The following is a 144,179-nucleotide window of genomic DNA, read 5'->3' as shown; positions in this document are numbered from 1 at the left end:
AGAGGTTTTAAGAAGGGAAATCGCCTCTCAATGCCATGAGATGCTTTTCTGGTGGAGCTGTGAGGAGCCTGGTGTTTGCCTGCCTCCACTCTGCAGCCTACCCCTAGGAGCCAGCCAGTGGCACAGGAGGGAGATCCTCACAGAACCTGTCAATACCGCTTCCTAACTGGCCGAGGATGTTGCTGTTGTATATGGCAGCAGGCTAGTGCCCCTGCTGCACTGCTCTGCTGACTCAGGAAGTGGGGGACCTGAAATCACAAATCAATCGCTTTGCAGTTTTACAGAAATACTGTGACTGATCTGCAGAAGGCCTAAGAAATCCTTCTGGGGAGACTTGAATATTTCCTACGGCTGTTCTGAAGGTCTGGTATGAAGCAAGAGAGAGAAGTGAAAGTCAGGCTTGCGTGTGTAGATTAATACTGTGTGTGGAATGCTGCTGGGCTTGGCTTCAGGGCCTACCTCATGTTACTGAACTCTCTGCACAAGGTCCTGTTTTCCCAGAGTGCTACTCTTCTCTGAAGACTTCGTCACTGTTGTTGCAGTGGGGTGACTCCAAGATTTCATGGAGTTCCAGGCTGTGGCCCCATTTTGTACTAGGACTCACACAAAATGCTTAATGCTCCACTCTGACTAATCGTGAAAAATTACATATGGCAGGGGAGGGGATCTCAAACATTTCCCTAGAATGGGTCATAGCTTAACAGAGGGATTGCCTCTTTGCCCATTTTCGAATGTGCAGCCCATCTTTCTTTGCATTTGTGGTCACATAACATCTCCTTGGCAGATGCAGCCTTAGCTTACGTAGGAAAGTGTTATATTTTCAGCTTCTTTTAATGCAATTTAACATTTGGAAACAAGGAGGAGTGCTAGCACTAGGTGACCAGTCAGCACTCCGCAGATCACCAGCCAGTGCTCCACAACCACTGTGTGCGAAACACATTTACAGTGCACTTGCTGTACATTGGGCCTTCCATCTGAGAATTTAAAATCCCTTTGCAAACAGTGAAGCCAACCAGTTCTCACTTTACTAAAAGAAGGTTTCCAAAATATGATAGCAGGAATTAAAAGACTGCCTATATGCAAATGATTTGGGATAAGAGGAAGGGAATTAGAGAGCACTTTCTGGATAATGAGTCTCTTGAACTGATAATATAGAATTTCAAAGTCTCTTTGTAGAGTGATAACAGCAGAACAAGGTGTCAAATCAGGGAAAGTGTTAAAACAAGTGAGAAGAAACTGTGGCTGACAGTTTGAAAAGCCCAGGCAGGTCAAGAAAAATTACTGAGGACTGCTAAGAAGCTAAAGCAAAAATGATACCTAAAAAGGTACCATGACAAGGAAAGGAACTTGTGATTGCCTCGTTGGTCAGTCACGCAGAAACTATTTTATGACATCAAATGGAACATAGATTACTAACCAGACTGATTTCCAACAGAAGACCCAGAACAGCCATACCATACCTTAAGGACAAAAAATGGAATACTCCAAAAACAAAGGGATTAACAAAATACTAGAAGAATATTTCCAAGAGATATATACTAGCAAATGTGTTAACATGGAAGAATTAGGAGCTAGTATTTTGCAAGTTCTTAAAATGCCCAGACTGACACAGAATGAAAGGGTAGTACAGTAAAAGCTTTTTATCCAGCATGTTGCAGGAATGGGGGGGTGAAAAAGTGAAAAATTCCAGTTAACTAAGAGGGAGGAAGTTTGAGTGTGGGAGGGTGTGCGGGGTGCGGGAGAAGGTGTGGGGCGTGGGCTCTGGGAGGGAGTTTGGGTGCCGGAGAGGGTTCGGGGCAGGGGGTTGGGGTGCAAGAGGGGTTTCAGGGTGCCCAATCCAGAGGGCACTCACCTCGGGCGGCTCCCCATAAGTGGTGACCCATCCCTGGCTGCTCCTAGTCAGAAGCGCGGCTAGGTGGCTCTGCGCGCTGCCCATACCGAGCCCCGAGCACTGGCTCTGCAGCTTCCATGTTTAAAATATAGGTAACTCCATTGTGAGCTGAGATATTTCAGTCTTCTTTGACAACAAAGTGCTTACTAAATACCTTCCATCAGGCAGATGTAGTTTTGATAACTAAACCAAATAAGGATTTATCAGATCCAGCATCTTATAGGCCCATTTGTTTAACAAATACAGATAGTAAGATTTTAACAAAAATACTAACATCCAGATTAGACACAAGAATGCCTAAAGTAGTGCATCAAAAACAGATTGATTTTTATAAAAAGGAAGAAACCACTTAAATAACACAAGAAAACTCCTGCATGTGGTAAAGCATTCTAAGAGCACTAATGAAGACATCTGCATTCTAACTATGGATGCAGAAGAGGTTTGGTAGAATGACCATTTTTGTTTAGAAAGGTGGAGAAATACAGTTTTTGGGAACACTTTCAGAAGTGGATTAAAATAACCTATAGAAATCCTAGGGTGACAAACTGTCTGGAGTGGTTCAGGAGCAAGAGTACCAACCTCAGGGCAAACTGTTAAGTAGCAGGGCACACACCCCAAATTGATTATGAGTTCTATACTTTGATTTCACCAACCAAGGATCAAATGTGAACTCCTCAAGCACTATAACAGCCTTGACATGGAGTCACAGACAGTCCCTTTGGGCACTCCAGTCTATCTTGCCAAACAGGTTAGCCTGCCTTTGTGATAGATGGTCCCTTCCCCCCCAACAAATCACTATAATATTCAGGTTACTCCCATTCCCAAAGGACCAGTCACTTACCCCAGGTCAATTGCACCTTAGATCCCACACCAAAGATAATGCTTGAAGTGAATCCTATAATAAATGAATTAAAGATATATAAACTAGAAAAAGAAATTAAATTTATTTACAAGGTTAAAGCAGATAAAAATACACACAAATGAGTTACAGTCTTAGGTTTCAAAAGGTAATAGCAACTTCTATAATAATCAAGATCTATTTGTCTTTCAGGGGTAATCCAGGCCAAGCACTTGGGATCTTTTGCTTATGCTTAGTAATCCTTGCCCCACAGAGTCCAAGCAGCATAAACATACAATTTCTTCCTGTCTGGGATTTTTATTCCCTTCCACCAGAGTTCAAGCTGTCGGGATGAGGCCCCATGCACATCTCCTCTTCATGGATGTGAGAGGAGCAATCAACAAAGTCTTCTGTCTTCTGATGTTCCACAATGGCTTGTCTGGTGCCTCAGGGCCTTCTTTTGTTGGGCAGGAGATAACACCTCTTGTGATAAACTAGTATTTCACACTTGGCAACGCTTCTTTCCTGACAAGTGGTTTTACAGTTATAGAGCAAACACTAAAGTGCTACCTTATAACATGGGACATAGATCTGATATGTGAGATTAACGCATGCAGCAGTTTACAAGCATTTTATAAAGTCGAAACACTTTTTCATAAATCTAATACCTATTTTAACAGTACTAACACACAGGGGAGCCAGGCTGCTTTCCAGCGGTGCATTTGTCAGTGTTCAGTTGTGGCCAAGGGGCCTTGGCATGAGCTGGCACCTGTCCTGCCAGGGTCACATTAGGTTTTTGGGGAAATGATGTCACAAAGACTGAGCCAATACCATTATGCAGAGGAACAAGCCAACGGTGTCCCTTATCACCCTTATTATTTGATTTAATTATGGAACTATTAGAACAAAAGATTGAGGTGAAGAAGTTCAGGGAATAAGAATATTGGGAATAGAAAAACTTTCATTATATGCTGATGGCCTTATGCTTTTTATACACGATATAAATAAAATGCGGCTAGTGTTACAAGAAATAATTGAAGGCTTTGGTCAGCAATCAGGGTACAGACTAAACCACTTTACTCCTAGGTACTAAGTTGGAACTACAGAAAGAAGACTGGGACAATTACACTAAACTCATTGACTAGTATACATTCTGCATAAAATCTCAGTAGTTTAAGCATGTTCAAGGTTTACCAAAGCAATCTTTAAGATCATCTCCAAGTTCATCCAATGTGGCTGCCAAAGATCTGTATACCATGTCTGGGCAAAGAATGTGAAAACTTCCTTTAGCTGTTCAAAATATTCATTAACCCAGAAATAGCCAGTCATCTTCTAGAGAGCCTGAATTTAGCCCACAGAGCATGCTGGGAAAAAGCAATCTCAGAAACGGACATATCAAGTTCTATCAGGAAAGCATGGATAGTCAGGAAGTTTGGGGCACCAAGAACCCACCAGATACACGTCAACAGAAGGTCTCTCCAAACAGTGACACCACATACCTGATCAACATTGCTAAAGCAGAAAAAGATACAATTTTTGAGGTGTCAATCAAAAAAGACTGGAGTCAATAAAAGAAATCTCCACTTTTGACCAAGATGAAAACTTCCAACCACACTTTAGTGAAGAAATAGAAAAGGCACTGAAATAAATTAAAACAGGGAAAACTTGTGGCTTCAACAACGTATCACCAGAACTACTACAACATCATAGAATCATGGGACAGGAAGGAACCTTGAGAGGTTTTCTAGTCTAGTCCCCTGCGCTCATGGCAGGCCTAAGTATTATCTAGACCAGGGGTGTGCAAACTTTTTGGCCTAAGGGCCACATCTGGGTATGGAAATTGTATGGCGGGCAATGAATGCTCACAAAATTGGGGGTCGGGGTGTCGGGGGGGGTGAGAGCTCCGGCTGGCGGTGCGGACTCTGGGGTAGGGCTAGAGATGAAGGGTTGGGGGTGCAGGAGGGTGCTCCAGGCTGAGACCAATTGGCTCGGAAGATGGGAGGGGGATCAGGGCTGGGGCAGGGGTTGGGGCACAGGAGGAGTCAGGGGTGCAGACTCCAGGCGGCATTTACCTTAAGCAGCTCCCATAAGTAGCGGCATGTCCCCCCTTCAAATCCTATGCAGAGGCGCAGTGAGGTAGCTCGGCATGCTGCCCTGTCTGCAGGCGCTGTCCCTGCATCTCCCATTGGCCATGGTTTCAATGGGAGATGCAGGGGCGACGCTTGGGGTCGGGGCAGAGTGCGGAGCCCCCTGGCTGCCCCAATGCGTAGGAGCTGGTGGGGAGACACACTGCTGCTTCTGGGAGCTGTGTGGAGCCATGACACGCATGAAGCGGGGCAAGTCCCCAGCTGGAGCACTGGAGCGGGGCAAGTCCCAGACCCCACTCCCTGGCGGGAGCTTGAGGACCAAATTACAACATCTGAAGGGCTGAATCTGGCTGTAGTTTTGCCCAACCCTGATATAGACCATCCCTGACAGGTGCTTGTCTAACCTGCTCTTAAAAATCTCCAGTGACAGAGGTGCCACGCAACCCCCAAAGCAATTTATTCCAGTGCTTAACCACCCTGACAGGAAGTTTTTCCTCATGTCTAACCTAAACCACCCTTGCTGCAATTTAAGCCCATTGCTTCTTGTCCTATCTTCAGAGGTTAACAACAACAATTTACATCCCTCCTCCTTTGTAACAACCTTCTATGTACTTGAGAACTGTTATGTCCCCTTTCAGTCTTCTCTTGTCCAGACTAAACAAACCCAATTTTTATAATCTTCCCTCATAGGTCATGTTTTCTAGACTTTTAATCATTTTTGTTGCTCTTCTCCGGACTTTCTCCAATTTGTCCACATCTTTCCTGAAATATAGTGTCCAGAACTGAACATAATATTTCACCTGAGGCTGTATCAGCGCAGAGTACAGCAGAAGAATTACTTCTCATGCCTTGCTTACAACACTCCTGCTATTACATCCCAGAATGTTGTTTGCTTTTTTTGCAACAGGGTTACACTGTTGACTCATATTTAGCTTGTGATTTACTATGACTCCCCGATCCCTTTCCGCAGGACTCCTTCCTAGGCAGTCATTTCCTAGTTTGTACATGTGCAACTGATTGTTCCTTCCTGTGTGGAGTACTTTGCATTTGTCCTTATTGAATTTCATCCAATGTACTTCAGACCATTTCTCCAGTCCAGATTATTTTGAATTTTAATCCTATCCTCGAAAGCACTTGCAACCCCTCCCATCTTTGAATCATCTGAAAACTTTATAAGCAAACTCTCTATGCCATTATCTAAATCAGGAGTGGCCAACCTGTGGCTCCAGAGCCACATATGGCTCTTCAGAAGTTAACATGCAGCTTCTTGGACAGGCACCAACTTTCCAATGTGCTGTACCCTTCTATAGGAATATTCCAGTCATGCGTATTATCCCAGGCTGTGATGCCAACTATACCACAGTTGTGCTTATTAACTAGCATTTCAAGTTCTTCTTGCTTATTCCCCATACTTCTCACATTAGTATACAGACATCTAAGATACTGATTTGATTTGGGAAGAAAAGCCAATACGGGCTGTCTATCTTCGGGTCCCATGTCATACAGAAGAACATGATACCCAAGATATGGTGGAAAGCTAAGGTGATAGCTGGCTGCTAAAAAGTGGTCTTCAGCTGGGTGTGGTAAAGCTACCACCCAATATCATCCATGAGTTGTAGGTACAAACACCTGGAGTGGATGATAAGAACACAAGAATGGCCATACTTGGTCAGACCAGTGGTCCATCTAGCCTACTGTGGCCAGTACCAGCTGCGTCAAAGGGAACAAACAGAACAGGGCCATGGTCAAGTGATCCATCCACTGTTGCCCAGTCCCAGCATCGTGATCCTATGGAGAATTACATCGAGGTATAACAGAGTGCAGTATGACACTCCTCTTGTCTTGTATACATGGCTCTGCCACCTCTGGTTTGTAAGCAATGCTTTGTACTTTGTGTGTGTTAAATCAACCACCACCTACTTATGTTATTCAGAATAAAAAATGTAAGGGATAAATGGTTTCTGCTTGTGACCTTCTCTTTGGTCAAGTGCATTTCTCATCAACCACCCACCATATCAACCATTCAAAAACAAAGCGTTCTTTCCTGTATCAGAAATCTTTATTCTCTGCACCTGCCCTCAGGATGAGACATGGCCTTTTCAAACTGCTTCCGCTCCGCAGAAGAGGATCACGCCACTGCTTTATAAAAAGAAAAAACAATTCCTACAGAAGGCTACAAGTACCTCCAAGATCCATCCAGTCCAAACCCCTCTGTGCCTCCTCGAGACATTAACAATTAGAGAGGGGATCTCTGTGATGCCTCCTTAAAACACACATATTTAACACATGCCAGAGGAATAGTGTGATGGGGGATGGGACAGAAAGATACTGTTGTCTGGACATACTGGTTACTAGGGGAAAAGGCTACTCAACTCAAGTGCATGGAAGAGAGAACGCTCAAATGGAGCAGCCCTCCTAGAACATGTGCTGCTCTCTGCACCTTCTCGCATACAGCTCCCAACTGAGCCAGGCCTTGTGGTCCTGAATAGGTTTAGTGCTGGATTTACATTTGTTGAGGCAGAAGTCCTTGTTTAGCCAAGAGCAGGCACAGCAGCTTGGAGCAGTAGCACCGGTTTTTGCACCTTGCCCCATCAATCTGCCATGACTCATCTGGACTAACTGTATGTCACATCAGCATTGCAATGATCACCAAAAACCTCTAGAGGCCAAGAAGGTAAGTTGGGGTCCTGGGTCTTAGTCTCTCTCAGGGTGCCAGTTATGGAGGTCATTCTGGTGACAGGTCAGTGACATAGACTCCTACCTCTAGGAACTGCACTGCATTCACCAACTCATTTCACAGAAGCCCCTGAACAGCCTTCAGCCAGCAATAGCTCTCAGTCACTACAAGTCAGGGCTGAATTTGGACCAGTGACATGGGGAGGAAAGACTCTAGATCCCTTTTAAGCCATCCGTGTTACAGGAGTTTGGAAGATAAGTTGGTTGTGCTGTAGTCATGTCCCTCTGGAATGGCTTGGATTGATTGACATCAGGATGTTATTTCCCCACAAACAGGTAACACAAGAGGTGGTTTCTATTCCTTCCCAGGAAAAGTTTTAATGGATTTTATATAGAAACTTACCAAAGATTTTTTTTATAAGTCAACATTAAAAGAACAAAAACTTATTTCAAGCTACTGGTTCTCTCTTTTTTCAGTTGTTATTCTCAGTGCATACTTGTGTGTGTGTTTTCCTGCTGTACCGTGATCATTTCAATTTAACTTTTTGTTGTTGTGCTTGTGTTTAGCTACTAGACAACCTAGTACCAGAGCGAAACTTACACCAAAAACAACCACCAGTACAGACTCACAGTGTATTATGTGGCTTGTTTAAAATCCAACCTTTTCAGCACAATTATATTCACCCTTTAGTTAAAAGCCAACCCTGACTAGGAAAATGATCTTTAAGTGGTTTTATAAGACAGGTGTCAAGAAGATGCAAACAATGGAATATGTTAGAAAAAGTACTCAAGACTGGATTAGTGTGGAGATAAATATAGCCTAGAAAGGAATGTAATTCTACTAGGCAAGATACAGCAGCTCATTCCATGTGGTAAAATGTGCACGCACACAGCTCCCACTGGTTAACGGGGGGGGGGGGGAGGGGAGGGAGGGCTTTATAGTTTCCTAGCGCTGTTAGAGTCTGCCACTCTCAAACACAAAACCTCCACCATTAAACCTTTATTAATTGTTGCTTCTGATTTCCCCATGTGGGTCATTTAGCACGAGTTAATGCTAAGCTTGGGGGAGGGGGCAGTAATAAGTAAACCACTAATCTTTGATCTTAGCATAGACTTCTCAGTGTGCTAATTCATAACATGTTCTTTCTTGTCTTTCTACCCCGCTGAGATAAAAGACCCTTTACTCCATCTGTAGAGGTAGTCATGGGTGGCAGCAGCCAGCTTGCCATGGAGGTATGTGGTTATGCAAGACACCTTCCTCACCTCTCTGGGCTCAGGGTCTCCCCCTCAGGAGGGGGGTGGGGTGCCTGGAGTAAATCAGTCCCACTTCGCAGAGCTTTAATGCCTCACTTGGGTTTTATTTTTCAGTATTTACAAGGTGGGCCTCAGAGTAGGCCCATGGAGCACTCTTCAGCCAAACACTAAGGACCAAGTTCCTAACGCAAATTCCAACTTCCTCTCCTGCTCCCTCTCTGGGGTGTTGCCTTGTTATGCTGGCTTCTGGGTGCCAGTCCTTCCCTAAACAGTCCCTTAGCTCAGTTGTTTCCTTTACAGGGAGGAGAGCAGCCTTCTACTTAGGAGCAGCCTTTTCACCCTGCTGTAGCTCATCTCTCCTCCCTCTCTCTCACAAGAAGAGGGGTTTTTCAGACTAGATGATCATAAAGGTCACAGGCAGCCCTTAATTGAACTCAGATAGCTCTAGCTGACCAGACTTTAGAAAGACAAGGTAGGTGAGGTAATATCTTTTATTGGCCCAACTTCTGTTGGAAAGAGAGACAAGTTTTTGAGCTTACACAGAGCTCTTCAGGTCTGGGAAACTAACTCAGAGCATCACTGCTAAATGCAAAGTTTCAATTTCTGTCAAGGGAATAGGGGATATTGTCTTTATTAGAGTCACAGCACTTTCAAAACAGCCTTTTAGTATATATTCCAAAATGGGTTGCTTTAATAATAGTAACCTTAGGTGAAATGCTGTAATAAAGCCAGGCAGACACACCAGGGTACTTCAGTGAAATGATGCGTTTTCCACAGATTCCTTTTCTACTAGGGCATTCACACTTCAGGTAAAACATTTAATTAAATTGTACTTTAAACATGGCCCAAACTTGACTGAATTCCTTCTTCCTTGTCAAGGCAGAAAAAGGGGTCCGAGGTTGAGTCAGTCTGCCAGACAGATTGCAAATACATACAAAATGATGGGGTCTAAATTAGCTGTTAGCACTCAAGGAAGAGATCTTGGCGTCATCATGGATAGTTCTCTGAAAACATCTGCTCAATGTGCACTCGAGGTCAAAAAAGTGAACAGAAAGTTAGGAATCATTAGGGAAGGGATAGATAATAACACAGAAAATATCATAATGCTACTATATAAAGCCATGGTATATCCATACCTTGAATACTGTGTGCAGGTCTCGTTGCCCCCGCTTTTATATATATTATATATAAAATCAGAAAAAAGTACAGAGAAGGGCAACAAAAATGATTAGAGGTATCTAGGATGACCAGATAGCAAGTGTGAAAAATCAGGATGGGGGTGGGAGGTAATAGGCATCTATATAAGAAAAAGCCCCAAATATCAGGACTGTCCCTATAAAATCGGGACATCTGGTCACCCTAAAGATATTGAACAGCTCCCATGAGGAGAGAGAAAAGAGACTGGGACTGTTCAGATTGGAAAAGAGACGACTGAGGGGAGATAGAGAGAGGTCTATAAAACCATGACTGGTGTGGAGAAAGTGAATAAGGAAGTGTTACTTACCCCTTCACAATAACACAAGAACCAGGGGTCACCTTGAAAACTGGAGTAATAGAAATGGGATGAAATTTAATAGTTCAAAGGGGCAGGTTATGCACTAAGGGTATGTCTACACTACTCACTGGGTTGGCGGGTAGCAATCGATATATCGGGGGTTGATTTATCGGGTCTAGTCTAGATGTGATAAATCGATCCCCGAGCGCTCTCCCATCAACTCTGGAACTCCAGCGCCGCGAGAGGTGCAAGCAGAGTTGATGGGGGAGCGGCAGCAGCCGACTCACCGGCGTGAAGATGCCGTGGTAAGTCGATCTAGGTACGTCGACTTCAGCTACTCTATTCTCGTAGCTGAAGTTGTGGTACCTTACATCGACTCCCCCTGCAGTGTAGACCAGGGAACTAACAAAAAGCATTTTTGCTATAAACTTATCAGTTGGAAGTGACTGTGGAAGAGAAAGAACTGGTTGTACTGGTTAATCACATGATGATTATGAGCCGCCAATGTGATACAGCCACGAAAAAGGTTAATGCAGACCAACGATGCATCAGGCGAGGTATTTCCAGTAGAGATAGGGAAGTGTTAGTGCCATTATTCAAGGCACTGGTTAGACCTCATCTGAAATACTGTGCGCTGTTCTGATCTCCCATATTTAAGAAAGCTGAATTCAACCTGGAACAGGTGCAGAGAAGGGTTACTAGGATGATCCCGAGGAATGGAAAAACCTACTTTATGAGAGGAGACTCAAAGAGCTTGGCTTGTTTAGCCTAACCAAAAGAAGGGTGAGAGGGGATAGGATTGCTTTCTATAAATACCTCAGAGATAAATACCAGGGAGGAGTTATTTAAGTTAGCGCCAATGTAGACACAAGAACAAATGGATATAAACTGGCCATCAACAAGTTTAGGCTTGAAATTAGATGATGGTTTATAACCTTCAGAGGAGTGAAGTTCTGGAACAGTCTTCCAAGGGGAGTGATGAGGGCAAAAAACCTAACTGGCTTCAAGACTGAGCTTGATAAGTTTATGGAGGGGTGGGTAAGACAAGACTGCATATAATGGCATGTAGCTGATCTGCAACAATATATCCAATGGCCAGAGATGGGAGGGCTCTGAGTTATTATAGCAAATTCTTTCCCAGGTATGTAGCTGGTGGGTCTTGCCCACATGCTCAGGGCCTAACTGATTGCCACATTTGAGGTCAGGAAGGAATTTTGCCCTGGGTCAGATTGGCTGGGGTTTTTCACCTTTCTCTGTAGTGTGGAGCACAGGTCACTTGCAGGTTTAAACCAGTGTAAATGGTGGATTCTCTGTAACTTGAAGTTTTTAAATCATAATTTGAGGTCTTCAGTAACTCAGCCAGAGGTTGTGTGTCTATTACAGGAGTCAGTGGATGAAGTTCTGTGGCCTGCAATCTGCAGGTGAGCAGACTAGATCATCATGATGGTCCCTTCTGATCTTAAAGTCTATGAGTCTAAATTAATAGGAAGCATGTTTAAAACAAATATAAGGAAGTAATTCTTCACAATAACACACAGTCAACCTGTGCAATTCATTTCCAGGGGATGTTGTGAAGGCCAAAAGTATAACTGGGTTAAAAATAAAATGATAAGAATTAGCTAAGTTTACAGAGGATAGGTCTATCCATTAGACAGTCAAAATGGTCAGGGATTAGCTATTAGTCAAAATGGTCAGGGATGTAACCCCACACTCTGGGTGTCGCTAAACCTCTGACTGCCAGAAGCTGGGGCTGGACCATTCAATAATTGCTCTGGTCTGTTCATTCCTTCTGAAGCATTTGGCATTGGCCACTGTCGGAAGACAGGATACTGGGCTAGACTGACTGTTGGTATGACCCAGTATGGCTGTTCTTATGTAAATTTGCAGAGCATGGAGAAGATAGTCACTCTAATCCTCAAACTCCAGCAGATCCTGGAAAGAATATTCTTTCCTTAAACTCTGTCGAGTTTAATAATAACAGCATTTAGCTGTGCCATATGGACATTAACTAAATTAATCCTCACAAAGCAAGTATCACTACCCCTATTCTACAGATAGGGAAGCAGAGACCAATACAAAGTGACTTGTCCAAAGCCATATAACAAGTCAGGCCCAAGCCAGGATTAGAGCTAAGTGCCTGCTGAGTTCTAAGCCTGCACTCATTCCTCCAGCCCACCCTCGCTGGTGGTGATATACTCCCAGAACTTGGTGTGGAGTGATGGAGGTCACCTATTTTCCACTCTACAACCTCAGCCCCAGAGAAACACTACATAAGAAATTGCTGTGATGCTTTAACATTTCTAATTCTGTTGTCAGACATGCAAAATCCTTCACCCTAGCCTCTCTCACACAGTCTGCACTGGGCCAGTCATTCAGTATTTTTGTCACAGATGATCTGGAGTCCCCCCCGCCCTGCTTTAGTTTCCTTCTCTCATGATTAAAATAAAAATACAAGCCTCATGAGAGCTCCGGTTCCCCACTTCCCTTCAGAAACAGGAAGTATTTCAGGAGTCTCTCTCTCCAGGGACAAAAAATACCTCAGGAGGCCTCCAATCCAAAAAGTGGAGAACAGCTCTGCATATTGGGAAGTAACTTTCCATCCCTTCAGCACCAACCTCAGAGTGTTGTCAATGATTGTGACATTCCTGGGCCTTTCTACGTGTCTGTGTGGCTGGTCCATGCCCAGGACGTTCAAATACAAAGCTCTGTAGATTTACTCCAGGTCTTATGCAATGTTATCACATCTTATATCATAACAGCCTGTGGCATCTTATTGTAGGAGTGGCAAGTTGCAACATCAAGGGGGAAAAAAATTGTCCTACAGCGTGAGGCAACAAATTGTCCTCCACTTTGTGTCAGAGGGGAAAAAAGGCAAATACCATATTGTTTATAAAAGAAAAGAAAATTGTGAAAGGTGGCAATGTGGTCTAGTGGTTAGAACAAGGAGTCAGGACTACTAGGCTCTCTACTTTACTCAGCCATTTACTCATGTGACTTTGGTAAGTCCCGTCAGTGTGACTCAGTTTCCCCATATGTAAACCGGGGTGACAAATGCCTATTTCACTGAGTTTGAGGGTGCTTAACTAAATGTTCATGAAGAACTTAGAGAGCTTAACCTATAAAGATCCTTCATGACTCTGCCTCGTTATCTATCATACTTATCTCACTCCTATCACCTTAGTATCTGAGCACTTCATACTCTTTTATGTACTTAACTACACAACAGCCTTGTGAGGTAGGCATTATCCCCATTTTACAGATGGGAAATAGAGGCATATAGCAATTAAATGACTTGGCCATACTCATATGGGGAGTCTATGGCAGATCCCAGTCTCCCACATCCTAGGTTAACCACTGGACCACCCATCTTTCCAACCTTTATATCCACACTCATTTTTATCCTATGTCCTTTGGTTCCCTCTGCTCTGCCTCTCTCAGATGGCTTTTTGCTTCCTCCCATGCTACTCCTTACAGAGTTAAGAGTGGCCATGACCCTGTCCTCCTTCAATCCCTTCTCAATACCCACTCCTGCTTTGACGCCTACAAGAAAGGAGCCAGCGTTTAGTGGCTGGGCTGAGGAGGTATTGAGGAAAGCTGATATTTGGGTGATAATTTATTAACTACAACATTTTAAAACAAATTGTATTTTAGAACTGTACCTACTTTATCATCTCACTCTCTCACTGCCTGTAGATCTTAGTCAGGTTTTTGGTGCAGGGCCTGTATCTACTTCTGTGAGCCCAATCCTGCAAAGGGAGGCTGATGGAACCTCTCAGAGTGCATAAAGTTAAGCATGTGTTTAAATCTTTGCAGGATCAGGGCCTTGTCTGTTCAACATCCAGCACAATGGGCACTGATCCTGACCAGCATAGCTGTTTGCTAGTTGCAATATAACTAATAGACAAGAATAATGCATGATGGAGCAGTGCTGTATCGCTGAAGTGATTATTGATAGAAGGAACCAATGTAGAATGAATTGTTCCCCTGCACCTCCACCATAGGAGTAGTGAGGAGCTAAATAATGGTGTACAGTGGCAGAGAATAGTCAGAGAGAAATCTCAGCATGAGGAGAGGTTGCTGTAGGAAATGTGCAGCACAGAAGGGCACGCCCCTGCCAGGTTTATTTTCCTCATTCCCATGGAAACAGAAGCAATGCCCTCTAGCTCTGCTGGTTTTGCTGCTGATTTTTAAATATAACTCATGCTTAGATTCACCTACAAGTAATGACCCATTGCTGATGTGTTTAACCAAGGCTCTTCTGACGTGTCCAGGGTACCAATACCTTCCCTGCTGTAGGATCTGGGACTAGATTTCAAGGCACAACAGGATAGTCAAAGCCACAAAATGGAGAACAGCATATTGTAGATCTGCCAAAGCTATCTAATCGGGGAGCCGACTTGAGTTCCTTAAATGGAAGCAAAGTCAAGCCCTGGCCCAGCGTGTAAAACAGGCTCTGACAAGTCAGTTGTAACTCCCGTCTGCTCTAGTTCAAAGTCACGTTTGCTGAAGCCAGAATAGTAAACAGGCGGCTTTCAACTTTCCGTTCTGCAGTCAAAACTGTAATCACTTTCCCCTGAATGGCACTGCCATTCAAAAATGCTGCGTTTCCACCAGCAGGCTGGAGAGGATGACTTTCAAATCAGAGCTCTTAGCTCCTTGCTGCATTTGCTGAATGCAGGCTTTAGGCTTTGAATGGGGAATGTGCTTTTCTCCCCCTACTGTCTCCGGTTGCAGATTTGTGACTATTGAGGGATGTAGCTAAATCTCCCAGCTATGTTCTTATTCATACAAATGAAACAACTAATTTAGCACTTTCCTGTGACTTTCTACCTGGCTCTCAGTGGTGTGGTGAAGCTGGAGGTTGGGACCTGTTTTGAGATGCTCACATGAAAGGTGCTGTGCTGGAGCAATACAGACTTGCTATTGCACGTCCGGTTTAGTTCCCTTTGGGTATCGCGGTTTCATTTTGTACTGCTCAAGCCCAATTCCTAGCAACGCTCAAGTTGTGGAAATCATGGAGTTGGACAGCAGCAGTGGAGACCTGCTCCAGCCAACTTAAGACAGACCAAGAAAGTTTGCCTGGGAGCAAGACTCCCATAATGCCTTGCAGTTAAGCTAACTTTAAGGAGTGGGAGTCTATCAAGCAGCTAAATTTTAACTTGTTTTGAACTTGTTGCTACAGGTGTTTTAATAACTGCAAAATGTGTCCAAGAGGTACAATGAACAACATTACCCCTCAAAGAAAGACTAAGTTATGATTGTCTCAAATCCACAAGATCGATGCTATGCTCCCAGCTTCAGAACAGTCTCTTAGAGGAGCCCCTTCGATATGGCAGGCCCCCAAGGGGGTCTCACTCTTACTTCAAGGTAGGCCACCCAGCCTCACTGGCACTCAAACTGACCCTCTGGGGTGTCAGCACTCCTGCTTCATGCTGTGTGTTCTGCTCAGTGAGTCCAACTGAGAGACTCCGGTTAGAGACTGGTACGCGCTTTAGGAACGATTGCGGCTCACCCAGTATTTGCAGTGACACTCAAGCAGTGATTTGAAAACAGTAGGGGTTTATTAGTCAACTGGAACGTAGCCAGTGGAAGCCCCTTAGGTTAGTATAGAAAAAATAAAGGTTAAAGCATAGTCCATTCTGGTCAGCCCAGAGCAATTCACCAGCCAAACTGTGGTGAACTCCATTTTCAGGTTCTCTCCGACTTGCTTCCTTAAGTCAGTTCAGAAGCCAGCTCTTTATTTCCCCAGCTCGCTGTCCTTTGTTCTGGAGCTGAGGCCTCTGCTCACCTTCCCTGCTGAGGGGCAGGGAAGTCCTCCTTCCTCTGGGTCTTTGGCGGAGCATGTCAGTGTTCTGGTGCGTGGTCTTTCCACTGATGTGTGTCAGCTTCAGCCTGTCCTTTTAATGACCTATCCTGTCTGTTCAGGCAGCTAAGTGACATACACCCATACAGCCACCTATATCTCTTTGCCAACCCTGAGAGCAAACATAAGCCTTCCCCCCACACCTGGTAGCAGCACACAGTATAGGGGAAATGGAGGCACACATAAGGGTCATAAAAAAATTACAAAAAATTCCCACTTCGTCACACTAACTTTCTAGCTGCCTGAACAGCTTACAGTTATAACTTATAAGGGAATGGGAACTTAGAAAACAACCTACATAAGGACTGGAATGATAAAAAAAATAAATGATAGGGGTATAATTGTCCCTATAATTCGCAAACTGGACGCTGGCTCTCAGTAGGCTACAGAGAAAGGTCTTCTGCAGCTGTTTTAACCGTATTCCTCTGTGTATGTGCCATGTGTTAAATCAATAAATCTAATCAAAGCTAATGTAGCTGAGGTTTTTTATTAAATTAATCCGGACTCTAAAGTACCCCTCTCACTAAGCATATAATCACAACCAATAATTGATGCAAGCTTTAACTAACAATTAATTGGTTATTGATTATTGGCAAATTATTGAATATTCATTATCAATAGGGACCAGCTGCAGCTGGCTGCCAAACCACCAGACATTGCTGAGCAGGGACCGCCATTCACTTTTGAAAGTTTGGAAACGGAAATGAGAGAAATTTTCTAAAAAGGTGAAAATGATGCTGTGACTCTTTCCCCAACCCAGAAACCATCACCTGGAAGGAGGCTGCCACAGAATGCTGCTGTCTTATGGGGGAGGAGCCTGGAGCCCCATCCTTGGCCCCTACAGGCTGCTCAGGAGCCCACTTGACAGCTGGGACTCAGCTATCTCCCTTCCTCTCGCCCAAGGCAGGTTAGAGCCCCAGGGGCGCCATAACACAGCCAGTGTATTTTGAGGAAATGGGTGTGTGATGCCATTTGCTCTTCCTCTTATTACTATTTTCACTGCTGTTCCATGCTACCAGGCCACCCACCACTACTCCAGGAACACCCTGCTCCAGCTGCACCCATTCCCTGGGCTCAGCCAGGTTACAGTTCCAAAAGATACCCACCCTTCCCATGGCATGTGGCAACCCAGACTCCTCCACTCAGACCTTCCCAGGGCACAATCCACTGCGTCACCTGCCACAGGGAGGAACTGTTCATGGAAACAGAAAAGCAGACATAAGAAGCCAGATTCCAGATGCCTAATGTCTGTACACTGCACCGGAGCAGTACCGAGGCATGGGCCAGAAGCAGACAGCACAAAGGAACATGAACTAAAGCTGATGCTGATCAAAACAAGCTCTGCCACCAAACAATGAGCGACCTTAGCAGTGATGAAGCACTTGATATAGGCTGCATCACTGAGACTTCGATGGATGACGCTGAAAGCCCTGTGCTAGCCCCCTCACCTCCCTGGGATACTTGGTACACCCCAGACATGGACAAAAGATGGCAGGCAGCACTGCATTAATCATCTCTGCAAACATCGAATCCAAGAGAGGTGCCTCAGGTAAGGCAAGCTCAAGTGTCTCTGACCCCCCGTCAGCAGCTATGTGTGCCCCTCATAGACCATTCCTTCTTGTGATACAAGCCTCCGACCAGGACGCTGACAGCCTCACCCCTTGTGGGGTAACAAAGAGGCCAAACGAAAACCCAAAGTCTTAGTGACCATGTACCCGGCCTTTGGCCCTGGCTGGGCTTAGTAGTCCTTGCCCCTTTACTCCTAAGGCATACATCACCCTCCTGCCGGGGCGAGAGAGGGGTGATAGTAGGGAACCCAGGCCCACCCTCTTCTCTGGGTTCCAAACCAGGGCCTTTGTGAAAAGCAGCTAGGGTCTGTTCCTTATGATCCCTCACTACTCCCTGCCTTTGCATGTTCGCAGGCATCTGTCATGGAGCAGCACTCTCCAGCCCTCTCTCCCTGGAGTTGTCTCTCTGTGTGAAGCTTTCCCCAGTTTGTCACTGAGTTGCTTTCTCAGGGTGGCTCCTAGCCTCTTGAGCAGCTGCCTGGAATCTCTTGAGCCTTGCTACCGTCTCCCTTCATGCTCAATCCCAGGGTATAAGCTCCCTACTACAGGTCTCCTCTCTCCGTCTTTCTGTACTTGTCCTGCAGTCTTGTTATAGGAACCGCCCAGTCTTGTTCTCCCCAGCAGGATCTAATCCTCAATTACTTGTTTCCCTCCAGGTGCCATAGAATGGGCTAATTGGGCTCTCCAGCTCCCTTTAACCTTGTCACTGCCCATGTGGGGTTTATACATCCCATTACACCAACAAGTGGCCCTCTCTCCCCACTGCCCCCACAGATCTTGGCTTTTGAACACTCTGTGCTAGATGAAGATAGAAGGCCAGAAACTTGAGTGTCAGTGAAGGAAAAAAAGGCTGATACAAACAGGATGAAACATAACTAATTCCACGAAACCTATGCTGAGGTTGTGTTACAGCTGCCAAATCCCAGCCCAAGGATACACCTCATTATAGTTCTCTTCCACAATGCTTTTCAATGGATATTTTCAAGGTGAAGGCCAGTATCCTCCTCATTCAGGCAACCTTTCAAGCACTGGGCTTGCTGATAAACAGTCAGAAGTCAACCTTCATCCCAGTAGAGGGAATAGAGTTTTATAGGAGAGGTGCTCGATTCTATCCAGGCCAGAGCCTTCTTCCCAGAAGACCTCTTTCAGACGATGGCGCATACATGTGAGACTGCACCTCACATCCCTTCAATATTATATGGCCTCTGTGTACTTGCCAAATCACCATCATTTGGACACAGTGCTAACAGTGCCCACTCTGGTCCTTGACTGGAGGAGGGACCCTCGACTGGTGTTCTCAGGCGTTCCCTTCATCAGGCACCAGCACTCAATATCCCTAGTCTCGGATGCTTTGGGGCTAGAATTCGATCAGCCAGTCATCAAGGTATGGGTAAACTTGTACTCCTCACCTTCTCAGGAAGGCCGCCAATACTGCCATGCATTTCATAAAGACCCATGGGGCTGCTGACAGGCCAAATGGGAAAACAGGGTCTGATTCACAACAAACCTGAGAAACATTCTGTGGCCTCGGAAAACTGGGATATGGAAATAGACATCTCTTAAATTGAGGGAGGCATTCCTCCAGCCTCTGGAATCCAGGGAGGGAATGATGGAGACTAAGGAGACCCTGTGGAACCTCAGCTTTTTGAGATAGCTGTTGAGCAGTGCAGCTATAAAATGGGTTGGAGACCACTTTGGGATTAGGAAATAATGTGAATAAAACCTCTTCCCTCTTAAGTCCTGAGGAACCACCTCTACAACTCCTACCCGGATGAGGGCTTGCATCTCCTGGACTAACAGCTGCTTGTGAGAAGGGTCCCTGAAGAGGGACTGGGGTGGGGGGGACAAGGTGTAAAAAAATTGGAGGGTATATCCCTCTTCCACCATGCTCAGCACCCAATAGTTTGTGGTGATGCGTGACAATGCTGAGCTGAAGTGGGAGAAATGGTTTGGAAATAATAGGGGACTGGATCTGATGTGGGAACTGGTATAATGTCCTCAGGCGCCCCATCAAAAGTTCTGTTTGGAGCCCCTCGAGTATCTGGGAGGGTCAGGTAGCAATGCTGATGTGGATGGGGGCAGTTACCTGTACCTAAAGCCTCTACTTTGCTTTCTGCAGGTCCTGACAGGGCAGCAGAGCAGAGAAATGCGTGGGCTGTTGGGGCCTGAAATGTTTCCTTGAAGGTGCCAGGACATAGAGACCCAGGGATTTGAGGGTGGATCTGGAGTTCTTCAGGCTGTAGAGCTTTGCATCTGCTTGCTCTGAGGAAAGTGAGCACCCTTCAAACCTGAGGTCCTGAAGGGACTGCTGCACCTCTGCCAGTAGGCCAGAGGACTAGAGCCAAGAGCATCTTCGCAGGGCCACCACATCTACTGCATCTAGGGTGGCTTGCAAGGAAGCCCTGGCTATTGCCTTCCCCTCTTCCACCAGAGTGGAGAGCTCCTGCCTGGATTCCTAAAGGAGCAAGAGAGTCACCTTTGATGGGGCCACCATGGCCAAGATGTCTACTAGGCTGTGGGGGGGAACTCTTACGACCTCCACTTCCAGACCTAGCTTTAAGGTCACCCTCTTCAATAGCCCCTGATGAGCTTTTAAGTCATCCTGGGGGTAGGGTGCGATGTGGCTGGCCCTGACACTGCCTCCTCTGGGGAAGAGGCGGCAGTGGCCTGCACTGTCACGGGTTCCTTCTCTTCTTCCTCCGCATGGCGCAAATCCCATAGGTCCAGGTCTTGAATGTCAGTACTGGGCTTGGTACTGGAGTCTGGGTCCGCTGCTGCTTGGTGAGTCAGAGGAGCCTCTCTCTGACACCACTGAGTAAGTGTGTGTGTGTGTGTGTGTGTGTGTGTGCACGTGCAGAGCAGGGACTGGAACCAAGGTGAAGCCTTATGGGTTCTAGATTGGCCATTGCATTTGCATAGGTCAGTGCCCACTGGGCCAATCACTCAGAGGTACCCCCACACTCGGATCCCCCATCGAATAGGACTGACAGGTGGCGAACTGGTAGTGAGTTCTTGTCTGGGTGAATGACTCCACCTCCGCTCCAAAAATGAGCCTTCCTCCAGGGATCACGGAGATGTGGTACCCACTGATTCCAGGGGTTGGTGCAAAGGATCAGGGGATTGGTGCCGACATGGAGAAGCCCACGTCGATGCTAGCAGGGACAGTTACCCTCTAGATGGTACCGATGGCCCCAGTACCAAATGGGAACTCAGGGCAACATGCTTCCTTCTGCTCTCCAGCACTGATGATGCCGATTCTTGGACTGCCAGTGATGGCAGTACGAACAGTGAAAGAAAGTCTCTGGCTGCAACTAATGCCTCTGGAGTGGATGGCACCGTTATCTCACTGGTGCCACACTGTCCCTCCGGTGATGACGGCTGACCTGGGACTGGACTCAGTGGAGCCTGTGAACAGGATGGAGTTGACAGTACAGCCTGCTGTGCGGGGGGCAGACGAGTGACCAGACGCAGGGAGCATTCTGCTATTCACCCCATGAATGGCCTTTTTAGCGTTGGGGAACATCCTGGCCAGCTGCTTATGTTTTTTCTCTGCATCAGTGACAGGGAACAGTGCCAAGAGTCACTTACAGTGGGTGGAGCACTCAGTACTGACACTGAGATACTTGGTGCCAAGTCCGACCAGCTCATTTCCAAGGAGGGTCTAAGCGCCATTTCCATCAGGAGGACTTTAACATGGCCTCCTGTTCTTTCTTTGTATTCAGCTTGAACTGGCAGCAATCTCTGATACGAGTCTCACCCACGCACTTTAGACAACTGGAATGCGGATTCCTCAAAAGCATGGCATTGCTGCAGGAGGTGCAGGGCTTGAAGCCTGGAGAACGAGGCATGCACGGCTCAGGAAGCAGAGGAATCTCAGCTAAAGTGGTGAGAGTCCAACTATTTACAACTACTAACTAAAGTTCAAACTGAGAAAACTATTGGGAAGGAAAAAAAAAAGGAAGGGATGGAGTGACAAACGAGAACCACTAACGAAGCAAGAGGAGCAGTTCCAGCAACTGTCCCAGATGGCAAGAAGGAACTGAGAGGGTACAAGGTCGGGCGACCCCTTTTACAGTGCGATAAGCACAAGGCACCAAAGGGCGCTCGAGTCAACCCAGCAGGTTCCACAGAGGGAAAAATTTCCAGTGACTGTGCATGAGGTGCGCACACACCTAACGTGGAATGGACATGCGCAAGTACTCAAAGAATCACCATTCCAGTACCTAGGGATTTAACCACAGCAACATTTTGGCCACATCCTCTCTCTCCCGGTCGCACACTTGACCCTAAGGGCTGTGAAGAGGCATTGCACAGTGGTATAAAGCAGGCTCTTAAACACGTTTTCCCCTTGGCTAGGGGAATCTCCATGTGGCTAGTTAAAGGAACTTTATAGAGCTTTTGCACCACTGGAACAGTTCAAAGAGATGTAGGGTAGCACAAGTGTAACTAGGGGAGGGTTTGGTCAACAGAATGGATAGTGGAGATGATGAGAGAAGGAAAGCACCTGCCCATAGGTTTCAGATCCCAGAGGAAGTCTGTAGAGAGAACAGTTAGATAAAGACAGTTTTTAAAGTTCAGACTGCACAATTTTGCTTTGGACCGTTTGTAATGCAACATTTACAGAATGTACGTAAAGAGCAGAACAGCAGTTAGAACACTCAGTTTAGTGCACACATTCAATACACTCAAAGGGCCCAAACTGGGGGCCACAGTCAGTCACATTCTGCTGACTCATCCATGTTTCTGACTGCAAAAAGCATCTAAAGCTAAAAATATATAATACTTCCCTATTATTCTTCCATGTAAACAATTGCTACAGTTGGCACAATTATGCAATTACAATTGGGTGAGAAGATGAGCACAAACCTCTCCTAAAAGATGGCCATCCAATGAAAATGCTTGACAATGGCTGCGTTATGCAGTTTGCAAATTTCCATGCCTGCTGAATCCAGACACATCTATCATCATGTAAACAAACAGACCTTTGAAAATTAGCTCCCTCTAAAGTTTCAAACTTTATTAAAATAATTAAAGCTACAGTCAAGTGAGGATTTTTTTTAAAAACAGAAGAATGTGGGAAGTGTTTTTTCCCCATAACCCTCTCATAACTCCAAATACAGCTAGCAAGATTTAGCTGAAGATTTAAAAAATAACATTCTGTAAGAGCAAACATGGATAACTATAGGCACAAAGCTTCAGAAAGTTATGTAGTGGAACAGAAATGGAAACTGATCAGAGATCGTATTATTACAGCGGCATGGGAGCTTGTGACATGTTTAAAAGATTGAAATTTTTAAGTCCTCTAAAATTAACATGCTTAGTCAGATTCCTTTGAAATTTGGTACATCAACAGAAGGGAGATAGAAATTTGGATCTAAATTTGAACAATTAACCCTATTCTGCACCCTCCTGAGGGGGATGACATACCAACCAAGCAACCATAACTCGGCATTGACGTTGCCTTTTTACCATGGAATACCTTGGCTCACAATCTTAACTAGAACAGTCACAGATAAGTGTCCATTATAATATTTAAACAAACACCAAAGCAAATAATTCCATTTAATTAAATCTCAGAAAGAGGAAATTGGAGATTATTACTCTTTAGAAAACAGGAAAGGAATTTCATCTTAAAAACATTGCTGTTGCCCTTCCCAGCAGACAAATCTTAGCCTTGTCTACACTATGGGAGATCAGTCTAAGATATGCAACTTCAGCTACGGAATAACGTAGCTGAAGTTGACGTACTTAGATCTACTTACCACAGGGTCCGCACTACACTGTGTCGACGAGAGATGCTCTCCCATCAACTCCCCTTGGGCTTCTCATTCAGGTGGAGTACAGGAGTCAACAGGAGAGCAATCTGTGGTCAATTTAGCGGGTCTTCACTAGACCCACTAAAGCAACTGCCGATGCATCGATCACTGCGCATTGATCCCCTGGCAAGTGTAGACAAGCCCTTATATTGGGCATCATGATGAATTCATAGGGAAGTGGGAGAAGAAACAGGGTGAGAGGAGTTCAAAGGGTTTCTGCACCTCTGCTGTTTTCCCATGTAAAAAATAAAATCATAATTTACAAAAAAATTAATCCTATGAACGACCCTGAGATGTAATGAAGAGATAAAGATAGCATTATGTAACACCAGGGTATTTGTCAATCAAATATATACAAGTAAATATCTTCCACTAGATTTTTCTAGAATAGATTTGCAATAAGCCAAAGTTAATTATTACAATACTTCTACTGTTCATATGAAAGTTATAACATATGGAGTATTTCCTGGAGTCACTGCTCAACATCATGAGTAATACCAAGCCATGGTGGCTCCTTTTTGTTTCTGAATTCGAGAGACATCCTCTAACCATTGCGATCACTACAACTCCACCTCTGTTTCATGAGAATCTACTGTAAGAAAGTCGTGTTGCTGTAGCTGTGTTAGTCCCAAGATATGAGGCACAAGGTGAGTGAGGTAATAACTTTAATTGGACCAACTTCTGCTGGTGAGAGAAACAAGGTTTTGAGCTACACAGAGCTCCTCCTCAGGTCTTGGAAAACCTTGTATTTAGCATCTCAGCTAAATACAAGATTGAACAGAAAGATACCGTAAGAAAGACCATTCCAGCAAACAGTCCTCATCCTCTGAAGCACAAAATGGAACTGCCGTGCCTTTCATTTACTGTTTTCTCTGTAAGTATCAAGTTGTTATTAATCTTCATTATTGTGCCACAGGAGCAGAGTAATTATATTCAAGGCACTTTCATTCTACATCCCTACCTTCAAGATCTACTACTTTCCAAATGAATTACCTATTTGGCTGGCAGTTTTCATGTTTATTCTCTGCATCACAGGGAAATATTTGTGCAGAGATTAGTTAAATGTCATTTGCCCATTTTGAATCAGAAAAAACCCCAAATCTTGTTACACTTACAAAAAAATTTCAGATTTTTTTGCACTCAATTAAAAAGGATTTTTTTCCAGTGCTCAAGGTAACCAGTTCTTAATGAGAAATGCCTCTAACTTAGAAAAATATTGGTTGAGAAATAGTCGAATGATTGAAAATAACATTTTGTACATACACACAATAGCATTTTCCTTCATGACTATATTCAATTTGCATTGCCACAGATTGAAAAGCACAGGTAAGATTATTTTGATTAGATCATTTAAATCTCTGATTACTTGTGAGAATATCTAATTAAATGCACCTAATGCATTCAGTGTGATTAAGAACTACACTGAAACATGAAATGTATGATTTCAATGTTTATTTTATTAAATTTAATGTGTAAGAAGAAGAGATTGTTGTGATTGAGAACTGAAAAACCCCAAAGCCAGGGAATTCAGTGCTATGGTTTCCCACAGCAACCATAACTCTACCACTTTGTATGCATGTATTATATTTGCATTTTAACAGATTTTGATAGAAACACTCCACAGACGCAGAGCAGCAATTGCTGAAGAAATAACCATCATTTTAAATTTCCATCAGGAATGTTTAACATTTTTTGAATTAAACAACTTACCTGATGAATTGCCACTACTACTATTTGCATTTAACAGTTCTAGATAAGTAAATGTAAACCAGAGGTAGCAGTTGCTGACACTAAGTTGTCTCCACACAGATTGCAATGGGGATTTGTATTAACATCTACAGCTCTTCTGCTCTCAACCATTGCCGGGGCAAAAAGCCTACCATATTCAGCCGAGTTTAAACTTTATTCTTAGCGCTAGGACAAATCTGAAAGTCTGAGAAAGACAATTTAAGAATAATTCAAATTCTGAGCAGCAGTTTTAGTGCCATTGCTTTTCTTAGTGCCTCTGCTGGAAAGGTGTACATCCAGCAAGAACGCATCCAGAGAACACAGTATAGTGTCAATGCCTGGAAAGAAAACACCAACAGGATAAGAACCTTGGAAAGCTGATCAACAAATTGGATGGACTTTATTTCTTCCATTAGTTTCTACTTGAAAATTCACTACATATTGAAGCAAAGTGTTGATCCTAAGAGTTTTCTAATTGGATAAGAATTCAATAATGCGATTATTGAAGTAGGGAGCCTTTCAAGAAACATAATATTGAAACTGTTAAGAGATAACTTACTGCTATTCAAACTGAATGCCAGAACAGTCCCTGACTTACCACAATGTCTGAAATGGTGATGAAATTGGCAGTACTAGTGATTTTTAATAAAATGAAGCCATTCTCCACTGCAAAGCTCCAAGGCTTCTCTAGCAAGAGTGAAGGAAATGAGAACTATACACATAGCCAGGAGAGTAAAATGCAGATCAAAACAGTCACCATCTGCACAAATTTATTTGAAAAATTATACATTAATATAAATTTGAAATGTGCATTCACATTCCTAAAGAGGTTGTTCTTCCAACCAATGTTTAGACCAATGTCCTAACACAGCAATGTCTTACGCCCTTAAAGATATAAATTTGAAACAAAACATTTGGTTAAAGAAACACGCTCTAGTGGAGTACATCACACATCTCCTCCTCCTTCTCCACTATATGGTTCCCAAATATTTCATTGTACACAGACTGCCACCAAAAGGCTCTAGGGCATGGGAAGCACAAAGACCACAATATAAACCATCAGTCTAGAGCCACTGAAATACACAAATGTTGTTACATTGATTCAAAGGGAGTGGCTTTGGCCCTGATCCAGCAAGGTGCTTTAGGATGTGCCTAGCATTCACACTAATGGGACTACTCACATGATTCAAATTAAGCAATGTATTTCTGTACCTTGCTGGATCAGGGCCTTAGACATGGTTTTATGGTTAAGAGACTGGACTAGAACTCAGGTCTGTAGCAGACCTGGGAATTGAACGTAAATTTCCTATGTGACCATGGGCAAGGTACTTAATCTCCGTGCTTCTATTCCCATCTGTAAAATATGGAAAGCAATACCTCTTTTTTCAGACCGTGGCCTATTTTAGATTGTAAGATCTTTGGGACTGCATCTTACTGTTTTTGTTTTCAATAGCACCCAGCATAATAGGACCCATATCTTGGTTATGGCTTTTACCATATTGCAAATGATTAATAAGAGAATTAGTACCCCAGAGTTTGTGCTACTTGTACTAAGGCTGAGGTTCCTTGAACTCACACTGACCAGGCCAATTTCTATAGGGGTCACTTCCTTCAGGGATATCAATGACGAAGGTTTGTGGTAACATACTTGAAAACTAAAGTTTGGAGGAACAGCTAGTACTGCCCTTTACGCTGAATTATATACCATCTCCTTCACAGCAAGGTCCAAGGTCTTAAAACATATCTGGTCAGGCAAATGCAGCTATTTCTCTCAGAGCTATGCCTTTTTGGTTTCTAGATTGCTTCAATGAATTGTAACCTTCGAGAGAAAAGCTTGGTTGAGCTTATTAATTCTCACTTACTCTTGAGTTTCCATGTATGACAAGAAATATTTTGAATTGAATTACTTAAAGAAAGCTTCGCAAAATATAGTAATTAAAATATACCATGAAAAACTCAGAACACTTTTTTACCTGCTAGCCAAGGGAAGAAAAGCTTGATTTCAAAATCAGACCTGGCAGTGACTTGGGTGGGAGAGCGCACAGTGTGTTAGTCAAGAGCCAACAAACATTTTTAGAAAATGAGACTCCGATCTCTAGGGCAGAATTAATGCTGTTACAAAAGCATTTCTCAGCCCTGGATCAACATCTCATAAGGTGCCCAGGACTGCTATTATCACCACAACACACATCTTGGACTCTGATTACAAGGAGGTTTGATATATAAAGTAACTATAGACCCAACCCTGCCAGCTCATACCAGCAGGCAGTCCCCGGAGCTAAAAGATCTCCAGTGACCATGCAGGATTGAGGCCTATATCTTTATATTAAGCATCTTCTTAATAATGCAAAATATAGTTCCTTCAGTGATTGTCCTACCAGTGAACCAGACAAATAATTACAAGCTTCTGCACTTTAGAATGAAGGACATTGTATGTGTTATGATCAAGAACATTTGTAACATTTTTGCAATTGACAGTTTTGTACTATATTTGAGAAGGAAGCTGTTAAGAACCTGTTTCCAGTGATAATAAATACGTCATGTGGTGTATTTTAATATCTTAAATACAGATTATTTCTAAAAGTACCTTTTGAATACATTTTAAGACAAAAATACTTAAGTACAAACTTTTAAAAATATTTTAAACTTATGATACTTACTGTTGCACTTTGCAGAAACAATTATATACTGAACGATAAAAAAACCCAGAGTATTGCAAGAGACATTTAATATGAATTTTTTTTGGAATTTCCACTGAATACAGATTTACAATCAGTAAGTGCTATGATTAATCAGAACATGGAGTTTAAATTATAAGACAACAGGAAGTACACTACTGGATGAAAAGAATACACCTTGAGCAGTGTTTAACGTAGAAAGCTAAAGGCTATGTGAATCCTCACCTGAGAAGTACATCTGTCCTGAAATCTCTTATTGCTATTACAGAACGGAGTTTTCATGGCAAGACCATCCTGAGCAAAGTAAGCAAGAGTACTGACAGCCCATCAAACTCCATCTGCACCAAGAGTTCTAAAGCCAGTTCATGATACAAAATATATATAGATTAAAAAATGTAAATTCAGGAATATTTAATGCATTTAACAACTATAATTATCCTTTAGTTAGCATAATTATCAATGCTTAGGGCAAGGTCACTAGAGACTGAGGAAGAGGTATAAAGGAAGAAATTCTTGTTTTCAGAGCATGGATCACAAAACTTAATGTGCAAAATATTTGGGATTCTGCATTTGCACCTTGGGTCAAACCTAAGTTGTGCACACAATGAAGAACTATATTAGCTCACTGTAATTTTAAAAAGCAAGCTAAGGGTCTGAATTAAAGCACGTTAAGTACATGCCTAACTGCTGCATGGGAACAGGACCATAAGCATTAAATTTATATAAAATAAAGTCAAGTAGATAATACGGGGTATTATCTACACAAATCCTTAGTGAAATAGCAAACTGAATACAGGAAAGGGAAAATTAGTAGGTAGATTGAATGGATTGGGGAATCCAGGTTTCTGATTCAAATCCATCCCGGGTCAGTAGCGACTAAGAGTTGGTACCATTTGATGGCTGCTTGGTGGTCTGTAGGAAATGAGTTGGTCAAGACAGAATTCAGAGAGGGCAGGTTTCCTCTCCACACACTAAAAAAAGCCCACCGCAAGTGACTCCTTAGCAGTCTCAGCAGAGACCAAAAGTTAGAATTGACACGGAGATCGAACTCTCTTTCCACCTATGTAAGTAGTCCCTCACAGAACGGGGCTGAGGGTACTGCAAGGGCGTTAGCAGGGGGTACAGGGAGGGCGGAACCACTGCCACCTGCGCTGTTGTGTTTGTCAAATGATAGGAGCTCAGTCTCTAAGGCGGTCTGTCAATCTGGAATCTTGCATCACTATTAAATTCATTTAAAGTATGAAAAGTGATCAGCAGACATTGACTTTCCACTTCTGGATTTTAACAAAAGGGCACGCTCAGGAGCTCAAGGGGAAGGGATAACGTATGTCCAGCAGTAACGTAGAAAGACAGCATCTCAGGCATGTGGTAATTCTCACCAGAACTTTTCTCATTCACTGAGAGTCCTTTTGTTCTTCTGAAGAAACTGGCCAAGCCTTTACAGTAGGAACTTTGTCTGAAATTGTCACTAAGTCAAGCTCCAGCAAGTCAGATTTTTAAAACACATTTCTACCTCAAGATAAGACACTAAATGTGATGTTCTCATTGAACACTGTTTACATTCTGTAGCAGTAAATGGTAGAGCTTACTGAACGGTAACCCATTCTACTAAGTCATGAAAGACAAAAGAGATAAAAAGGATATATTTTTACACTTGTGTTTAACATGAACAGAGAAATTGAAGCATTTACCCAAATTTTAATGCATAAATCAACTAATTTTTAATCTGATTCAGACTTAAATAATAAATAGTGGGAGAAGTATAATGCAAGACTTACTGAGTAAAAGTGAATGTTTAATTATCTCATGAGATCTACTTAAAAACAGGAGTAATGTTCACAACCATAAATCCAAACCCTTCACACTTTTTTCTTAACACAGCAGTGAACTGTAAAACTGCATTTACTGGGTAACCATTCAATTATTTTAAATATTAACCCAAGTGTTTCCTCCTTGGCCATTTCAATTTTTAGCACCAAAATTAGCTCCAAAAGAGGTACGGGTACAGCTCTGATGTTTTCAATGAATAGTTTACAGATAATACTTAATATATTATACACACATACTGTACATTCTCACATCCACACAAACAGGAGGCATATTTAAATGTATATATTGTGTGTTTCAGTTTGTTGTCAAAGACTTTAGAGCAATGGAAATAAAGCAGAAGGGGTAATATTTTACATAGTAGGCAACTTTAATGCTGTAGTGCACTTATAAAAAAAAGTCCAACTCTCCCTCCCAGCTCAGCAGCTTGTTTCAATTTTTTTTTTTTAATATCATGATTCAAAAGTTGCAGAAATTATTGCCTAAATATTATTCTATACATTTCCATCGGTGTTCTCAAAAACACTTGAAATTGCTACTTAATTTACAACTTAATTACTTTTTCTTACAGCTTTAATTCATTGGCAATTTTGGAAGCAATGTTTTTAAAAGCTATGGATGTTCCCGATATCCGCTTAAAGCGGACTCCATTCAGTGACAGTCTTGGCAGTTTACACACCTCCATCTCCCACTGTACAAGATTTTCCGCATGTCCCTCGCCATGGACACAGAAAAGCAAGAAACGCTCTCTTTGTTCATAGTCACAATTATTGGCATCCAGGACTTTACGAATTTCCCTCATCATATCGTTAGGATCCATGGAACTGGTAGTTTTCATGCTCCAAGTAAACCTCAGTGAGCGGGGCTTGGCTTCCTTGTTTTCATCCTTCTGATCCACAGCTACATTGCGACTGAAAGAAAACATTTTATTATTTAATAGAACAACCAATAGCCTCTTAAATCTTGTGTTGGTGAAGTAACGGCCATGTTCAGTGTGCATTTTTTGTATTACAGAAGTGCCTAGAGGGGCCCCTCACTTGGAACAGGACCCTGTTGTACTAGGCATTGCATATTATATACACACAGTAAGACTGTTCCCACCCCAAAAGCATACAATCTAATTAAGCCAAGACACAACTAGTGTGAACAACAATTGGAACAAATGGGGACATGATGATGAAAAACTTGATTACTACCATGGTGAAGGTAAGTTTTCACTCACCTGTAATTCAATTAAGGTTACAGCCTACATGGACCAATATTCTGGGCCATATAGCACCAGAAAGCTCTAGAAATCTGGAACCCTCATTAAGATAGCAGCTCTAAGTCACAACTTAAAGACTTAGGCCACAGCTGACATATAACTTGCAATGATGAACAGTCTAACTTCTGAAGTTACTGGAGAGCCTTTTTCAGAATAAAATACAGAAAGTTAACATACCAAACTAATGTTAACAAAAATAATCTCCTTGTCACTACAACAGAAGGTACATTGGGAAAATCTGATGACTATCAAATGTAAGAATTAAAGCACATAGTAATAACAACGTTCTTCTCTTGTTTTGGTGGTGGTGGAAACAGATGGATCAGAAGACGAGTTCCAGAAATTTGTAGAATATCAGCTCACTCTTGTATTTCAGCTATGAATTAGTGGTCACATGGCTAAAAAAAGAGCTGAAATCTGTGTACTGAAACCTTCACAGAAAAGTAGTTGGTAACATGCAGATAGGTGCATAAAAGTGTTTTCTGCATCAGAAACCTCTTCAAAGATTATTTTTGCTCTCATGGTATACCATACAGTTTAAAATCAGCTGTATGTTAAGATTCATAATTCAGTTTAGAACATAACAGCCATACTGGGTCAGACCACAGGTCCACCTAGCCTAGTATCCTGTCTTCCAACAGTGGCCAATGCCAGGTGCCCCAGAGGGAATGAACATACCAGGTAATCATCAAGTGATCCATCCCATCACCCATTCCTAGCTTCTGGCAAACAGACTAGGGACACCATCCCTGCCCATCCTGGCTAATAACCATTGATGGACCTATCCTCCATGAATTTATCTAGTTCTTTTTTGAACCCTGTTATAGTCTTGGCCTTCACAACATCCTCCGGCAAAGAATTCCACAGGTTGACTGTGCATTGTGTGAAGAAATAATTCCTTTTGTTTGTTTTAAACCTACTGCCTATTAATTTCATTTGGTGACCCCTAGTTCTTGTGTTATGATAAGGAGTAAATAACACTTCCTTATTTACTTTCTCCACACCAGTCATGATTTTATAGACTTCTATCATATCCCCTCTTATTTGTCTCTTTTCCAAGATGAAAAGTCCCAATCTTATTAATCAACCCTCATATGGAAGCCATTCCATACCCCTAATAATTTTTGTTGCCCTTTTCTCAATTTTATCCAATTCCAAAATATCTTTTTTGCATGCAGATATGGTCATCCCATCTCAAAAAAGATATATTGTAATTGGAAAAGATCTCTTTCCTGAGTGATAACAGCTAATTTAGACCTCATCATTTTATATGTATAGTTGGGATTATGTTTTCCAATGTGCATTACTTTGCATTTATCAACAATGAATTTCACCTGCCATTTTATTGCCCAGTCACCCAGTTTTGTGAGATCCCTTTGTAGCTCTTTGCAGTTTGCCAGGGTCTTAACTATCTTGAGCAGTTTTGTATCAGCTGTTTACCCCTTTTTCCAGATCATTTATGAATAAGTTGAATAGTACTGGTTCCAATACAGACCCCTAAGGGACACCACTATTTACCTCTCTCCATTCTAAAAATTGACCATTTATTCCTATCTTTTCTTATCTTTTGACCAGTTATCGATCCATGAGAGGACCTTCCGTCTTATCCCATGACAGCTTACTTTGCTTAAGAGTCTTTGGTGAGGGACCTTGTGAAAGGCTCTCTGAAAATTTAAGTACTCTATATCCTTTGGATCCCCTTGTCCACATGCTTATGGACTCCCTCAAAGAATTCTAGTAGATTGGTGAGGCATAATTTCCCTTTCCAGAAACCATGTTGAATCTTCCCCCAACAAATTATGTTCATCTATATGTCTGACACTTCTGTTCTTCACTATAGTTTCAGCCAGTTTGCCTGGTACTGAAGTGAGGGCTGTAATTGCTGGGATCACCACTGGAGCCCTTTTTAAAAATTGGTGTCACATTTGCTATCCTCCAATCGTTTGGTACAGAAGTTGATTTAAATGATAGGTTACAAACCACAGTTAGTAGTTCTGCAATTTTCACATTTAAGTTCCTTCGGAACTCTTGGGTGAATATCATCTCGTCCTGGTGACTTATTACTGTTTAATTTATCAATTTGTTCCAAAACCTCCTCTAATGACACCTCATAAGGACAGTTCCTTAGATTGGTCACCTAAAAAGAGTGGCTTAGGTTTGCGAATCTCCCTCACATCCTCCGTTGCAAAGACAAGTATTTTAACAATTACTAAATTAAGTCCCTTTTATGGACATTTTTTGAACAGTTTCTAGTTACATGAAACAGACTTCTGTACCATCGTATTGGCAGAACTTTGTGAAAAAAGTATTGAATAAAATTAAAAACTTGATTAGAAAGTTAAACAAATTCAGCATGAAGATGACCTATTTGATAATTCTGTGAGTTATCATAGCGGAGACTTTCTTTCACAGGAGCAGCCTCAAGCTGATTGGTAGAGTCAGAGATTATGCTCATAACCTTGAAAAGGATAAAAATAAATAAATAAACATCCACACACTTTAGCACCCTCCAATATTGGATTATAGAACCATTCTGCAGTCTCACTGGGGGCTGTCTGTCTGCCTGCCTGCCCAGCTGCTAAAATGCAGAAATACATATAGGGAAAAGGCAACATGAAAGATGGAAGAGTTTAGAACCAAGTCACTCAATGCTTTAATCACTGTTTCGCAGACAGGAGGACTTCTTGGTTTAGTTTTGTGGAGTTAAAGGAAACAAAACCTGCTGCTTAGAACCCCTGAGCCACATAAACAGGGGGAAAAAGGTTCAAGCTTGCCTAAGTAACATTTTAAACAAAAATCATTACCCTCACCTTGAGCCCTCATATCTCCCGTTCCTCTCATATTCAGTCGGGAGCCTCATTGAAAAGAATGCAGAAACAAAAGGAAGTGGGAAAGAGAAGACAAATCTTACACTAGCATACATAATAGCTGAATAGCTGCTAAATGCAATATTTTAATGATACCGTAATTATAATATATTGTGTTATGACACTTTAGGCAACAACGATTCAATGGATTTTCAAGATCACAGCAAACCTAGAATACCACAAATGTCTTGCCCACCAAAACAATATGTATTTATAAGCCTCAGTTTCTAAAAAGTAGATACTTTTAGTATTAATTTTAATACTATATTGACACATGTACACATGAAGTTAAAAGTTAAGATTCCAGTGGGGAAGAATGTTGAATTAGAAATATGTAAAATTTATTAATTCAGCGTAAACAAAGATATACTAATTATTGTTCAAATTAAAGTGCTAAGCTATAAAAGAGAGAACAATGGTATTAAAAACAGCTTTAATATGCACACCCATACCTGTAGATCAAATACAGTGAAACTTGTAGATCAAAATGATCATCTTATTAATTTCTCCCACCCTCCCTTAAACCAGGATATAAATTGAAGTTAGCATAAGAAAAATTTCAAGGTAAATTCAAGATTTCTCAATATGTAAAATTCCTCTGAATATGAATTCTTCTGAATTCCTGTACCACGGACTCATCTTCCAGAAGACATATGCAGAAGAGAAAGAAATTAAGCAATATAAAGATTACAGGCAGAAAAGTTACTTAACACTGTTATATATTAATGTTACATTTAAGCAACCCTCAAGGCAAAACAGAATCAAGGTGGAAAAATCTCCCCCAAGCACCTGGCTACTTTCTCCCATGCCTCTCTCACCCCAGGCGTATACACAACATTAACACACCAAACTAATCATAGTAGATTAGGGCAGCTTGGTAAATGGTGTGAGGATGAGAAGGGAGAGTTAAAACTGTCGTGCATCATCTGTGGTGTATGGTAGCTGTGGTGATGAAGTGTATGCCGGTTTGGGAACATAGGTACTGTCATGTAGCTTTTAGTTTCTTTGCTTTTGTGGGTTCAAGTCACGTATGTTGTATACCAATCCTAACTATTTCACAGTGACGTTTAATCTATTAACATAGGTTTATAAATTATGTGGCAGGAATTCTATATTTACGTGTACATCCCTGTCAAAATGGATACGGTGCGCCTATGCTATTCTGCAGGGAATGGTATAAGAACCTGAATAGAACAGGGACTGTGAACAAGGACAAGGGTCCTTAGGTGCTACTGTAATACTCTGAAACCAGCAAGAAAGCAGTGAGACAGGTTTAAGGAACATAAAAGTTAAAGTGAAGATAAGGAATTACAGGTAAACCAGTATTCTATATTGCCACAGTGCCCAAAAGCCCCAATCAGAAGCCTACTGTGCTTCCAGGCACTGTACGACATAAATATATGGTCCCTGCCCTGAAGAGTTTACCATCTGATTAAAGACAGGATGTAACAAACAATAGTAGGAAGGGGGTAGGGAACATGATTAAAAGAAGAAGATCCTTAAACTAGAAGGAGAGTTTCAAGGTGTGTTTTACGTATTTTTTCTTCTTTATAGCAAGATTTTACATAAAACAAGTACACACAAGTATATAGAAGAGAATCCAAAGAAACAATAAAGCAAACTTTTTCCTAACTAATACAAACAAAATGCTGTTGCAGGCATACAGGAACACTGCTCTCGGCTACTTTTTTGGGGTCCGAATCACATTTCAAAGTGTCTCAACACTGCAGTCTTATTTTAAAATCTTGAAGGGAAAAAATCTGGGCTAAATGAAGCTCACACTGAAGCAAGAGTCCTGTTCAGATTATTGCCAGAATACTATGTCAACACAGAGTGTATAGTACCACAACGGCCGTCCGGAGTAGGCCTCTCTCAACGACTATTCTAAGGGGTTTCTTAACTAAGGGCCTGATGCTTCTTCTATTAAAAACAATGTGTATTTCTTCATTGTATCAGTGGAAGCAGGTTCAGGCCCTATAAGAAGAGATGGTTCTATCATCACCTCTAGCAATATGGGATGGAGACAATCATTTTAAGCTATGCAACATATTTGTCCATATTGGTCAGTAAAATAATTTAGTTCTCTTAGTTACTGAATTGTGAAGCCTGTCAAAGACAGATTAAAATGCCAATAATATTTATAATCACTTTAGTAGATATGTCAAGCTGATGTGCTTCTCTAGAATGAATGGATATTAGAGAACTCAGAAATGGAAAAAGCCTACTAGGTCTGTAGTGTACAAGTCAAGACCTCTGGGCTGCTCTTTACATCACTTTCTCCGGGGGATGGAACACTAGTGAAAGCATGGAGAATTATGGGAAGGGAGAAAGCTATAAAAGTTGAACAGATCCAGAGGTTTCAACAGTAGACCTGCAAAGGATCTTGTGGAAGGCTCATTCTGGAAGGCACAGCAAACTCCTCTCTCTGTAAGTCTGAAGTCACTTCCTGACTCAGATGACAAAATGTCAAGTGCTGTACTCAAAAATACTCTCTGAAGGGCACTAGAGGCATCTGTTCCTCGGAAGTAGGGGAGAACATTTTTGCTTATAGTTGCAAGCATTTATAGATCACATCAGACTTGCTTTCTCAGTTGACAACAAAGGCTCAAGAAATACGAGTATGACCTGTCATCCCTGTAGTGAATGATACAAGAAATCTCAACATTAGCTTACTCAAAAGTTCAGACTTTCAAAGGGACAAAAATAGTTTGTTCTGGTTTCAGACCTATTTTCAGCTGATCCGAGCAGATGAGGCTGAAGTTCAGTTAAAATTGACCAACTTCTAAATACTCAATCTACATTTAGAGAAATCAAAGGTATTCACTAAACACCTGCACCAAGATACAACTTGAGTTAAGTACTCTTATTTGTAAGCCTCTTTTGGAAGTACTTATAATTGTGAATGGGCTTAAAAATTAAAATCTGAACCAATAAATATACCAGGTCATTTAACACTCAAAACTACATTCCATGATGTGTGACCTCCAACATAAAAACTGGCATGAAGTTTCAGAGAAGCAGTGTCAGTCTTCCCATTCATATTCCTTCCCCCTTGGACCTCGAAGCATGGTTATGCTCTATAAAGCACCATGCAAACTTACAGAATTCTGTAAGTAAAACACACACCAGTGCACTTCTGATTAAAATCATACTGTATATGCCATTTATAATACTGTATATGCTTCCAAGTCAGATACAGTTTTTAGGCTTCCAAGTTGCCAATGTGGTCTGCAGTACTGAAAGGAACACAAACGCCTGGTTTATAACCGAAGACTATTGAGCAGATAACGTGTTAAAGAAAGGAGCTGACTAATAAGCTAATTAGTTTTGTGATAGAGTAATTTTATATTTTATTTTTCTGTTTTAAGCCCACAGCTGTATTACAATGCCTACAGCACTTCATTTACTTTTGTTAAATGGTATGTGAAAAGTAGTCAATAGCATAAGTGATATGTTGACGTAGTACTGTTCTTCTGGTATATCTATCATAAATTATGTTTTGTGCATTGCAAGTGTTCTCTATGTATATATGTATAGTTAAAAACCCAGTGAAACATTAAAAAATAAAAACTGTCTAAAGAATATTTCACAGCTTGATTAAAAGCCATAAATGATTATAGGGGAGTGGAAATGGAAGGAGTCTACTAAAATAAGATTTAATTAATTTATACATAAAAGAAAACAACCTGGTTTTTCAAGGAAAATTACCTTTATTTAAAGAAAAGATTCTATAACAAAAAAGCTATCAAAATATCAACACACCTTTGCTATCCAAGTATCAAATTAGCCTTCCACAACATACAGGCATCCCTACAGATATGCAAGGACACTGTATAGTATCTTGTTAATGTTACATGAGATATGAGAGATATAAAACCTATCAGAATGCAGTGCACTACTATTAACATTTAATTTTTAAAAAACAAATGAAATGTGTAGCACTCAGAATTTGCCGAGCTCTCTGAAGTGAAGTTGTAATATTGTCCTTGTGGCAACTATAATAAATTCCAATGTTAAAATAAAATGAATTTCAGTAGACTAGATTCACAGCAGGTAAAGAATTTGGCAAAATAAATAAATAAATAAAAATCAGTAGCATTGCTATAGGCAACAATGTATTTCACTTCACTCACTGCCTGCTTACAAGAAGGAGAGAGATAGGCACACTGGTGGAAGTCACATGCACATACACATCTACTAATAGAAAGAAAAATTCAGAGGTGCATTGTTGCGCAAGTCTCTTTTTAAACAAGAATACCCTGAAAAAGTTACTATCAGAACATGAACCACTGCTGCAATTTATATTACAGTACCATATTTCTATTCAAAGGTAACTCACTAGAACGCGAGTTATAAAATGTAATTGAACTTCCCGACTAACAGATGCATCTCACTTTTTGCCTCAAAATGCAGTAAAGGCTTACAATTATAATGAGAGTCCAGTTGTGGAAATAGCAGCTTATTTATCAACTAACATTCTAATGTTTTACAGTAGCCATAGCCGTAGCTTTGGAAGAGGCAAAGCCTCTCTTTCAATCTCAGATCCCTGTGCAATTCACAGAACTCACACTGACCTCTGCAACTGTTCAGAATTCGGTGGCTCAGGCTACACGCTGAGTTAAGAAACTTGCCTTTATTTATTGTCAAATGTACAAGATTGCTGGCACTCAATTTCTTCTTTGATCTACCCGATCAACAAATAAAACTACAAGAGTCCATGTATATTCCTCCTTCCAATTTACACTCCTGTAAACCGACAATTAATGCCGATGGCAACTAATCCAATAAAAGAATTCTAAAATATGTTCACATTTGGGAATGCCCCAGACATAGCACTAAGAGGGCGTGTAATGTAATACTAGGATTTGTTTTGAAACAAAGAAACCATTCCAAGTCTAGTATGCAGGGTATTTTTCACAGCCTGACTTTCTTGAATGAATGTGAACTTCCGCAGCTAGTTTGGAGTTGAATTACATACAGTTCCTAATGGAATTAACTAAATTTATATCCTAACAATATCACAGCTTGCCTAAAGAAAGTACGACAAACTTCAAATTACAAATATCAGTGATGATTTTACCTTTAGAATGAAAGTACAAATTGATGCCCATTTTTAAAGTAAAGTATGTTGGGCTGAAATGAATTTTGGGGGGGGGGGGGGGGGGCGGGCACTTCTGAATCAAAACTTCTTCTCTCAACAGTTGAGCATGGTATCGTTCCAGAGAAGCTCTGCAACACTTAAAAGGCTACTGTAGGATATTACTAGAAAATTTAGCTAAATCAAAAAGCTGTTTCAAAGTTTTAGAAGTCTTCACTGACCAAAGAGTTGCGAGTAGCTCTAGCAATATATCTTTCAGAGGGACTTCCTACAACTTTTAGTTTCTCATTGTGAAATTGAATTTAGAGTTTTATACTGAAAGAAATGAAGTTATTGGAACACAGTCTTTTTCAAGCTTCCTTATTTTTTATTCTATTCTCTGAAGAAAATACGGATGTAAGCAGTTTTTAAGTCAAAATTTTTATTTCCATCATGCTTCATTTTTAGAATATTTTGGTAGCTTTTTTCCTGTTGGTCTTTTTTTCCCATGTTTTAGCTTATGGATGGTTGGGCTTTCCAAAGAACTAGGAGAAGAGTGCTGAAGCAATACAGCTTTGAGAATAGGGTGCCTGGCTCTTTTTTCACCTACTTCAACAGAATTACTTGTAATTTATGCCAGTATTAAAGCAAGAAGAATCAGTTCTGCCTGTTTTCTTAAAACCTTTCTATGTAGGATAGTTTTTCCAAGATTGGTTCCTTTTGTCAATGCACTTGCATAACTTTTGTGCTTTTGTTTATCTATAAATTGTAATTAAGTGCTTCAATTTATGTCATTGCTGGACAGTATAAGAGGAAGTAATTTGGCTTTGGGTACTCTACAAAATGCTTCTTATTTGAAGATTTTCAATGTACATCCTTCATCCCTCATGCAAACTTCCAATCTCTCAAGTGATTTGTAATTTTAAGTCAAATTTGGTGAATGTCTAAATTTGTTATGACCAGAAGCAAATTACTAATACACTATTTTGATAAGAATTTTCCTAATAAAGAAAATTAGAGGATAAAGTATGTAGAGCATCACTTACCTTTACACATTTGTGCCCTTATGTTTTGTCTACATTTTTCAGTGTTATCAAACACGTCATTCTTCAAACATAAGCATGCTAAGTGTATTAGTACAAAGAACAGAATTATTTTTGGTACTATCAACTCTATCAAAGAAAGAAGAGTGCACAAGGCATGCTTTGCATCTTGTTATACAGGTGCCACAGATGCTTAAGTATCATCATTAGTCAATGGATTTCCTTCTATATTTTCCTTTCAAGGAAGAAAGTATTTAGTTCTCAGCAGAAAGTTTAGTTTTTAGAAAACCAAGGCTAGAAAGCCAAATTTTATGTTAATTGCAGGAGCCACTTCTTTAAATATAAATAAATCCTACCTTTTGATAAACCTGAATGACATGTTTCTAAAAGAAATTAAGCCAAAACAATAATTAACAAAAAAAGTTTGTACCAATTAAATTGAAAATTCATTCAAAAAGTGAAACATGCAATAACAATGAGATTTCATATTTAAATGCACCTGGAAATAAAAAGTTTCAAATTTATTCTGAGATTAGAAGAATGATTTCAGGGCTGAGGAAACTTCCTCTTAATTTTATTGTTTTCAACTTTGTTTTCCTTCTGAGAGCATTCCAACATTTCTTCTGAAGAGAGTCATCACTAAATATTATGAATTCAAATGTATACCAGTTTAAAAATATTCGTAAACTGTAGCACTGTATGCACTTACAAAGGGATTGATTTTTTGTCTATTGCCCTATGTATTTCAGACAGGAAAAAAAAATCTCAACTTTTGTAGTTGAATAGCTCCAAAATTAACTCATTTCTCATTAACTCAAAGCGTATACAGGGTAAACTCATAAATTGTCTTCCCTCTAGAACACTGACAGAGAGATATGCACAGCTGTTTGCTCCTCCAAGAATTACTTACTTACTCAGAGTCAATTAATAAGCAAAAAGCGATTTTATTAAGTATAAAAAGTAGGATTTAAGTGGTTCCAAGTAATGACAGACAGAACAAAATAAATTACCAAGCAAAATAAAACAAAAACATGCAAGTCTAAGCCTAATGCAGTAGGAAACTAAATGCAGGTAAGTCTCACCCTCAGAGATGTTCCAATAAGCTTCTTTCACAGAGCAGACTGTATTTCACTGTATTAGGCTGAAACTTGCGTGTTTTTTTTTTATTTTGCTTGGTAATTTATTTTGTTTGGTCTGTCATTACTTGGAACCACTTCTAGAGGGAAGACAATTTATGAGTTTACCCTGTATACGCTTTATACAGAGTAAAACGGATTTATTTGGGGTTTGGATCCCATTGGGAACTGGGTATCTGGGTGCTAGAGACAGGAGCACTTTCTAAGCAGTCTTCAGTTAAGTCTGCAGCTTTTGGGGGACGTAGTTCAGACCCTGGGTCTGTGTTGGAGCAAACTAGCATGTCTGGCTCAACAAGGCAGGGTTCTGAAGTCCCAAGCTGCCAGGGAAAATGGGCTCAGAGGTAGTGTCAGCACATCAGGTGGCAGTCCCAAGGGGGTCTCTTTGACCCAACCTGTCACAAACTGCCTCAACGATGCATTTATATTTAGCGGCAAAAGTGTGAAATTGCCCACTCCTTAATATAAGTAATTTATTGTCACAAGAGTTTACCCATAGGAAAAATGAAGCAGGATATGAAAAGATTAAGATTAAAAGGATGTTTTTCTGCAAAGGTGAAAAAGAAGAAACGAAGTGCTGAGTCCTTAGGGATGGGGTGCCTTCCTATGAGTTTGTACAGCACCAAGCAAGATGGGGGCCTGATTCTGAACAGGGCTTCTGAATGCATACTTAATACATAGTATGTAACAAGAAATTGACATTTTGTATTTCATTTGTGCAGTTTATTAAATAATCCCCAGATAGTGGAATTATTTACTGTCAAAAGGGGTCTGGCCAAAAGCTATTTTGCTGTGAATTAAAAACCAGAGTTCAAGCTTTTACAAGCTTAATTATATTCTAAATAATTGACAATGCTCGCTAATAGGTTCCAGGAGCAGGGCTCAAAGCTTACAAATTCATAGTACATGAATACATCCACATTTTTAATGGTAGATGGAAACATTAAGAAAGGGCATTATAAAACTAGCAATAGTACAGACAGAAGAAGATGCTCCAAAAGGATCTAATGTTTGAATAAGTAAAGCTTTTTTCTAAGCCAACATTTATAGGTAAAAGTTACTGAGATAAAAATAGACATCTTAATGATAAAAAAAATCTCCACACATCTCCCCTCTTTAACCTGGTAATTTTTCAAAATAATGTACAGCAGAGAGGGGAGAACTTGGAGCAGGGCAAAAGCTTACCAAATACAAGACTGAGGCGCCTTGGATTTGCCAAAGAAAACTTCTACATTTTAAAGCAAAAATTCCCCATACTGGAATCGCTAGTTAGATATAAGGAAACATTAGGTTGACTTAGCCCACATAGTTCTGAAGAAAGGATAGAAGACTGAGAAATAGTGTATACAAGGTTATAAAAAGGAAAGTAAGTGAATGGGTCAATGTTTGTGGGGTATACGCCTAGTACAAAACAAGTAGTCAAAGATTCAAGTGGAATAGTCTATAAATCATTTAGCAAGATTAGGCTACTAAAGGCACAACAGAGGTAGGAGAGAATCAGAAGGTGTGTGTATAGGACCCAAAGCCTCACTCCTGCAAAAAAAGTACACATAAGCTCGAAGATGAACACACAAATGTCATGCAGTGCTCTAACATGCATGAACTATAGGTCTTCAGCTCAGATACCAAAAAGAGGAAAATAAAGAATTCTGGAATGTTTAAGATGTATATGAAAGATATGATTTTTAAATTTTAGTTCCTGTGAGAGCAGAAGAAACTTAAGTTACCAATGGCAAATTCAGAACGTTGTAACTTCCTGCTGAAGTAAAAACCCTCAAAACAGGAGCAAGCCTCTGCTTAGGCTAAGCTCCTTGGGTAGGCTATAAAGTTTAAGACTAAGTCAGGTCTATGCCTAAACTAAGCGCCACACAAATAAATCTTTCAAGAGTTGAGCCGGCTTCTGTTTAAACTGAGCTTTTAGGCGAGGCTGACTCTTTCAAAAATTAGGGCAGCTTTTTATAGAGTGACCAGGTTTCCGGTTTTCGACTGGCACACCCGGTCAAAAAGGGACCCTGATGACTTTGGTCAGCCCCACCGACCGGGCCGTTAAAAGTCCGGTCGATGGTGCTGCGGTGCTAAGACAGGCTAGTTCCTACCTGTCCTGCCTGGCACTGTGCTGCGCCCCGGAAGCAGCCAGCAGGTCCAGCTCCTAGGGGAGGGAGCCACGGGACTCCGTGTGCTGCCCGCGCCCTGAGCACCGGCTATGCAGTCCCATTGGCTAGCAACTAGCCAATGGGAGCTTGGGGAGAGGGCGGGACAGTGCCTGCAGGTGAGACTGGCGCATGGAGCCTCCTAGCGCCCTGCCTAGGAGCCAGGCCTGCTGGCTGCTTCTGGAGCCTGCCTTAGCCCCCTCGCTGCACCACTGACCGGGAGCTGCTCGAGGTAAAGCCACGCCCCACCCCGAGCCCCAAACTACTCATTCCCGGCCCCACCCCAGAGCTTGCACCCCCAGCCTAGAACCCTCACCCCACTGCACTCCAACCCCCTGCTCCAACCCAGAGCCCCCTCCCCCACCTTGAGCCCCTCATTCCAGGCCCGACCCCAGAGCCCACACCCCCAGCCGGAGCCCTCACCCCCTTCCACACCCCAACTCCCTGCCAAGCCTGAAGCCCCCTCCTACACCCTGAACCTCTCATTTCTGTCCCCTTCCCAGAGTCCTCCAGCCCTCCCGCACCCCAACCCCCTGCCCCATCCCAGTAAAAGTGAGTGAGGTGGGGGAGAGCAAGCCACTGAGGGAGGGGGAATGTAGTGGCCAGGGCCAGGACCTCGGAGAAGGTGCAGGTCTAGGGTGTTTGGTTTTGTGTGACTAGAAAGTTGACAAGTCTAGCTTTATAGCTCCTTAGCCCCATCTGTCATTAAACTCCAGACAGAAATCAGTCCTAGTGACAGACCACACCATTGCAATGAACAGTCAAGTTAACCCATGTGAGTAAATCTCTGCAGGATAAAAGCCCAAGTATGTTACAGATCAAGGTGAGACATGTTGATTATGTTTCCTAGCAGGAAGTATGATAGGCCAAATTCTGCCAACTTATAACCCATGTAACCCTATAGAAATTAATTTGACTATAATTATAAACTATAAGAACAATGGCTTTCAAAGATCTAAAGAACTCAAAAAAATTCAAAAACTAATACATCTAGCATTTCAAATTCCAGAAATAGCTCAAACACGTTGTTCAATGAATATGAATAGAACTGAACTGCAGCAAAAAAGTATTTGGAGAATGGGAAGTACTTAAGCGAAGAAAAATTCTCACTATTACAGCTGTTATTTTAAAACAAGCCTTACCTTCTTGTTAGTTTTGAAGTTAATTTACTAAAAAGATTAGTGGAGCCCCTGCTCCGAGTCTGTGAAAGGGGTGTTGCTTCATGGGATAGACTGGGTGAGGCAGGTGGTCCATTGTATGTAGCAGTACGTCGCTCTCGGAGTTGACCATGGAAAGTGCTGCGACTGGCAGTTCCTCTTGGGAAACGAATGCGATCAGGTGTAGTTGCACTGCTAATGCTATGAGTTGAAGCAACAGGAGTTCTTTGATCAGAAACAGTGCTACAGAAGGAAACAAAAACATATTATACAGTTTCATATTATCTTTTACAGAAACACCAAAGTTTTGCAGGAACAAATGCATACCTACAAATGTGCAACCGTAAATTCTACAATACAGTACGCTTAAAGACATCCTTATATAGGCCATGGCAGAAAAACCAAAAAGTTACTACATCACATTACAGAATCAAGTAATATTTTACAAAAAGTTAGGAATAAAGAAAGTCTAAACACAAATCTGTGCATTTAGAAAAATGTAATATTGAGCAAGCCAGTTGGGAATTAGAGGAAACTGTGCATACAGATTTTCACTGACAAGACTGATGAAAGAAGGAAGGACGATCTTCCTTCCAGGTGTGTGTGAGGGAAATGGATAATGTATAACCTTGCTTTCTCCTTTCTATGCCTGTGGAGAACTTTGCTAATTTGTGAACATCTTGTAACAGAACTCTATATACCAGCAATCTACTTGAAAATATTAAAATTCCTAACAGTACAAAAAGATTAGAATATAATCCCCCCACAAAGTGTTCAAGAACAGGGGGATTTTTTATCATTTTAGTAGTAAGAAAAAAGTATTAAATGTTCACTATGGTAGGATATCACAAACACCACAAAACAATAAATGTAAACAAAACTAAAAATTTGGAAACATCTTGCAGAAAATACAGTCTAGAACAAATCTAAGACTAAAATTCCACAGCACAAAGTTAAAAAGCAGGTAAAACTTAGTTTCACAATTATTTCAGTTTTTCTTACATAAGCTTGAAGTTATCTGCGTCATTGTTTATTGGAGGTAACATCATCTTCGTGTGCACAGAGGCTGACACGGACATTGACTTCTGATGTCGCAGCCGAATGCTGGAGGAGGAGGTGGTACAAACTGAAGCAGGGCTAGCTGCATAAGCGAACATTTCTGTCAGGCTGCGAGGGGGTTTGGGTTCAGGCAGAGGCAGAAAGAACAGCATGATGGACCAATGACAAAGTGCAAACTACTGTGTATAGTGAAAAGAAAACACTTCTTCTCACAAACATCTGTCTTGTGTCAAAGAGAATATAAGCATTACCATCACTTGCATAGGAGCTAGAGCAATTAACTATTCTACACTGACTAAAACTTATTTGTTTTTTTAAACTGTTCTTTTCTGCAATGTGACAATTGCTAATGCTGTCAATGCATTTGTTGTGGACACCTGTCTTGACTAGTTAGATGTATAGAAGCTTGGGCCTTGAAATTCTTAGTGATCTGCACCAAAGTATTATTTGAAATAAAGGTGCAGGTTGTATCAGTTATTTTTCCTATGAAAAATGCTTTTTTTAAAAACATTCTTAACACCCCAGGTCTAATGATTGGGAATGATCTCCTGGGTGAACAGTAATTACAGTCAAGTACTCTGCTGCTGCTTGAAAGTGTCCAGGTTTTTTTAAAATTTGCTCTTCCAGTGGGACACTCATTTTAATAAACCTCAACCACTGTAATGGTTTGAGGACTTAATGGACATAACCCAGACTTGAAGGCTTAGGATATCTATGCTGAATAGCAAAAAAATAAAAAATTAATTAATTAAAATTAAAAATGAGTTTATCCTACTCATGAGTCTACTCTGCTACAAGGACTGGGGTGTTGGAGTGCTGGAATGGCAGTTCAATATCTCTGTGAAGAGCAAGGGACAAGATTGTTCGAGAGTACTTTGTACTTGGGGATTATTAAGCAGTACATTGATTAACATTCATGCTTTGAAGGAAGGTCTATTGAATCTTCTTCAGCAAAAAGGATGGATGGCTGTCATGTGGTGCCTCATAGTTTAAACTAGGTGGTAAAATATAAGCATTGTTCAGGCTCAGGGAAGAAACTCAGTATCTGGCAACAGGAGTTCCAAACCTGCTGTTCCATGTGATCAAAAGAAAAAGTTACATACGTTTACATTTAAGAAACGCCCTTGTGGCTACAGATATTGGGGGCACAAGCTCTGGAGTCTGTGTCATTCAGTTAAGTCAGAACTCCAGAAGATCTGTAAGGATGCTGGTTCAGTTACATCAGTGGTTCTCAAACTTTTGTACTGGTGATCCCTTTCACATAGAAAGCCTCTGAGTGCAACCTCCCTTAAAAATTAAAAACACTTTTTAAAATATTTAACACCATTTTAAATGCTGGGGGCAAAGCGGGGTTTAGGGTGGAAGATGACAGCTTGTGACCCCCCCATGCAATAACCTCGCATCCCCCTGAGGGGTCCTGACCCCCCAGTTTGAGAACTCCTGAGTTAGACTATCAGCTGCCTACTATAGATTTAGAGATTATTTAGCATGCTTTGAAAAAAGTTTCAGAGTCAACATGCCAGTCATTTTTAATAGAGCTTTTTCTTACGTAAATTGGGTAATTTTTTTTAAAAAGCCTTTCACTGAATGGATCTGATATGTTATTTTATCATTCCTGTTTTTTCCCAGATGAATACATCAGCATACCTGTCTATAATCACTTCTTTTTTATTAATGGTTTTATTTTAATAAGAAGCCCAACCCATTTTGCCTTTCATTAAAATTTTCAACACCAGGGAGTTAGGAAATTGTGGGAGGATGAACACAGAGCTGCATGAGAGGTCTTAATCTCAATAGCAAGCATCTCAAGTAGATAAACACTTTTTAACGGATAAATAATCCTGAAACACCTGATCACTGGAGGTTCAAAACTTAATTTGTATAATTTATTATAAAGATACACTGACTGTTTCCCCTTTTGGGGATTATTTGTTCTAAATTTTATTTATCTTTAAGGGCATTATTAGATTTATAGAAACTGGGTCCCCTACCTCCAAACAGATGCTTAACATTTGAGCTTTCTCCCTCAGAATCTTCTGTATCCCACCTTTGCCAGAAGTCATTTTCCTGGTGCTGTCATATCTTGCTGCTAGGACTGCTTTTTTGGTTTGTAAGCTTGCTGCACACCGGTGATGGCAACGATTAAGTACTTTGCGCCTAACATGGTTTTGCAACTGTTTCTTTTGTGATATACTACTACTTTGTTACAATAAAAATCTTTATAAAAAAAGGCGAGGTGTTGCAAACAATGTACTCACACGAACCCCATAAGCCACCTCCAACAGTTTTCCACAGTTGTGACAAACTGTGGTGCAAGCTGGGATGTTTTGAGTGGGAAAAAGAGTAGCTCTTTGGAAGGCATTATATTTGGTCCCTACACTAATTGATTATTTTTTCTTAAAATATGCTGCCTGTGTCAAAACTCAATGTGTAAAAAAACACGAGTATGCAGCATATGGTGGGATAACATGTTTTGTAAAGAAAGGCATGAAACACATTTAAGCTTTTATATATACACACGTTCTCTCCTGACATTAGAAGAGCTCGTCAGGTCTTCAGCGGGTCACTATTCTCAATATCCTCAATTATAGTAAACCTAAAATCTTAGCTGAAATGTTCTTTAAAGCCGTTCTCCCTTACAATAATTCCTATCACAGAGAAGTGCAATTTGAAAGCCACAAAACCCATTTCTAAAGAAACCCTGAATTCAAATAAAGTTTCTACTTCAGAATCCCATCTAAGAAAAACATCACAGATCTTTCTAGAGTTTTATCTTTCACAGAGTTCAGAGATAAGAGTATTGGAGAGATTAAAAGAACTGAAAAAGCAGCATTTATTCTAGATCCAATCAATACTGCATTTACGGCAATCTGTGTTAAAAGATGCTAAATCAGTCAAGCTTATGTCCAACAACAGCTACCACGTATATTGAGATTTGATTCTATTACCCTCTACAGCAATTCTCAGACTGTGCCAATCTAAGATGTACTATTACATGCACAAATAGTGAAATCCACTGAATCACAACCAGGAATTTCCAGTTATAAAGACAAACTTAACAATGTTGTGTTTTATTCTGTCAAACTTTAGTATTTTTAATGAACACTTATTGATCTTGCTAGTTACCGTGGTACCTCTATTTATGGAACCCAATAAAGAAGTTGTTATATCAAAGGATAGACTCCATAACAGCAAGTCCAACATGTTTTAACCAAAAGTAAAAAGTGGTAAAAGCTAATGTGAAATTTCTGACATCAACAGTATAAATGCCTTAATGAGGACACAAAGTATGTCCTAACAAATTTGAAGTTTGGAATAGTTTTTCTACTTGCATTACACTCTGATCAAGAATAGAAACTTCCCTCCCTAATGACAGCTGCAGAAGGCAGGACTGTTTAGCATTTTTGAAAGTGAAGATAAGTTACAGAATATAAAGTATGTGTCTATGAAGGTCCGTGGGGCCAACACACAGGTTTATTTATTGCTATGTAGCACATAGCACTGACTTTGGACAAAATGAAGTCTACTGAAGCATGGTTTTAATACTGAGAAAGTCAAAGCCAGAAAAGACAAAGGAGCAATTTCTCAGCAATACAGAATGAAGCTGCTTCTAGCAGAAGACCAAGAGGATAACACTGGAATCTCTTAAACCTGAAAGTTTATTTCAAGTTAAGACCTCATAGACCAGAAGATGCTGCAAAACAGAGTGCTAATTTAAAGATGGATTATAAAAGAAACTGAGCAGACTACCTAACTAAGCAAGTAATGAGCTCTAACAAACAATGGTATGAAGGGACACATTTTCACATGCATTGTATGAATATTTCTAATGACTATTGTTTACCTCAGAGCTATTAAAATGCTGAAGCTACTGAAATATCAGGAAAGCAGTTTTAAGATCAAGATTAATAAATGCAGAATATAATCAAGCAGTTTGCGTGCAAGGTGAGTGAAAAGATGTGTTTGGATTGATACCTGGTGGCGTATCTCTAAAGTGGTACAGCAACTATTCAGAACTGTACATTTTGGACATCGTTTTGGTTGCATGCAGCATCATGTTTAAAAAGAACTTGTCCAGAAAAACACATTAACATATCTTAAATTAAAAAGGTTTTCCATCCCTTTCCTTAACTCAAGCAAAGACTTAGTAATATTAACAAGGACTAGTCAATGGAGGAAGAGATAGCCAGACACCACTATTTAATAGGGCTGTAATTTGCATACTAGTCAATTACAGGCCCAGTTGGCCAGGTTGGCAGGGGGAAAAGAGAGGTGTGCAGAGTCAAATTAGACTTAGGTTTTAACTCTCCCTAATTCCTGCCAGGCTTGCTGAAGGCCAGTGGGAGGAGACAAAAGGTCAGAGTCATGTCCCTTATCCCAGACACCAGTGGAGATGATGCCGAACCTTCATTCAGCACGTCCAACTCAGTCCCTCTTCTTTTACATGCTGCTGGAGAAGAAAGCAGGAGGCAAAGCCATACCCTTTGTGAAATGACGGCAACGCCACACAGTGACTGCAGTAAGTGCCTGTTCCCTTCCTCTACCAGAAAGATCCCAAAATAGGGATCAATGGAAAGAAACTGATGAGAAGGGAGCTATTTGTTTTTTTCCCAGATATCCAGCAAAAAAATTACCACCATTGATTTGACTGGCAACCTCAAATCTCCTGCATAATGTAACTCCCCTCAAACTTAACAGTCACCTAGTTTAGGGAAAGGAGTACTTGTGGCACCTTAGAGACTAACAAATTTCCACAAGTACTCCTTTCCTTTTTACGGATACAGACTAACAGAGATGCTACTCTGAAACCTAATTTAGGGAGACAGCCCGTATTTGCGTATGAACAGTATATGAACACTCACTCAGGCCTGGTCTACAAGCCAGAGTTAGGTTAACATAAGGCAGCTTACATTGACCTAATTATGTCAGTGTCTACGCTACAGCTTTGCTCCCGCCGATGTCAGTGCCTTACTATACTGACATAACACCACCTCCATGAGAAGTGTAGGCCTGTGTAGTTAGGGTGACACAGCATCCATGCAGACACTGCGTTACTTATATTGGCTGTTGGCTGTCATTCTTGTCCATTTCACAGATCCATGCTGGAGCTGTAAAATTGACAAGAAAGGCTGGTAGATTCCTTGCTTTCGGCTAGGAGCCCTGCTGCCTCCCGGGCTCTAGGCAGCTGGGAGCCTGGCGGTGCCCAGAGGGGCAGCCGAGCTCCCAGTGGGGAGCTGTGTGCCGAGCTGAGAGCCCAGGCTCTCAGCCCCCACACTGCTGCTCGTAAGTCAATGTAATGAAGTGCGCGTGGTGAAGATGCGCGCCATCGATAGAAGGGTAGCGTGAGCATGAAAAACTGCAGTAATAACTGTGGATACTAACAAAGAACGACTTAAGTTTGTAGTGTAGACATGTCCTCAGAGAGGAGCTTTGCTTCTTTACAGTCCCATTTGTTCAATTACTTGCCACAGATTGTAGCCACCTGGAGGGCAGAATCATACAACTGTAACTAACTGGTGCAGGCTTCAAATTCAACTGGTTGTAGTTAAAATTCACCCCAATTCCTGACAGAAAAACAAAATTAACCCCCCACTTGGCAGTTTCTAGAGCCAGTAAAGCTCCAGGCAGCACAGTAATGGGGGACTGGGCTGGGTTCTTGACTTGCACTCCAGCTAATAAAGAAATCACATGTGCTCCAAATATCCTACTTGACAAGCTGCCTCTGTGGGTGAAGGGGATGCTCACACTGATACGTTCCTCTTCCTTTCCCTCCTTCTACCCCCGACAGGGTAGGATTATGTTAAATTTTAATGTTTCATGATATGATGGAGGCAAATTGAGCCTGCAAATTCTACAATATAAGTAACAGGCCCCACACTGTTATCTGGTCTGAAGGCAGTTTTTCTAGAGTAAATCAGCGATTTTCTAAAATATGACACTCCATTGGCAAGATAATGAGCACGGCATAGAGTGGAATATGTACAGACAGACACACACACACTACCATTTTCAGGCGGGTTTTTATTTGGCCTCTAATACAAATAGATGCCTTTCTTTAATTTTCTAAAACCAAAAATCTTTTACTGAAACAGAGCATTCCTTGTCCAAATATCCAGAAGAATGACTGAATGATTCAAGTTATAACCTGTGCGCATAGGCTAACCAACCACAGAACATATGATCACGGTCCATAAGTTAGTATCTACAAATTTTGGGAACCTTAGTAGAATACTGCAGGTCTACATACTGCAAAAATTTAAAATACTTGCAAGTATCCATGAGCTGTGGATACGTACTTACCTTTAAGAGAAAAACGTAACACTTAATGGTATTGCTTCACTTTGAATCATATACAACAACTTTTTTGAAGCATGAGAAAACAAGTACAGCAGATTTTTCTTTGAGAAATTTCATACCTGTTCTCCTTGCCATTTTGGATTACTGAATGTCTATCTGCAGTGGTTCTCTCGCTACAAACGTATGTATTGCGGCGTGTCATTGCCCCAGGTGCAGTATTATTCTACAATTAAAGATACAATGTGTGTTAATCCACCCAAAAAGTTTGTGCAAGACTCAAGGAAAATCAATATCAACAATATGTGGTTGAAGAGCTTATTTTCCTTAAATTTATGCTATAATTTGTTCTACAGCTTATAGTAAAAGCATTACACATTGATTTGTTTCCAAATTAGGTAAGATAAACAGAAATACCCTTTAGTTATGGTGACACTGCTGGTCTTTATAAGAAAGTGCTAAGATGAATGAACTGTTTGAAACACAATTTCATTTTATTTTGACTACTCAACAAGAATTAATAGAGTAAGCTTAACTTTAATCACAAATGCCCTCAACTGTTGATGTAAATAAAAATGAGAATTTTATGGAAGTTAATCTAGATCTGTAGTTCCTTTACCAGATATTCTTGAAAGATATTTTATGACTTTTAGAATGTGGAAATTATTTTCTTTTCTTAAAACACTTTTCTGAAACTGAATCAAACCCCAAACAAGTTAACTGACAGGAAAAGTGAAGATCTATCAGAAACAAACAGATGTGGCTAAGTACAGTGGGGAAGTAAATAAATAACAGCTCTTAAAAATACTAATGCCATAAAGGAGTCTAAAGTTCTGAAACCAATAATGAACAATTAAAATAAAAAAAGCAAATTCCAGAAAATCTCAGTTAAGACATTTTTCAAATATAAAAATACACAAAAACATTAGACAGAAGACAAGAGAACCACGGGGCCACTTAAAATGAAAATGGAGACCTTAGAGGGGGATAAAGAAATAGAATTAATTACTTTGCCTCTGTCTTTGCAGAGGAAGAGGGTGGAGATATGCCCAACTTGGTGGTCAATTTTCCAGGAACGACTGAGGAGCTAGGTAGTGCACAGATAACAGAATTATATACATATAAAAAAAAGAGTTAGATGCACTTAATGTAGAAAAAGCATGAGATCCAGATAAACATGCACCCATGGGTTTTAGCGGAAGCAAGCAAGAAAACTGGTGAATCTCTGACTCCCCCCTTCTCATTCTAGTTCACTGGATTTTGGATACATTCCATAGGATTGGAAAATAAATCCATTACTGTGCTTTGTTTTTAAAAAGGACTGAGGGACAAAGCATGACACAAGAGAGGTTACCGAGTTTAAACATCCATTGCTGGGAAAAATCTTGGAAACCAGTCTAAGGGGTGTTATCAGTGAACACATGGACAAGCCGGTGTCAATTACAGATTGCCAGTAAGAATTTAGGAAGAGGACATAGTGCTTAACTAATCCGCTCTAGTTCTTTAGAGAATTACTGCCTGTGATAGACAAGGGAAACTCAGTGCATTTTAAAAAAGAATTTGAGATAAGGTTCCGCATAAAAACGAATGACTACAGTAGTTTCTCATGGAATAAAAGGTAAAAAGATACTGAGGAAAAATGGGCCTAAGAAGAAAAAGACAGTAGCCACTGACAAACTTTTCAAGTTGAAAAAGGTTCCAAGAGGGGGTCAGTAAAAAAACCTGTTGTTCAATATATCAGACAGCTCTTTGCAGTCCTTTCTCAGGCAACGTTCTGATACATATCTGTTTATAATCAGGTTCCAAATTCCCCACAGTTCCACAGCTGCAGAATATACGAAAAATCCATCTTTCTTCAGAACTGTACACTTGAATCCAAGGTCTCATTTAAAAGAAATTTCTAGCACTTGCTACAGACTTTAAAAAGCTGAACTGGTTATAAGCTGATGCAGAGTCATGTGCTCAAGCCTGCCAATAGCTGAAATAACAGCTCTAAATATGAACAGTCACCATTCATTTGAATGGGGTGTTAATGTTTATTATTATTAGGCTTAAAAGTTAACACTGCATTAACTTACTGAACATTGTAGGCAAAACAGCCAGCTGAAGATAGAAAAATACATGACATAGTGGTGAAAGATAAAAATTGAGAGGAAGTGTAAAAAGTTGAATTTAACACCAAATTAAGCAACAGCAAATTGTGAACTAATTGTATTATTCACTTTCATATTAAATTCAGTATGAAACAATTTTTAATTTATCTGAAGCTGCCGGAAAACCTCTAGTCTGCTGCCCTGGATTGCTAAGAAACCAGAGGCCTTGCTACAGAAATTGCGTCAAGCTTTCTACAGAGCTTTCACTTATAACATATAATGACTTTAGTGGGAGTTTGTCTGTATAAAGACCACAGGAATCTGCCAATGCATTTTACACATACCTGCATATGAAAATGAAAACTTAACTTTGCAACCTTAACGATGCATTAAACTTGCCAGTCAATACAAAAGGTTGTAACAGCACGGTTAACTTGGCAACACTGCCCTGCGTGCTGTATGATGTACATCTTTTGGCACAATAATTCATGAACTCGTTTGTTCCCAAATATTTTTTTTTGAGCCACTATATGATAGATTGACAGCTGAGCCTCTCCACCCCCTTTTTCTAGCTCTTCTCTGTTGGAGCACATAGTGTCTACACTGAAGCAAAACAGTGGTGCCGCTGCAGCATGTTAAGTCAGACATATCCTAAGCTGAATTTAAAACTAAACAAACACACACTAAGCTAAGACACTCTATTCTTCAAGAGAGAAAATTCAGGTTCAGTGGATCCACAGAAGTTCACATCTGTCTGCTGTGGCAGCTGGATGGAGTTGCGGTGGCAATGGGCACATTCCCTTTTATAGGCATACCCGGAGAACACAGAGGAATGCAGGGGGGAGCAGGAGGGGTGAGTGACCTCTCTAACTGGCACTGCTACAAGAATGAATCCCATGAGTGGGACTTTGCAGAGTACACTTGAAGGTGGTGGCTACATATTTCTGGGAATAAGGAGCATCCTCTGATGCCATCAAAGGCTGAGCTGAGCACCATGAGCATACTGAAGAGAAGCTTGGGCTGGCAGCTGCTGCAGCTGCGTTGGACGAGTTAGCTGCATGTACAATCAGCTACAGTCGGAGACACAACCAGAGGAAGGAGAGAAGGTGAGTGGCTTTCAAGGAGTCACTTGTTGATTCTTCTAAAGATGTCATAGCACATTTGCAGAAAGTTTGCAAGAGAACCATAGAATATCAGAGTTGGAAGGGACCTCAGGAGGTCATCTAGTCCAACCCCCTGCTCAACGTAGGACCGATCCCCAACTAAATCATCCCAGCCGGGGCTTTGTCAAGCCTGACCTTAAAAATATCTAAGGAAGGAGATTCCAACACCTCCCAAGGTAACGCATTCCAGTGTTTCACCACCCTCCTAGTGAAAAAGCTTTTCCTAATATCCAACCTAAATCTCCCCCACTGCAACTTGACACCATTACTTCTTGTTCTGTCATCAGCTACCACTGAGAACAGTCTAGAGCCATCCTCTTTGGAACCCCCTTTCAGGTAGTTGAAAGCAGCTATCAAATCCCCCCTAATTCTTCTCTTCTGCAGACTAAACAATCCCAGTTCCCTCAGCCTCTCCTCAAAAGTCATGTGTTCCAGCCCCCTAATCATTTTTGTTGCCCTCCGCTGGACTCTTTCCAATTTTTCCACATCCTTCTTGTAGTGTGGGGCCCAAAACTGGACACAGTTCTCCAAATGAGGCCTCACCAATGTCGAATAGAGGGGAAGGATCACGTCCCTCGATCTGCTGGCAATGTCCCTACTTACACATCCCAAAATGCCATTGGCCTTCTTGGCAACAAGGGCACGCTGTTGACTCAGATCCAGCTTCTCGTCCACTGTAACCCCTAGGTCCTTTTCTGCAGAACTGCTGCCGAGCCATTCAGTCCCTAGTCTGTAGCAGTGCATGGGGTTCTTCCGTCCTAAGTGCAGGACTCTGCACTTGTCCTTGTTGAACCTCATCAGATTTCTTTTGGCCCAATCCTCTAATTTGTCTAGGGCCCTCTGTATCCTATCCCTACCCTCCAGTGTATCTACCTCTCCTCCCAGTTTAGTGTCATCTGTAAATTTGCTGAGGGTGCAATCCACACCATCCTCCAGATCATTTATGAAGATATTGAACAAAACCGGCCTGAGGACCGACCCTTGGGGCACTCCACTTGATACCGGCTGCCAACTAGACATGGAGCCATTGATCACTACCCGTTGAGCCCGACAATCTAGCCAACTTTCTATCCACCTTATAGTCCATTCATCCAGCCCATACTACTATAACTTGCTGGCAAGAATACTGTGGGAGACAGCATCAAAAGCTTTGCTAAAGTCAAGGAACAACACGTCCACGGCTTTCCCCTCATCCACAGAGCCAGTTATAGAAGGCAATCAGATTAGTCAAACATGACTTGCCCTTGGTGAATCCATGCTGACTGTTCCTGATCATTTTCCTCTCCTCTAAGTGCTTCAGAATTGATTCCTCAAGGACCTGCTCCATGATTTTTCCAGGGACTGAGGTGAGGCTGACTGGCCTGTAGTTCTCAGGATCCTCCTTCTTCCCTTTTTTAGAGATGGGCACTACATTAGCCTTTTTCCAGTCATCCGGGACTTCCACAGATCGCCATGAGTTTTCAAAGATAATGGCCAATGGCTCTGCAATCACATCCGCCAACTCTTTTAGCACTCTCGGATGCAGCGCATCCGGCCCCATGGACTTGTGCTCGTCCAGTTTTTCTAAATAGCCCTGAACCACTTCTTTCTCCACAGAGGGCTGGTCACCTCCTCCCCATGCTGTGCTATCCAGTGCAGTAGTCTGGGAGCTGACCTTGTTCGTGAAGACAGAGGCAAAAAAAGCATTGAGTACATTAGCTTTTTCCATATCCTCTGTCACTAGGCTGCCTCCATCATTCAGTAAGGGGCCCACACTTTCCTTGACTTTCTTCTTGTTGCTAGGGTTCCGAAGCCTCTTTCACCCACGATAATTGCCTTCCTCTGAACTGCCATCCTGAACTATTCTGAAGGCCCTTTAGGTTGGGAGACAGCAATAAGGTATACATTTGGAAATATCAAACAATCCATGAATAGTATGCATGAGTAATATGGCAGAATTATGTTGCTGCTAAAGCCTTATTTTTTTTTGAGATTTTAATTGAGCAGACTACATATTAGTTTCCAGCAACTTTATAAAGCAAAATAAATTTGAGAAGTATTTTGCTAATGGACCTAATCTGATTCTTACTGTACTGCTGTTCGGTTTGCAGAGCTATCTGACTTGCAAGGGCCTGCATGCTCTATCAGCTTTAGAAGCAAAAGTTCTACATTTCCTAAACCCACACACACTAATCAGCTGCACACACATGCACAACACTTGCCTTGAAGTATATACTTGCAGACTTAGAAAATATTCTGCTGTACAAGCTTAATATGCAATTGTTTAATGGTTCTAGCAGTTAAAAAAGAAAGAGTTTGACTTTTTCAAAATCATACATTAGTCTTCAACAAGGACTATTCCCATACCAAGTTTCAAAGTTCTGCCATTTTGCAGTAGCTTTGTTTTAAAAAAAGTGGTTACTTTTTAAATTTTTTTAAAAAAGGAAAGGAGAAGTTACTAGTAATTCTGCTTCTTGGAAGTTATCTCAAGGGATTATCAATTTTAGGCTTTATGCAATCAGTGAGGCAGGATGGAACGTCTGTACCTGAAGGATTTTTTGCACTCAGAATGGTAGGTCAGCACAAGACAACCCACTTTCTTCTGGCTGCATGCCAACTACCACTGCCCTTAAATTCTCTAGCCAATTCCTGAACTGTGTGGGAAGTAACAGCTTCCCATACACACCAGTTATAACAGTGAACTCTAAAAATGACAAGACCTCACACTGGAAAACCTGTTAAGTTTATATGGTTAAATATTAAAAGAATCAAACTATGACTCCGTTCTTCTGTGTGTTATAATCCGGTTTCTGATCATATTAGTGCCATTGTTTGATTCAGTGCGCAAGTCAGACCCTTTTACCATGAACAAAGCAAGTATTCCATGGATCTGTCACTATAGCCCAAATTTTGATTTCAGTTACAACAATGTAAAACCAGAAACCACTGGAATAAAGCTACTGATGTCAGGATCTAGCTGGTGTAACAGAGCAAGCCAAAATACCAAAGAATGAAACACTGAGGCTATAATGCAACAGGGCTGAAAAAAAGACCAATAATACTGAGTGTGGAGCAAAAACATACTGCTGCCAAACAAAAAAAGATTACTGGAGTGAAGGCCAGTGGTAGGACAAAACCAATTTAAAGGCTCTAGCACTCTGGGACCAGGTAACCCAGAACACCAAGAGAGACAAACAATTACCAGGAAGTTTAACACTGATCAGAAGAAGGAGGGGTGGGGGTGGAGAAGAAGGTCACAAAAGAATACACATAGCACTGTCAAAGCAGATGTATGAACCACAGCTGAACAGAAGGCGAGGGGAGGGGATCCCTCTTGCAGGACGAGTTCATTGCCAGACTGTAGCTGAGAATGACTTGGCTGGAAGGTTCCAGGAACCGAAGCAGTGCTGCTGCTGGTACACAACTAATAAGTGAGGCTGAAGGCCTCCTGCAGAGCTTCTCTTTGGCCTCAGAGGACTAAAAACGTTTGCACTAGGGAAATTCTGCCACTTTTTATATTGCCACCATGGAATCCAAGTGCAATAGGATTGCCATGCAATGATCCTGCAATGCCCAGGATGGCATCTTTAAAGAAACATATACCATCCCAAGCTGGATAATGGCTGAAGAGATTTTGTTGATACTTTTAAAAATTCACAATGCAAGGAAGATTTCTGTGCAGAAGCTGAATGTTCCAGAAATTCTGAGTTTGTGGAAACAGACTTATTATGAAAACTGTTTTCCAACCTTAGTTATAAAGTTGGCAATCAAACAAAATGTTCAGTTGAATGGAGACAAGCTGGACTGGGAACTGAGCTAAGGTAGATAATAGGTGCTGAAGGGAGGAATAACCTCAGCTCCCTAGTAACTTACCAGCTGAAGGATCTGGAAGTTACTGTGGGAGAGTTTCACTGAAACTAATCCGCTCAAAGCACTGCAGCAGAAAGATCAGAGGATCATTTTAAGAGAACTCAAGTCCCAAAGCTGAGCACTGTATTTAAGCAAAAACTCAGTTCAAATAAGTATTTATTTATTTATTGGGGGCAGGGGAAATTTTTAAAGCTACAGCTGTTTGGTAATATGTTGATTACTGGTCAGAGGGCAGGAGTCCATGGAGTAATCTGTATTATTGCATTTTTAAAATGTGTTAAGGAATGCCTAGTGCAAAGTACAGGTGACCCTTTTTATCAATGTATCCAAAAGGATATGGGATATAAAAGCTGTAGCCGGGATCCCTTTTTTGGGAGGAGGAAATCCAAAAGAGTGGGTGGGATTTCAGAGACCATCCATGACCCATACTATCTGCTCCATAGGATAGCCTCTTAGTTCCTTTTCTTGCCTTGGATTTATTTAAAATGTACCTCTGGTTCCTACCCTAATGAAGTATTTCAAAAATGGCAATAGGCAAAAGAACTAAGTTCCTGGGCAGGTGACTGAAGCAAACAGTATACAAATAAGTACATGCGATACTTACATTTGCTCCTGGGGAATGAAGTGAGATGAAGATAAAAGCATTAAAAAAATCAAATAAAGCAAAAACCAACGACAGGCCATTGGGTTGAGTGACATCCTCCCACTTTTAAAGTGTTTCATGTTCATATGCTTTAAAGAATAAATGCTTCCACTTACACTGGGGACAGCAGAACTTTTCTTACGTTCAGGAATATCAGCCTTATTTGGATTGTTAGCATTTCCAAGCATAGGGCTAGCTGGAGCAATTCCTCTTCCCCCAGCAGCACTACTGCTAGATTTCCGTGTCTGAATTCCATCTTCTTTCAGGTCACTGTCTGTAGTGCTAGTCTGGCTTCTTTTAGGATACGCCACTACTGGAGGGATAGATGGTCCAGCTAAAAAACAAAACAAAACTTTTTTTTTCCCAAATGTGGAGGTTATCAAGTTTGTTATTCATTATGCAAATACATTTATATGCACATATCTTAAAAGTCAAAATAAATGAAACAACGGTCAGAGGATCATAAGAACATAAGAAGGGCCATACTGGGTCAGACTAAAGGTCCATCTAGCCTGATATCATGTCTTCTGACAGTGGTCAATGCCTGGTGCCCAGAGGGAATGAACAGAACAGGTAATCATCAAGTGATCCATTTCCCTCTTGCCCATTCTCAGCCTCCAACAAACAGAAGATAGGGACACCATCCCTGCCCATCCTGGCTAACAGCCACTGATGCACCTATCCTCCATGAATTTATCTAGTTCTTTTTGAACCCTGTTATAGTCTTGGCCTCCACAACATCCTCTGGCGAAGAGTTCCACAGGTTGACTGTGTGTTGTGTGAAGAAATACTTCCTTTTGTCGGTTTTAAACCTGCTGCCTATTAATTTTATTTGGTGACCTCTAGTTCTTGTGTTCTGAGAAGGAGTAAACAACATTTATTTACTTTCTCCACACCAGTCAGGATTTTATAGACCTCGATCATATCCCCCCTTAGTCTCTTTTCCAAGCTGAAAAGTCCCACTCTTATTAATCTCCCCTCATACAGTAGCCATTCCATACCTAATTATTTTTTGTTGCCCTTTTCTGAATCTTTTCCAATTCCAATATATCCTTTTTGAGATGGGGTGACCACATCTGCACGCAGTATTCAAGATGTGGGAATACCATGGATTTATATAAAGGCAATATGATATTTTCTGTCTTATTATTTGTCCCTTTCTTAATGATTCCCAATGTTCCCCTGCCAGCGGAAGTGGCTGGGCAGCTGTGGGAAGGGGGAGGAGTTGGGGGGTGGCCCATAGCTGTTGAGCAGCTCCGGGGTCCCTCTGCCGCTGCCAGCAGCAGGGGGCCCCTGGCTGCCAGCAGCAGTGGCTGGGCAGTTTGGGATTGCCCTGCCACCACTGGCCAGTCAGTTGCAGGGCCCCCCAATGTCACAGAGGTCACTGAAAGTCATGGATTCAGTGACTTCTGCGACAATCTTAGCCTTACTCATGTCCATTCCATTGTAGGTGTGCGCGCTCGCCGCATGCACCGGTGCAGGAAGTCTTTCCCTCAGTGGTATCCATAGGGGACCGGCTCTGAAGCCCTCTGGAGCGGTGCACATATGCACCGGTATAGGGGGTACTGCTGGCTTCCCCCACTCCTTTAGTTCCTTCTTGACAGAAATCCAGCAGAGGGGAAAGAGGGTGCGTCATGGAATGGACATAAGCAACATATCTCAAAGAACAACAGTTATGAAAGGTAACCGTCTTATCTTCAAGTGCTTGCTCATGTCCATTCCATTGTAGATGATTCCCAAGCAGTACCACTGGAGGCGGGTAGAAGTTCATGGATGTGTTGATTGCAACACAGCACTGCCAAATCCAGCATGAATCATCTCTGGCTTGCTGGGTGATGGCGTAATGCATCGTGAACGTGTGTACTGAAGACCATGTCGCGGCCCTGCAGACGTCCTGGGTAGGGACATGTGCCAGGGAGGCAGCTGAAGACACCTGAGCCCCAGTTGAGTGGGCCATCACTATCGGTGGAGACACAGCCTGTGCCAACTTGTAACAAGTACGAATGCAGGCGGTGATCCAATTGGAAATCCTCTTAGAGGACACCGGAAGACCCTTCATCCTGTCAGCTCTCACGATGAAGAGCTGGGTCGATCTGAGGAAGGGCTTGCGGCATTCCAGGTAGAAAGCCAGGGCACGCCTGACAGCTCGAGTGTGCAGCTGCCTCTCCTCATTGGTTGTGTGAGGCTTTGGACAGAACGTCGTGAGGAAGATATCCTGGTTGACAAGAAAGTGTGACACCACCTTTGGCAGGAATGCAGGATGGGGCCGCAGCTGAATCTTGTCCTTGTAGAATAAGATGTACGGGCGCTCCAAAGTGCGGGCTTTAATCTCGGAGACACATCTCAACAAGGTAATAGCTACAAGGAGTGCAACCTTCCAAGACAAGTGGGAAAGGGAACAAGAAGTCATAGGCTCAAAGGGCAGACCCGTGAGCCTGGAGAGGACCAGGTTGAGGTCCCATTGGGATACCGGGTCCCGGATTGGCGGAAAGAGTCTTTCAAGTCCTTTCAGGAACCTGATCAACGTCTCATGCAAGAACACCAAACTACCCAGGATGCGAGGTGGAAGGCCAATATGGCTGCCAGGTTCACCTTGATCAAAGAGAAGGCGAGGCCTTGGTGCTTTAAGTGAAGCAGATAATTCAGGATGGACTGCAGAGATGACTGGGTCGGGGAGATATTTTGCTCTGATGCACAGCAGGAGAAACGCTTCCACTTTGCCAGGTAAGCTGCTCTGGTGGAGGGCTTTCTGCTCTCCAAGAAAACTTGCTTGTTCCTCTGGATTCAGTCACCCAGCATCCAAGTTGTGAGGTGGTGAGAGACACCACAAACCAGATGGATGGGTCCGAACTCCTTGACGTTTGTATGTAATACGAGCTCCTCTCAAGACCATAACCCCAGAGTCTGTAGTGTACTGAGATGTGCACCCCAATCTAGGTCGGACACATCTGAAATCAGGGAGACTATGGGTCGGTTGTAGGCTCGCGAACGGCACCCCTTCCAACACCAGAATTGGGTTGGACCACCACTGCAGGGAGGTAAGTACCCATGGCAGGATTGTCATGACCGTGTCCAGGTGATGCCTGGTCAGGGAGTAGACGGACGCCAGCCACATCTGGAGGGGACGCAGCTTGAGTCTCACATTTCGGACAACGTACGTGCATGCTGCCATGTCTGAGCCAGACCCAGGCAGTGGTGAGCAGATGGGCAGTGATGCTGACGATCAGATCTGACATTTTCCTGAACCTGGCCTCTGGCAGGAATGCTCTCGCTTGGGCAGAGTAGAATACTTCTCTGATAAACGAACAAAAATCAATGCTGATCCCGGTCCAACAGATAGTTTATCAACAGGCTCAGAGCTTGACACGTGGCTCGCAATGTTTCAACGTTGTGCTGGACCTGAACTGGCCCTTGATGAGCCAGTCATCGAGGTATGGGCAGATCTGGATACCCTGACCTCCGAGGTAGGCCTCCACCACCGACATGCACTTCATAAACACCCTTGGTGCCATTGATAGGCCAAAAGGGAGCACTGCGAATTGCTAGTGGGCAGTCTCAACTATGAAACGTAGGATCCGTCTGTGTCCGTGAAATATCGATATGGGAAAGTAAGTGTCTCTCAGGTCAAGGGTGGCGTACCAGTCTCCCGGATCCAGGGAAGGAATGATGGAGGCCAAGGAGACCATGAGGAACTTCAAATTCTTGAGATGCTTGTTGAGGCTCCGCAGGTCAAGGATGGGGCACAGACACAACCCCCCCTCGGCTTTTGGTGTAAAGAAATAGTGGGAGTAAAACCCATTCCCCCACAAATGCAGAGGGAGTTCCTCCACGGCTCCCAACCACAGAAAGCCTTGCACCTCCTGAGTGAGCAGATACTCATGAGAAGGATTCCTGAAGAGGGACGAGGAGGGAGGGTGGGAAAGGGGGGATAGAAATAAACTAGAGGTTATATCTCCCTGCTACCGTGCTGAGGACCCACTGGTCCGATGTTAGAGAGGTCCAGGTAGGGAGGAAGGGGGACAAATGGTTGGGAAATGACTGGGGTGCTAGATCCAGGACACAGGCTGGAAGGCGCAGGACACAGGCTCGAGCGCACCCTCAAAATGCCTGCTTGTTACCCGGTTACTTATGGGTAGAGCTCGAGTGAGCTAAGGTGGCCGGCCTATGACCTTGCCAGCGCTTATAGCCCCAAGAAGGGCTCTGATTGAGGTTGGCTCCTGAACCTGTGGGGCTGTTGCAGCTTAAACTGCTTCCTTCACAGCGCCGGCATGTAAAGGCTCAGGGAGCACAAGATAGCCCTAGAATCTTTCGGGCCATTTAATTTATTGTCTGTCTCTTCCAAAAGAGTGCCAGGCCATTGAATGGGAAGTCCTCGATGGATTGCTGAACCTCCATTGACAGGCCCCATGACTGCAACCAGGATGCACACCGCAGAGAAATGGCCGAAGCCATGGCCCAGGCCGTAGAATCTGCCGCATATGAGGCCGCTTGGAGGGCTGCCCTGGTCAAAGCGCTGCATCTATGATAGCCAGGAATTCCTTCTTGGGCTCCTCTGGCAGCAAATCCACAAACTCTGCCATCGACTGCCAAATATTAAAATCATAACAGACAAGTAAGGCCTGATAGTTGGCCACTCTCAGCTAGAGGATGGACACAGAATAAATCTTTCTCCCAAAGAGATCAAGCCTCTTTGCCTCCTTTTTCTTAGAAGTTGATCTGGGTTGGCTCTGTCTATCACGCCCATTGGCTGCCAACACAACCAGTGAGTTTGGGGCAGGGTGGGTATAAAGATACTCATATCCCTTAGCGGGGACGTAGTATTTTCTTTCTGCCCACTTGGAGATGGAGGACAGGGAGGAGGGTGTCTGCCACAAGGCCTTAGTAATTTTAACCACTCCCTCATGCACCAGCAATGCCACCTTGGAGGGGGCTGCTGAACTTAGCACATCGAACAGGGAGCCCAAGGGCTCCGCCAGTTCCTTGGCTTCCAGCCCCAGGTTTGATGCGACTCTCTTCAAAAGCTCCTGGTGGGCCCTGGCATCATCCTGGGGGATCGTGTGAGAGGACCCCGCTATCGCCTCATTGGGCGAAGATGATGATGAGGCAGGTACAGGTGGATCTGCCAACTCCACCACTTCTGCTAGGGGAGCCTCGTCTGAGGCTGGCTGACTGTGGGGAGCTGCTCTGACTCTGCGTCCAAGTCAGGGGGTGGGTGGGAGACTGTCACTGACTGTCTATCAGATGCCCCTGAGACCAACCTATGCCCCTGCGATGAGTGGGGAAACCCCCAAGGATTCCATAGTTCCCAGGGGGCTGGCCTCTGGCAGCCAAGAGGGGAATGCTGATGGCCCCAGTGGGTGGCCTTGGGCTGCAGGCAGGTTCTCCAAAGTGTCCAAACCTGAGGAGGGAGAGACTTATCTGGGGGACCAGAACGGTACTGAGGCTGCCTGTGTACCCCAATCTCGTTGGCTCTGCCCATGGACCTCCACTGGGGACCTGTACGGGGGTGATGGGTATCGGTGCTGTGACCCCAGTGACCAGCGTCGGCATTTGGCTATGGTATTGCAGCAATAGATGCCTCGTGCTTAGAGAGCGGTGCCGCTCCATATACTGTGAGCTGGAACAGAAGTGAGAAGACTGATGTCTCGGAGACCGCCAATGGGCCCATGGTGATCCATACCAGGCCGGCAATCCGGTGACATGGCTCCAGGGACTGGCGCCGTGGGCTGGGAGAGTGGCTTGGATGCTCCCGGAACCAGGGACAGGTGCCACGCTTCTGTAGGTCTGTGCCAGACTGCTGGCAATTGACACCTAGAGCCTGAGGAACACTGCCTAGAGTCTGGGGACCGACACTGGGAACTCTGGCAGGCAAGCCAACCTGTGTCCAAAGGCTGGTGGCCCTGTTCAGGTGACTGCTAGCAGGGCACTCCCTGACGTGGGGAGCAGTGCCGTACTGATGGAGACCGCTGGAAGGATCCCAGGGCAGGTTTGCCCCTTGAACGATGCACCTCAGTGGCCAGGTGGGCTGCACAGGAAGGGACAGTATGTCCATAGCGGCCTGAAAGGCCTCCAGCATGGATGGCACTGCCAGGTGTTGAGTGCCTCTGCTGCTTCCCGGGGTGGTGGGTGGGTTTTGAAGCGGCCTTGACAGCTCAACAGGAGTCAGAGCCTGGCCACCATCCAGAGGGGAAGAGCTACCCCGCATGGGTCTTCGCTCTCCGGCTCTCTCTTTCCCTTTATAGGACCATAGGAAAACATCCCCTCCTGGCCTTTCTTTGCTTTTTAGCCGGTACCGGGGATGGGGATCAGCGCCAGTCAGAATCTGGTGCCGGCAGCGCACTCTGCACTGAGGCCACAGTGCTTGGAGCAGAGTCTGATCTCGTCGACTCTGAGGCTAGTGTGGGGGCCGACTCCATAAGGATCGCTCAGAGACAAATGTCCTGCTCCTTCCTGGTTCGCGGCCTGAAGCTCTTGCAAATGCAAGATTTGTTGCTCATGTGGGTTTCCCCTAAACACTTCAGGCAGCTTCTATGGGGATCACTGACTGGCATAGGTTTGTGCAACAGTCACAAGGTTTGAAGCCTGGAGCATGCCCCGTCCCTAGGCTAAGTCCCATATGGAACTAACTATTTCTAACTTAACACTAAGGGAACTATTAGCTGTACAACTTTAAACAACTATATACAACAAATTCACTATTAGACGCAGTAGAGATAGGAAAGTGTGCCAAAGCAAGGAGATGTTCTAGCACTGTCATTGACGGTAAGAAGGAACCGAGAGAGGGGGAAGCGGGCGGTGCCCCTTATATCAGCGCATATGCGTGCCACTTCAGAGGGTGCCAAAGCCAGTCCCCTCAGATACCACTGAAGGAACAACTTCCGGCTCCAGTACATGTGGTGAGCACACACACAGACAATGGAATGGACATGAGCAAGCACTCGAAAAACTTTTCCAAACTTCTGAATATTAACAACCTCTGCCTTTTAAAAAATGTGTAAAAAACTTGAGTTGCTCAAAAACAAAGTCAATTTTTAAAATGTTAATAAGTTGGAGATTTAAGCTAACTCTTAAAGCTCCCTTTAGCACAATTTTCCACCAAAGTTACAGAATTTGTATACATTTTCTCTGGTACAAGGACAGATGGGTGGTGAACATAAAACTATTTAAATTCTTTACTTGGAGATGTTAGGTAGAAGATAGATGTTGGATAGAAGGCTGGCTATATTGTCGGGCTCAACGGGTAGTGATCAATGGCTCCATGTCTAGTTGGCAGCCGGTATCAAGTGGAGTGCCCCAAGGGTCGGTCCTCGGGCTGGTTTTGTTCAATATCTTCATAAATGATCTGGAGGATGGTGTGGATTGCACCCTCAGCAAATTTGCAGATGATACTAAACTAGGAGGAGAGGTAGATACGCTGGAGGGTAGGGATAGGATACAGAGGGCCCTAGACAAACTGGAGGATTGGGCCAAAAGAAATCTGATGAGGTTCAACAAGGACAAGTGCAGAGTCCTGCACTTAGGACGGAAGAACCCCATGCACCGCTACAGACTAGAGACGGAATGGCTCGACAGCAGTTCTGCAGAAAAGGACCTAGGGGTTACAGTGGATGAGAAGCTGGACATGAGTCAACAGTGTGCCCTTGTTGCCAAGAAGGCCAATGGCATTTTGGGATGTATAAGTAGGGACATTGCCAGCAGATCGAGGGACGTGATCCTTCCCCTCTATTCGACATTGGTGAGGCCTCATCTGGAGAACTGTGTCCAGTTTTGGGCCCCACACTACAAGAAGGATGTGGAAAAATTGGAAAGAGTCCAGCGGAGGGCAACAAAAATGATTAGGGGACTGGAACACATGACTTATGAGGAGAGGCTGAGGGAACTGGGGATGTTTAGTCTACGGAAGAGAAGAATGGGGGGGGGATTTGATAGCTGCTTTCAACTACCTGAAAGAGGATGGCTCTAGACTGTTCTCCGTGGTAGTGGATGACAGAACAAGGAAGGTGCCAAGTTGCAGTGGGGGAGATTTAGGTTGGATATTAGGAAAAACTTTTTCACTAGGAGGGTGGTGAAACACTGGAATACGTTACCTAGGGAGGTGGTGGAATCTCCTTCCTTAGAAGTTTTTAAGGTCAGGCTTGACAAAGCCCTGGCTGGGATGATTTAATTGGGGATCGGTCCTGCTTTGAGCAGGGGGTTGGACTAGATGACCTCCTGAGCTCCCTTCCAACCCTGATATTCTAGGATTCTATGTTCCTCAGATTTTAATGTAAGAAACATCTGGCATTAGACACTCTGAAAGGTCCCCTTAAGGCTCTTACCTTGTTTTGCTTGGCTCCAGAAGTTCAACATTTGAACACTGCCTATTGTACTTTTCTAGTAATTCCTCTTTTACTTTAAGTGTTGAGCCATATATTTGGCTGTGCTTTATTCCCTTTCTCACCACTGGCACAGTAAGTTGGAAAGCTAGTCTAAACCCAGTTAGGGATTTCCTTTGAGCAAGGGATCTCTGATTGCATAAAGTTGTCATGGCAGGTTCAATGGGCATTCCAGAACCCAGCCAGACCAAGCTAAATTCCAGCAACTCTGAGATGGTGGAATGGCACCTGCGGGCAATTATTGCTGGCACACAACCCACCCTAATTTGTGCTGTAGGCCCCCCACATGCCTGCGGAATTGGGGAAGAATGGCAGAAAGCTGTTCTGGTACACGTGAAGATCAGGCAAAATGTCCAAAGGCCCAACTATTTGTACAAATCCTTTCCCAGCTATTAAAATGTAAGAAGTTGAGATGTGGATGTTATATTTTGAAAGTCAGACTTCCCTTTCTCTCCTGACACACTTTAATGGGGATAAAAATCAAGTCAAAACCATTCAAGTGTTTTGGTTTCTCTCTTCAAACAAAAATAACCAAACTGATTCTACAGATTAGAAAATTTAACAAAAAAGACAACGTAATCCGAGAAGACACAGGGACAGGAAAGCAACCTCTCCTGCCTGCAAATAACCACTGTAGTATGTTCTGGTCAAAAGGAGATTCCCTTTGTAAGGCAGTGTATAGGCAGGAAGATTTAGAAGATATTTAGTAAACTCTGTGTGACTGTTCTGCATACCCATGAGGCAGAAAAATTCTAAATTTGGCTGTAGTCACTGGTACTCTTTAAAAACTGGACCTTTGCAGGGCATTCAAGTGACAGCCCCCACAGGAAACAAGAAGAAATAGTGGGGGACAGACAGTTTTCCAAGTTCTTTTAGATAAAGGCTGACCTATTAGTGCCAAAAGAAACAAAAGCTGTATGGCCATAATGGAGGTGGGGGATGGTGATGCTGTTTAACTTGTGTAGCAAGACTTTCCTAGGATGGTCCCACAGGCAGGAGAAAATATTGCCATGATAATAGAATAAGCTGGTTCACTCAGTACACATTAAGACCTCTTCAGAGAGATCTTCTAAAGTATACATACGAATACCTGATCATTGTAAAACAATGAATTAGTCACTACATTGTAAATGACCAGACCATAAGCAAGTTGGTCCCTTTTAAAAGGTGGAGGCTGTAAGGAAATACTGAATATTTTATAGTACATGTGTGTCATCACACTGAAAAAGGGTCACTCACCATGATCACTGTACCGTCGCTGTTTTTGGCTGGAAGATATGCTTCTCTGCACTTTGTGATGAGGCGATTGTCCAGTGCTGTTGTTGAGATCACTACTTGGCCTAACTTTAGCAAGGGAAAGATTGCTGCTGGAGCTTGAATCACTAGCATCCAACTAAGAGAAAATTCAAAAATGAGGTTTAATCAAAATGAATTTAACAATGTCCAGAGATTCTGACTGTAATCTTAAGTAAGCAAAATTTCAAAAGTTTCTCACTCTAAAATGTTCCTTAAAAGTGCACTAGTCAGATCCAGTTCTGTGCCTAAAGGACCAGTAAAAATATGAACAGTGCTCTATTCATTTTTCACTCAGCTGGTGGTAAATAAGTAACCAAATCTGTACAAAGCTACGTTAGCTATACAAAACATTGCATAGTTTGAGTTACTTCTGAAATGTTAGGAGCATTTTATGAAAAAGTTATTTTGCTAAGAAACAGATCTTCTAACCCCTTCCTTATGGGATAAGGTTGGGGAGAGATGAGGGTGTTTGCTTCTGAACAGTTTGCTTCCGTTTATACGGACATTAGAATGTAGTCCCTGCCCCAAAGTGAGTATAGAGTGCCTACCACACTTTTGGTGCTACAATACAAAAATAGACAACTTTAAAAATACGTTAAAATGCTTAACCAATATTTGAAGGTATTTTTTGTTTAAAAGGTAACCAGAATATGATAGGCTATAGTGCTGAAGTCAAAATATGATGTTTTAGCCCACAATAAAGTTATTGTTAAGGCCCTACTTGAATCATGGGATGATTGTCAAGTAATTGCAGCTGAGAGTTGCAGATTAGACATGGAAAATTGCAGAAAAGTAATAATGGACCTTTATTAATTGTGGTAATTTGGAAAAGCCAGAGAAGACCTATATGTTTAAGAAAAATTTGCTAGAATATAAACATTCCAGTATTATGTTATGCCTGCTATTTTTTTTTGATAACCAGACATTTTGTGCAACTATGTGTGGGGCTGACAGTGGGAGCCTTGGCCATCAGTGGCTGATGGCTAGGGCTCCCACTGTCAGACTCAGCCAACTGGCGGCTGGGGCTTCTGCTGTCAGCCCCAGACGGCTGACAAAATTGCAGTGGAAGCCTAATACTGCTGAGATCTGCAAGTTCCGCACTATCACAAATTAGGTAGAGTCTTAGTTATTATCTTTCAGCCAGGAAGCTCTCAAGTTATTATACTGCCATGCACTCACCCTCGCTCTAGCTGCCAACTGCCCTGACATCTCTTCATATATGATTCTCACATTACCCCAACCAGTCTTCATATCTCCTTACCCTTTTTGGAAAAAGGAGACCCCACACTCTCCTTCCATTACTGCGTTATATTAAGAGAGTAATTACGTTGTTTTAAATTTCTGGGGCTAGGTGGGGTGAGACAGAGTGGGAAGAAGATCAGATGTAGAGTCTGCCATGTTTTGGTAGGCATTCTAAAGACAATAGCCTGTGTAGGCAGATTTGTATCCTCAGTGTCCTGTTAATCTATATAATAAGATTTCAGGATTTTCACTGACAACTAGAATGTGAGTTGAGTAAGCGTGAAGCAATGAAAACAGCTACAAGGATAGCTGAGAGCTCTTTCTGTTCAGAATATCAACAGATTCAATCAGCACTGAGATCTGAGCTTTATTATAGTCCAATTTTAAGTTCTCACCCATTTGGACTTTACTAATTATTAGGGCTGTTGATTAATCGCAGTTAACTCATGTGATTAACTCAAAAAAATTAATCATGATTAAAAAAATTAATCACTATTAATACTTATACAATAGAATACTAATTGAAATTTATTAAATATTTTTGATGTTTTTCTACATTTTCAAGTATATTGATTTCTATTACAGCATAGAATACAAAGTGTACAGTGATCACTTTATATTATTTTTTATTACAAATATCTGCATTGTAAAAATAAAAGAAATAGTATTTTTCAAGTCACCTCATACAAGTACTGTAGTGCAATCTCTTTATCATGAAAGTGTAACTTACAAATGTAGATTTTGTTGTTACATAACTGCACTAAAAAACAAAACAACGTAAAACTTTAGAGCCTACAAGTCCACCCAGTCCTGCTTCTTGTTCAGCCAATCGCTAAGACAAACAAGTTTGTTTACATTTACAGGAAGTACTGCTGCCCGCTTCTTATTTACGTCATCACATGAAAGTGAGAACAGGTGTTCGCATGGCACTTTTGTAGCCAGTGTTGCAAGGTATTTACGTGCCAGATATGCTAAACATTCGTATGCCCCTTCATGCTTCAGCCACCATTCCAGAGGACATGCTTCCATGCTGATGATGCTCGTTAAAAAAATAATGCATTAATTAAATTTGTGACTGAATTCCTTGCGGGAGAACTGCATCTCCTGTTCTGTTTTACCCGCATTCTGCCAGATATTTCATGTTATAGCAGTCTCAGATGATGACCCAGCACGTTTGTTTTAAGAACACTTGCACAGCAGGTTTGACAAAACGCAAAGAAGGTACCAATGTGAGATTTCTAAAAACAGCTACAGCACTCGACCCAAGGTTTAAGAATCTGAAGTGCCGTCCAAAATCTGAGAGGTACGAGGTGTTGCGCACGCTTTCAGAAGTCTTAAAAGAGCAACACTCAGATGTGGAAACTACTGAACCACCAAAAAAGAAAATCAACCTTCTGCTGGTGGCATCTGACTCAGATGATGAAAATGAACATGCGTTGGTCCGTTCTGCTTTGGATAGTTATCGAGCGGAACCCATCAACATGGACACATGCCCTCTGGACTGGTGGTTGAAGCATGAAGAGACATATGAATCGTTAACACATCTATGTCTTGCAATGCCAGCTACAACAGTGCCATGTGAACACCTGTTCTCACTTTCAGGTGAAATTATAAACAAGAAGCGGGCAGCATTGTCTCCTGCAAATTGTAACCAAACTTGTTTGTCTAAGCGATTGGCTGAAGTAGGACCGAATGGACTTGTAGGCTCTAAAGTTATACATATTTTTATTTTTGAATGCAGTTTTTTTGGTACATAATTCTACATTTGTAAGTTCAACTTCCATAATAAAGAGATCGCACTACAGTACTTGTATTAGGTGAATTGAAAAATATTTCTTTTGTTTTTCACAGTGCAAATATTTGTAATAAAAAATATAAAGTGAGCACCATACACTTTGTATTCGGTGTTGTAATTTAAATCAATATATTTGAAAGTGTAGAAAACATCCAAAAATATTTAAATGTTATTCTATTATTATTTAACAGCATGATTAATCACGTGATTAAAAAGATTAATATTTTTAATTGCTTGACAGCCCTACTAATTATACCTGTGCAAAACCAAGGCATTTATCTATGCCATGCCAAGAGTCCTAGACCACTGTGATAAGAGGTAATTCAACCAATCACTACCCTTACTCTACATTGGTTGCATGAAGGAGATGGCACATATGAAGGATTATTTGGCCCAACTGCCACACCCGTGGCTACTAGTGAGAAACAAATGACTCTGCAAATCGGAACGCAACTTGAACATAAGGAACAGCAGAATTGGGATTGTGTGTATATTCCTAGGTCAGCAACTATTCCTTCACTCTGGGAATCTATTTTTGGTATAATTTTAATCAGGACTTCTGATGCCATGAAGCACCACATTAAATAATGTCTTGAGAAAAATGCACCTACATTAAAGTTAACAATGACTTAACACAGCTAAGCAGTGTAGTAATGCTTTTTTGTTGGACTCCAGTCACAAATGTTCACAAAATCTACTTGCTAAATCAAGAGAAATGAATTTGATATGCTAAGTTGGGTTTAGCTATCATCTTTTTCTCTTAATTTCTTCCATTTTATTACTCTTCTACCACATGGATTCCCTGCAGATTTGGTTCTGTTGCTCCATGCACATTCTGCCCTGCTTCCTTCCCCCTTGGAATACTCCATAACCACCTGTTCTCAACCTGACTCCAGTGAACATACTGCCCAATTTCCTTCTTTTCCAATTGGCAGCTCTTGGTCCCCCTCTGATTGACAGCTCCCAGTAGTGTTTGTCTAGTCCAATCCTGCTGTTAGCCCACATTCCTGAGTGCAGTATGTGTGTCTTCTGAGTCCTAGAAGAAGCCCCAGCGGGGGGGGGGGGGGAGGGGGAGGGGGGTGGATGGATGGGAGGGGGTAACACCACAACCAGGGACAAAGGAGTTAAAGAGATGTTGTCCGGAGTCCAGTCCTGAAAACACCAGTTAGCCTTTTGACCACTTGTCTGACTCTCGTATTGGCATGTTCTTACTAAAGTTTTATGAGAGGATGGCATCAATACAAGGGAAGACTGCATAGAAGCACTGGGTTCGATGCCTGACTGCGTTCCAGAGCATACCTTTTCGGGCATGCTGCTACCCTTTTCAACCGAGGCCCAAGAGGATTTGTGGCTCCTGAAAAAGGACCTGGTGATGGAGACCTATATCTCTTCCCGGTGTGGACTCTGTTCTTTCCTTCCCTATCCCTTGAGATTTTCATCAGATCCTTAGAGGCAGCTATTTCAACTCTATAAGTAGAGGAGCCAACAAGAGCCCTTTTAGATGAGTGCTCAGAAATTTCTCCTGCCCCAGCCATCTCAGGGTTTCAAGAAGGATGTTTTAACCTCTCCAGCAGGACCACTTTCAGGCAAGCCTCCCCAGATCTTTGGTTTCTCTTAAAAAATAATTTACAGATGACATTTCTCTGTTATCTGCCTCTCACCCAGACACAGTAAGCATCTGGTATACCCATCATTTAGAGGTATTACTATCTCACATGAAGGGCAATTCCTAAAGCCTGGAGACTTGTGTTCTGTCATTATGACCAATCAGATAACCAGGACAGATGCTCAGGCAAAATAAAATTCCTTCTTGATGAAGAAGAAAGGAAATGCCATCAAAAATTATACACTGATCACCAGCTATTAAGTCTCTATTTACAAAACAATGGGTAAATGACACACAGTGAGGGAAGAGGCTCACACACTGCAAGACACGGGGTGGTGAACTGAGGGGAAGTTGGGATCACCGCACATTTTATGCCTTTGGCTAGAGGTACAAGGAAACTCACTCTGCACACAGGGCCTGAATGGACACTGCAGGGTAAAAGAATGCAAACAGGATTGTATTGAGTGTGTGCACATCAACAGTGGAATATATACAGACAAGCACTTGAAGAATTGAGGGACAATGGGGCCTGCTCTGTCCTTTATGCCCTTCGGTAGGGGGACATGCAAGGATATTTAGGACACAGGTGAAGCCACAACAGACATTACTGGCCAAAAAAATTTGATCCTGTCCACATGGTGGACCATGCACCCAATAGTGGAATTCATGTAAACAATTTCTCAAAGAGGAACCATAACTTTCACTTGAATTGCTCTGCATAGTTTTTCTGCATTTACCATCAGAATATTTTTAACTTTTTTCCTGTTCTATACTCACCTCTGATGATTTTCTCCCTAACAATAAGTATGTAGCTGTAATTTCATCATACTTCATTTTACTAAGGGATTCTTGAATTTCTTCTTGAGAGTATCCCATTCCAACCATAATATCTGAAAGGAAGGAAGGAGTTTGTAAGTCACAATATGCTTTAACAGATACACTGATTGTTTCCATATTCAAAAAACCTATTTCTAACAATGGAACAAAACATCTAAATGTGGGAACAATGTCTATTAGATACTAATAATAAAGTTGTTTTTCAAATACCTAAATATACATATTAAGCACAGATCAGATCTGATTATACAGTACATGAACTCATAACACTGCAAGTTAAATGCAGACATACTGGAAAACACTGAATTACCTATTCTCTTCTGGTCTGAGATGTCTAGCTCTGGTTCAACAAAAGGTTTTAGCTCATCATCTTCATGCCCGGCATTGATCCACCGGTCCTTCATGATTTGCTACAAAGATAGGTTGCTTAGTAGTGTAAGATATTTACTTGTAAACGAAACAAGACACTGAAAGGTCAAAGTCCCATCTATCAAAAATGTATGGCACTGAAGAACTGAAAACAAGCAAATCCAGACTTGGGTTTAAAGAGGTATGTCCCTTGCTTCCTCTTCTAATTCTACCCACCATTCTTTTCCAGAAAGCTCCAAATAATTCCTAACTCATATTTGAAACTAGCCAGCCTTATTGCCAGTCCCCTTCCCTCTCCTCCCTGGAGTTGTGCTCCTAGACAGACTACTTCCCATCAGCTGTATTCCAGCATAAAGGTCAAAGTTAAGTACTAGTATGGAGAGATTGGTTGCAGTGAGAGCACAGGGAGGAGAGTAGTTAAAGACTTCTTCCAGACAAGAATCTGTATGCAGGAAACCATCCTAATCCAGGAAATCTTCACTGGATTTTGTACACTAATGCCCTCTTTCAGCCACAAAACCTCTTGCAGACTTCACCATTTTAAATATTACTCACTTGGGAACTAGACAGTTCTCAAGGAGTTAAATTAAAGCATAAAGTATTGATCAAGAATACAAAAGAAAAAGAGGAGCAGACAAAAGAAAGCACTTGTTTAAAAGTATTATGGTTAAGAAAATCCAAACTGAGATTTTAACCCTTCTCTAATGTTGCACTATTTAGGAAGTCACAGATATTACTGTACTCCAACAGTCTTTCATAGGAATGTACTAAAATGCAAGCCATGCCTAGCCATAGTGCACTACTTTTGAAGGTAGTAATCAGTAACTCCTCCTCATGTGATTACTCTATACATCTTCAAGATACCTTACTGTAGAATACTACGGTACATTTTGAAAGTCCAAAACTACAGTTTACAATAGTGATACTATTGTGCTTTGGGTTATTAGCTTTTAAGGAAACAAAGAAAAAAATCAAGTTTTCAAAGATGTGCGCTCTTAAGTGACTTCCCAACGTAGGCCTGAAAACAACTGATGTGTATTCAAATTAGGGTTGCATGCACGAAACCCCAATTTCTTCACGCATTATGGATTTGCCCACTTAATCCCAGGTGCATGCTCAGAGTACACATGTAAGCAGGCAACCATCTAAGAGTTTGCGTTGGATTGCATACGCACAGAAAAAAAAACTTTCTTCACTGCACTGAGAAACTGACTTGAGGGAACAGGTGCAACTTTGCCATATTTGTGCCCAAAACTCACACCAGAACTCTTAAGGCAGCAAATATCAATTGAAGTTAAATACCTGCTAATGGGGGAGGGGAACAGCAAGTATTAGTGGTACAAATGAAGCTTGGTAAATCACCTTTAATTACTATTTTGTCTGAAAGTATTTTACTCATGCTATTACCTCTAGAGTGCCTCTTTTAGTTGGGTTTAGCACCAGAAAACGTTTGAGGAGGTTTTCACAGTCTGTTGACATGTAGAAAGGGATCCTGTATTTTCCCCTTAGTACTCTTTCTCTCAGTTCCTTGGGAGAAAGGAAGAGAATTATAAAAAGTCAGAGGCATAGTTTAAAATACTGTTGTTGAATTATTACAACAGCTAGTAGAGTAAGTAATATACCTTTAAGTTCTGTCCATCAAAAGGAAGAGATCCACTAACAAGAGTGTAAAGAATAACACCTAAACTCCAAACATCTACTTCAGGTCCATCATATTTCTTGCCTTGGAAGAGCTCTGGAGCAGCATATGGTGGGCTGCCACAAAATGTGTCCAGTTTATTTCCAACTGTAAACTCATTGCTAAAACCAAAGTCTGCTATTTTAATGTTCATATCTGCATCTAGCAATAGATTTTCAGCCTGGGAGGAAGAAAAGAAAAATACTATGTTGTGTAAATTTCATATTTTTCTACAAAAGCTATTGTTCAATTTTTTATTCATTCTTAAAGGAAAAAGCCAAAAGTGTACTAAAATTGCTTTTTTATTGAAAATAATAAAACATCTTAACAAAATTAGTAATTTTCATATTTATTTTAAAATCTCACCAGATTTATGGCACCTGTTACACTAAATAAAGCTAGTCACATGTATCATCCCTTTGGTTACTTCATGGAAAACTATTTGGTATTTCTGTAACTTTAATGTTTCCATGTAAAAAGATGAAAATGAAACTGCATCTCTCTTAAAACCTACACTTTTATCTGGTAAATGCTTACAAAAGTTTGTAGTACATAAAATCTCTACTATAAAGTGAAGATAAGATTTATGAAATGTGCCACATTTCGGTTGCAAGTAACAGCAACCTTATACAGTTATAGTATAAGGAATGGAGCAAGCTCTCTCATAATGCCACACCAACTCGTGCCAAACCTAAGAGAAGCCACCCCATCCATGATGGTGGGGTTTTTTGGGTTGTCTACTAATATCGGCAACAAGAATCACCAAGGATTTTCACATCTGCTATCCAACTGTAATGTTTTTTATCATTACCAAACTGAGCAAGATTTCAATTAGTGACCAAGAGGTCAGAGGCTCCACTTCTCATATGCCATCCAAATCCTTACATTAAGATGTATCTCATCATCTCCACCCCCAATTTTTTTAAAAAAAGAAATAGCTCCATATTTAATATATTTTAATAGCATTTAAAACATCCTGTAAGCGATAGAAAAGATTTAAAACTCTAAATCTTATAGGCACAAAGAACGAAACTATTGCACACAAACTTTGGTTGGGGTTTTTTCTACTCACCTTGAGATCTCTATGAACAATATGTTTTTGATGGCAGTACTGCACTGCAGATACTATCTGGATAGAAAACAGGCCCAATTATATAAGTGACACCTCAAAGAAACAGATGTGTAATCAGAAATTTCAATATGAGTTGTTAAAATTGACAAGTTTTTATGCATTCAAAGCCATACAACCAACCACCACAATGGTCACCATATTCAGAGTAAAGTTAATAAAAGTGTAATTAAAAATAAACTTATTATTCAACATACTGACTTCTGTTACACTTTGAAAGGACTTCATTGTTTCTGCATGGCTGATTATCAAAGGAGGGCAGGCTCACCTTTTATTAAGGTCACGGAAAGGTTTTCATTTCATGTCTTTACTCATTCACACCTTTCTGAAATTTTCAATATTGGACTGAAATTTTTCAGTCTCCGCCTGAAGATTTTTTTTTTTTTTAAAGATACTTTGGGGGGAAACGGTTCAGCGATTTGAGTGAGAGAAACAACTTGTGTGATAAGTTAGTAGGGAGTCATAAGTTACTGAAGGTTTGTGCATCATGAGCCAGGCAAGGATCTGAGCACACCTTACCTCATTTACTTTGCACTTTATGCAATGAGTAGCAAACTAAAGGGAATGTGAAAGAACTCTGGTCTTGTTCAGTGTACTTTTAGGTGTATTTCATACAATAATTTCATGACCACATTTCTCAAATACAGAATATTTTTTTCTGCAACTTTGCATGGTGGATCATATAAGGTCACAGTGAATGACTTAAATAAGGCATTCGGGGACAGTGGCATTCACAGAGTAGTACTCTAATATAAGCTGTGACGTATGTATGTAAAGCTGTAGAAAAAAATGGTACATTACACTGTCTTATTTGACACACAGTATATGATGATGTAATGAAACACTATCGTAATGCACATGAACATCGGGTCAGAATTAAGGTTGGACGTGCAATCAACTTTGCATAGTAACACTGAAAGGTCATGAAACATCAATCTTTATATTCTTTTAATTTTTTTATGAGCAAGTTTATTAGTAGGTTTCATTTGAGAAGATCACCAATTTTAAAAAGGTGAAGTAATGTTAAACTTTGTAATTCATTGCCAGTTTTCACATCAGAACAACACAATTCCGCTATAGCTGGGTAATAGTCCAATGCTCTGCGTATGACCATGCAAACAGAGTCAAGAAAGAATTTTCTCTTATTTTTTCAGTGTTCAGAATGGTAACTCAAGGTTATTTGCAAGCATGTTAGAGTAAAAATTCTTCATGTCTAGACTAGATCTGTTTGCATTTTACACTTAAATGATAGGTGTTTCATTCTGGTATTCAAATGAAAATATGTCATGTCTGTATTATAGATTACAAGAACATAAGAATGGCCATACTGGGTCAGACCAAAGGTCTGACCAGCCCAGTATCCTGTCTACCGACAGTGGCCAATGCCAGGTGCCCCAGAGGGACTGAACCTAACAGGTAATGATCAAGTGATCTCTCTCCTGCCATCCATGTCCACTCTCTGACAAATAGAGGCTAGGGAACACCATTCCTTACCCATCCTGGCTAATAGCCATTAATGGACTTAACAAGTTCTCTTTTAAACCCTGTTATAGTCCTCCTTCATATTTATGTATATCAGACAACAGCTTGGAAGCAGATGTTCTATAAAAAGGTTAACTACACAGTCACTTGTTTATTTTTCATTTACTTCTTTTATTTCCTTCTGTATCTGGCTCCCTCATTCTGTGTTCCTTTTTCTATAAGTATAGACTTTTTTATAATGCTTATTAATTTATGATCAGCTTTCTCCTCACACCCCATCCACCTGTCTACCTTCTTCTCTTCCTCTATTACTCTAGCACCACAAGCCCCAGTCAGAGCTCTACTATATTTCTCACCTCCCCAAACCATCCCCAGAAACCCTAGGTCTTCAGGGCCATCAACATGACTAGTATCTCATGCACCTCTCACTTGAATAGCGTGCAGAGACAGAATATGGTCTGATTGCTACACCATCCTCAACTGGAAGCAAACGTCACTTCTGATCCCAAATGGCCATAGAAACAACATGTTGATCATGAGATTTTCATTGCTGACATTTCTGTACTAGCTGATGCACCTGTAGACAAATTTAGGGGCTGAAACAGTGAAGCAACAGCTAAGAATGGAAAGGAAAGGGGAAAAGGGCAGGCATGGGAAAGGAAAGGAAAGGAGACCAACAGTATGAAGGAAAAGAACCCAAATTCAATGAAGAACTGTACCAAAAATGTTTTTATTTATAATTTTCTCTGGGCTGGGTCCCTTTGTTTATCTCATTGGTTTCCTTCTCCCTTCTGTTCGCATTATGAAGTTGGTGTCTCAGTCTGAGAAATCTACCTAAATTGTCGAGCTGTCACTAGCAGTTGATTTCTTACTTGTCTGATACATACTGCACTGCTGATTTAATTTGTGGAGGTTTTTTATAGGCCTAAACAGTTACAAATCTGCCCTGACATCTGCCCAATTCCAAATATCATTATGGATAACAAACAATTACTCACCTTCTCGTAACTGTTTTTTGAGATGTGTTGTTCACATCCATTCCAATCAGGTTGTGGTGCACACAGAGTCATCGGAAAGTTTCCCTTAGCAGCTCCCGTTGGGTGGGCTATGGAGCTCCCTGAAGTGGCACCAGATATAGGACCCCGCGCCTCCTCAGTTCCTTCTTGCCAGCTACTCTGACAAAGGGGTAGGCAAGTGGGTATTGGTATGGACATGACCACCACATCTCGGAACAACAGTTACGAGAAAGTGAGTAACAGTTTTTTCTTCGAATACTTGTTCTTGTCAGTTCCAATCAGGTGACTCCCAGGCTCCACCCTGGAGGTGGGATTGGAGTTAAGGAATCACTGACTGGAGCACCACTCTGCCAAATGCTGCAACATCTCTGCTGTGCTGGGTGATAGCATAGCAAGAGGTGAACGTATGCACTGAGGACCAAGTTGCTGCTCTGACAATTTCTTGTATCAGAACCTGAGCCAGGAATGCCGCTGATGAGGCCTGTGCCCTCTTAGAATGTGCTGTAAGTGCTGGGGCCGGGACCTTGGCCAGTTTGTAATGTGTGCAGATGCATTCAGTGATCCAGGAAGATATTCTTCGAGATGAGACCGGGAGCCCTTTCATCCAGTCTGCTACCGCCATGAACAGCTGGTTCGACTGCCTAAACAGCTTTGTGCATTCGATATAGAACGCTAGCGCCCGCCAAACATCTAATGAGTGCAGCCTCTGCTCTCGACTACTGTGATGAGGCTGAGGATAGAAGACAGGTAGAAAAATGTCTTGGCTAGTATGGAAGCGTGACACTATCTTGGGAAAAAAGGCTGGGTGAGACCTGAGTTGCACCTTATCCTTGTGGAAGACTCTGCAGGGTGGATTGGAGGTAAGGATCTTTAACTCTGACACCCTCCTAGCTGATGTAAAGGCTACCTTCCATGACAGGTAAAGGAGTGAGCAAGTCGCCAGAGGTTCAAAAGGCCCCCCCCCCCCCCCATGAGCCTGGCGAGGACCAGGTTAAGGTCCCACACAGGAACAGGCTGTTTAATTTGAGGATGTAGCTGTTCCAGACACTTGAGAAAACGTCCTACCAGTGGGGTTGGCGAATATGGAGCATTTGGACGCTGCACGGTGGAAGGCCAAGATAGCAGTGAGATGTACCCTGATGGATGACGCTGCCAGGCCTTGGTGTTTCAGGTGCAGAAGGTACTCTAGAATAAGTGATACAGGTACCTGGAGTGGAGGTGTGTGCTGTTGGGCACACTAGCAAGTGAACCTTTTCCACTTTGCTAGTTAAGTGCCTCTGGTTTCCTGTTTTCCTGGTTTCCTGTTGCCAAGTAGGACCTTTCTTACAGGTTCCAAGCACAGAAGTTCCATGGGGTTTAACCATGAAGCTTCCACGCCGTGAGATGGAGGGACTGGAGGTCTGGGTGGTGAAGGTGACCGTGGTCTTGAGTGATCAGATCGGGGTGGAGTGGTAATGCAATCAGGGCGTCCACTGACAGCTCCAGAAACATGGTGTACCAGTGTTGTCGAGGCCATGCTGCGGCCACCAGAGTTACCTCCGCTCTGTCCCTGCAGACCTTGAGAAGTACCCTGTGCACGAGAGGGATCAGTGGAAAGGCATATAGCAGTCTGCCTCCTAAGGGTAGCAGAAACGCTTCTGTGATTGAGCCAGGGCTGTGACTCTGGAAGGAGCAGAACATTGGGCACTTTCTGTTGCTCTGGGTGACAAACAGATTGGCTTCAGGAAACCCCACCTTTGGAAGGTGGAGTGTATGACATCCGGACAGATTGACCACTTGTGATTAAGGAATGATCTGCTGAGGTGATCTGCTAGTTCGTGCTGAACTCCTGGGAGATAGGACACCTCCAGGTGAATGGAGTGGGCGATGCAGAAGTCCCATAGAAGGAGGGCTTCTTGACACAGGGGGAAGGAATGGGCTCCACTTTGCTTACTGATGTAAAACATGGCAGTGGGGTTGTCAATCATCACTGCCAAGCACTGTCCTTGCAGCCGGGCCTGAAAAGTTTGGCATGCTAGTCGTACTACCCTGAGCGCCTTTATATTGATATTAAGGGAGAGCTCATCCTGTGACCACAGGCCCTGTGTTTGGAGATCTCCCAAATGCGCACCCCAACTCAGAACTGACGCGTCCATTACCAGGGACAAGGAGGGCTGGGGGCTGTTGAAGGGGACTCCTTCGCACACTGTCCGAGGGTTGAGCCACCATTGGAGGGACTCTAATATGTGCTCTGGCACCTTCACCACTGAGTCCAGGCTGTTGCGTCCTGGGCGAAGGCAGGCGTGAGTCACGCTTGCAAGGGTCTGAGACTCAGTCTGGCATGCCAGACCACCTAAGTGCAGTAGTGGTCGGGTACTGCTGGAGGCCTTAAATAATATCTGACATGGCTTGGAATCGGGTCTCTGGTAAAAATGTCCTTGCCTGTACCAAGTCCAGCACTGCTCCGACGAACTCTATTCTCTGGGTCAGAGACAAGGTTGACTTGTTCACATTGAGGAGGCGGCCCAGTCCTCTGAAAGTGGATCTGACTAAATGGACCTGAGATTCCACCTACTCCCTGGTGCACCCTTTGAGCACCAGTCATCGAGGTATGGGTATACGTGCACCCACCTCCTCCAGAGGAAGGCTGCTACGACCAGCATGCACTTGGTGAACGCTCGACCGAATGGGAGGACCGTGAACTGATAACGTTTGTGGTTGCCCACAAATCGTAGGAATCGTTTGCGTGCAGGCCGAATGGCTATGTGAAAGTACGCGTCTTTCATGTGGAGGACGAAGTACCAGTCTCCCGAATCCTGGGAAGGGATAATTGTGCTCAGGGAGACCATGCAGAACTTCAACTTCACCTTGAATTTGTAGAGTCCTTGCAGGTCTAGAATGGGTCTGAAGCCCCCCTGAGGATTAGGAAATAGTGGGAATAGAATCCCTTGCCCAAACGCTCCTGAGAAACCTCCTCCACTGTTCCTATGGCGAGCAGCGCCTGCAGCTCCTAGATAAGGAGTTGCTTGTGAGCAGGGTCTCTGAAGAGGGACGGGGAAAGGGGGTGAGAGGAAGAGCAGAATTGGACAGAACGTTCCACTTCTACCATGTGAAGAACCCAGTGGTCCGATGTGATTTGGGACCAAGCACGGCAGAAGTGGGATAGACAATTCATGGAACAATGGGAAGGATCTGGTGTCGTGGTAGGTGTGCTGTCCTCAGGCTCGCCTTCAAAAGGCCTGCTCACAGCCTGACGAAGGTTGGGCTTTGGCCCTGCCCAGAAGGGGGACGGGAAGGTTTGTGGCTGCCGTTCCTGCCCCATAACTATAAAAATCCTGCCGCGGCCGAGGAGGATATGGGCGCTGCTATTGCCGTTGGGGCTTGAAATGTTTTCACTGGGTTTCTGGAGTGCATGCCCAACAATTTCATAGTTGCCCGGGAGTCCTTTAAGCTGTGCAGAAGTCTGTCTGCTCCGAAAATAACCCTGCGCTTTCAAACAGTAGGTCCTGCAGGGTTTGCTGCACCTCCAGGGGCAACCCGGATGCATGAAGCCATGAGCTCTTCCTCATGGCTATTTCTGAGGAAAGAGTGCGGGCAGCCGAGTCCGCAGAGTCCAACGAAGCCTGCAAAGAGGTCCGCGCCACTGCCTTCCCCTCATCAATAATAGCAGAGAACTCGGCTCTGGAGTCTGGTGGAATCAGCTCCTTGAACTTCAACGCAGAGTCCCATGAGTTGAAGTTATATCTACTGTGGAGGACAGTTTGCTGGTTGGTTTTACGCAACTGCAGCTGAGGATACCTTCCTGCAGAAAAGGTCCATCCTTTTCGACTCTTTGGATTTAGGGGCCAGCCCCTGCTGCCTGTCTCTCTTTCTGATTAACCGCTGACACTACCAGAGAACATGGTTGTGGGTGAGAGAACAGATACTTGTACCCCTTACAGGGGATGAAGTATTTGCGCTCCACACCTCTGGCAGTAGGCGGGATTGAAGCCGGGGTCTGCCACAGAGTCTTAATATTGCTTGGATCGCTTTTATTAGTGGCAGAGTTACCCGGGATGGTCCTTCTGGAGGGAGGATGTCGACCACGGGGTCCTTGGGTTCGACCACTTCCTCTGCCTGTAATCCCATGTTGTGGGCAATCCTCTGGAGAAGGTCCTTGTGGGCCCTGTGGTCAACTGGAGGAGGGCCTGAGGTTGAAGCTCCTGCCATTGCCTCGTCCGGGAACAAAGATGAAGAGGCCAGAGGCGGAACGGGGTCCTCCTGGCCCTCCGGCTTCCTGACCTCCTCTTGGTCAGTATCTGGGGCCTCTGTAGCTACCGTAGCCATGGTGGCGGTAGCCTGACTTTGCAATGGGTCTTGCCTGTGCAGCGATCTGGGAGGCTTGTGCCAAAGTGGCCTCAGATCCCCAGGGCATAGCCCGGTCCTTGGCTGGCTGGGGTGGTTGGTGCTCAGAGGCCACCGAGCGGGAGCCCCTAGAAAAAGAGCCTTGGGCCTGAGGGTAAGGCCAGGGGGTCCAAAAGGGCCATTGTGCTGGAGGCTGTCACTGGGGGAGTGCCATGCCATTGGTGCCTACCTCCGTTGCTTGTCAGATCTGTGTTGGCTTCAACAGGAATAGAAGGAATCACTGAGTCTGATGAGATGGATCTCCACGGTGATGACCACGGAGGAGCCGAAGTGTCCTGTGCTATGGACTAGTGCCAAGCTGATGATGCGGGGGACCGGTGTCAAGGCGCTAGTGCCAGGAATCTGGTGCCGTCCTCTCTCGGATCCGGGGATAGGTGCCGCGCCATCCTCTGTGCCAGGGAAGGGGAGCAACATCCTGCTGATGCTGGGGAACCCCGCACAGAATCCAGAGCAGAAGAGCGGTGCCTTGGAGATGATGATCTGGAGTGGGGGCCGAGGCAAACGGTGCCTGACAAGAGAGGGTGAGTGCTGCATCATGGTCTGCTTGTCTCTAGACAGCACCAGAGCTCATCTCTGACCACCGGGGGCTGAGGAGCCGTCATGGCAATTAAATCTCTGGCAGCTGCAAAAATGTCCAGGGTGGAGGGTAGCTCCAACTCCTCCACCTGGCGCTGCCCATCTGAGGAGTTGCTGGACTCCGGACTAGACATTCACCTCAGGCAAACTGAAGTCAACGGTGCCAACTCTTGCTGCTTGGGTGCCGGATGCTCCTTCAAGGGACGCACCGGTGCAGCGCCTGCGGGTCCAGCTGCTTTCAGCACTGGGGACCGCCCCCTGTCGGCTTTTCTATACCGCTTGTATGGCACCGGTGAATGCGAGGGATGCTGGGTTGTCTCCTCAGCATGTGGTGCCGGAGAGTGCCAGTTACGAGGGTCTCAGACTAGAGTCCTTCCTTGGCATTCTGTCACGTACTGATGCTCCGTATGGATGCGCTCAGTGCTGGGTCCTGGTGGTCCACAGCAGACTGAGGACGAAGAGCGGATTCCATGAGCAATTGCCAAAGTTGGAAATCTCGCTCCTTTTTTGTCCTGGGGCGCAAAGCCCTGCATATCTTGCACCTTTCTGCCTTGTGTGCCTCCCCCAGATGCTTCAGAAACGAGTCATGGAGGCCACACATTGGCATAGGCTTACTGCAGGTTCTGCAGGGTTTAAAGCTTTGGGCTTGCGGCACGCCCCGGTGCCCAAGAGTTGGGGGCGTTGGGATTGGGGAAACCCTGCTCCCAAACCTTACTATATATACACACTATGTACTAACAATAACTACAACTAAACTAAACTAACCTCGCTATGTAAAGAATGCTAAGGGAAGCGCTTGCTAGGCAAGAGATCGCAGATCCAATGACCGTCACTGGTGGTAAGAAGGAACTGAGGAGGTGCAGAGTCGGCAGAGTCCTATATCCACCACCATGAAGGCGCTACTCCAGGGGGCTTCACAGCTGACCCGATGGGAGCTAAGGGAAAAGTTTCCGACGACTGTGTACGTGGCGCGCACACTCCTAACTGGAATTGACATGAACAAGCACTCAAAGAAGAATATTAACAAACAGCCCTGCTTCTAGAGTTTCTCAGAGAAGAGGCAGAAAGATTAACGAAAGCTACTTTCTAACAAACTAATGCAGGCGAGGAGTAGTCCGGGGGCATCAATTACCTAATTTGCTCGTTTCCCAAAAGGCACAAACTTGGGTTCCTTGTTTTTTCATTAATTTTTATTCATACATCTCACACATTGGAGAATTTTTCTGCTGAGGAAGGATGATCAGAGCAGACTATCAACCCAGAGGCCTGAGGGTAGGACAAGGGGAAGTAAATTGTATGAAGAATCCAAAACATCTTTAAAGTGCAAATATTTGCTCTCTGAGGCACAAAAGCAGCTTAAAATGGACAGCAGCAGAGCATGGTTATATTTTTGGCATTTGCACACTTTCATACTTCACCTGTTAAACATGCGTTCTATGCATAATACATAAGCTATTTACTGCAGCATAATCAGCCATGGCCACACTTTTTCAAAGTAGAAGAAAAACCTGGATGACAGCAAGGAAATTGAGCATGTACCAAAATATTGCTCTTATTATCCTGTGCCCCCAAATGACAGTGCCATGATGGAAAATGCTCACTCAAAAGGACTATATGATTAGTAGAACATTCTAAAAGTTGCTGTATACCTTCAGGTTTTTTTTAAATACTATGAGACAGGTTTCTAGAACTGGAGTTCAGTGACCTCTGTTTTATAAACTCTTTGGGGAAAGAGTGGCTTGGTTCAAATTCCCTTTCAGAGAAGTCAGTGGACTTGAATAAAATAACTGGGATTGAAGGATCAACTGTACACAACATTGTAGATGAAGTAATAAAACATGTAAGTACTGTGACAGGACATTTGAAAAAAAAAATCTCCTGATTAAGAACAATAGCCATGGGGAAGAGTGAACATACTGGTGAAGCAGATTTGACCGCTGAAAATTAGTATTAGGCACGCCAGTGGGTAGAAAATTCCCTGATCCTTTTGAATCTTAGAAAAACTTTATTTAAATTACTGGGTTTGCATTTGAAGGATAACCTTTCGGATTTAAAAAAATGGTACAGCCCAATATCTGAGATGGGAATGACAACTCCAGAAGCTAATATCATTGAGACTGTAAGGGACAGAGGGCAAAAGCAACACACACAAAAACTCTGAATTTGAAGGGGAGATTTTTCTGTCTTCCTGAATTTAAGCATAGGAACCTGGAATACAGCCTGTTAAACAAAAACAATACACGCCAGGGTTTTGTGAATGAGTGGCAGAAATGGCTCTTAATGCCTGTCAATCTGCACACTACTCAAAGAATATCTTCTGGGATGTGATGTCTGCCAGCTGGATCTTGCAAAAGATTAAGGAGGATACTGCAAGACTTAGGGAGGATTCAAATGAAAAGAGAAATAGTGCTTTCTTTTATTGATTTTATTTTTGCCTCCTTATAATGGAAGCTGTCCTAAATAATACTGCCCTTTTTTCCTATTAGTGTTTATTGCGACTGTCACATTTACTTTAGTGAGGTTACTGTTTGTATCAGTTAAACTTCTCTGCACAGTACATTTCCACAGAAACATATTACACACATTCAAATATTAGATACAGGGAATAAGCGAGTTATTCCTACTTTTCCACTATTTCCCAAATAACTAATGGTGGACACACTATTCTATTCAAGACAGAACAGACAAGCATAAAGGTGTCCATTTATGTTACGAGATTTACTTCATGCAAAATGTCCTTAACATAATTGAAACATTAGATTGTATGTAAAATTATATGATTTTCTTCAACAGCTGTGCTTGTTCCCTCTGTGCTATCAGATTTTTAAAATGAAGTTAACTCCTGATCTTTCTTCTTAGATCACTGTCCACAGATGGTATGCCATGGAATAGATCATCAACAAAAGCTGGTAAGGAAAATAAAGACTGGGGAATAACAGTACATTTGCAAATAAGTTTTCAGTTTATTATCCATATTCATTATTGTTTATGATGTCATTTATGTCATGTTTTCTGGCACATGAACTGGACTAAACATCACATGCTGTACTGCTGACATCCCTGTCCTTAATTGTCATATATAATTTAGCACTCTAGATTCACTTTTTACAGGAATCTACTAGTTTTGCTGTTATTTAATGCAACAAAAAGTCAGCAACAGAGCGTGCTTGAAAGCACCCATGGGAAAGCTCACTGTCAACTGTTTTTTAATGCTAAAGTTGAGGATTTAAGAGCTGTTAGTCTATCATACATACCTGTCTAAATTTAGCTCTTGCTTCCTTTTCCTTCATTCTTCCATGTGCAACAAGATAGTCAAATACTTCACCTGCAATTGAAACATATCAAAGATTAAATGAGAACTGTTGAATATTTTAAAATACTAGCTAGTTAATTTCAAAATCTAGGGTTAGTTTCGTAAATGTAAGAGTAACATATATTGTATGAGCTACATAAATGTCAGAAATTTGAGCTAAATTTGAGATTTCAGTTAGAATGATTTTTCACATGAATAAACAATCATAACAGGGACTAACTTTTTATTTTTGCAAAAGGTTCATAGCAAGAGCCCAGAAGAGTGATTTACTATGATGTCATAATTTCACTGAGAAAAGAAAAACTTTAAAAAGAACTAGCTGGGTGACCGAATGTAAGCAAAATATTTGTTTTCAATCATTTATGGTAGAAAATGAGCAGCATGCCTTTCTTTACAAAAAAAAAGTCCTGAATTCCTTTCAGATTTCCATTAGAAAAATATCTGCTGTATCACAGAGATAGACTGTCATAAGCCTCATCTACAGTACAAAAATGTTTAAAGGATCTTGTAAATATGGTTGTAGCCTCAGAGTGTTATAATATAGTTAATCTAAGTGTACAAAAATTATATTACAATGATGCAAATCCCTGTTTCAACCTGTGGTTGAAATAAAATGGGATCTTTATTATAAAAACCATCCAGACTGATGTGATGAAGGAAGCCAGAATTTAATCATCATATATAAGACATTGAAGAAAAGCATCCTGGCATAACAGGTCCTTGGAAGACTTCCAAAATGTGAAAGAAACAATGCAACATGTCAAGGGACATTTGAAGGACATAGTACTGAAGAAAAATTGAAAAGGGCTGCATTTTTAAACAGTCAATTAATGTCTGGCATTTTATAACTAGCCTCCTTGACTAGTTTTTAAATGTTGCTATCTATCCAGTGAAATATCGACTTGTTTGTCACAGTGTGACTTAAATGTTTTTCTACTGAAAAACTGTAAGCATTAGATATGGAAGAGGTAATGCTTCCACATACATAATTAGGTCTTTAAGTACAAATAAATCATTTCATTTAAATAATCTAAGATTTTAGGAGTTCAAAGATCAAATCACTATTTTAATATTTATATACTCTCAGATAAGTTAGAGAACATTTTTCACATTATGACTTCAAAAAAGGAAAAATATATAATTAAAAGTACTTTTAATTTTGAAAAAGTCACAACCTGGAATCAACTCAAACTGATTTAAGTACAGAATGCACAACAGACACTACAATAAAGAATACAACATCTGACAAAAGGAGTCTGCGGGAATGGTTTGATAAGTTTGCATCTTCTGAACAGATTTTTTTTGATTTCCAGAGTAGCAGTTAAAATACAACAGTCAGTGATAACTCCCTGAAATATATCTTACAGCTATTTCTTTTTAAAGTATTAGTAAATAAAAATTCATAGAAATGCAGGGGATCAGACAAAGAAAAATTCCAACCCTGTTTATCGGAAATGTTTCAGGAATATAAAAAGCAGAGAAAAACAGTAGTTCAAATAACCGAGGGAGTTACTGAATATTTAACTTAAGTTGAGACAGATGACTAAAATGTAGATAAAGGGGAATTTTCGGAATGGAATCCATATTGGGGCACAGTCATCTGCTATTATATTTTCATGTAGCATATTCCATAAGTATATAATAGTACTAATGGCTTCTGTGCCAAACACACAGGTCTCTCATTTCAGCTAAAAGGAGCGTCTCAGGCCTGGTCTACACTACAGAATTAGGCTGATGTAAGGCAGCTTACGTTGACCTAATTATGTCAGTGTGTCTACGCTACAGCCTTGCTCCTATGGATGTAAGTGTCCTAATACACCGACATAATAATTCCACCTCCATGAGAGGTGTAGGACTTACACTGGTGTAGTTAGGGCAACGCAGTGCCCGTGTAGACACTGCAGGTTACTTACATCCGCTGTTAGCTGTCATTCTTGTCAATTTCACAGCTCCCTGTTGGAACTGTGAAATTGACAAGAAAGCCGGACTTACAGCTTGGGCTGTCACCCTAGGGCAGATGGAGGGCTCCAGCTAGAGCCCAGCTGCCCCCGGCTCTCTGCTCTCAGTAGCACTACTGCCTGGGCTCCTGGCTCCCCACTGGGAGCCCAGTAGTCAGGTAGCCAAGAGCCTGAGGGCGCAGCTGGGCTCCTGGCAGGGAGCAGGTAGCCAAGAGCCTAGGGGGGACAGAGGGGAAAGCTGCATGCGGAGCTGAGAGCCCATCCTCTCAGTCCTCCACACTGTGCCTCTTAACTCAGTGGAAGTACTCCTTTTGAGGATGCGCACCACCAACAGAAGGAAGTTAGTGCGGACATGAACCACAGCAGTAATTACAACGGTAGGTATAAGTTGAGCTAACATAGATCGATTTAAGTTTGTAGCGTAGACATGCCCTCAGTTATCTGTAGTAGTTTTAGGCCTTCTATCCTCTGCAAGCCAGTCACTAGATGGCAGTATGACCTTACTTTTAAGTCAAAAACTATCGAAGAAGGGAGAGGTGCACACACACTAGCATGCTCAATGTGCAGAGGTCAAAAAAGCTAACAAGGTTAGGAACCATTACGAAAGGGATAGATACTGCATACAGTGTGTCCCATCTCAAAAAATATATATATATTTTGGTATTGGAAAAAGTACCAAATAGGGCAACAAAAATGATTAGTGGTATGGAACAGCTTCCATATGAGAAAAGATTAAAAAGATGAACTGTTCAGCTTAGACTGAGGGGAGATATGATAGAAGTTCATAAAATCATGAATGAGGTGGAGAAAGTGAATAAGGAAGGGGTTATTTACCCCCTTCAGATAACACATGAACTAGGGATCATCCAATTAAATTAACAGACAGCAGGTTTAACAAACATAAGGAAGTGCTTCCTCACACAACGCGCAGTCAACCTGTGGAACTCAGGGCCAGGGATGTTGCAAAACCCAAAAATGTAACTGGGTTAAAAAAAGAAGCAGATAAGTTAATGGAGGATAGGTCCATCAATGGCCATTAACCAAGATAGTCAGGGATGCAACTCCATGCTCTGGGAATCTCTAAACTTCTGACTGATAGAAGCTGGGACTTGAGAATAGGTCACTTGATAAACTATCCTGTTCTGTTCATAGAATCATAGAATATCAGGGTTGGAAGGGACCTCAGGAGGTCATCTAGTCCAACCCCCTGCTCAAAAGCAGGACCAATCCCCAATTAAATCATCCCAGCCAGGGCTTTGTCAAGCCTGACCTTAAAAACTTCTAAGGAAGGTCACTTAGAAGTTCACTCCCTATGAAGTATCTGGCACTGTCTACTATCAGAAGACAGGATACTGGGTTAGATGGACCATTGGTCTGACCCAGTTTGGCCGTTCTTATGCCCTTCCCTACCATTAGTCCCAGTTAGACAACTAGAAAACTAGTTATGCATCTATGGAGCCTAGGAATTCAAATATAACAGCTAGAACACAGTTTATATTCGCAAAAAGAAAAGGAGTACTTGTGGCACCTTAGAGACTAACCAATTTATTTGAGCATAAGCTTTCGTGAGCTACAGCTCACTTCATCGGATGCTCACAAAAGCTTATGCTCAAATAAATTGGTTAGTCTCTAAGGTGCCACAAGTACTCCTTTTCTTTTTGCGAATACAGACTAACACGGCTGTTACTCTGAAACCTCTCCTTACAATGTGTATGATAATCAAGGTGGGCCATTTCCAGCACAAATCCAGGTTCTCTCACCCCCCACAACCCCCCGCCACACACAAACTCACTCTCCTGCTGGTAATAGCTCATCCAAAGCGACCACTCTCCTTACAATGTGCATGATGATCAAGGTGGGCCATTTCCAGCACAAATCCAAGTTTAACCAGAATGTCTGAGGGGGAGGTGGCTTAGGAAAAAACAAGGGGAAATAGGCTACCTTGCATAATGACTTAGCCACTCCCAGTCTCTATTTAAGCCTAAATTAATAGTCTCCAATTTGCAAATGAATTCCAATTCAGCAGTTTCTTGCTGGAGTCTGGATTTGAAGTTTTTTTGTTGTAAGATAGCGACCTTCATGTCTGTAATTGCGTGACCAGAGAGATTGAAGTGTTCTCCGACTGGTTTATGAATGTTATAATTCTTGACATCTGATTTGAGTCCATTTATTCTTTTGCGTAGAGACTGTCCAGGTTGACCAATGTACATGGCAGAGGGGCATTGCTGGCACATGATGGCATATATCACATTGGTGGATGTGCGGGTGAACGAGCCTCTGATAGTGTGGCTGATGTTATTAGGCCCTGTGATGGTGTCCCCTGAATAGATATGTGGGCACAGTTGGCAACGGGCTTTGTTGCAAGGATAGGTTCCTGGGTTAGTGGTTCTGTTGTGTGGTATGTGGTTGTTGGTGAGTATTTGCTTCCGGTTGGGGGGCTGTCTGTAGGCAAGGACTGGCCTGTCTCCCAAGATTTGTGAGAGTGTTGGGTCATCCTTCAGGATAGGTTGTAGATCCTTAATAATGCGTTGGAGGGGTTTTAGTTAGGGGCTGAAGGTGACGGCTAGTGGCGTTCTGTTATTTTCTTTGTTAGGCCTGTCCTGTAGTAGGTGACTTCTGGGAACTCTTCTGGCTCTATCAGTCTGTTTCTTCACTTCCGCAGGTGGGTATTGTAGTTGTAAGAATGCTTGATAGAGATCTTGTAGGCGTTTGTCTCTGTCTGAGGGGTTGGAGCAAATGCGGTTGTATCGCAGAGCTTGGCTGTAGACGATGGATCGTGTGGTGTGGTCAGGGTGAAAGCTGGAGGCATGTAGGTAGGAATAGCAGTCAGTAGGTTTCCGGTATAGGGTGGTGTTTATGTGACCATTTTCGATGTCTCCGACTCAAGGAATATTTCCAAAATACCTCTGAACAACATACTAATCCACAGAGGCCTCCCTACCAACATTACAAAAAGAAGGATTCTAGGTGGACTCCTCCTGAAGGTCGAAACAGCAGACTGGACTTCTACATAGAGTGCTTCCGCCGACGTGCATGGGCTGAAATTGTGGAAAAGCAGCATCACTTGCCCCATAACCTCAGCCGTGGAGAACACAATGCCATCCACAGCCTCAGAAACAACTCTGACATCATAATCAAAAAGGCTGACAAAGGAGGTGCTGTTGTCATCATGAATAGGTCAGAATACGAACAAGAGGCTGCTCGGCAGCTCTCCAGCACCACTTTCTACAAGCCATTACCCTATGATCCCACTGAGAGTTACCAAAAGCAACTACAGCATTTGCTCAAGAAACTTCCTGAAAAAGCACAAGATCAAATCCGCACAGACACACCCCTGGAACCCCGACCTGGGATATTCTATCTACTACCCAAGAACCATAAACCTGGAAATCCTGGGCGCCCCATCATCTCGGGCATTGGCACCCTGACAGCAGGACTGTCTGGCTATGTAGACTCCCTCCTCAGGCCCTACGCTACCAGCACTCCCAGCTACCTTCGAGACACCACTGACTTCCTGAGGAAACTACAATCCATCGGTGATCTTCCTGATAACACCATCCTGGCCACTATGGATGTAGAAGCCCTCTACACCAACATTCCACACAAAGATGGACTACAAGCCGTCAAGAACACTATCCCCGATAATGTCACGGCTAACCTGGTGGCTGAACTTTGTGACTTTGTCCTTACCCATAACTATTTTACATTTGGGGACAATGTATACCTTCAGATCAGCGGCACTGCTATGGGTACCCGCATGGCCCCACAGTATGCCAACATTTTTATGGCTGATTTAGAACAACGCTTCCTCAGCTCTCGTCCCCTAAAGCCCCTACTCTACTTGCGCTACATTGATGACATCTTCATCATCTGGACCCATGGAAAAGAAGCCCTTGAGGAATTCCACCATGATTTCAACAATTTCCATCCCACCATCAACCTCAGCTGGTCCAGTCCACTCAAGAGATCCACTTCCTGGACACTACAGTGCTAATAAACAATGGTCACATAACCACCACCTTATACCGGAAACCTACTGACCGCTATTCCTACCTACATGCCTCCATCTTTCACCCTGACCACACCACACGATCCACCGTCTACAGCCAAGCTCTGCGATACAACCTCACTTGCTCCAACCCCTCAGACAGAGACAAACGCCTACAAGATCTCTATCAAGCATTCTTACAACTACAATACCCACCTGCGGAAGTGAAGAAACAGACTGATAGAGCCAGAAGAGTTCCCAGAAGTCACCTACTACAGGACAGGCCTAACAAAGAAAATAACAGAACGCCACTAGCCGTCACCTTCAGCCCCCAACTAAAACCCCTCCAACGCATTATTAAGGACCTACAACCTATCCTGAAGGATGACCCAACACTCTCACAAATCTTGGGAGACAGGCCAGTCCTTGCCTACAGACAGCCCCCCAACCTGAAGCAAATACTCACCAACAACCACATACCACACAACAGAACCACTAACCCAGGAACCTATCCTTGCAACAAAGCCCGTTGCCAACTGTGCCCACATATCTATTCAGGGGACACCATCACAGGGCCTAATAACATCAGCCACACTATCAGAGGCTCGTTCATCCGCACATCCACCAATGTGATATATGCCATCATGTGCCAGCAATGCCCCTCTGCCATGTACATTGGTCAACCTGGACAGTCTCTACACAAAAGAATAAATGGACACAAATCAGACGTCAAGAATTATAACATTCATAAACCAGTCGGAGAACACTTCAATCTCTCTGGTCACGCAATTACAGACATGAAGGTCGCTATCTTACAACAAAAAAACTTCAAATCCAGACTCCAGCAAGAAACTGCTGAATTGGAATTCATTTGCAAATTGGAGACTATTAATTTAGGCTTAAATAGAGACTGGGAGTGGCTAAGTCATTATGCAAGGTAGCCTATTTCTCCTTGTTTTTTCCTAAGCCCCCTCCCCCTCAGACATTCTGGTTAAACTTGGATTTGTGCTGGAAATGGCCCACCTTGATTATCATGCACATTGTAAGGAGAGTGGTCACTTTGGATAAGCTATTACCAGCAGAAGAGTGGGGTGGGAGGAGGTATTGTTTCATGGTCTCTGTGTATATAATGTCTTCTGCAGTTTCCACAGTATGCATCCGATAAAGTGAGCTGTAGCTCACGAAAGCTTATGCTCAAATAAATTGGTTAGTCTCTAAGGTGCCACAAGTACTCCTTTTCTTTTTGCGAATACAGACTAACACGGCTGTTACTCTGAAACAGTTTATATTAGCAACCACATCACGATATCCCAGATATGCTGCACATATGCAGTGGGACCCAATGGTGAAACTCTGCTCTTCTGTTTCAGAGGACAAACCTCTATGTCTCCCCAGCAAAACTGAAGATATGCCTCAAATATTTGTGCGATTCCCACCAGCTGATTTTGAAGTTTAACCATTTTTAGCTATCCAGAAGAGTAAATGCCTTGATTCTAGCTATAGTTACAAACAGCGGAAAACACTGATAAAATGTTCACATTTGCTCAAAAATTCGGAATTAATTATTCAAAAGGGGGAGTCAGTGGAGGAACTTAAAGAGGGGGTTACAGAGACAAGGTGGGTGAGATAATATCTTATTGGACCAACTTCTGTTGGTGAGAGACAATTTTTTGAGCTTTCACAGCTCTTCAGGTTTGGGAAACGTATTCAGCGTCACAGCTAAATACAAGGTGGAACAGATTGTTTAGCACAAGTAGTTAAATTTTTCAAGGGACCATTCAAGGTGAAGAGGCCCATGTGGCTGTCAGAATGAAGAGTCCAGAAGATTTTGGTAACTGCGGATCTTACTTTAATTTAAAAGGGCCACTTTAATCAGGATAGTCCATATGTCACCAACATTCAAAAACAAGAAGTGCAATGTTGAAGTACTGGTTATTTAAAATGCAAGGGCAAATAGATTTGCTACACTTTTCCACCTGAATGTTATATGCTATTACTTCATACAATACTACATCTGAATATATACTTAACTTTACCAAATACCACATCAATGAAACCAACTGTCATACCAATTCCTGCCTATTGTGAATATCCTTATTTTGCTATTACCACTATGATGGACTGACTGATCAATGAAAATTATGAAAAAAATTCCCTCTGGATTTCAATAAAGCTTGGCTTACTTAAAAAATTGCACAGCTTTAAGAAAATGCCTCCCAAAAAATTAACATTCCACCTGAAATGTTGCACTATCATGAAATCATTGTTTCTTGTTTTAAGGAGTATTACAAAAGAAAACTTTAATACCATTTGGCAATTTCTTTACATTTGTATCACATAAAAGGAAAATACTTACCCCCACTTGCATACTCCATGATTAAGTAGAGAGTTTTTTCAGTTTCAATTACTTCAAATAACTTCACTAGAGGAAAAAAGAGCAGTTATTTACTAAAAGATTACAACCAATTATAGGAGTCTAGTTTTCTGTTAGTCTTTGTGGAAAATTCTCTCAAAGTAGACTACTGCTGCTTGACAATATCAAAACAACTTTTCTCAAAAGCAATTATTTCCATTTCATGCTTCTAAATGGAAAAACTGAAATGCTTTATTAGTAGTTTGCAGTCTGGGTCAAACTTTTATGAATGTACAATTCTGGCTTGAAACACCCTCAGTTTAGGGTCAAGTGAAAAAAATCAATTAATTTAAGCATAGCTCCCAAAAAACAAAGTACTGGGTAACAGTAATTTGTATACATTATATACAGGGTATGTTGTTGCCTCAACTATTGTCTACAGAATCTGAAGACAATACTGTATCACTTTAAATTAATTTTACATTCTGAGTGCTTTCTCCTCTCCCATGGGAGTAGGTTTTTTTAAATTTTATTTAAGTGAAAGCTTGGCTTCTGGAGCACAATTATGCAGCAATTTTCAGTCCTTTGTGAGACTGCATAATCACATTATTCATGGGGTCCCAGGCAATAAGTATTCTTTTTTCTCCTCTTTAAAAACCACTTCTCAGATATAGTGGTGCATCAGCGTGGCAAGGCAAGTCTATGCAGCCAATGAAATGCCCTTACGTTAAAGCACTTATCTCCCTATCACCACTTTAAGTGGGCTCCATGATGCAGAACCTTCATTAGACTTATATACCACTGCTTTAACTTAAAACAAACCAACAAAAAAACCTGTAACTAATCTTTCCATAACTGTTGTTCCTTGAGATATGTTGCACGTCCGTTCCACTGTAGCCATGTGTATCCTCCAGTGCACAGTTGGGGAGTTTTTCCCTTAACAGTTCCCATCAAGGTGGCATGAGTGCCCTCAAGTACCTTGCATGCAGGTATAAAAGGCCAAGCTGCCCCGACCCCTCCTCCTCAGTTCCTTACTCTAGAAAGACTCTGATAGAGAGGGGAAGGAGGATGGGTCATGGAAATGGACACATGCAACACATCTTGAAGAAAAACAGTTACAGAAAGATTAGTAACTTTTTTCCTGGAGTGATTTTGCACCCGTCCATTCCACTGTAGATGACTCACAAGCAGTCCCAACTGGAGGTGTGTTCGGAAACTATTTCAACAGGAATCAAAGGACCATTCATCCAAATTTAGCATTGTCTTTAGATTGCCGATAGTGTAGTGAGAGGCAAACATGTGACATGATGTCCACGTTGCCTCTTTCCAAATGTCTAATATGGGCATGTTAGCAAGAAATACTGCTGAGATTGCTTGCGACTAAGTCAAATGACTCAACAATCTCTCTGGCGGCTTCACGTTAGCAAACACAAATGGGTATCCCATGATGAAATCCTTTGTGTGGACACAGGACTGCCCCTCATTCTGTCCACAAATGCAACAAACAACTGAGACCAAGATCTGAAAGATTTCGTCTGATCCGAATAAAATGCTAAAGCTCTTCTAGCATCCCGAGGATGCAATCTCTCCTTATGTTTGTTATCATGAGGCTTTAGGAAAAAGATTTGTAAGAAAAAAAAAAAACAAAACAGTTACTCACCTTCTTGTAACTAGAAAAGGAGTACTTGAGGCACCTTAGAGACTAACCAATTTATTTGAGCATAAGCTTTCGTGAGCTACAGCTCGCTTCATCGGATGCATACTGGGAGTGGCACTCCCAGTATGCATCCAATGAAGCGAGCTGTAGCTCACGAAAGCTTATGCTCAAATAAATTGGTTAGTCTCTAAGGTGCCACAAGTACTCCTTTTCTTTTTGCGAATACAGACTAACACGGCTGTTACCCTGAAACCTTCTTGTAACTGTTGTTCTTCGAGATGTGTTGTTCATGTCCATTCCAATCAGGTGTGCGCACGCGCACACATGCACAGTAGCCAGAAGACTCTTTCCCAAAGCAGCCTCCCTCTGGTTGGTTGGGACACCCCCTGGAGTCACGCCTTCATGGTGCTCAATATAGAGCCCTGACGACCCGCCACCCCCTCAGTTCCTTTTTGTTGGCTACTCCGACAGAGTGGAATGAGGGTGGGTATTGGAATGGACATGAACACCACATCTCGAAGAACAACAGTTACGAGAAGGTAACTGTTTTTTCTTCTTCGAGTGCTTGTTCATGTCCATTCCAATCAGGTGACTCGTAAGCCCAAGTTTAGGTGGCAGGGTTGGAGTCTTCCACTTATTGGAGCACTACTCGTCCGAACGCTGCATTGTCTCTGGCCTGCTGGGTAATTGCACAGTGCATGGCGAAAGTACGGATGGAGGAGCATGTCACCACCCTGCAGATTTCCTGAGTGGGAACCTGAGCCAGGAATGCTGTTGAAGAAGCCTGCGCCTGGTGAAGAGCTCAGTGATTGGAGGTGCAGGAACACCCTGCCAGGTTGTAGCACTTATGAATACAGGACACTATCCATGACGAGATACATTGTGACAACACAGGCTGACCTTTCATTCTGTCCGCCACTGACATGAATAACTAGACTGATTCTCAATGGTTTCATTCTCTCGATGTAAAAGGCTAGTGCCCTACAGACATCCAGAGAGCGAAGCCTCTGCTCCCTGCTGCTGGAATGAGGCTTAGGGTAGAATACCAGGAGAAAGATGTCCTGGTTGATTTGAAACTGTGACACAACCTTTGGGAGGAAAGCAAGTATGTGGCTCTCAGAGGGTTTTCTGCTGCCAAGGAGGACCTCTCTAACCTGGTCTGAACAGGGAAGCTCCATTAGGTTCAACCATGGAGTTTCCACACCGTGAGGTGAAACGACTTGTGATTTGGATGTTGAAGATGACTGTGATCTTGTGTCAGAAGGTCCAGGATGAGCGCCAGGGTGATTGAGGATTCCACAGACATGTCTAGGAGAGATGTGTACCAGTGCTGATGGGGCCAGGCTGGTGCTATCAATATGACCTGAGCTTACTCTCTCCGGATCTTGAGCAGAACCTTGTGAACGAATGGTATGGTCTGAAAGGCGTATAGGAGAGAACCTCCCCAATGGAGGAGAAACACGTCCGCGTTGGAGCTTGGGCTGTGATTTTGGAAGGAGCAGACCTGCTGGCACTTCCTGTTGTGTTGCGTGGTGAATAGGTCTATCTGCGGAAAGCCCCACCTCTGGAAGATTGAAATTGTGATGTCCGGGTGAACAGACAACTCCTGGCTGTGAAACGACCTGCTGAGGTGGTCTGCCAGCTTGTTCTGTACCCTGGGGAGGTACAGCTCTTTATACCTGCCTGCGGTATGAGAGGCAACAGAGGGTGCTCATGCTGCCCCACCAGGTACCACTAAGGGAAAAAACTCTGACAACTGTGCACTGGAGCTCTCACACACCAAAAGCAAAATGGACATGTGCAATCACTCCGAAAACAAGCAGTCTTCTAAAAAGCTAGTTACACAGAACCAACATGTTAGGAAAACATGAAATACCTATATTTGGATGATTTAAAATCTTCATTATTCTTACTTCTCTGAAAAGCTGAAATAAAAAAGATAATAGGAAATCAAATAAACTAGTGACAAAACAATTACCATTCATTTCTTTCTAAGAAGCTGATTATTTTGTTCTATATCTAATGTTTAGAGTTCCATACCTAATCCTAATAAATAGTAGAGTAAATGTGAGAAACACAGGAATACTACATATTTCACTTTCAAATGGACAGAATAATCTTTTTTCAGACAAGAGGAGTAAAATGCCAGCTTTAAAAAAAGTTCTTCTAAAGGGACACTGGATACTTCAAGAGATAAACTGAGGCTTTAATCTCAAGATTATTGGTTCTGATCCAGTTCACTTTAATAAGTTTCATTAAAAGGTTACATTTATTACTTATGAAGGTCATACTTACTGCAGCATTTCATATTCCAAATACTGGCAATACCATGGTGTATTAAAGGATTTTATTTCAAGATAGCTCTCGAATGGCTTAGCAGTCACTATCTGATAGTCACAAATAAGTTAATGGTCAACATTAACTATTTACATCACAAAAAGCACAACAATTTTTACAGATACTGCCAACAAGCAAGCACTAATCAGGTAGTAGGTGAGAGAGAATCTCTCCCTCTTGGTCCCAGAGGAAGGTCCCTCCAAGTAAGAATTGAGGCACAGTTGCAGGGATTCATGATGATGATGTTTGCTTTGTCACAGCCTATGCTGTATTTGTTCTGTGACTAGAGAGCCAACTTTGGCCTCTGGGATGTCAATCCAATACCTTTCATGAACACTACATTTACTTACCAAAATGAATGACAGCAAACAAAATCCATCGCATTTCCCTTCCATTATGACAAGTAGGGGATTATTTGGTCATGAATCTCAGGCAATGCCTCACCTCTAGAGTCTTACTGATTACATAAAATGTCCTTTATCGTCTCTTATACTTTCATGAGTGGAGAGGACCTTGCTTAATTAGATTTCAGAGGGGTATGCAGGGTTAGGAGGGGTCAACTGCCTGCCAGTTCCATTGTGGGGAGAGGAGAGAGGCATACAAACCATGCCTCTCCATGATGGGACTATTAAACGGAAATTCCACAAGTGGGAACTTTGTTGCCTATATGGGAAATGGGAAGCCATGTGGCCCTTCTTATAAAATATTTTTAGAAGTTATATCATGGTCAAATTTGACACACTATATATATACACACAAGTGTTAGGCTAGGGTTTTATTTTTTTTACTATCAAAATAAGATAATCAGTCCCCAATTTTCTGATATTAGCCAAGATGACAAATTACACTAAGGCAAAGTCTTGGATTATTGATGTATAGTTTTCTTAAATTAAAAAAGACAAAGTTAACCCTTCTCCTCTTTCTGCACTTTATGCACTTATTTTCTGTTACACTGAAAAACTGACATGTAGGTCATGTTATTTTAATATGTAGTACTGCCTTCAAAAACTTGAATTATGAATGCCATAAACACTCATTTCTTCTAACTGACAACCTAAATATAAGATAGACATCACCATGAGAACACTGAAATACAAATGCTATTGTACATATATTCCCTTTTATTTTGCAAATGTCCATTCTCAGGAGGCTTGAGAGAAGGGGACACAAGAAATCATCTTTTTAGGCAGCGCAGTAAGTTGTAATCAACTGCAAACCGTTCACATCCCCTCACATCATCCCAAGACTCCAGATGGTTGGCATTCTCAAGTCTTGATTATTTTGTGAAAGCTGCTCTGGCTTGACAAGAAAGGGAGCAATCAAGTGGGTTTTTTTTTTAAATCCAACAGTAGCTTTACAGCTTCACTAGTGAATTAAAAGGCTATGGTAAACTTAATAAAGAAAGATCTAAGTCGAAAATACACTACATTACAAAATGGACAAAAATGAGTGACCGTTCCGTGCCTAGAGGATCCTGCAGATTAAGTCAGAGATAACAAGAATTGATGAAAATAAGAACATCATAGTGCTACTGCAAGTTTCCTTCAACAAGATCTATCCGCACATTCTAAAAAATTAGTATCTTCCCTATTTAAATGTGTCCTGTAATCTGCAGGGAGTAGCAGCTGCAGCTATGACTCAATGGACATTAAAATAATTTACATTAAAAAAAGGTTGGGGTGTGAGAAACAAAAATTAGAGCCAACAAAATGGAGGAAAAGAAAATCCTTTGCACCATTCCTGTTGAATGGCACAAACATCTTTGACCATGAATAATCCTAATGGTCCATAACAGTGGTGTTTCACCACGGATGAAGTAGACAGAGGAGGAGAAAGAAATAAGAGCGGCAGGCACAACAGCAACTATGCTAAAATATGAGAGAACTAGGTGTGTTACCACATTTGATTAACAAACAAATCCACGTGTTCACCTTTGCTAATTTAAGGAGTGTGCAGGCTTGGATATAGGGGAAGAACTAAGCAAAATTGTTACTGGAGGGATTGAGCAGAAGTAGTCATCGGGCAAGAAAAGTGTATACAGACTCTCTACCATGCCCCAGAGTGCCCCTAGGCCCCCACAATAACCTGGAAAACAAGACACTGAGAATCACACTACTTTTACTAAGCCTGTCTATTTTTCAGAGCTTATTTACATAGCAGAATAAAATGGTGCTAGCATTAGGTATTTTAAGTTTCAGTGAAAAATTACTAAAAACCCATGTGACCCTTACTGAGAAACCAAGAGGTAACAAAAGCAGCAACAAAGAAAATTAAGATTACAATCAGTAATTCAGCTAGCCTAAAAGCACACCCTTACAGCCTTGACACAAAGAGAAATAGTTCAGGAGGAGAGGGCTTTTGTGCACTTTCCTAAAGTTAAATTAAGTTTTAAACCTATATTCGGACAGATATAGGAAGTGATGCATGCAAACTGAAGTGTTGGCTAGTGATCAGAAAAGGGGGCTGGAGTTCTGTTTCTATCTGTAACCATGAACTGATTCACTGTGAGAGACGCTTGTTATTTGAATTCTGGCAGTGCTTAGGAGCCCCGATCAGGGACCAGAACCATGCTGTGCTAAGCACTGTACAAAAACTTAAATTCTATCACTGTCCCAAAGAACTCACAATCTAAGCATAAGACAAGTGGTTACAATAAACAGGCAGGACATTTCTAGACCCGGACACTTATCCTTGAGGTAGGTACCTTAGATAAAACTCTGTCACAGAAAGGACACCGTATGTTTAAATTAACTGTTTGTAAAATGCTTTGAAGTCCTTAAAGGAAAGTGCCTGTAAACTGCCAAATAACGACACACTGTTCTTCAGCCATCATATATTTGGATACTTAACTTAAAAAAAGAAATTAACAAGTGATTTGCACCATAGTATGGTAATTATTTTTCCTTCTAAGACAGTTGAAACACACAAAATGAAAACTGATTAATGTATTTTTCCAGAATGACTTAGCAATTTTATGTCAAGTTCCTCACTAGGAAGGAATTTTCAGTACAGTACCTAGTTATAAATCATAAATCATTGCATTAATAATGTACACAAGATACACAGTATCTTAGCTAAAATAAAGTGAATTTCTGTAATATAGAAACTCATTTTCAAAAAATTACATGTTATATTTTGGGGGGCAAGAGAGGGCTTTTAGAAAAATTTGATTAATCTAACAATACTAGCAGGGAAAACGCTACAAGAACAGGGAAGTACAGTATTCAAATAAATTTAAAATATGCAGAGGCATTATCATAGTAATTAGGTTCTAGAAAATAAGTTGTCTTTACACAAATCAATCTCAAGTGTCCATACAAAAAAACCCAAACATTTGGGATGAGAGATGGATAGAGAGAGGAAACTAGTAGACTGGAAGGCGCCAGCATCACCATCACTGGCTCTGCCACCTAAAGATGACTCATATACAGCTGGAGTGTCAGTGCTTAGCTACTATGTACCATTCTTATCACCACCAAATATTTTATCTATGCTTCTAAGGTTCCTAGGCTGAGACAGCTTCCACCTTTGCAAACTGCACTGCACATCTTTGTTGCTGATTCAGAGCCGGCTATAAACTCTGCTACACAACCCTGATGCTGAAAGATTAACTTCAAACAACATGCAGCAAACTTTTGAAACATCACCCTTTAAACATGCAGCTGCATGCATGTGTGGATGATTAGGTACATGTCTAACTGGTTCTCTGTATGCACAAATTCTACTTACGTTGGGCATGTGTATTTTCCACAATTACACTTGTGCCCCAAGTTTTTGAAAAGTTATTGCAAGAAATAAATTATCGTCTTTGCTTGATCACGGAAGAGTAAATCATTCAATCACATCACTCTCTTAAAACATGAGATCTTCACCAAAACCAACAGGTTAGCAACTTCATCTCTTTAATGTTAATCTCATCTACATCCCAATATTTTGACACTATTCTGCCAGACTCTCTTTTAAGAAATAACAAGTCATTTGATCTTCGGATACTAAGGAAATAGGTGGCAATAATTTCAGAAAATCTAATCCTAACCCAAACTACTAAAACCAGCTACACAACTGAAGTGTAAATATAAAAAAAAAAATGAAAATGAGAACCATCAAGCCATAACAATGGTTTGAAATTGAGATGGAACAGGTTGAAAACTGGAAAGGGATCAATGAGTACATATTTCTAACCTTGGGTTTTGCTGGTTTGTTAAATCCTGTGACCTGCAAGGTGTTTGCTTTCCGCGTAGTGGTACAAGTTCCAGATAGTAGAGATCTTTGAAATACACTAAGATATGGCTATTGTTTCTCCTCAGCTGCTCCATGCCTCTCCCTTTTTTCTGGCTGCCCCTTCACCACTCACAAAAAAGCTGCTCTGAACATTCCTGATTACCTGCCACTATCTCTCTGTTTGTCTTTCTATCTCTCTGTTTGTCTTTCAATCTCTCCCCCAATTCTTCTTCCAAGGTGCTCTGAGTAACTAACAAATCATTTGACTTTCATGTGTAGATTTCCAACAATGTAGTAACTTCTCTTATTTAAAGTGACATACACTTTCATAACAATATTTTAAAACTTCAGTGTAAAACTCATATAATTAAATACAAAATATGAATAAAGCCAACAAACATATAATTACAAATTGCATCACAAATGTTTTAATGTATATTTATACATTTTTGCATTTTTCTGCACTTCTGCTGAAGCCCCCAAAAAAGTGGACTGTGGTGGTTGCTTTTGTGATGGGTGTTCCTTTTACTTAAAATTGAATGAAACTATTTTCAGAGAAGCTAAAGAGCCATCAGATGATAACTTACAGTCATAGTTTACCTGAGCCAAATGAAAAACTCCATCTCTTAATTAACTGAGCCATCCAGTCCCCAAAAGCTTGCGTTTTCCCCATTGGCTTTTGTGCCATTAATTTAGATAAAAGCACCTATGCATATGGTCTTTTAACCATTTGTATAAATCTGAATAAATATCTGTTATCTAGTGTATTTAGCTTGATTTCACATAAAACAAATTCCTGGTATTATATCTTACCAAAATAGGATAAATCCATATATTTTTATTAAAGTACATACATAAAAGCCTTTGGCTATCAGTGTTTTAGTCAGGAAAGTGCCTAACAGGTGTTCCCCCTGTGTACAACTCTAGGTCGTATCTGTGTACTTAGTGACAAAAATAGTATTTATCACTTATTCTTGCTAGCATAGATGAGCCAATATGACTAAGGCAGAAAGTGAGATGGTTTCTCTCCTCCACCCCCACTCATCAAAAGAATTACATTTCAATTAGCAGAATCTTTTTTGCTGGTGATTATGTATGAGGCATAGACACCGTTTGACTTTTAGCCCAGAGACTGAAACTTTGTAGTTGTAAATTTAACAAAGTGACTATTGAAGTGACTGAGATAAAACAGATGCTCGTGGATGCCATTTTTACTGAATTGGACACATGTGGAAGGAAAAAAAAAAAAGGAAGCCAGATGAACTCTTTTTCAATTTACTTAAGAGTTCAGGTCATTTGCGTAACAAAGTAAGACTGGCAAAAGACATGTAATTTTCTCTGTTTGTAGCTTTGTATGTTTTCTTTATTTGAAGGAGGTGCTCATCTTGCAAGACTGCAAAACTGTCCAAAACAGGCCTTTTACAAGGAAAGTTAGCATTAAGGTGCAGTAGCTCAGTTGTGTATTTATATGAAATGCGAGGTAGGTGTTGCTTCAGGGACCACAACATGTGAATTTAGGAGTCAGAGAAGGAAGAGGTAAAGGGAAACAAGTTGTAGTACAGTTGAAAGATAAGAACAGTTAAACAAAGAAGCCTACCTTTTGAAGACTAGTTGGGTTCAATTGTGTTTTGTCAATTATTTTTATTGCAACCTAGAAGAAAAAAGTTTATGATCAGTATTTCCAGTTTAGATGTGATTAGTCTGTAACATGGTTACAGTTGTTTAGTCTTAGAAATGCAAGGCATGAAATCAGATCAAGAAGATTTCACAGATATAGTTTTATTAATAAAACACTCTGAATAAACGTATTTGGAACAAAATGACTCCTGAAGAAAATAAAAGTAGGCTTCAGTTCTGTTGGACATACTGGACAAATCAGACAAAAAACAGCACTTAATGGTATTACAGCAGAGGAAAGTTCAAATGGTAGGAAGTAAGATGTATTGCAATGCAATTTAAATATTAAATACTGTATTGCAGGGAAATAATTTTCCTCTAGATTATAATCTTATAAAATGATACCTATATACTGGCAAACTGTGAAAATGTTTTAAAAGCAAAGTTTCGTAGCAAATTACAGGTACTGCTACACAAATTTCACAGCAGTTAAATTGACCTTTGGCCATTCACTGAAGAAGTATGTGCTCAACGTTAGCATTCTATTAATGTTATTCCCTTCTTGGTAAGAAGAGAAATGGCATCTTATATATAACAAAGAAATGAACTACACCGCACCAACATTCATTCTTTTATCGGGTTTCCATCTTCTCTGTAAACATTGCACAAAAATTTTGAACCAATTAATTCTTAAAAACTGAAATGTAAGAGTTCAAGAAACTGATCAAACGAAAATTCACTGCCAAGGCTGCCACGCACTATAAGACATGACAGGTTTCAGAGTAACAGCCGTGTTAGTCTGTATTCGCAAAAAGAAAAGGAGGACTTGTGGCACCTTAGAGACTAACCAATCTATTTGAGCATAAGCTTTCGTGAGCTACTGCTCACTTCATCGGAAGACATGAAAGGATCTCTAAATCAAGAGCATGCAGGGAAGTAAGGAAGGGGAGACACTGTGTTTCAACTGAGCTACAAAATAAGTTAGACAACTTCTTATGACTAAAAAGAGCCCATTTATAGAAATTATCAGATCAGACCCAAAGTCCATCTAGTCTCGTATCCTGTTCTCCAATGATGGCTAGTACTAGATGCTCCAGAGAAAGGTGTATGAAACCCACAACAGGCAGATGTTTCATTGAGCTGCCTACAATGATACCAGGTCCCTTCTCCAAGTTAAATTTAGAACCTTGTAAGGTGTATGAATAGGTCTTACCAAATTCAGTGCCATGAAAAATGCATCACGGGCCATGAAATTTGGTCTTCCCCCGTGAAATCTGGTCCTTTGTGTGCTTTTACCCTATATTATACAGATTTCACGGGCGAGACCAGCATTTCTCAAATTGGGTGTCCTGACCCAAAAAGGAGTTACGGGGGAGTCACAACGTTATTTTAGGGGGTCGCAGTATTGCCACCCTTACTTCTGTACTGCCTTCAGAGCTGGATGGCTGTGCGTCGGGCACCCAGCTCTGAAGGCAGCGCCCCAGCAGCAGCGGTGCAGAAGTAAGGGTTACAATACCATGCCATGCCACCCTTACTTCTGCGCTGCTGCCTTCACAGCTAGGCAGCCAGAGAGTGGCAGCTGCTGACTTGAGGGCCCAGCTCTGCAGGGAGCAGCGCAGAAGTAAGGGTGGCAATACCATACCATGCCATCCTTACTGCGCTACTGCTGGCAGCATCTCCGCCTTCAGAGCTGAGCTCCCAGCCAGCAGCTGCTGCTCTCCAGCTGCCCAGCACTGAATGCAGTACCACAACACACACCGCCCCCCACCCCCTCCATTTTTAGGTCAGGATCGCTACAATTACAACACTGAAATTTCAGATTTAAAATACCTGAAATAATTAAATTTATTATTTTTAAAATCCTGTGGCCATGAAATAGACCAAAATGGACCATGAATTTGGTACGGCCCTATGTATGAATAGCGTACATTTTTCCTACAGTCTTCATTATTTTCTACTTATCAACACAACTTTATTTGCCATCATGTTCCTCATTCTTCACCAGTCCTCTCTGGTCTTTACTAACCAAATAAGATTGTGTTAGCTGCAAATTTTGCTACTTCAAGGCTCACTACCTTTCCAAGTAATTTAATATATACAACACTGATCCTAGTACAGAACCATGAGGTACCCCACTGTTTTGCCATGAGAACTGGCCATTGGATGCTATTCTGTTTCCTGTCACCTCATCAATTTTTGATCCATAACAATACTTTGCCTCTCTCCGCTACTTAGTTTCTTTGACAATCTCTTGTGAGGGACCCTCTCAAATGCCTTCTGACAGTCTCAAATTGTCAACTTAATCTCCTTTATCACTACTTTACTGACACATTTGAAGAATTGTAATAGATTAGTGTGACTGTTTTCCTTTGCAGAAGCAGTAATGGTTAGATTTAGATACGATGATCTTCCAAGTGTTCACTATTCTATTTTTAATTACTATTTTAACCAGTTTGCCAGGAACAGATGTACAGCTCACTGGTCTAATTCCACTGATCACTTCTCAAGACCTTATTTTAATCATAGGTAAAACATTTGCTACCCTCAAACTCTCTGGAAAAGCAGCCGTTTCAGTAAAACACTGCATATTTCTGTTCGCGGCTCAGCCACTTCATACTTAGGCTTCTTCAGAACTCTTGAATGTGTACCATCTGAGCCTGGAGACTTACTGATTTTTAAATCATCAATTTGTTCCAACATCTCTTCTTCTGACACCTTAGTCTTGGATAGTACCTCATCTTTACTGCCAGAAAAGAGCAGTTCCAAGGCAGGTATCTCGCCCATATCCTCTGCAGCAAAGATCAACGAGTCACTTAGCTTTCCAGCAATGTCCTTATTTTCCTAATGGCTCCCCTTAACCCACTGACTTCTTCACAGGCTTCCTGCTTCTGTCAAAGAATCTCTTGTTTATTTAAATACACTTAAGACTTCAACATTGTGAAAAAGATTCTGGATTTCAACAACACACCCTTTTCTACCATGCCAATTTTTACACCTTTTACAGTTCTCAAAGGGAGATTATTGTCCAACAGCAGAAGTGCCCACCTTTATGCTTTTACATGTTTAAATATCTGAGTCATCAAAGAGAGAAATGCACAAATGCAGGTTACCATGAATAAATTAACCAACTGAAAGTAAATGGTGTGAATATGAGAGGTTAGATGTACAACATGGGTTTATGTGGGTAAGGCTAGATCAAACTGGTCTAAGTTCACAACCATTAAAGTTTAACAGGAAGGCTGAATAAGGAAGAGAGGCAATAACAGTACTCCTTAAATTCATGTATAAAGGGTATAGCTGTAGTCACTCCCTTGGAAGAGGGAGGAGTGTTTGGAGACTGCAGACACACTTAGGCTGCAGTTGCTCCATGGGAGGACAGAGCAGTGAAACTGACAGACCCAGAGAAGGGAGGAAGAGTCAGAAGGTTAGGACAGGACTCAGAGGAATGCAGCAAGGTATGGGTGGAACATACCTTGACTGCTGACTAGAGGGTCCCAGAGCAAGAACCCAGAGTAGAGGGTGAACCCAGGTTCCCCAACCAGTCACTGTGGAAGTAGCACCAGTGGGGTAGTGCATAGCAAAACTGCCTGAGCCTGTCTGGGAGATTTCCTTTCCTTTCCAGCCCCCAATTGGAAGGGGAACCACGACAGTGACCTAGCCGGAGGGGTGAGTCACGAAGAGGCCGCAGCAGCTCCTGGAGCGAAAGAGGGGCTGCAGGCAAAGACAGAGGAGGAGGGACAGCTTGCAACTGTGGGGAGAGGTGTCAACCTGGTGGGCTATTTCCCAGAAGGGCCAGCAGGAGATGCTATATCTGCAGTGGGTAGAGCATCCTGTCACAGACATTCCAAGCCCAAATCTATTCTAGCTATCTATTGTAAAATAAAACTATTTACAAAATGCTGAAGGACGCAGCAAATTCTGTGGACACTGAAGCGTTCGCTCTTAGATCACAGGAAGGAACTAGAGAAGTGCTCGGTCCACACTGCCCCTTATATCCTAAGTTCAGAGCATGAGGCCGAGGGTCCAAAGGACACTGCTAGCAATAATTTTCATGCCTCAGGTACACGAAGCACATGAGTATCCATAGTGGAATAAACAGAGACCAGCACTTAAAGAACCACCTTCACTATCAGAGAAGCCATTATATACAGACATAGGCCTGAACTCTGAAGTTCAGAACCAGATCAGCATCTCAATATTCCCACAGTTCAAGAGAGTTCAGATTCAAGTTTGTTCTGAGCCTCTTTCTATATGTAAGACAGTGGTGAGCTGTCACCAGTAGACTACAAAAAAGCATTTTAACGTTGGAGGGGATTGGGTAGTACATTCCACTACAGAGTATGCTGTGAAAAAACAAAGTTCAGTTTCACTACCATTTTCTGGGGTTAAATTCTATTATGAAATCTTGAAACATCCCTTTTAGAAAAAAAAACCTACAAACACACTGAGTAATAAGTCTCTTTCCTTTGATTCATTACCTTGCATGGGATCAAGACATATTTTTATCTTCATATCACATCAGTCAAATTACACTTGTCTAGATAAAAAGGTTATTTACACCTTGAGACCTCTTTTGGATACAGACTGGAGGCACAGTGATCCACCTGTAGATTGGATTACTTTAACATGTTGTACATGGTGCTGGCCCCTCAAGACCACCTGGAAATAGCACAGAATGAAGATGTCTGATTAAGTGGTGCTTCCTGCAGGAAGCAGATCAAATTTGTTCTCTGACATGAACTAGGTTCCAATTAGTTTCTGGGTGGCATTTAAAGATACTTGATTCTACCTATAAAGACTCAACGGATTTGGGTCCTGTAAACTAAGTCCACCTCTCACCTCTATACACATGGCACTACTGCCACCAAAGAAAGCTCTCTGATACCAGTAAACTGGCAGGATTTGGCTTGCCAGTCACCAGTAAACATCAATTTCACTGGACACACAAATCAACAAAAAAATCCAACAGTAAAAGACAGCAAGTGCAGTCTCCCATACACCTAGTGTATGCAGGGATCCAGTGAAACCAGCCCAGTAGCTGCGTAGAGCGCCCTCTGTAGCTCCATTGTCACAGCCACTCACTCACAACCAAGAGTAGAGGGCCCATCCTTGGGCAGGAGCCATTCAGCAGTGGGGTGGCGGTCCCTGCAGCTGGGGGCTCCTCCTCCTTCTTGTGGCCCTGATTGGGGATCTCTGCTCTGCTGGGCCAGGACTTCAACCTCCCCCAGACCTTGCACCCAGGGGTTATCTCGGGTCCTTTGGCTGAGCTGAAAGCCCTTTGCAACTCTACTGTCACCACCACCACCCTAATCCTACACCCCCTAATTTCCCGCATCTGTGAAAATTAAAAAAGTTAAAAATAAACACAAAGATAAAAATCAATATGAATGATCAAAATTACAAAAAACGATAAAAACCAAATTCTGCCACTCCTACATACAGCTGACATCCTGGGGAAGAGATAAAACCCTCGTCTTACCTGTTATACTAAGTATGGTTGACAAAACATCAGCCAGCCCTTCAGAATGGAGACTCTTGATACCCATGATACAAAGCCGACTTGCAAGAATTCCAAACATCGTGGTCAATGTTGAAGGAGTGTTGTAGATCTTATACCATTACTTTTGAATATCAGCCATGCTCTCTCATATGTCAGAAAGGAATCACGGTGAGGTTTCCAGAGTGGAGATGAACTTTTCCAAATATCCTCTTTCTTTCTCAGGAACCACCACGCAAACACTAAGCCTTGAAATAAAAGATCCCTCCAGTGTACCCGAAACGAGGGAGACCTCTTTGCTGAAATGACTCGGTTGGGACAACATTGCTTCTTTGGCCAAGGGGTGCCACTAAGATTACTATTGTTTTTTCCCTCTTGATCTAATGACTAATCCTCAATAAAAGAAGGAAGCAATGGAAAAAGCATATAAGAACTCTGGTGCCGGGACTAAGACAGGATATCTGTTGCTATGACCCTTGGGTCCTTCTGATGGGCAAAAATTTGAGAACCTTGAAACTGAAAGGGAAGCAAACCAGGACTGCCATTGGAGAGCCAAATGTTCTTGTCAGGTTTGTGGAAATCTGCAGAAAAACCCTCCACCTTGTTTGGTCTATCTTCCTCCTGCTGCTCCAGTCTTCAGTGACATTTAAACTTCCCAGGTTCTTTCTACTCAGGAGAGGCTGCTGTTGTGCCTCCCTCTGAAGACAGAGGCCTTACAAGTAAGCAAGTTGTGGCAGACATTTCTCCATTATACTAACAAACAACCATTATTCATGGTGGGAAGCAGCGCTATACTGTATCACCCTAAGCTCCAGACATCTACAATGGGCCTCCTCTCTCTTTTGAAACCCACGATCATAGGATTGTTCTAGTTTCCTGAATGGGTATTGCAACCTTCTAGGTTGGCCCTCAGGCATGACGACTATTTTCTGTAAATCTGCTGCCCCACAGGTACTAGTGGAGTGAGTTCAGTGCTACTCCTAGGTGTTGGACATTTGATACTGGACAAGATAAAACTTGGTATAGAAAAAAGTTCTGAAGAAGTCTCATGTGAGCCTGGGTCCACTGAAGGGAACACATACATGACCCCATCATTTCCAGAAACAACATAACAAATGGATAGTGACGCTCCTCTGAAACTGCTAACCACTCAAACTAGTGTTCTTAGTTTTCCCTCTCTCTCCTGAGACACAAATACTTATCTGTACCATCACAATTTTAGTCCCAAATGTTGAATCTTCCATGGAGGAGTCAATTGGCTCTTTTCCTGATTGAAGACAAAGCCATGCTTCTCCAGAGTCTGGAATGCTCATGGAGAGTTTTCTTCTGCTATGTCTTTGGATTGTACCCTGATCAAATGGTTGTCTAGGAGGAGATAGAAATGGATCCCTTCCTCCCTGATGGCTGCTACAACAAGGAGCATCTTCATAAATACTCTGGGAACAGAACCAAAACAAAGCAAAGGGCAAAAACCTACACTGAGAACATGGTCATTCCAAAATAAAACAAATTTCTCCTGTTGAATTGTCAGATGGGAGTAAGGAGAGCTTGCTTTAAATAGGAATACTGCCTACGTTTGGTGCCCAAGCAGGTTCAAGTATATTTTAATTTTGACTTTTCTGCTAAACTATTGAGGTATTCCAATTTGAAACTTCTGATCCTAGCAGTTTTCTTTGCAATTAGAAGAGAATGAAGTACAGGCCTGGGCATCTTTTGTTCCACTTCACAGCAGATGACAGATACCATTATAATTCTGATTCTTTCCTTGACTGGATGCTGATCAAGATGGGATGAATTCACACTCTGGGACCTGCTGGTGTTAACATTTTCAAAAGCACATATGCCATTTAAATGACAAGTGCCTAAGTCACTTCTAAAAATGGTACTTGGAAGCTGACATCATCCAAGTCCCTTAGACGCTTTTGAAAATATGTTTATCCTCAGTTTTACTTTGAGCTCTTTAGAATATGGTTTATTATGGTCTGTTGTACTTGAACAGTTAGAAAAAAATATAGAAATAGTTGAAAAGTCTCTATAGCATTTTAGTAACTAACTTCAGCATGTACTTGTTTCATGAATGAGTAGTTTTTTCCCTTTTAGTTCTTGAGTCATTATGAGGTAGTTGGAGGCTTTTTAAAATACAGAACTCAAGTATACAGAGGTATTTTCACTGTGGCAATAAAACTTTACACACAATGTTAAAACTCTATGGAAGAGTTGACTCAAAAGTAAATTAGCTTTTAAAGTAAAATTTTTACCCCTCATACTAGGGATCAGGATTTCTCTCAGTGCATATCTCACTGACAGCAAGAGGGCACAGCACAACCAACAGCACATAATGCTGATTATTCTTGAAGTTCAGAAACATCACTGACCAAAACAGTGGTACATGACCACAAAAATAGCTGTAATATCTCTCAAAAAAACCTCTGAGCAATACCTTTGGGGAGGACATTCAGACCGATGATTATACATGCAGTAGGATGATGAATTCTCATATTTATATGCAAAAAGAAAAGGAGTACTAGTGGTACCTTAGAGACTAACCAATTTGTTTGAGCATGAGCTTTCATGAGCTACAGCTCACTTCATCGGATGCATTCAGTGGAAAATATAATGAGGAGATTTATATACACACAATAAGAGAACCCCGCCACTAGCCATTACCTTCAGCCCCCAACTAAAAACGCTCCAACGCATCATCAAGAATCTACAACCTACCCTGAAGGACAACCCATCACTCTCACAAATCTTGGGAGACAGGCCAGTCCTTCCCTACAGACAGCCCCCCAACCTGAAGCAAATACTCACCAACAACCACACACCATAACCACTAACCCAGGAACCTATCCTTGCAACAAAGCCCGTTGCCAATTGTGTCCACATATCTATTCAGGGGACACCATCATAGGGCCTAATCACATCAGCCACACTATCAGAGGCTTGTTCACCTGCACATCTACCAATGAGATATATGCCATCGTATGCCAGCAATGCCCCTCTGCCATGTACATTAGTCAAACTGGACAGTCTCTACATAAAAGAATAAATGGACACAAATCAGATGTCAAGAATTACAACATTCATAAACCAGTCGGAGAACACTTCAATCTCTCTGGTCACTCGATTTCAGACCTAAAGGTCGCAATATTAGAACAAAAAGACTTCAAAACCAGACTCCAACGAGAGACTGCTGAATTGGAATTAATTTGCAAACTGGATACAATTAACTTAGGCTTGAATAGAGACTGGGAGTGGATGGGTCATTACACAAAGTAAAACTATTTCCCCATGTTTATTTCCCCCACCCCCCACTGCTCCTCAGACATTCCCGTTAACTGCTGGAAATGGCCCACCCTGATTATCACTACAAAAGGTTTTCTCCACCCCCTGCCGCTCTCCTGCTGGTAATAGCTCATCTTAAGTGATCACTCTCCTTACAGTAGATAACAGTACTCTCCTTGATAACACCCATTTTTTCATGTTCTGTGTTTATATAAATCTCCTCACTGTATTTTCCACTGAATGCATCTGATGAAGTGAGCTGTAGCTCACAAAAGCTTATGCTCAAATAAATTGGTTAGTCTCTACAGTGCCACTAGTACTCCTTTTCTTTTTGCGAATACAGACTAACACGGCTGCTACTCTGAAACCTGCCATATTTATATGTTGTCTTTCCTCCAGAAATAGTTCAAAGTACTTTATACGCTACTCTTACAAGAGCATACCTCTTAAGTGTCCCTCATTTTGAGAGATGCCATTTATTTTAGTCTCCAAATTACGTAAATTCCACACAAATATGATGGTCCCTCACTTTTACTGTTGAAAGTTATTTTCTTCAGAAATGTAACATCATGAAACTGAGGTTAAACAAAAGATTTACACCAAAGGGAAAAAGGTATCCTCTTTTTTGGGTCTTTGTCACATGCTACATCCCACCTCTGGAGTCCATGGCATTCACATTCTCTAAACCATATTTAACAGAAAATTGCAATATTACACAACAGCTTAGGACACAAAATAATGAATATTATTAATGCAAAGTGAATTTAAGTAGTCAGAATGTAATTACCCAAATTAGAAGTCAGGACACTAGCATTATTCTGGAGATAGGTGGTGGATGGGTCAACCATGGCCCATTCTAGAGATGACACACCTCCACTGCCTCCAGTACCATTGGTTCTGTATTGACTCAGGTATGGAAACGCCACCTACTAAATCCCCAATACTACTGCGTTCAGCAACTTAGTTTTCCTTGTAGATCTTGGCCAATAGGGTCACTTCAACCTCACAATGCCCAAGTTCATTCCAAACCCATCAATTTAAGTCAACAAGAAGTGCTGAAAAGGAAAAGTCTTTACCCTGCAGTAGATTGAAACTAGCTATTGATAACGAAGGTACAGCAACAAGAAACACCTTCTATAGCAAATAAACTGTTTACTAGTAGGAATATAATTTATTTCCACAGAAAGGAACTGTCAGATGTAAATTACAACTTATTAACTGTATTGCAGTAGCACCTAGGAAACTAGTTATGGGTCAGGGCTCAATTGTGCAAGACACTGTGCAAACACACAAAGGCTCCCTGCTTCAAAGAGCTTATAAGTGCTATATATTCTGCCTCTGTTTACATATGCAAAGGAATTCTCCTAGCAAATTTCAATATTATTCATTTACTTAACAGATACTTCAGAACACACCCTCGACTTTTAGGTTGTAAAGTAGTGGTAATCCCAACTCTCCTCTACTGCTGTGAGACTTGGGTGTCCTATACAGGGCCGGCTCCAAGCACCAGCTTTGCAAGCAGGTGCTTGGGGCGGCATTTGGAATCAGGCAGCAGTCCACGTCCTGAGGCGACAATTCGGCGGCAGCTTTGCCGCTCTTCTGGGAGCAGCGGCAATTCAGCAGCGACTGCTTGGGGCAGCAACATTGGGAGAGCCGCCCCACGTCCTAGAGAAAACACCTGAAAAACCTGGAATGCCAGCACTAGCACTTTCTTCAGAAGATCCTCAACATAAAGTGGGAGGATCGCCACACTAACACCAGTGTCCTCACAGAGGCCAACATCTTCAGTGCTGAGGCCCGGATCATCCAGCACCAGCTGAGGCGGAGCGGGCACTGTGGGTGCATGACTGAAATACACTTACCAAAACAATTGCTGTACACCCAACTCACCAAAGGGGAAAGGAAACAGGGAGGTCAAAAGAAACACTTTAAAGACACCCTCAAGATAAACATCAAGAGATGTGGCTTTGACGCCACACGCTGCGAGGCAGTAGCCCGGGAAAGGGATAACTGGTGAAGACCTGTCAGAGAAGGAATGTCCACTTGAGGAGAATTGCCTTGCCCTGGTCACAGAAAATTGCCAGACAACCGTCACCCAGCAATCATGGCCAACACCACCTGCAACGTCTGCCAACGAGCCTGTGGCAACAATCAGACTCCTCAATAAAAATAAAACTTGTGAAAGAAATCACCCTCAACCTTGAAGAATTGCCAAAGACAACAACTTGCTAACAAACATTTCTTAAAGATCCAGTATAAAACAGGCCCTTTTTAATAAACAGCATTTTGTATACATCACTAAAAGCCAAGAATTTAGTTTTCTATATTTTTGTTTTCAACATTTCACTTTCCAGCAAATGCATAGAAGTTTTGGGGGTTTATCCATTTCTCTCTAAAGAAAAATGCCATGTTATTCTTGGACTCCACATAACGCTATTTAAAGAGCGCTTTCAGAACCAGTGCAATAGAGCATGCTTTACAGAGTTAACAAAAGCATTTTACCTCTCTGCCAGTAAGGATGTGCCTAGCCAACTTTACTTTTGCAAAATTCCCCTTTCCAATAGTTTTAAGAAGTCTGTAATTTCCAATATGAGGTTGCTCATCTGCACAGGAAGCTATAGAATTTCTACAGCGAGCTCCAGAGCGCCCAGTTCGTGATGAAACTTCTTGACGTCCTTCTCCATGAGAGGTGTGCTGTGATAAAGATAATAAATGTGTAAGATAAAGTGTTAAATAAAACAAGTACATCAATTACAAAAACGAAGTTCTGAAGCATTACATATCGCTCAGTAATTAACCTGAACTGGAGAAATTTCTGTTTTACAGCAATCTACAATTACACATTTTGGGTGTCACTAGTATATCTGATCCACACACTCTCTCCTTCTTTATGGACCTATATGGCAGCAGTTAGAGGCAGCTCTGATCAACTTCAGTATTGATTCCACACCACTGTTTAAGGGTTCAATTCTAAAAGGTGCTGAACTCCCACAAAATCCACTGAATAAAGTATTAGGTACAAAGGCTCAGTACTTTTTAGGATTTTGACATATGGTCTGATGCTGTATGGAATACATGAGACACTTATAATATTGGTATCAATAATATCCTGCCAATGTAATTAACCTTACCAGATATGCCATGTAAGATATCAGTGTAAAAGTTTAATTCGCTAAATATAATAATCACATTTATATGTATGTATCATCTTTGTATTGTAAACTATAAATATGTATTGTATATTTGTACTTCAAATGTGTGCTGTGTTTCTGGGTGACACGCCCCAGACAGATTGGCATCAGCACTATCTAGTCTGCTTGATGGCCTATCAAAGGCAATCAGCCATACAATTAACTCATTGAGAGAAGGCAGAGATTACACCTATGAGTCAGCCGGACAGTAAGGACAAGTCTGTACAGGGAACTGCAAGTGCCCATGTGCTGAGAGTTTGTTTGGGACAAAGGAAGTACAAGCCACATGGCAAAGGATATAAAAGGCAGCTGCATCTTCTCAATTTTGTCTTCAATCCTGTGCCTCACCTCTGGAGTAACTTCATTACATACAAACTGAAGCTCTGAACAAAGACTGAATGATCCAAGCTTTGGATGTGTTCCAGAGGGATTTTCGAGCCAGCAAACTCACCAATACTGTTAAGAATCTGATATATGGACCCTGAAGTTTCATGTATGTATCTGACTGCTTTGACAAGTTAATAACTCTCTCCTTGTTCTTTTCTATTCTAATAAACCTTTAGTTTTAGATACTAAAGGATTGGCTGGCAGTGTGGTATTTTGGGTAAGATCCAAACTAATATTGACCTGGTAACGTGGCTGGCCCTTTGGTGTTTAGAAGAACCTTTTGTAATAGTGAGCAGAGTTGTAAATAACTTCTCACTTTACTGGACCTAGGTGTTGATCGGGAACTAGAGAACTGGAATGCAGTAAAGGGGGTTGTGTGATTTCTTTTTTCAGCTTCTTGATAACTAGTGTGGGGGACCAGGAGAATAGTTTGTGACCGGTTGGTGAATCTAACAGTGCTCATCTCCAATTTGCAAGAATCTGCTCTCCTTTTTGCAGCCTGCTCTGACCTTGCATTTTCAATGGGGGCTACCCTAGACACCCTGGGTCACATAAGGAAGGATGGGGTTGCTCTAAAGAAATTGTTCCACAGGCTGAGTTTGCTGCCTCCTCGAAGTGTTTTTTAAAATGCTCCCAAACAAGACCTAGTTGAAAAAAAAAAAAAAAGGAAAAGGAAAACTATTTCTGTTGAATTTTTTTTTTTAACCCTTTTGTCAACTTTCTGATTATTTGTATCCCGAACTCACTTGTACTGTAGCACTTTCTCATGGCGAGGAGCCAACAGTATATATCATTTGTTAACTGTTAGCTGAATGTAAAACCTTCAAGCTATTTTCTGCTAACAAAAACTTTGCTATAACAGAAATGCTGCAATGCCAACAGAAATACATTTTTGTATAGCCACAAACTTTAGAAAGAGAACTTCAAGTATCCTGGAAAATAACCCCTAATAGCCAGAGTTTAATTGTCAAATCCTATCATGGTGGTATTTGTTTCAAGGCCTTTGGATCAACTGCTCATTCTGAAGTAACCAGTAACCAGTGTTAACATGTATCCAAGAAGTCTATATGGGAAAGGAGGATTCAATGCATTTGAGTAATCAGTCTGTTCAATTTAGTGCCATGGGAATTGACTGCCTCCGTCCTCTTGCACAGTTGCCAATTTTAGACGAACCTTTGAATTACATTTCTCAGACAAGACTGAAACCAGTGAGCTTTTGCTGGGAGCATCTACCACAGCAGGGTAGGGTGGAAGAGAATCTGGGTTTTGGTCCCAATTCTCTCCTCTTTCCCACCATATGGTCTCACTTAGATGCATAAAATAATATGGGTCCCCTTGTGTTGTCTGAATTAATTTGGTATATCAAGTCAATAACAGGTATTTTGTGAGGAGGTGAAACCTCTTTCCATGCTTCTCCTCCCATCTCTTTTTCATATATGATTTAAAGGAAACTCTATAAAACAAAGCCTTATTATGGCTTCCTTGTTTTTGTTCTCCCTTCATTCCTTTTCCTGAGGATGGATTTATTTTAAATCACTGAGTTTAATAATTATTTAAATCAGCAAGCAGGAAACTTTGACTTAAATCATCAATTTTAATATTATTTTGCATTTGTACTCTTTTTTTTTAGTTATTTTCCTAAAGCCAGGTTACCATTAAAACATGTTGATTTGTAACTAAACATAGTCTTTACAATAAATTCAGTACTACTTTTGGCTAACCAAAAGGGTATACTATATCTATATATATTTATTTAATTTAATGATATAAATTAACATACATTCAGTCTTAATATTTGAATAGTTAGAAAATATAAATGATGCATATACATATATATACACACACAAATGTGTAATATATATTACACATTATTTGTGTTGAGCAGCATTTGAATGGAAATTGGAATTCAAAGAAACATGCACAAAAACAGCATTTCAGAATTATCAGTTACATAAAACTACCTTTAATATGTTGAATACATAAGAAAAAAGTTTATCAAAACACATTTCTCATTTAAGATTGATTATCTGTAGTCAATTGAACTGTTTCCGGGTCACAATGTTCTTCAGGATTTTAGAACTAACAGATTTCATCTTCTTATGCCTCGTTTTGATTTACGGATTCAAAGAAGAAAACAAAGTTTTTCTGCTTTTTTGACTCCCAATTGGTTTCTCAACTTTGATAGACTAGTCCTTGAACTGAACTAGTAGAATAAACTGAGAAGAAGAAAATATTCTCTTTGCACCTACAAAATAGGCTACTGCTATCAAAAGCTGGCTTAGCACTTGAACACACTCTGGATCCAGATGCTTAACCACTAACTTCCACCAGTTCAGGGGTCTGACTGTGTTTAAAATTTTGGCAAATATATACTGCTTGGATATTTTTTTTACATTTTATTTTAATGATTGATTGTAGACAATTTAGGCTTTAACGCGGGTTGCCATAATTTCAGATTTAATAAGTTTATTTTTTAAATTAAAATGTATTTAAATTAAAAAATCCTTTAAAAAAAATCAATTTGTATCCATCCTGTTTTTCCTACTCTCCACTTACCCAATACTTTTCTGTATCCTCCATACTGTCCACCCCAACCCCCAGGACGTTCACCATACACACCTTTCACACTTGTGTATCTAAACACTGTCCCCAACCGCAAGTATTTCTTGCCACCTAGCTCATGTCCGTTCCGCTGTCATTTCACTGTTGGTGCTGCCCATCTCAACCTCCAAAGTGGATCCCAGTCACCTCTTCCTTCAATTCCTCACTCTGCTTGCAGCTTCTACTACTCTTCTAGCTGGGGACAGCCTAAAACCAGTGCCCCAGCAATCCTCACTGATCTGGAAGAATCACGCCAGCAGAATTCTATTTCGCTCCAAGCTCAGCTATGTGCACAAGATCACAAATGGACTGCAGGTATGACAAGGTTGCACATGCTCAAGTGTCAGTTGCAACGAAAAATGCTTCACTGATTTTTAAGGACAGAAGGGATCACTGTGATCATCTAGTCTGATCTACATAACACATGCCATAACCCTTCTCTGAATTAACTCATACTTCAAGTCCAAAACCAGTGGTTGAACTAGAGCATATCTTAGAAAAACATCCAATCTTGATTAAAAATCTCAAGTGATGGAGAATCCATCACAACCCATGGTAAGATGTTCCAATGGTTAATTGCGTTCACTATTAAAAATCTGTGTCTTATTTCTAGTCTCAATTTGTCTAACCTCAACTTCCAGCTCTTGGATCTTGTTATACCTTTGTCTGTTAGGTTTAGGAGCTCTCTATTACCAGATTTCTGGTCCCCTTGTAAGTACTGATCAAGTCATCCCTTACTTTTCTCTTTTTATAGGCTAAACAGATTGAATTCCTTGAGTCTTTCACCATAAGATATGCTTTTCAATCTTTTAATCATTCTTGTGGCTCTTCTCTGAATCCTCTCCAATTTATCAACATCCTTCTTCATTGTGAACACCAGAACTGGACACAATATTCCACCAGTGCCAAATATAGAGGTAATATAACCTCAATGCTCCTATTCGATAACCCTATATATACACATGCAAGAATTGCATTTGGCCGAAAGGGCTTATGTTCTGCTAATTAGCCACAAAGTCGCCCCGCATCTTTTATAGAGTCACTGTTTCTGGAGAACAGCGTTGCCCATCCTGTAAGTAAAGGACAAAAAATGCAGGCCAAGGTGACGGATCTTACTTTTGGCCGTATTAAAACGCATATTGTTAGCCTGAGCCTAGTTTACCAAGCATCCTAGATTGCTCCGTATCAGTGACCTTTTCTCTTCGTTATTTACCAGTCTCCCAATCTTTGCAATATCTACAAACTTTATTGGTAATGATTTTACATCTTCTTTCAGCTCATTGATAAAAACATTAAATAATGTAGGGCCAAAAAACTGATACTTATGGGGTGCCATTATAAACATGTGCTCAATACTGATTCCCTCTTTAAATTTACATTTTGAGACCTGTCATTAGAGAAGTTTTTAATCTATTTAATGTATGCAATGCTGATTTTGAATCCTTCCAGTTTCCTAATCATGTCATGAAGTTCCAAGTCAAATGCCTTATACAGATATCTAACTATATCACATCAGCCAACCTGTAATCTCATTTTAAAAAAATCTAGTTTGACAAGTTCTATTTTTCATAACCCTCTGCTGACAGGCATTACATGTTACTGTCCTTCAATTCTTCATTAATTGAATCCTATCTGAGACAGTCCATCATTTTATCTGGGACCAATTCAGGCCTATAATTAGCTGGGTTGTTTCAGAGGACAGAAAGAAAGCCAGTGTTCCAAGACTTACTGAAAACCAACAGTAATGGTCCACTAAACTCATCAGCCAACACTTTCAAAACTCTTGGATGCAAGTTGTCTAGAGCGGCTGATTTTAAAAGTGGCTGCTATATAATTAAGAAGGATGTTATTGTTGGCACAGAAAAGTGTTTAACATATGACATGAATACATCATCTGGCTTTTTCTCAAATACAGAACAGAAATACTTATAGAACACTTCTACCTTTTCTGCATTATTACTGAGAATTCTACCATTTCCATCTAGTAACGAACCAAAACGATTGTTAGGCTTCCTTTTGCTCCTAATATATTTAAGAAACTCTTTTTTGTCCTTAATTCTGCAGGTCACAGATGTCCTTTTGATTCCCTTATCAATTTTCTACAATTCCTAGCTTATATTCACTGCTTTCACTCTCCCCGTTTAGATATCTCTCTCGATGTATCAATTTCCCCTTTTTTATACCTGCTTTCACTTCCCCTCCTAAGACAAGCTGTGTTTTTTTAACCTGTGTATCCTCTCTCAATGGTACTTTCTGGACATCTAGTAAAATGTTCTTATACAGTGCCCAATATACCATTCTCAATTTTCTATTTATATTCTCTCCCCCCAACTGATTTGGCTCAACTGTTTTCAGCTTTGTGAAACTGACCCATTTGCAGCACCAGGTATATTCACATTAGTGGCTTGGAATTATTCTGTTTGCACATAAAAAAGGCAATCAAATCAATCACAGAACTAAAATTAGTGGTTGCTTAAGTGCAAGTGATTAATTCTTCTCTCTCGCCGCCAAGATCAGGCCTAATATGGAATTCCCCTAGGTGAGATGCAAGGGATTCCTGAGTTAGAAAACTTACTCCTGAGGGAATTCTGCACCAAAAAAAATAAAAATTCTGCACACAATATTTTAAAATTCTACAATTTTTATTGGTCAGTAAATAAATGTGGAGGCTCCAGCATGGCAGCGGGGAACACAGGCCACCGGCTGCACAGAAGTGGGAGACCACCCTGTAGCCTCCCTGCTCCCAGGACACTGACTCAGCAGTTAGGCTGCACCCGATCCTGACACAGCGCAAGGGCCAGGCTTACTCCATAAACACCCGAGTGCCCTGCCCCCCTGCGCCAGGCACACCAGGTGTGGGCAGACAGGCTCAGCCCAGCAGGATCCAAGTGTGGAGGGGGATCCAGGGTGGGGTGAGTGGGTTCTGTGTGGGGCAATCTGAATGCAGGTGGCTCAGTGGATACCAGACGCAGGGGGGATCAGGATGCACAGGGGTTCGTTGTGGGGTTCCAGGTGAAGGGACAGAAGGGTCCAGATTAAGGTGGCTATGTCTCAGAAAAAGTGTCTGGGGGGTATGTGGCTCAGCAGGGGTATCTGGATGTGGGGGCTCAGTGGTATTGGGGAGTGGGGCTTGATGGAGTGGGGGTCTGGGTGCAGCTGGTTGGGGCTCAGTGGGTTGCGGGTCCAGGTGCAGGGAGGGTAGGGCTCATCACCGTGGGGGTTCAAGTGCAAGGGCCTCAGTGGGGGATGGTCTGGGCGCAAAGGTCTGGATGCAGAGGGGTTAGGGCTCAGTGGGAGGGAGTGGTACGGGGGGGCCCCTCGGAGTGCAGGGGGTGAGGATCAGTGGGGCAAAGGTTCGGTGCGGGTGACTTGGTGGAAGGATTCTGGGTGCAAGGGATGAGGCTCGGTGTAGGGAGTCTGTGTGGGGGGGATCCAGGTGCACACGGGTTGGGAAGATGGAGGAGCAGCTCCCCATACAGTGACTGCTTCCCTGCTCCTCCTCCTCGCCGCCCCCCCCCCCGGTGGCTGAAGAGCGATGGGGGCAAGAAGCGGGGAGGGTACAGAGTTTCCTGCAGCTGGAGGAGGTTTCTGGAGGTGGGTCTAACCCAGACCCAGCCACTCCTTGCAGGGGAAGAGCAATTTCTTTCGTCTCCCGCCTCTAGCCCAGACAGAACTAGCAGCTGAGCCGGTGCAGGGTAGGAGCCACTAGCTGGAGAGTCCTCAGCTCCACCACCCCTCAGTGATTGACCTCTTTGCCGGCTGCTCTGGGCACCTGAAACAACATGCCCATGCTGGTGGGGAGGGGCAGGTGATCACTCTTGCGACTTCCCTGTGAAAAAGTCATTTTTCTGCAGGGAAGAAAAGAAATCTGTGGGGAACAGGAATTCTGCACAGACATAATGGTGCAGAATTCCCCCACAAGTAGAAAATTACATCTATAACTTTTTCTATAAATTCCAGCATGAGATCCGCTTCTACTTGTGAAACTGATGGTAGAGCAGAGGGCCTGACACTGTACAGGTAAAATGCAAAAGGCAGGGATATCAATTACCAAAGAATTCTGTTCCTATGCATCCTTTCAGAGCTGTAAAATGCTAAACAATTAAATAAGTCCCCCTCTCATATGAAAGGGTAATTATTCCTCTATTCCATCTTCCTGAAGTATCGGATTTACACTAGCTTTCATTTTCTCAACTAGGGCAATTTTCCACACAGCAACTTCGATGAACTTGCTAAATTAGGATGCAAATTTTTTTTAAAGAGGGATGATGCAGCAGCATATTGAGAGTAGATGAAGCCTCATTAATTGTGATGGTGACAAAAGCCACCCTTTAAGTTATAATTCTTACTACTTCTATCATCAAATCACCTTTTTAAAAAAAGTCAACGTTTATGGCTACTCAGTATGAGTTCCTATGAAAATACACTTTTTGTATTAAATTTGAGTGTATGATTATTATTTTTTTTAATAGCCCAAGCCTCCACACCCTGGTTGAAGAGGAGGTTTTCATGTACTCTTCTGTCAATGCATGTAGCAGAAGTCATCAGGGCAGCACAAGGTGACAGGCAAAGTTCCTTCTGCTACACTGGGTCTCCTCCACATGTCGAAAAAAAGACAAGAAATCTCCTACCACCTATCCAAAACATTCCCAAAGGAGCAGAGGTGTGGTACAGAGAGTAACTGATCCAGAAAGTCATACTTGTTCAGGAAAGCTTGGGGAAGCTGAGAAGCAAGAGAAGTAGTATAGTATCTCCTACCCTGCTAATGGAGTTACCCACTTCCCCTGGCAAGCAGCAAAGCTCAAAAGCTGCTTTCCTGACCAACTGCTTCAACACATTGTTAACCCATCAGCACAAGCAGATTCTCAGTTCCCTCCCACACAGCTTATCCTTAGAGAAGCTTTTGTTTTTTTCACAGGCAGAGTCCCAACCTAATACATGCAGTTCTGCCCACTGGTTTTCATCTAGTAAGGGCTTCTGTAACAGCCCCAGCCTTCTAACAGGAAGCAAAGGGCAGGCTGGGGCCATTTAATAACTTTTAAAGTCACAAATAAAACATTAATATTTTAACCCCATCTAGGGTTTTATTAGCAATTAACCTTTTTTTAAATGACTGGTGGGTTAAATATGTGGAAACAGTTTAAAAAAATGTAAGGCTCTTCTACGACACTTACCACAGCAGAGTATCACAAAATGACTTTATCTTCGCATCATGGTCAGTTAAGGAACAACTGCATTGTCCTACAGATAGCAAACTGAGGCAGAGAGAGACTGACTAACCAGAGAACACACAGGAAGTCTGTAGCACAGCCAGTATTAAAATGTATTTCCTGAATTCCAGTTCAGCGCCCTTATCACAAAACTATCACTTTTTCCATGTCTTGATACACGCAGTACCCTAATCCAAAGTCCTAATCTTTAAGGTGCTCTTGCACAGAGGTGGCTATCTTAGAAGCCACCTCTCCATTTCCAACCCAGGAAGACAGCTTTTCTCCATATGGATTCTGACTTCAGGAAGACATTTAAGGAGGAGGTGCACAGGACCTCGCAGTTGTGAAACACCTTACTGCAAGAGATCTGATTGAGCCTAAGCTTTCAGAACACAATGCAAAACCCACCTTTTCGCAAAAGCCTTCCCCCAGTGAAGAGACGACATCCTTTCTCAAGGCCAGATAATGATAAGCATGAAGAGAAAAAAGATAAAAGAGAAGAAGGAAAAAAGGAAAAAGCAAATGAAGCATGGAGGAGCACACAGTTGACATTCCTTTGGACAATGTTAGCTCTACATTACATCTAAATATTCAGAGCTTAGACACCCCGATGGGTGCATCAGGAACACTCAAGACAGAGAGGATGATTAGATTCATTAATTAGTAAGATTTCAGAGTTAAATATAGTACTCTAGGAAATTGCTAACAGAGCTGGGAAAACCTGGGGTAAATGGAATTTTATTATAAATTCTTCCAGTGGGCATAAAGTATTAAACAGACTACACACAGGGTTTGAAAAAACCATGTACGTGCTCACTCAGGCTTTCTATGAAGCTTTGTTGAGAGGGAGGTCAATTATATCAATTTCTGTAAAACGAAAACCGTCTTTTAAAAAATTGAAGTCTCTAGCTCATGTGGTTATGATGACAGCCTTCCACATAGCAAGCAAACATAAGCCAATATATAGTGCTGTCTTCCAACGTCTGTAGACATCTCCATTGCCTCTGCAGTCACCCATAGCTTAGTGCTACAGCGAAGTAAAGTGACCTGACTTATCAATGTTTATGGCTGCTATACAGAACCCTCTGGAAAGAAATTGACAGGATTCTTATTGCCTCCATTAAACTAGCTGCACCATGTGTGCTTTTTTAAATTTCAATGGAAAAACGTTAAAAATCGCATTCCCTGCAGTGTTTATAATTCAAACATCATGCAAATATTTGAGAAATTAAGTAAAACCAAGAAACTGACAAGTTTTTTCATTGTCCACGCCCGGACACAGAATGCAAACATAACATATTGGATGTCTGAAATTCAGTTTCATAGTAACCTAGTGTTACTTCTAATACAGGTGAAGTAGAATTTAATTTAATTTCCCATTACCATTTAATAAGTCACATTATCAAGTTACTGGAAATATTAGAGCACCATAAGGTATTTAACACCAGGTTCACTCCCCTCATTCACACTGAGTAGTAGTACCTTACTTCACACATAATCCAATTGACATTTATGGGACTATGCATCGTACTATTCAACACAAGTAAGGACTTGGGACAGAATCTGGCCCCTAGAGCATTAGCAGAAGTACATAGTTTTACTCCTGAGGGCATTCTGTGCCAAATAAAAATTCTGCACACATTTTAAAATTCTGCAAATTTTATTTGTCAAATGTAGAGGCTCCAGCATGGCATTGGGGAGCACATGCCACTGACTGTACAGAGGTGGAATATCACTGTGCAGTTCCTCCCTGGGACATGGAGTCAGTGGTGAGGCTGCACCCAATCCTGACAGCGCAAGAACTGGGCCTGCCCCAGAAACACCCCAGGGCCCCACCCCTCCATGGGGGTAGGCAGGCTCAGCAAGGCAGGATCCAAGTGTGGAGGGGCTTAGTGTGGGGGGATAGAGATGTGGGTTGACAGGGTTCTGTGTGGGGCAATCTAGGTACGGGCAGCTCAGTGGAGGATCCGGGTACGGGGGGGGATCTGGATGCATAGGGTCTTGTTGTGGGGTTCTGGATGCAATGGTAATGGGACTCTGAAGGAAGGTCTAGGTGAAGGTGGTTGTGGCTCAGCATGGTGGGGTCTGGGCGTGGGGAGCTCACTGTAGGGTCCAGCTGCTGGGGGAATGGGGCTCAGTGGAATTGGGATCCAGATGCAGCTGGTTGGGGCTCGGTGGGGTGCGGATCCGGGTGTGGGTGGCTCGTCGGGATGGTGCAGAGGGAGGGGGGCTCATTGGGGGGGAGGTTCTGAGTGAAGGTGGGGGATGAGGCTCAGTGGGAAGGTCTAGGTATGAGGTGGTCTGGATGCTCAGGGGCTGGGCAGATGGGGGAGCAGCTCCCTGTACAGGGATCCCTCCTCCTGCAGCTGAGCAGCAATGGGTGCAGGAAGCGGGGGGGAGGGGGGGGGGAAGGAGGGGAGGAGTTTGCAGAGCTTCCTGAAGCTGGAGGAGAAATGTGGGGGTGTGTCTGACCTGACCCTGGATGCCATGCAGGAGAAGAGGAAGTCCTGTGCTCCCCAGCCCAGCCAAGACTAGCAGTTGAGCCTGGCACAGGGAGGAACCACCAGCAGGGTCTTCCCCAGGCCAGCCTCCTGCCCTACAGTGATTAACCTCTCTACTGGCTGCTCTGGGCACCAGAAACATACTTCTGGGGAAGGTCACATGACCGCTCGTCATTTCCCTTTGCTTCCTCGTCAGAAAGTCATTTTTCTGCATGGAAGCAAAGAAATATGTGGGGGACATAAATTCTCCACATGCGCAGTGGCGCAGAATTCCCCCAGGAGTAATAGTTTCTACATGTGCCATCACACCATTATGGTCAATGTGATCAAATAGAGCATATAAAAGTTAAGGCAGAATTTGACTAAAGAAGTGGATAAAGGAACCTTCTATCACTAAACCATAAGCATTTAGTGAGATGGTTTGGATGGTTCCAAGTCAGAGTCTTGCTCTCAAAAAGAAACAATTTATTGTGAAAATACAGTGTTACGGCCTCAGACAGATAACCTTCTGCCATTTGTCCAACTAGTATGACACTCAATGAAATTGATTGGCCAGTTAAACAAGGTCACACTTGCCAAACAACAATCAGTTTAAAAAAAAAAGATCGAGAAATTAATCTTTAGTACAAATAGCCTAGACATCATGACACATACCCCTAATTCCCCTGGGAGGAAAATAATTGAATTGGGGACACACCCACTTAGTCTCAGCAAATGTGACAGAGCCCCAAAACACTGCATTCAATAGACATGCGAGGGCTAACAACACTGACTGGCCAACAACAGGATGTGTGATGCCCTGCCATATGTGGCAAAGAAATTTCCATCCCTCAAATGTTTTGTGTTAGCTCTGCATGAGAAATACTAATAACTGTGTTGGACAAAAAGAGTTCTGTTGACAGAAGCTCAGTGACAAAGCTGGTGATCATAACACCAAAGATCCAGAACTGGGAATAATTTGCTAGTTAAGGCTCAATAACCATAGACAAAAGACAAATTGCTCTTGTAGGGCAATAGGCTACTAAGGGTGCTGCTGCTACTCTGCCTCGGAGACCCCTTCCGGTGTAGTCACATCGCTGGTTTTTCTCAGTTCCAACAGACACAGCAAATGATCAGTGAGAGCCATACTCCATATACTATATGAAAATAAAAGTGTATTTTGTTGTCTAGTGCTAATCACAGGTTACAAAACCCAACATAGGAATCCTGTTTAATACAAAACATACCCAAGGGTGGAAGCGTTTAGAAAATAAAGTTTAAGGCACTTGATATTCACATATCTGGATTTGAAATTTATCATTTTCCAAGTAATATTTGCTTTATTTACTGATCAAAATGAATATTTACTAACATCAGCACTGGAGAGTAATAGCTGAAGAGGAGCAAGCCACATTCTACTCTGCATCATCAATAAAATTGCCAACTAAGTTGGTTCCAGAATCATCATTGTTAGTAAATATGTATGAAACGAAAAGGACCCAGACACCAGGTCAAGCTTGCAGTTAGAAAAACCTTGTTTAGACTTTTAATCCTGCAGGAATAAATCTGATATAAAAGCTTAGATATACAATGGCACAACAAGATGCCATTTTAGAAGACACATGCTTTGACCCATAAATATACTTATTAAATTGGACCTCAAGAGATTGATTTAAATGAAACTAAGGGTGCTCAGCACCCCTCAAAATCAACCCCTACATGCATATATAGTCTATTAAGTATATCTCCATTGCAGTTCAACTTCTACAGATTTAAGTGGAGGACATTCTCCACTCTAAACAGAACAAGGTATCCTTCTCCCATCCTCAAAAGAAGCTTGATTAGGCTTGGTCTACACCAGCAACTTATGTCGGTACATGTATGCTGCTCAGGGGTGTGGAAAATCCACACCCCTGAACGATGTAGTTATACTGACCTAACCCCTGGCCTAGACAGTGCTATACTGACAGGAGGGCTTCTCCTGTCGACTTAGCTACCAACTCTCGGCGATGGCATATCTATACGTACAGGAGAAACCCTTCCGTCGGCGTAGGTGGCATCTTCACTAAGTGCTACAACAGCGCAGCTACGGCTGCTGCAGTGCTTTAAGTGTAGACAAGCCCTTAGTCCTCCCATTTTTGTGCCAGCACAGTCCCAGAACGATGTGGTATTTGACCAAGCATGGGAGGAAGTAGCGAAAACATATGCTATTGTGAGAAACAGGGGATGGAGAGGGACACTTACCTACAATCTTACCCAGAATTATCTATGCTTGCACCACTCTTGATTTTTAGTCAACGAGAAGTTGTTTGGTTTCTTTGCAAGATTTCTGGGTCAAGCTAGAGGGGTACAGTTTTCTTTTAGTTGTTTGTGAATGTGGTGTAAAACAGAAAGAATGGAAACCACTTAATCAAAATGCAAAAATGTATTTTGTGAAACTCATCCCAAAAAAGGTATTTTAGCCGTGCCACAACACCCAATTAACTTGGGAGATACAGATTACATCAGAGATTCTCAAACTGTGGTCTGTGGACCACCAGTGGTCCACAAGCTCCATTCAGGTGGTCCGCAGATAGATCCCTCTAAGGTGCGCGCCTGGACAGCCGCACAAGAGACAATGAAGGGCCACCCACCAAATTAGTGGAGCTGCACAGGCATGGCTCCACTAATTAGGTGCCTGGACCCTGGAGAAGACACACATGTAAGGTGAGGTGGTGTCCTTTGGGGGAATAGGAGGTAGGTGGGAGGGGGCAGTGGGATGAAAAGTGGGGGGGAGAATTTGGGACGTGTAGGGCTGCAGTGTCCAGAGAAAGAGGTGACTTTCCTCAGCTCCAGGGCTGCGGCTGCCAGGGAGAGACCCCCCCGACTCCTTCCCAGCCTCAGCTCAGGGGCTGCCACAGCATGGGAGAGAGGGAGAGACCCTCCTCCTTCCCATCCCCAGCTCAGGGGCTGCCACGGCAGGGGAGAGAGGGCACATCCATCGCATTAGAAAGGTAAGACTACTGATATTAAAATATGAGTTGTGTGCTTTTATTTGCAGAACAAAAAAAATATTAAGGGTTTTTTTAATATAGCGCTTTTATCCAAAGTGCTTTACAATAGTTAGCTAACGGTACAAACAACATTTGGAAATATAATTAAGTGGTCCGCCAAGGCCCTCAGCAATTTTCAAGTGGTCCGCAAAAAAAAAGTTCGAGAACCATTGGATTAGATGATTCAGGGTAGTTCAAATTGGCATGTCACATGCCTAACTTTAACATGTCAAACTATTAACTCTTAGTACACTACAAGAATAGTCAAACATATTAGATGTAGTCCAGAAGTACAATGCTGTATTTAAAGGTATCCCAATTACTAAAAAATCCAAAGGAGTATATTTCACACTCTTAATTTAAATTTGTGATAAGCACAAAACATGTCATGTGGCGTTTCCCATGTAACTATATTATTAGTTTCCCATGTAACTATATAATATTATTAATATTTAATTTCTTCTAAGTGAAGGTGGCAATTTAATTTATAGCAATTCACAGGTTCCAAGACCAGAAGAGACCATTATGATAATTTAGTCTGACCTCCTATATAACACAGGCCATAGAACTGCCACAAAAATAGTTCCCAGAGCATATCTTTTAGAAAAACATCCAATCATCATTTAAAAATTGCTAGTATGGAATAGCTACCATGATCCTCAGTAAATTGTTCCAATGGTTAAACTCACTGTTAAAAATTTATGCTTTATTTCTAATCTGAATTTGTCTAGCTTCAACTTCCAGCCATCGCATGGTGTCATACCTTTCTCCATTAGACTGAAGAACCCATTATCAAATATTTGTTCCATATATAGGTACTTACAGACAGTAATCAAGTCACCTCTGAACCTTCTCTTCTCAGTTATCTCAATGTTTAAAATATCTTATGAAAACGTTCAAGGAGAGCTATCCCTCGAGGGGGGGAGGGGGGAGGAGGAGTCTAAAAAAAACCTCTTTTGGTAATAGGTACACAGAATTTTTCTGACCCTAATTTCATGTTGCCAGAGATAGCCTTCCGGTTACATACTTCTATTTATAATAGGACATTTCTGGTAAACATTGCATAAATCAAATCTAATCTTCCAGATTGTCTGCAAACACCCTAATTTGCATAAATTAATGTACTTTAAATAATAATATAATACTTTCAGAGCCAGATTTAGGATTTTGGGAGGGTTAGTAAGATGAATTTTTGGGCCCACACCAAACTTCACTCACTCATTTGAAATAAAAAGGGAGTGACTGGACTTCAGAGCTACCAGGAACCTCCTTTTGCAGAAGTGGAGTCCACCTACTTGTGGTTTGGTTTGTGCAAGCATAGTTTACTCTTGGAGAAATTCTGTGTCACTGTGCATGCACAGAATTCATGTCCCCCACAGATTTCTTTGCTTCCCTGCAGAAAAATGACTTTCTGACAGGGAAGCTGCAAGAGCAATCAAACACCACTCCCTAGCAGTGCAGGTACATTGTGTTTCAGGCATCTGGAGCAGCCAGGGGAGAGGTAAATCACTATGGCGCTGGGGACACCCCAGCCAGTGGCTCCTAACCTGAGCCGGGATCAGCTGCTACTCCCGGCTGGGCTGGCGGCAGGAGAGGACGGTGTGACGTTGCACTCCATATGTTTTATGGAAATATGCTAATGAGTGTGAATATAATGTAACTGGAATATGCTTTATGCAAAAGCTTATAATCTACTGAACGTGCTCATCTTATTTGTACGAATGTATCATTCTTGTATCTGAAGCTAGAAATATGAAGTATTACTCTTAAGTGCTATTGTAATTAAGCAAAGTGGGGGCCATTAATGGTGGTTTAGAATCTTGATGGCTCCCATTGACCAGGACAATTGGTTGTAAATGGCTCTGTTTACTTGTAAGCCTTCCAGTGTTCCTGAGAGTCAGGTGGGAAGAAAGGAGGCTTGGGGGGGGGTCTCACAGGACATGTGACCATATCACCTGGTACTGGAATCCATCTTAAACCTGGCGCTTTTCCATTTAGAAGGAGGGGTGGGGGCCCAGAGAGATAAAAGATTCCCACCTTGTGCCAAAGCAATAAAAGGGGGTGAAACAGAACAAAGGGGGCTGCAGTCATGAGAAAAAACCCTTTTACCACCTGAGCTGGAACTAACAAGAACTGTACCAGGGGAAAGGATTGGGCCCAAACTAGGAAGGAGTCTAGTTTGTGAAATTGGAATATCTCTGAGGGTGAGATTTACCTGTGTTCAGTTTCTTAATGTATTAGGCTTAGACATGCCTGTTTTGTTTTATTTTGCTTGGTAACTTACTTTAGTCTGTCTGTTATTACTTGAAACCACTTAAATCCTACTTTTTATACTTAATAAAATCACTTTTGTTATTTAACCCAAAGTAAGTGATTAATACCTGGAGGAGCAAACATCTGTGCATCTCTCTCTCTATATATAGATCATCTTTCAAAACTGGGTGACTGGGCAACAAAATGGTAGATGAAATTTAATGTTGACAAACGCAGAGTAATGCACATTGGAAAGCATAATCCCAACTATACATATAAATCATGGGATCTAAATTAGCTGTTACCACTCAAGAAATACATCTTGAATACTGTGTGCAGATGTGGTCGTCCCATCTCAAAAAAAATATACTGGAATTGGAAAAGATTCAGAAAAGGGCAACAAAAATTATTAGGGGTATGGACCGGCTTCCGTATGAGGAGAGATCAATAAGACTGGGACTTTTCAGCTTGAAAGAGACAGCTAGGGGAGATATGATTGAAGTCTATAAAATCATGACTGGTGTAGAGAAAGTAGATAAGGAAGCGTTGTTTACTACTTCTCATAACACAAGAACTAGGGGTCACTAAATGAAATTAATAGGCAGCAGGTTTAAAACAAACAAAAGGAAGTATTTCTTCACACAACACACAGTCAACCTGTGAAACTCCTTGCCAGAGGATGTTGTGAAGGCCAAGACCATAACAGGGTTAAGAAAAGAACTAGATAAATTCATGGAGGATAGGTCCATCAATGGCTATCAGCCAGGATGGGCAGGAATGGTGTCCCTAGCTTCTGTTTGCCAGAAGCTGGAATGAGCAACAGGGGATGGATCACTTGATGATTACCTGTTCTGTTCATTCCCTCTGGGGCACCTGGCACTGGCCACTGTCAGAAGACAGGATACTGGGCTAGATGGACCTTTGGTCTGACCCAGAAGGGCCATTCTTATCAGTGTTATAAAGGGCGAATGGTTTATGTGTTTACCCTATATAAGCTTTATACAGAGTAAAATGAAATTATTTGGGGTTTGAATCCCATTGGGAACTGGGTGTCTGGGTGCTGGAAATAGATAACTTGCTGAGCAGTTTTTGGTTGAAGTCTGCAGCTTTGGGTGTGTGGACCAGACCTGGGTCTGTGTTGCAGCAGACTAGCGTGTCTGGCTCAACAAGGCAGGGTTCTGGAGTCTGAAGCTGACAGTGGAAAATGGGCTCAAAGGTAATTCCAGCACATCAGGTGACATTCCCAAGGGGGTCTCTGTAACCGAACCCGTCAGAGACGGGACTTCCTCTTCCCCTGCAAGGAGTGGCTGCGGCTGTGTCAGGCCAACCCCAAGAAACCTCCCACAACTGCAGGAAGCTCAGCATCCTCCCCTGCTTCCTGCCCCCATCACACCTCAGCTGCAGGGGCAGGGGGGGAGGGGTCACTGTAGGGGAGCTGCTCCCCCATCCTCCCAACCCCCGTGCATCCAGACCTTCCATACCCAGACACTCCTGCCAAGCCTCACCCCGTACACGCAGAACCCCCTAGCACTCCATACCCGAACCCCACCCCACTGAACCTCAACTCCTGCATTGGAGCCCCCCTCACCCAGACCCCCTGCCTCCAGACTCCCATCCCTGAACCTCAGACCACCCCCGCACTGAGCTCCCTGCACTCAAACCCCCACCTTGATGAGCCATACCACCCTGAGCCCCCACATCACTTACCCCCAACTAGCTGCACGCAGACCCCCACCCCACTCCCCCAACACCCACACTCCCCTGCTGAGACCCCCACACCGCTATACTGAGCCCCAACCACCTTCATCTGAAAGCCCCTGCAGAGTCCCATTGCCCCTGCACCTGGAACCCCCCAACGAGCCTCTGTGTATCCAGATCCCACACTGAGCTGCCTGCACCCAGACTGTCCAACAGAGAACCCTCTCACGCCACACCTGGACCCCCCCACACTGAGCCCCTTCACATCTGCATCCTGCTGGTTGAGCCTGCCTGCCCACATCTGGTGTGCCTGGCGCAGAGGGGCAGGGCCCCAGGGTGTTTCTGGGGCAGACCCAGGCCTTGTACTGTGTCAGAGTCAGGTGCAGCCTCACCGCTGAGTCCGTGTCCACAGTGTGGGAGTGGGGGAACTGCAGGGTGATCTCCCACTTTCATGCAGCCAGTGGCCTATGCGCCACACTGCCATGTGGAGCCTCTGCATTTATTTACTGACAAATAAAACTTGCAGAATTTTTATTTTTTTGATGCAGAATGCCCTCAGAAGTAATAGCTGCCAACATCTCAACATTTTTTAAATGGGTAATCCACCACATTCACTGTGGTCATGAAGATTACTAAAGGGCAAATTGTAGTTATTTTTCTCCAATTATTTAAACTTTAGAATTCAGGGTAGTTAGCAAAATTAATAAATGCTCAAAATAGTCACCTCACCCCTTTACAGATATACAGTTTATGTAATGGAAATACAATAAAATAGAAGTATAAATAAATAAAATTAATTAGCCTGAAAGTGGTTATCTCACCCCTTCCATTTCTTCATGTTTTTTAAAATCTCATTGATTCGAAGGATTTCCATGCCATTTATATTTCCTCTCATTTCTAGCTACAGTTTCCTCATCTTCTCTCTTCAAGAAGAAACCTTCCTCTCATTCTGTCCATTTATTTTCCCCATTCTCTGTTCTCTAGAGCAGGGGTTCCCAAACTTGGTTCACGGATTGCTCAGGGTAAGCCCCTGGCGGACCGCGAGATGCCTTGTTTCACCCTCTTACTTTAAATAGCACTTTACAGACCCTGAACTACATTACCCAGAATCTTGTGAGTCAGTCACACATGTGCATCAGTCTCTCACTGACTGAGGGAGAAAGAGAGGCTGATGCGCATACGTAGCTGATGCATACGATTCTGGGTAATATAACTGAATTTATTAATTTGACATAAATGGATCTTTATGTGGGCGACGTTATTAAATCAGGAGTTGGGAATTTTTGGTGGTATATGGGAGTCTCCCTGAAATACCAGGAGACTTAGTAGGTTTGGCCAACAGCCTTCAGCTTAGCAGGTTCCTAAGATGAGCTGCTCCACCCTTGTGGCCAGAAGCTACAATGGTAGCTCAGAGCTCATTTTCAGGCAGTCAGCCAGCCTGCAGCAGTCCTCGTGTTATCAGTGGAAGTCAGATAGCTCCCCTATATATGAATCACCCCGATCCTTTTCCTGAGAAATATAAGGGACTCCTGGTCACAGATTCTTGAACCTCAATGGCCAGCCCTTCTTGGCTGGGAAACATGAATAACCAATGGCCTTAAGGGAAAACGACTGACACAAACTTTCCACTCTAATGGTTTACGTTTTGAAGGATCTTTCAGTAACAAAGAGAGCTATACATTGCCTTTTATTAAAAAATAAAAAAAAATTAAGCACTGATGAGGAGGCCTTGCCCATATGTCCAGTTAAACCAGACTTAACACTGGTTAAACTGCACCCTTTATCAGCACTAGGTAATTTTCCTAGTATACAGAAGACATTACGGAGTCCCATGACCATGGCCAAAAGGCTCCCTGGATACTCTGCATTTCTAAGCACCTTTCATCTAAAGATCAAAGTTCTTTAGGAACATTAACTAATTAAGCCTCATCTAGGTAGTTAAGGCTTCATTTTACCTTCTAATAAAATACAACCATCTTGGAGGTGGAAGAACAGTTAGACTAGGAGTGAATGATACTGTATTTTAGAATTAAAACAGGAATAAAATTAATTTTGTATCCAACTGAATTTAGAGGTAATTTAGGCAGAAAGAATGTAAATATCAGAGTTTAAATTTGGCCAGAACAACACTTTACATTAAAGATCACAGAGCAAATGTTTTTATCATTGATGGTCACGACATCTGAAAGGCAGCACCTCAAGCAGTACAGTACTATATATTTGGGTTTTGGTTCAGTGTGACTAAAAAGGAAGAATTAGCCTACTGAATCACAATACTACTAATTACAGGTATTCCTGAGTGGTCACCCAGCTCAGTTTTGCTTAACTTGCAAATCTGCTTTGATCAGAGTATAAAGTGACATATCTGTAAGCAAAGGTGACAAGCACTGTACATTAATTAAGAAAATTACTGAGGAGTTTGTTCTGTATTTTGAAACCAGAATGAAATACCCTGTGTGGAAAAAAACTTCATCTCTAGCCCCAATGTCAAATAACATGTTTCCAACGTATTAAACTAGGATTTAAACCAAATTATAGAACCAGTTTTAAACAATTTCTAAAGTGGTTTCATAGAATCATAGAATATCAGGGTTGGAAGGGACCTCACGAGGTCATCTAGTCCAACCCACTGCTCAAAGCAGGACCAATCCCCAACTAAATCATCCCAGCCAGGGCTTTGTCAAGCCTGACCTTAAAAACTTCAAAAGGAAGAAGATTCCACCACCTCCCTAGGTAACCCATTCCAGTGCTTCACCACCCTCCTAGTGAAAAAGTTTTTCCTAATATCCAACCTAAACCTCCCCCACTGCAACTTGAGACCATTACTCCTTGTTCTGTCATCTGCTACCACTGAGAACAGTCTAGATCCATCCTCTTTGAAACCCCCTTTCAGGTAGCTGAAAGCAGCTATCAGATCCCCCCCGTCATTCTTCTCTTCCGCAGACTAAACAATCCCAGTTCCCTCAGTCTCTCCTCATAACTCATGTGTTCCAGTCCCCTAATAATTTTTGTTGCCCTCCGCTGGACTCTTTCCAATTTTTCCACATCCTTCTTGTAGTGTGGGGCCCAAAACTGGACACAGTACTCCAGATGAGGCCTCACCAATGTCGAATAGAGGGGAAGGACCACATCCCTCGATCTGCTGGCAATGCCCCTACTTATACAGCCCAAAATGCCACTGGCCTTCTTGGCAACAAGGGCACTGTTGACTGGTTGATCAAGATGAGGCCAAAATGGAATTTAAAAACTTTGATCCAATGCAGCTAGGAGTACGATGACTGGGCAAAACATCACAGGGGAATCTGTTTTAGCCATTTGGAAGTTCAGCTGAATACAAGAGGCCACTACAATTTTCATTTTTAATGCTTTTCTTCCACACGGCAGCTTTGGCCCTTGGGCTGAAGCCCATTGAGATTCTGCAACAAAATATGCTTAGTTGACTTTTTGCTCAATACAGCCCTTAGCCGGCAGGTTGTACCAAAGGCTAAAACAAATAAAGATCATAGAAGTGAGAAATGAGTATTATGTCAATAAAATCCAAATCCTGCCAATGCAGTGATTCTTTTATGCAGCATGTTTTCTAATGCTTTGTCTGGTCTTGTTTTAAAATGTCTCAAGCAATAGGGCTTCCACCAATTCCCTTAGAAGGCTACTTGCTCTCTAACAAATCTAGCAGTTTTTCTTAATATTCAGCCTAAATCTTCTTTTTCCTTATTTCAGTCCAAAACAGGTATCTCTCTCCCCAATCACTTTCACTTAGACCCAGCATATAGTTTCTAAAGGACACTGGGTTATATTCATAAAGAAAGAAATATGAATAATGCTCACTGATTTTGCTAATTTGTGCTTCAGAGCAGTATAAACTACAACTCATCTGCATACCTTCTCACACAAAAAGACCAGTTTTTTTCCTAATAATTTTTCCTTTTAGAATGATTATTCTGAGGTCAAATAAGTTTGGTCTCAACTTTAAGCAAATAAGGTTCCTACTTAGAGAGGGTTTGTCTCACTGAGTTTGATTTTTGATTATATTAAGTTTCTACATACAATTTATTTACATATTAAAAATATTTCAGATAAAATGCTAACTATATTACTGTTTGATTGAGCTCATTAAAAACATGCACTTTTATTTAGAATATGTTTAGCGTTCACTGCCAAATACTACCTTTTAACAGAGGAAGGACTTTCTGACTTTGCTGCTAATTCAGAAAAGGGGACCTTCCAATATCATCTGAACAAGTGACAATAAAACTATTATTCTAGTCATTAATAATCATACAAATTAGAGATGGAAAGACTTATTATCTAGGTCATCGAGTCCTCCCCTGCCAGTACAGGACTGTTCTCTGCACCCTGTTTACTAGTGCTTTATTGGCTTGTTTTAGCGATTATTTTACATTTCAGCTTACAAACATCAGATCAGATGGATTCTTTTTCTCAAATTCTGCATCACTAATATACGAGACAGTACTGAATTTGCACCATATAAGATACATCATTAAAACATTACAGGGTTTGTCTTTTTTTTTTTTTTTTTTACCACCACTAGTAAAGCAAGCTCTTGAAAAACACTAAGTTAAACCGTAATTTAAGTAATTTAATAAGCAGGCATTGGACCTCAATGACAGCACTCACACTAACAATACTCTTCACACACCTGTGAAACATCTGTTTAACAGGTTTCAGAGTAGCAGCCGTGTTAGTCTGTATCCGCAAAAAGAAAAAGAGACTAACAAATTCATTTGAGCATAAGCTTTCATGAGCTACAGCTCACTTCATCAGATGTTTAACAGCATCCAGCTGCCAGGACAGTGCCTTGAACCAGTGTCACAACAGTAGGAACATAATATATACCCACAATGCCAGGCTCCACTTTGGGGATTTTAAATTACACAGTTTGATTCTGTACAGGGTCTTTCATTCAAATTACAACTATGGGTTTATATTGGCACAGAGAGGGCCAACAACTGCTGAAACAAATGCACATTTCTCTCTAGCAGTTTTTCTTCTGAGACATTTGTGTGTCTGGACACAATACAACCACCCCTCTCTACGCAGGCCGTCCTTTGTGTAGAGCAGTCACATTCAGCCACACAAGCGACACAGCCCCCAAGGCACATCAGCCCACCCGTTCCCTGGGTGACGGGCAGGTCCGGCCAACCCAGCGCCCACTCGCCCCCGCCCCAGAAAGCCCAGCCGGCGGCCCGGGTTACTTACATTCTCGGTGTCGCGTTCATTCACCGTAGGCAAGGGAGTTCTAGTGGACATTTTAATTCGCTTGTGCCGGAGCCACTGGCTGCTTGCGACAGCAAAACAAAACACCCCCTCCCCCAACAAAAGCCGACCACCCCCCCCCCAAGAATGCTTGTCACTCTGCTGCGAGACAGCGGTTACGAAGGGCCACCATCAAAGGGAAGGGGTGGGGGGGCTGCTTATTTCCACCGCCGCCACCCCACTTCCGAGCTATATTCCAGCCTGGCGATGGAGCAGCGTCTCCCCCGGGGAGTCCTCCGGGCTCATCCTACAGCCAGCTTAGGAGCCCAGCGCGCAGAGAGGGGGAGGGCGGGGGGATCCTTGCAGAGCGCAGCGGGCTGAGGGGGGCGAGGGAGCGGCCCGGAGAAGGCAGCGGGGCGCTGCAGAGCCCGGCCAGGAAAACAAGCCGCCGCTCCGCAGCCAGCTCCGAGCACTGGCAGCCAGGCAGGCCCGCTCCGAAGCGCTTCCCCCTCCCTTCTCCCCCCAGCCCCGCTTCACCGGGCCTCCGCTAGCATGCCGGGCCTCCCCCACCCGCTCCGCCGCCCGGCTGGCCCGGGCTCCCCTGCGCCTTCCGAGCCGGGTGTCAGGAGCCCCGCGGGCCGGCTCCGGCAGCCTGCAGCCCCCGCCCCCACTCCACGGCTCAGCGCCGCCCGCTCCGGGATGGAGGATCCAAGATGGCCGCCCGGCTTCCTCCACTCCGACTTGAACCGGAAGAGCCCGCCCCCTGCCCTGGCGCTGGGCTGGGCGGCCGGCGCCGGCTGCTTGTTGCTAGGCGGCTTGGCCCTGGCGGGGCGCAGGAGGGGAGAGGCCTCCGCAGGGACTGAGCGCCCCGGGGGGCGGGTGGCACCCAGTCAGCTTCCCTGTGTGTCAGTCCAGGCTTGGGGCTGCTGAGCTCACCCACCCAGCCCAGCCGCTCAGCCACAGGCGCACCCACCCCAGCAGCCACGCAGCCCAGGTGTTGGGCTCCTGGCGTGCACCAGCAGCACCGCCCTCCTCGCCTCACGGGGCATTCGCACCACCCTGCTCCACCTCGTGTAGCAGCGGCACCAACAGCACCGCCCTGCGCCACCTCCGTGGCCTTGGCAGCACTGCCCTGCTCTGCCTCTGTGGCATTGGCCCTAGTGGCAGCACGCTAGTCACCTTGCGTGGCCTTGACGCCACCCTGCTCTGCTTCGGGTGGCATTGGTACCGGTGGCAACGCAGCTCATGTGGCGTTGGCGCCAGCGGCACGGATCTGCTCCACCTCATGTGGTGACACTCTGCTCTGGCACGCCCAGCCTCAGCCCGAGTGGCCCTACCCAGCTCCGTCTTGCATCGCACAGGGCACTGCCCTGGTTGGCCTTGCATGGCAATAGTGCCATTGCCAGGGCCCTGCTCCACTTCCGCCGGCGTGGCGTATGCCGTGGTAATGGCCCAAGTCACGCTGTGGCCCAGTAGCAATGCTGCCATGTAGGGGCAGTTACTGTAAATACAATAAAAAGAACAGGAGGACTTGTGGCACCTTAGAGACTAACCAATTGATTTGAGCATATTTGGTTAGTCTCTAAGGTGCCACAAGTCCTCCTTTTCTTTTTGTGAATACAGACTAACACGGCTGCTACTCTGAAACCTGTACATACAATACCATTTTGTTATAAGGGTCAGTCTAACACTGACTCCCTTTGAAAACAATTGGGTGTTGCAGGGTTTCTCAGTGTGGCCTTTGCGAGCTTGCCGATCTCAGAGTGCTCACTCCACCTTCCTGTTTCCTGCTGCTAACGCATTTGAAACTAAAACACATTCAATACTTTCCTAATATTAATTTTTGTAAACAATTGCTGTAGTTGCCACTAGAATGTTACAGGATCGCGGAAATGCTGGGAAGTAGTTCATGTGAGAGTGACTGGGAAGGAAGGGGACCTGCATGCTTGTGAATGGAAGGGGAGATGGTGCATCATGAAGGATGTAGGGGAAGGTAATGCATGTGATTGTGAAGCAGCAAGGAGGTGGTCCATGCACTTGCGATTGGGAGGTGTCTATGTTAGCAAGAATAACAGAATGATGCTATTGGGAATAGATGGGGTGAAGGCCAGAGACAATTTCTTTATAAAAATGTGGTCCACAGTATGAAATGTTGGGAAATCTCTGGTCTAGAAATGAAAACTTTGGAGCTGATTCAGCTGTGCATTAACAAAGTGAGGGGTTACGCCCCTGGGTTTTCAATCCTGAAGTTTATTTGCTGAAAGCAAAATCACAAGAGACTGCAAGATAGGGCCCTTATACTCAATCCAGAAGTTTTCATTTCCCTTTGTGGTACGGTATATTTAAGGCTCCAGCCCTAAAAAGGGGCTGTGTAAGTATGGCCCTGTGGTGGGGTGTTCACCTCACACTAGCCTGGGAAGAGTCAGTGTGGCTCAGGAGAGGCTAAGTTACCAGATAGGCCACACTGAGGGAGAGTTTATGTTTGACAGGAAAGCACTGACATGGAGCCCACCTGGACAGGAGTAGGCAGGGCTGGTATAAAGTCAGAAAGTTTACAGCAGCAAGAGGTGGAAAATGGGGCCCAATT

General features: G+C 42.4%; 1 protein-coding gene across 5 annotated transcripts; it reads right to left on the bottom strand.

The window, feature by feature from the left end:
- Positions 1–29,676: 29,676 nt before the first annotated feature.
- On the bottom strand, positions 29,677–142,292 carry MARK3 (microtubule affinity regulating kinase 3). 5 transcript variants are annotated; one of them, XM_077819424.1, is made up of 18 exons: positions 141,596–142,291; positions 118,026–118,217; positions 106,722–106,775; positions 100,443–100,491; positions 96,913–96,978; positions 88,552–88,622; positions 77,784–77,840; positions 76,656–76,892; positions 76,441–76,560; positions 74,975–75,074; positions 74,605–74,717; positions 69,128–69,281; positions 59,630–59,847; positions 51,888–51,991; positions 44,398–44,655; positions 40,329–40,355; positions 33,796–33,840; positions 29,677–30,632 (listed from the first exon to the last, which is right to left on the bottom strand). In XM_077819424.1, the coding sequence occupies exons 1-18, from the start codon at positions 141,644–141,646 to the stop codon at positions 30,287–30,289; spliced, it is 2,262 nt and encodes a 753-aa protein (XP_077675550.1). In that variant the 5' UTR covers positions 141,647–142,291; the 3' UTR covers positions 29,677–30,286. The 5 variants fall into 5 exon arrangements, with proteins under 5 accessions (XP_077675550.1, XP_077675552.1, XP_077675551.1 ...); XM_077819426.1 differs by lacking the exon at positions 33,796–33,840 and having other exon boundaries at positions 141,596–142,292; XM_077819425.1 differs by lacking the exon at positions 40,329–40,355.
- Between the last annotated feature and the right edge of the window lie 1,887 nt (positions 142,293–144,179).

This window comes from Eretmochelys imbricata, chromosome 6, assembly GCF_965152235.1.
Source record: "Eretmochelys imbricata isolate rEreImb1 chromosome 6, rEreImb1.hap1, whole genome shotgun sequence".
In the NCBI taxonomy this organism is placed as follows: domain Eukaryota; kingdom Metazoa; phylum Chordata; order Testudines; family Cheloniidae; genus Eretmochelys; species Eretmochelys imbricata.
Note: the sequence above shows the minus strand (reverse complement) of the source record. Positions and strands in the feature narration are given on the sequence as shown.

Coding starts and splice junctions, on each gene's coding strand:
- MARK3 (XM_077819424.1), bottom strand. CDS start 141,646: ATGTCCACTAGAACTCCCTTGCCTACGGTGAATGAACGCGACACCGAG. Junction 69,282..74,604: donor TAGGGAGAAAATCATCAGAG/GTGAGTATAGAA, acceptor ATTTTCTCTTAG/TTGGATGCTAGTGATTCAAG. Junction 51,992..59,629: donor AAAGTTCTGCTGTCCCCAGT/GTAAGTGGAAGC, acceptor CTTTAATTGTAG/AATAATACTGCACCTGGGGC.